General features: G+C 41.0%; 5 protein-coding genes across 8 annotated transcripts in view; 2 read left to right on the top strand and 3 right to left on the bottom strand.

Annotated features, from left to right (window-relative positions):
* The window catches only part of ctss1 (cathepsin S, ortholog 1), a 7565-nt gene extending 1226 nt beyond the window's left edge, over window positions 1-6339 (bottom strand). The window contains exons 1-7 of the mRNA XM_056479094.1: window positions 6260-6339; window positions 3942-4066; window positions 3060-3182; window positions 2679-2825; window positions 2255-2479; window positions 1015-1180; window positions 838-943 (exon numbers count right to left, since the gene is read on the bottom strand). Of these exons, the coding sequence (XP_056335069.1) occupies window positions 838-943; window positions 1015-1180; window positions 2255-2479; window positions 2679-2825; window positions 3060-3182; window positions 3942-4064 (890 nt within the window). The 5' untranslated portion in view covers window positions 4065-4066; window positions 6260-6339. The remainder of the gene's footprint in view (window positions 1-837; window positions 944-1014; window positions 1181-2254; window positions 2480-2678; window positions 2826-3059; window positions 3183-3941; window positions 4067-6259) is intronic.
* A 3087-nt stretch (window positions 6340-9426) lies between these two features.
* Window positions 9427-21461, top strand: lingo4a (leucine rich repeat and Ig domain containing 4a). Its single transcript, XM_056480037.1, has 3 exons — window positions 9427-9525; window positions 17715-17789; window positions 19183-21461. Exon 3 carries the CDS (start codon window positions 19195-19197, stop codon window positions 21007-21009), a length of 1815 nt encoding a protein of 604 aa, XP_056336012.1. The 5' UTR covers window positions 9427-9525; window positions 17715-17789; window positions 19183-19194; the 3' UTR covers window positions 21010-21461.
* Window positions 21462-27816: 6355 nt separating this feature from the next.
* Window positions 27817-109478, bottom strand: syngap1a (synaptic Ras GTPase activating protein 1a). 4 transcript variants are annotated; one of them, XM_056479510.1, is made up of 21 exons: window positions 109328-109478; window positions 90582-90712; window positions 89901-90006; window positions 62716-62810; window positions 52268-52389; window positions 51434-51587; window positions 50906-51004; window positions 49108-49347; window positions 48691-49023; window positions 48284-48434; window positions 47614-47758; window positions 44963-45199; window positions 42832-43033; window positions 41384-41565; window positions 40593-40794; window positions 39497-40069; window positions 38841-39296; window positions 38411-38584; window positions 36701-36912; window positions 36550-36622; window positions 27817-30985 (listed from the first exon to the last, which is right to left on the bottom strand). In XM_056479510.1, exons 1-21 carry the CDS (start codon window positions 109347-109349, stop codon window positions 30956-30958), a joined length of 3939 nt encoding a protein of 1312 aa, XP_056335485.1. In that variant the 5' UTR covers window positions 109350-109478; the 3' UTR covers window positions 27817-30955. The 4 variants fall into 4 exon arrangements, with proteins under 4 accessions (XP_056335485.1, XP_056335486.1, XP_056335487.1 ...); XM_056479511.1 differs by having other exon boundaries at window positions 48290-48434; XM_056479512.1 differs by lacking the exon at window positions 36550-36622.
* Window positions 109479-112382: 2904 nt separating this feature from the next.
* scn1bb (sodium channel, voltage-gated, type I, beta b) lies at window positions 112383-119857 on the bottom strand. Its single transcript, XM_056480111.1, has 6 exons — window positions 119682-119857; window positions 118387-118553; window positions 117200-117437; window positions 116912-117053; window positions 116577-116648; window positions 112383-115293 (listed from the first exon to the last, which is right to left on the bottom strand). Exons 1-5 carry the CDS (start codon window positions 119734-119736, stop codon window positions 116582-116584), a joined length of 669 nt encoding a protein of 222 aa, XP_056336086.1. The 5' UTR covers window positions 119737-119857; the 3' UTR covers window positions 112383-115293; window positions 116577-116581.
* Window positions 119858-123196: 3339 nt separating this feature from the next.
* The window catches only part of zbtb22a (zinc finger and BTB domain containing 22a), an 8808-nt gene continuing 1535 nt past the window's right edge, over window positions 123197-130469 (top strand). Inside the window, exons 1-4 of the mRNA XM_056480110.1 lie at window positions 123197-123270; window positions 126387-126594; window positions 127925-128561; window positions 128674-130469. The exon at window positions 128674-130469 is cut by the window's right edge and continues 1535 nt beyond it. Of these exons, the coding sequence (XP_056336085.1) occupies window positions 126388-126594; window positions 127925-128561; window positions 128674-129305 (1476 nt within the window). The 5' untranslated portion in view covers window positions 123197-123270; window position 126387 and the 3' untranslated portion in view covers window positions 129306-130469. The remainder of the gene's footprint in view (window positions 123271-126386; window positions 126595-127924; window positions 128562-128673) is intronic.

The following is a 130469-nucleotide window of genomic DNA, read 5'->3' as shown; positions in this document are numbered from 1 at the left end:
GGTTTGTAATGTAATGGGCAGCACAAATGTCTTGATACCTCAGGCTGTTGATGTTGCTCATCCACTCTGCAGATCTCTCGCACGCCCCCATACTGAATATAACCCCAAACCATGATTTCTCCTTCACCAAACTTGACTGATTTCTGTGAGAATCTTGGTCCATGTGGGTTCCAGTAGGTCTTCTGCAGTACTGGTGATGATTGATGCAGATCAACAGATGATCCAGCAGAGAAATCCACCTTCTGACACTTTATGATCAACTAGAAGTCCAGTGTTTATTTGCTGCTTTTACAACAGGCATTTACCACAAGACTTTTTTTTAGGTAGTGTAGATAAAAAACAAATATTACACAATATTATAAACATTTTTTGACAGACAAACATATATAAAGTGCCTATACAACTGTGGAAATAATGCTGATGTAGGCCTACAGTTCAACATTCCTGTTTAACTGAATAAACAGTGAGTAAACACAAGCACATCTTATTGAACATATTTATCTTCATCACCGATTATCATAGTAGATCAGCTCCTCCAGCAGTGTGTGATGCATTTTGGAAACCGGAGACGAGCCCCTGGTCTAATGCGAAACCCGTTCTCAAAGACTTATATTTAATCATTATTTGGGTAGCACACATATTCTGAATGCCTTCGACAGAGTTCAAATGAGCCATTTTAATCTAGATTAATTCCAAGATTACAGTGAGATTAATCTAGATTAAAATAATGTATCTATGCCCACCTATTATATATATATATATATATAGTAAATGTATATACAATATGCTTTAAACGGTAGTTATATATCTGTGTATTTAGCATGAAGTTAAACGAACCTGTTTTTCACCAGCCAGTAATCGTGTCCATTTTCTGAGCCGTAACCGACCACCAGAACCGCATGATTGATCAGAGCCGAGCTGCACTTTGGGTCATTGTAGATGCCTAAACACAAACACACACCTTTAGTTCATTCCTCTGTGTGAGTGTGTGTGTGTGTGTGTGTGTTTTCTCACCGCTTCTGTATCTGTGGAAGGACAACAGTTTAGCGTTGATGCCGACAGACACTGGCCCGATGTTTGCGACGGCGTTCTGCAGCGCTGCTTCATTGTGACGAGGAACAATTCTGAAGCCGGAGCAATATCCGGCTCTTCCTGACACTGAGTATCTGCACACACCCTCCTGCAAACGCCACCGCAACGTTACAGCAACATTATTGCAACACAACTGCAACATCATGACAATGATGAAGCAACATTACTGCAACATAAAAGCAGTTACAGCAACATTACAGCAACATCACTACATACAGCACATGTCAGAGTCTTTTATTTGATCATTTCATTCTACAATCATTTGGATTAGAAATAATATTGAATTTATTTATTTTGAGTATTTTATGTGTAATTTAATTTTCATTTGTAATTTGGCATGATGTCTCAGTGGTTAGCACTGTCACCTCACAGCAAGAAGGTCTCTGTTTTGAGTCCCCGCTGGGTCAGTTGGTGTTTCTGTGTGGAGTTTGCATGTTCTCCCCGTGTTTGCGTGGGTTTCCTCCGGGTGCTCCGGTTTCCCCCACAGTCCAAACACATGCGCTATAGGGGAACTGATCAACTAAATTGATCGTAGTGTATAAGTGTGTGTGTGTATGGGTGTTTTCCAGTACTGGGTTGTGGCTGGCATCCACTGTGTAAAACATATGCTGGAATAGTTGGTGGTTCATTCAGCTGTGGCAACCCCTGAAAAATCAGAGACTAAGCCGAAGGAAAATAAATGACTGAATGAATGAATGTTAAAGGGACAGCTCACTCAAAAATCAAGATGTAATCACTATGTACTTACCACGGACTTGTTCCAAAACATTTATGAGTTTCTTTCTCCTTTTGAACACAATAGATATTTAGAAAAATGCTGAAATCCTGTAAACATTGACTACCATTGCAGAAAAACAAACACTATGGAGGTCAATGGTTACAAGTTTCCAACATTCTTCAAAATATCTTCTATCTTCTTCTTTCAGAAGAAAGAAACTGAAACAGATTTGGAGTAAATGATGACAGAATTTTGATTTTTGTGTGAAATATCCCTTTAACCCACCCTCTGCAGTTCCCTCATGATCCCCCAGGGGTCGCACGTTCTTTCATTCATTTACTAATACAGAAACCTCATTCAGCTCTGAATGCAGTAATATTTGTAGCTTGTGTCAGTGTGTCTGTAATACAGACTCTGTATTGGTGTGTGTGTGTTGTAGTGTACCTTGTGCTCGTAGGGGTAGAACGTGCTGGAGTCGATGCCGTGGTTCTGGATGACGTAGAGGAAGGCTCTGCTCAGGAATCCCCCTTTGCATCCGCGGTTCCCCAAACTCACACTGCAGTCCAGCAGATTCTGAGCGCTCAGAGGAACCAGAGCTGCAGTCCTGCGCTTCATCTGAGCCTCCAGAGAACCCACAGCACTGAACGCCCAGCAGGAGCCGCATGGGCCCTACACACACACACACACACACACACACACACACACACACACACACACACACACACACACACACACACACACACACACACACAGACATTACACTTCTATGAGCACACACATGCACATTACATGTCTATGAACACATTCTCACCCCCACACACACACACACATGCACATTACACTTCTATGATCACACACACACACACACCTGATTCTGCACAGGACTGACCATCCCGTGCTCCGTCCAGTTGACTCTCTGTGGAAGCGTCTGCAGTGACAGAGGACTGAAGGTGGCGTTCACATCGGGGAAATCCTCCTCTAGTAAACCGTTCATATCATTGACTTCCTCTGCAGTCTGAACACACACACACACACACATGCACGCACACACACTTGCAGCTGTCTTTATGGGGACTTCACATAGACATAATGATGTTTGTAATATTCAGACTGTATATTCTCTCCCCTACCCCTAAACCCAACCCTCATATCAAATACTCTCACAAGTCCCCATGAGTCTGTGCGGATTCAGCTTTAAGTCCCCACTGGGATATAAAAACCATCTGCACTGATATCAGTGTTTCAGTACCATATCGCTGAGCTGGTTCAGCCCCAGTGTGTATGAGTGCAGACCGGCGGCCGCCGCTTCATTATGGAGGAGAATATCCTGCAGATTCTGTTCCCACACACCCCTCCTGAGACGCTCCTCTCTCTGTAAACACACACACACACACACACACACACCAAACTTTACACTTCTATTCTGTCTATATTCTGATTAATGACTCTGAATGATCTGCAATTGCTCGCTCTGGGTGTGTTTTCTTGAGCGCTAGACGTGACAGGTCTGCGTGTTTTTAGTCTACAACACACACACCAGCTGGCTCTACGTGATGCTCACAGTTCCCAGAACAGATTAAAACAGACCAATCAGTGTCCTGCGCTTTATTTAATCATCGAACAGCAGCACTTGAGCTGATTGTGTCTGTGTTTGAGGAGTGATTCTGTCCATTGCTGGATTTAACTGATCATGATGATGCTTTAATGGGGAAGCAGAGGTGAAGAGGAGTGAAGGGATCAGCTGGAGCGACAGGTGTCCACACACACACACACACACACACCTCATTCTGCTGATTCCAGATCAGTAGGGCAAACAGCAGACAGATTAATCACGTCTGTATATGTGTTTGTGTTCAGGTGTGTGTGCCAGTCGGTGTGTGTGTTTGTGTATGAATGTGTGTGTGTGTATCAGTGCATGTGTGTCACTGTGTGTGTTGTGTCTGTGTGTTTCTGCGTATGTGCATGGTGTCTCTGTGTGAATGTGTGTGCGTGAGTTTGTTGATGTGGCATTATATGAATGTTTGTGTGTGTGTGTGTGCTGGTGTGTGTGAGTGTGCATCTGTTTGTGTGTGTGTTTCGATGAGTGTGCAAGCTTATGTGTTTGTCTGTATGTGTGTGTGTGTGTACTCACTGTGTTACTGTAGGTCTTGTTGTGTTGTGATTTCCAGGTTATCCACTGATCAGTCAGACGTCTGATCTCACAACCCACCAGAGACACACACACAAGAACCAGAGCACACCTGAACACCAGCATACCTGCACACACAAGCAGCAAACAACACACACACATGCACAAAAGCATAGCTACTGTAAATCTAAAAAGCAGTATATATACTGTATAAAATTATATAAAAAATAATATATAAATGATATAATATAAAAATATTATATAATAAATATTAGCACATATAGGTTGGTATATTTAGGCTGTTTATTTTAGGATTTACTTTGCAAAAATGTTTAAAATTAATAATGTTTTAAATTCTTAGCAAAGAAAAATAAAGAGTAACAAGAAAAAAACAGCAAGTAGTAGAGGAAAGAACACATGCAAATGCAACTCTTTTGTGTGCGTGTTTTCTCATACGCAATATACACTCAGCGGCCACTTTATTAGGTATAAGGTACTAGTACCGTGTCGGACCCCCTTTTGCCTTCAGATCCACCTTAATCCTTCATGTCAGATTCAACAAGCTACTGGAAATATTCCTCAGAGATTTTGCTCCATATTGACATGATAGCATCACACAGTTGCTGCAGATTTGTCGGCTGCACATCCATGATGCCAATCTCCCGTTCCACCACATCCCAAAGGTGCTCTATTGGATTGAGCTCTGGTGACTGTGGAGGCCATTTGAGTACAGTGAACTCATTGTCATGTTCAAGAAACCAGTCTGAGATGATTGGTGCTTTATGACATGGTGCGTTATCCTGCTGGAAGTAGCCATCAGAAGATGGAGACACTGTGCTCATAAAGGGATGGACATGGTCAGAACAATACTCAGGTAGGCTGTGGTGTTGACACCATGCTCAATTGGTACTAATGGACCCAAAGAAAATCTCCCCCACACCATTACACCACCACCAGCAGCCTGAACCGCTGATACAAGGTAGGATGGATCCATGCTTTCATGTTGTTGAGGCCAAATTGTGAGCCGAGCATCCGAATGTGGCAGCAGAAATGGAGACTCATCAGACCAGGCAACGTTTCTCCAATCTTCTATTGTCCAGTTTTGGTGAGCCTGTGTGAATTGTAGCCTCAGTTTCCTGTTCTTAGCTGACAGGAGCGGCACCCGGTGTGGTCTTCTGCTGCTGTAGCCCATCCGCCTCAAGGTTGGACGTGTTGTGTGTTCAGAGATGCTCTTCTGCAGACCTCGGTTGTAACGAGTGCTTATTTGAGTTACTGTTGCCTTTCTATCAGCTGGAACCAGTCTGGCCATTCTCCTCTGACCTCTGGCATCAACAAGGCATTTGCGCCCACAGAACTGCCGCTCACTGGATATTTCCTCTTTGTCGGACCATTCTCTGTAAACCCTAGAGATGGTTGTGCGTGAAAATCCCAGTAGATCAGCAGTTTCTGAAATACTCAGAGCAGCCCGTCTGGCACCAACAACCATGCCACGTTCAGCATCACTTAAATCCCCTTTCTTCCCCATTCTGATGCTCGCTTTGACCTGCAGCAGATCATCTTGCCCATGTCTACATGCCTACATGCAGTGAGCTGCTGACATCTGATTGGCTGATCAGAATTGTGTTACCGAGCAGTTGGACAGGTGTACCTAATAAAGTGGCCGGTGAGCTTATCTCTAAACAAATTCATGGTTGAAATTAAGGTTCCATTTATCTGAATATCTAATTACTAGTGATATTTATTGTCTAAAACCTAATTATTCACCCTCCTTTAAAATATTTATTATTTTTCAAATATTTCCAGAGATGTTTATCAGAGAAAGGGCTTTTTCACAGTATTTCCCATTATATTTTCCTTCTAGTGACACTTTTAATTCTTTTAGTTTGACTGGAATAAAATAAAAATGTTGGATAGTATTAGAAAAACAGTTGTCTGATGACTTGCACAACAAACCTATCTTGTCTAAATAAACTCTAGGTAATTCTTTAAATGTCGCTTTAAGCTGAATAGTAGTCTCTTGCAGAATAATTAGTAAATTATTATGTACTGTCATCATGGCGGAGACTAAAGACATTAGTGATTAAACAATTATGCTTAAAAATGTGTTGAAAAACGTAGGAAATGGTTAAAAAAAATAATGATTAAAATGTCAAAGTAGGGCTAATAACTTTTACTGTTTGTTAAAGTAAATTCCTCCCCATTTCTTCAGTCTTTAGATGATTTGTAGAGTATCACAAACATTTTTACTACAGTATTTGTCCAGTAAAGTCAAATATTTCCCTGAAGAGTGTGTGTGTGTGTGTGTGTGAAGATGGTCTTACCGGCGTCTGTGAGTGAAGATCTTCTGTTTCTCTCCTGTCCTGCCGTCACTTTTCACTCTACTGCTGACAGGAAGTCACTGCTGCACTTCCTGCATGTGTGTGTGTGTGTGTGTGTGTCATGTGAACAGAATTAAACTGATCAGATCATGTTTGTTTCTCATTCAGACTTTCCTTCAATGAAATCTGCATTTCTGCTTTGAAACTGTTTATAAAGTGGAAAACAAACCTGGAGCTGCTCCTGCTAGGGGTGTGTGTGTGTGTCTGTGTGTGCGTGTGTGTGTCTGTATGTGTGTGCGTGTGTGTTTAAGTATTTCCTCAGTTCTTGTGTTTTACTGAGATGCTGAAATGCGTTTGACACCCGCAGGAGTGTGTGTGATACTGATACAGCAGTGCTGATGCTGACTGTGTGTGTGTGTTTCTGTGCTTGGGTTAGGGTACACATGCTGTGTGTGTGTGTGTGTGTGTGTGTGTGTGTGTGTGTGTGTGTGTGTGTGTGTGTGTGTGTGTGTGTGTGTGTGTGTTTGTGTGTGTGTGTGTGTGTTACTGACACTGCACAATGTCATGTGCATTATCGAAAACACACGCACACACACACACAGCATGAGACACACGAGCACAGATGGAAAGGATCTGACTCAGCAACCTTAGGCAGAGATACTGTGGATACTTTTGGTCATTTACTGCTGTATTTACCTGATATTATTAATCATGATCCAAAATTAAACTTTGCATTCACACAATATGTGTGTGTGTGTGTGTGTGTGTGTGTGTGTGTGTACTATGCATATACAGTTGAAGTCAAGATTATTTGCTGTCCTGTGAATTTGTTTTCCCTTTTCCAATATTTCCTAAATGATGTTTCTCAGATTCAGGAATTTCTCACAGTATTTCCTCTAATGTTTTTTCTTCTGGAGAAAGTCTTATTTATTTCATTTCGGCTAGAATAAAAGCAAATGAGAATTTAAAAAAACAGCTTTAACGCATTTTAAAGTCAATAGTATTATCCTCCTTAAGCAATATTTGTTTTGATAGTCTACAGAACAAACCACTGTTATACAACGACTTGCCTAATCCAAATTTTTGTATGACATTATAATTTATTTATTGTCCTTCATGAAAATGTGAAATAATAGCATTGTCAATGATCATGAACAGACCAAATATATTAGGAGGCAAAATTCAACAAACATTGCTCTACAAAGCATGTATAGAAGCATGCCATAACCCAACATTGGGTCAAATATGGACAGTTTGAATTACACTTTAATTATCATTTCACAAATTCACACTCAGCTATTTGACTGAATAGAATATGCGTATTTACCGTGCTGTCCAGGGAGAGGGCTCTGAGTTCAGGAAGACACCCTAACTCGTGTTATTCCCCTTATCAGGATAGAGAGAGATAGAGTCCGAGCAGAGTGTCTAGCCCGGCTCCAGAATGCTCCGCTCTCGGATTTTAATAGGTATCAGGTTTAATAGTGTGGAGCTGGGGTGGTGGAGGGGTGCTGAAGTCAAGAGAAAACTGAGGTATGACGTGTTTGACTATTCATAGGGGTTTGGTCTTGAGCTGATTGGATAATAGAATGATTGTCAATGATTGGCAATGATTAGCCTCGTGAAAAACTGATCGTGCTCCTCCCGAAATCTGTTTATAAAACATCACTAAAGATTAAAATCATTATTCCACATTTTTAATTATACTTTTTAACCCAACGGTGATGAGTGTCCATATTTGGCCTGTTTTTTAGAGAAAACACACACACACACACACACGCACACACACGCACACACACACATGCGCACACACGCACACACGCACACACACACACACGCACACACACACGCGCACACACGCACACACGCACACACACACACGCACACACACACACGCACACGCACACACACACACACATCTGAAGCATAAGGCTGAGACTCAATCTGAGGAGGCTGTTTGTGTTTTGTTTCTTCATTATATAAAGATCTTTAAAGATGTTAAAACCCTCTAATCTTCACACACACACACACACACACATACACAATCCTCTGTGTGTGTTTCTCTCTCTCACACACACACTAAACACGCAGGCGAAACTCTTGAGTTTGTGTTTTAGTGCTGCTTTCACTCATGCTCGTATATGAAGCCATAAAGCTGCAGCCTCGGCGAATGAAAACAAATCAGAAATTCAGATTACACACACACACACACACACACACACACACCCGCCCTACAGATGCTGCATTAATCTGAGAGATAAAACTCTCTCTCTCTCTCTCACACACACACACACACACACACGCACACACACACACACACACACACACACACACACACACACACACACACTGTCTGAAACAGATGAAATCCACTCAAGCCGTCATTGATAAAACTCAGCATAATAACAGTGACAGCAGGTACAGTAGACTACAAGAGTGTTTATGTTTTTATACTAACCCGAATACACACACACACCCCTGGTGACCTGAGGAATACAAATATGACACAGAATTACGTATTTTAAATATGTAAAAGTGAAGATTTGTTTTCTGTGAGGGTTGAGTTCAGGTTTTGATGACACAATATACAGTCTGTACAGTAGAAACATCATTACAGCTATGGAGAGGGCACATATGGAAATACAACATTATTAGTGTGTGTGTGTGTGTGTGTGTGTGTGTGTGTTCATCATCATGTGATTTGAGTATTTCACCTCATTAAACCCCAGTAAACTCTGTGATCATTTATCTTTAGTTAATACCTTTCATTCTGTCCATAATGAATTCGTCAGGAGCGACGCGCGTGCGCACTAGCCCACAGTTTCTCCATCTGCTGTGTTTTTATTTTTTTGGGATATTTCCTTATTTATTGACTTGCTTATTTATTTATTTCTGCGTTAAATCCTCAGATTTGTCTGACCCCGTCCACGCAGACCATCATCTTCTACCCGCGGCTGAAGTAATAATGCGCGATCTTGGCGCGAGTCCACGCGCCATAAATCCGGCTGCGCGCGCTCCCGCGTGATTGTGAGCGCGCATCCTCGCGTTGATGCAGCTCGACGCGACGCTGGGAGTTTTAACGCGCACATGGACGGGAAAAAACACTTGTTCGCATGTTTGCAAGGATTTAACCCAACTTAATTTGTCAGAAACACCGCTGAGGTGAAGTTTGAGTTGTTCGCGCCATTTTCTCGAGTCTGTCAGGTGAAGCACCTGTGCGCGAGGATGGAGTTCGCGCCTCTGCATGTCGTAGGACAAACGCCTGGTTGCAGGTGAGAACTGATGAAAAACTGACATAAATAATGATTAATTAGATATTTAATCACCGTGAGAGATGTATTTACCTCAGAACTGGTGTCGGGTGAACTGATGAAACCCGTCACGACCCCGTCCGGCTCACATTACAAACACTATAAGAAACAAACGAGACTTAATGGGGTAAAGTTGGTTTTATATTCGCACAACGACTTCATCCTTAATATTATCTTTTCATAAAAGTATTCTTATCAAATTCTTAATGGAGAAATCATATTTGCAGCTACTGTCAAAGTACAACATTGTTCACAGTCAATTAAATAGTAAAGAAACGCAGCTAAGTGACAAAAATGCTGTTTATTTGTTTTTATTGTGATACTGATTTAATGACAGATGAGCAAATTTACTCAGTTTTGCTTTAATGGAAAAATATTAGTAGGCTAGTTGACGTATACAAAAATTGATGAATAAATTGAAGGGATATTTCACCTAATAATGAAAATTGTGTCATTTACTTAACCCTTATGTCTTTCGTTTATTGTGTACACATGTAAATCGGTATCCTTTTAAAGGGATAGTTCACACCAAATACTCAGCTTTCACTTCTTTTTTTAACCTATTTGAGTTTCTTTCTGTTTAAGAAAGGAATACATATTGAAGAATGCTTGGGAAACAGCCACAGTATTATATGTTTTTACCATGGAAGAAAGAAATTCCTAAAAGTTTAGAACAAATTGAGTGTGAGTAAATGGTTAAGGAGAGTATTTCTCATTTTACCAGCTATTTATTTTCATTGTTATGAAAGTCAATGGCTACCAATCACCAACATTCTTCAAATCGACTCTTTTTTTTTGTGTGTGTTAATAAAGGAAATAGCATTTTAGCATAAAACCTAGAATAAATTAGCATAAAACCTTTAAACCAGGGTGAGTTTTAATTTTGGATGAACCATAACTTTTTAATGCACTTGTTAAGTATCACTGTTGAATATAATCTATATGTTATGATATATGTTTGATATGTTTTGTTATATAATCAACGGCATTCTCCAGACTGAATGAATATTGGATTTAGGTGGGAGACCACTGAAGATAATCTTACTATGCAAAACGCTTTTTAAAATGGATTTTATTTATACCACACATTGAAACTTGTGACCTTTTAACCTTTATTAGCGGTCTTAAAAATACAATTCAGACAACTAGAAATAGACTAATACTGTTAGTTTCTCATGTCTATCATGCCACATTTATATTGTTTTGTTGTCAAGTTGCCTTTATTTTTATAGCAGTTTCCACAATGTAGAACGTGCCTAAGCTGCTGTATGTGCATGAAGGAAAATAACATTTCAGATTAGAAATATTTCAGATTATGAAACATATTCAGCTCATCAGTTGGGCAGTGGAGTAGTGGTAGAACGTTAGTTAAATTAAGACCCGTTCAGTTTAATACTGTCTCATCCAAAATAAAAGTTTATATTTACAAAATATATTTGTGCAAAACAGTGCTCTATAAATGATGTATAAATATATATGTAAATATATTTCTTCTGTTTATTTTTGTAATTTATGTACAGTATGTATGTGTGTGTGTGTTTATACATAAATATAGACAGTACACTTGTATATATTATGTAAATACAAACTTTTATCTTGGATGCGGTTGAAGTTTGGGATCATCTCACCTGTGTGTGAGGTCACCTGATCATCTCACCTGTGTGTGAGGTCACCTGATCATCTCACCTGTGTGCGAGCTCACCTGCAGGTGTAGATTGTGTAACCTCTGATTGTAAAGAAAGACAATGGGCTAAAGGCGGGTCAGATTTCTGATGAGAAAATCTGGGAAGGTGTGAGTAAATAAGGACACAGTTACACGACGCTGATGTGCTTAAGACAAAAACGTTTTTCTCTGACGTGAAAAGTGATCATGCACAGGTGCCTGCATTATTAAAGATCCTGTGATATTAAAGTGTTTTAGATGATAGTATCAGTATGTGAGTGTTAAGGATATATAATCTAGTGTGCTTCAACAGTAACAAAATTCACATCTGGTAGATATAAATAAACCGGATATAAACATCTAAGCTTTGCAGTTTTTCTCTTCCTCAAATGGATCAATGATTTTTTTGGTCTGGTTTCTCATCAAATCTTCTGATCAATCAAATGCACTTTTTCATTTTTGTCACTGAATAATTGAGATTCGCATCTTTAAAGAGAGTTTAATTCAGTTAATTTATGGGGTTTTTATTACTGCCAATTTCTTAGTTTTTGATAATTGTGAGGACTTTTTGGTTTTTGTCACCAACATCAGTTATTCTTGTATTCTGTGATATTTTGCTAATTTCTAAAACCTAGTGATATATTCAATATAAAATGATAAATTTAATATATATATTTATTTAAATAAATCACTCATGATGTTTTTTGGTCATGTTCATAATCATGTTAATAATCAAGATTACAACACTGACCAAAATAGTCATGATTATGATAATCGAGCAGCCCAGTCCTGACAAACATTGCAAAATCTTATTTTAGACTGTTCTGATGATGCAAGAGTTGCAACTAAAGCAGCTGAAAAGGCTGTTCTTTGTGCTTTTTATTTATTTATTTATTTATTTATTGGAGCCTGATGAATTCAGTATACATATGCATTTAGATGCACTAGATGTTAGCCACTGCTCCTGCTGTCCAGAATAAAAGAGAACATCCAAATCAAGTGAAGGGAGTTTTGGAAACTGAGGTTCCTAATTATTGTTATCCAACATTTGCTTTGCATTTTAAGGTTTAAAAAAAGTATATATTGACATTTTATTTAACAATATCTGTTTATATTTTCCAAAACAACTAACCACAGAGTTATGGAATCAGAAAAAGATCAGGCTGTAAACATGTTTTGTACTTTAAACAAGGAAAATAAACATGCGTTATGGATGTGACCAAAAAAGTCTGCGATAAAACAAAAGTATAAAACATACTTTGTGGAAATTCTGTGAATTAAACGGCACAACCCAAAAGAAATAATGCTAATCAAAAGGAGAAGAGTTGACTCTCTATAGAACTAAAATAATTGATTTTTATTTTAATTAATATTGTTGCATTTATGAGGAAAAAGTGTCCTTCTGGATGTGACACCTCTCCGTTATGGATGTGACGGATGTGAAATTTTCATTTGTGTGACTTTGGTAAATGAAATAAAATAGTTTGAAAACCTGATAGAGACATTTTTGAGTATTTCTAAAGTTCTGTAAAATACTTGCTTACACAAAAAACTTAGAAACGGTTTCCATATTTTGGTGAAAACTTAATTTTTTTCATGGCAAGCTTGACCTTTGCATGGAATTGCTTATAACTGAATTCTTACCTCCAAGACTGGCTGAGGATTCGGTCCACACTGAATCTGTGTGTGCAGAAATCCACAGACAGTTTTAGCCCATCATTGAGTGTATTTGTTTATATTATAGTTCATACTAGATATGAAATACTATTTTTAAAACAACCAAAGTTTATAGACATTTACATTTTAGTCATTTATCAGATGCTTTTGTCCAAAGCAATTTACAACTAAGTAGGCATTCAGCAATTCATCAAGAAGAGGCAATACACACAACAAGTGCTGATATACAAATAAACTGTGCTCAGAGAATTTAGTGCAAGAGTAAGTTTATTTATTTATTTATTTATTTGGAGTGAGTGCTTCTACTGGTGGTTTGTCAAACCCACTCACTTGCGTAAAGCACACTTCATAAATACGCAGTTTTTTTGTTTTTTGAAATGATTGTAAAAATGTGTCTGCAAATGTGCAAAAAAGCTGGTGCAAGTGATGGTTAAATTATCAGAGAGATGAAAGCGTGTGTTTTCTACAGGTGGTTTGTCAAGCCTACTCACCTGTTTGAGGCGCACTCAGAATTCATAATATTTAGGAGTTGGTGTGTGGTGAGGTGGGACAGAAGAGTGATTTATTGACAGGGATTGAGGTGGTCAGGGAAATAGGGTTTTACTTGTGGTTTGAATGATCCCAGTGAATCTGCAGTCTGTGTGGGAATGGGAAGATCAATCCACCAGCGGGGAACAGGGAATGAAAAGGTTCTGGAAAATGATTTCCATCCTTTCTGCGCTAGTAGTTGGTGCTTGCTCCCTGACTGGAGGCTCCTGGAGTGCGTGTAGACCTTCAGCAGCAGGTGGAGGTCAGAGGGTGCAGTGGCTGTGCTGTAAGAAAGCATCAGTGATGTGAACTTGATCCGAGCCTCGAGCGGTAACCACCGCAGAGAGATGAAGAGAGGAGTTACATGAGCTCTCACTGAAGAGCGGACAAGCTGCAGCGTTCTGGAGCATCTGTAGAGGATGAAGAGTCCAGCTAGAAGAGCACTGCAGGAGTCCAGCACTGAGATGACAAGAGCTCAGACTCAGCAGGATCTGTGAGGAAGAGTCTGATTTACTGATGTTGAAGAGTGCAGACCTGCATGATGGAGCGCTGAGAGCAATGTGCAATGAAGGACTGCTGATCACCCCAATATTCCTTACTGAATTACATGGGGTAATGGTGGATGATCCCAGCTGGATGGAGAAGTCATGTTGGATGTGTGGTGTTGCTGAAAAGACGAGTAGTTCAGTTTTTGCCAGGTTCAGCAGTAGGTGATGCTCTTTCATCCAAGCTGAGATGTCCTCCAGACTGTGCAAGATCCTTGCAGCTACTGTTGGGTTATCCGGATGATATAAAAGATAGAGATGTGTGTCATCAGCATAGCAGTGATAAGAGAAACCATGTGATTGGATGATGGCTGCCAGTGATCTGGTGTAAATAGAGAATAGTAGGGGACCCAGAACAGATCCCTGAGGCACGCCAGCCGATGAGCTTTGGACTCCTCTCCAGGCAACTGTGGGTGAGGTCAGACTCCAACCAGCAGAGCGGGGTTCCAGTGATGCCCATTGAGGAGAAGGTGGACAGGAGACTCTGGTGATTCACTATCACAAGCAGCAGACAGGTCCAGTACAAGCAGAATAGATGATTTAGAACCAGCTTTGACAATCAGAGACCGAGAGTAGTGCAGTCTCAGTGAAATGAACACTTCTGAAGCCCGATTAGTTTGCATCCAGCAGGTTATTGTGAGATAAAAATGTGGAAGTTTGGTTAAAAACGACTCTTTTTCCAGTGTTTTGGCAATAAAAGGAAGAAGAGAGAGCATGAATAGTAAAAGCAACATAACTAGTTGCTATTTTGAAGAGCTATTCAATATTGCAATGCATTACTTTCTACAGTAACATTCCCCAACGCTGCTGAATATTGTAACCCGTTAATATCTAAACACTAGTAAAGACCCTGACTGCTGTTACTCAAATATATAAATCTACAATGCTGTGCATGCTCTCTTTATATAAAAGCATCAATATAAATGGCATTAGCGTTTGAGAAACACATTAGCTGCAGTAATGCGTGTGTTACAGCTCAGTGTTAATGAATGGCCCTGCGGTCTGCGCAGTGTGTTTGTGTGTGTTGAGACGCATTAGCGATGGTCTTTTAAGGGCTTGAAGTTTAAGCCCTCTTGAGCACTTTTAAAGATGCTTAACGCACGGAGACAAAACATGCTGGAGTAAACAGACAGATGAAGAGATGCAGCAGCCATTACGGCCTCCATTTAAAGCCCATCTGAAGAGCAGATTACAGGCGTCTCCTGCATTTAACATATGCTGTGCAGTGCGGACAAATCCCCCCGATTCATGCTGGCAGCGCACGCTTGTGTGTGTGTGTGTGTGTGTACGTGCGCTCCGCTTCATTCATACTGTAAAGTCATAAATGGTCGCATTAAGCAGGGAAAATAATTCAGAATTATTATTGTTAATGCATGCAGCATGATGCTTTTATCATAAACATCAGCACATGTAAAGAACATATATGACCATATGGCTGGAGGATATGACAGAAACATCATATATCACAATGCAAATAATCTCATATCCTGATTAATGATACACAGTTGAGGGCGAAATTATTCGTCTGTCTGTGAAATTAATTTATTTCTCAAGTGATGTTTAATGAATTAAGGAATTTTTCATAGTTTTTCCTATAATATTGTAAAATAATAATAATAATAATATACAGCCATTTTAAGGTCAATATTATTAGCCCCCTTCAGCAATATTAGTTTTGAATTGTCTCCTGAATAAGAGGCCAAACGTCTTGTGCAGAGCTGCAGTCTCAGTGGCAGAGGCTGGAAGCTGGCCTCAGCGAAGACTCGTCTGTCTCTGGAGCATCACAGGAATCAGTCTCATGTTCTCCACTCCTCCATGACCATCACAGTAGCTGCTCAGGATTCAGCCCGGTCCAGGATTATGGAAACCTTGGGATCATCTCGTCGTTGGTCTTGAATCAGTGACTCTGCATAGTCTGAGGGCCTCGGGAAGAGTATCCCCAGGTGGAAATGGAGAATAAAGAGAATAATTAGCGTAGCTGATGTTCACAGTGTATATCAACAAGATGCATAACCTGTGTGAAAGCCCGCTAAGTGGTGCACTAAGTGTATGCTTTACTGAACAGATAGGTCTTTAATCTAGTGTTGAATTGGGAGAGTGTGTCTGAGCCTCGGACGTTATCAGGAAGGCTATTCCAGAGTTTAGGAGCTATAAATGAGAAGGCTCGACCTCCTTTACTCGACTTTGCTATTCTAGGTACTACCAGAAGCCCTGAGTTTTGAGACCTTAAAGAGCGAGTTGGATTGTAGCGAGACAGAAGATTGGTTAGATAAACAGGAGCTAGATTATTTAAAGCTTTATATGTAAGAAGCAATATTTTAAATTCAATACGAAACTTAACAGGCAGCCAGTGTAAGGAGGATAAAATTGGGGTGATGTGATCAAATTTTCTAGACCTGGTAAGAACTCTGGCAGCTGCATTTTGTACTAATTGAAGTTTATTAATAGAGGATGCTGGGCAGCCAGCAAACATATGCTGGAATAGTTGGCGGTTCATCCCGCTGTGGGGACCCCAAATGAATAAAGCTGAAAAGAAAATGAAAGAATGCATGCTGTTAAATTATATTGCCATTATTATTAATTTCTGTTGTGTTTTGCATTATAATCATCTCACTGATGATACTTATCTAAAGTTTCACTATTATTTTTATCTTGCATGGTCAAGTTTTGTTTAATTTCAGTTATTTTACTGTTAGATGCTGATAACATGTTATTTTTATTTACTTTTGTATTATAAAACCTGTTCATGCTGTATCAGGCAGACGGTTGATCTTGCAGGAAAACCAGATCACACACACACACACACACACGCTGCGTCTCTGGCAGATCTCTTAGTTTTGTTCTATACCCCTGCCAGAATTTGGTTACGCAAACATGATGCTTGAAGTCTCGGACACACACACACACACACACACACCTGCATCTGCTCTTCATGCCTGCATGCACACACTCCCACTGGTTTCAAACCTGCAAGCATCTGAGTCTAACGTGCAGCTCTTCCTGTACGCTGACCTGAAGATGAACTCTTCCTTTGACCTTTGACCTCCGCAGCATTGATCACATCCTCCAGTCTGGCACTGAGCTCAATGAAAAATCAGCATTTCACCGGCTCAACCTGATCTCGCTCTCTTGCTCTCTCAGTTCAGTTCACTTGGCATGACTGTCAGATATTGCCAAAGCATTGCAGATTAAATAAACAATGAATAATGCTATAAAGTGCGTATATACATGTACATATATACTCACACACACAAAAACACACAATGAGGATTTTGATGAATACGTAAACAATTAAGAAGAAAACTGAGTATTAAACAGATCAGAAAATGCAATACTCTCTCTTTGTCTTTCAGATTCAGTCTTGATTTATTGGCATGACAGGATTTTGCTCGTTTATTGCCAAAGCATGTGTGTGTTTACATTAAAACTAATTAAAATTAAATCTTAGATAGATAAATAACAGTATATTTACACAACATTTTAGGATAAAACCATAATAATATTCATCAACATTGCTGAATTATATTAAGCAATGAACATTTTAGGACTCATTTATAATAGTTTAGGTGTGTGTGTGTGTGTGTGTGTGTGCACATCACTGATGTTATCATTGGTCTCCTCTCTATGTGACATGCATTAATGTATAGTGTGGCTAGTAGGATGCAATCTGTTTTTAGTAAATATTGAAGATGTGTTGTATTGTTTAACTTCTGTTAAATCTCTCTCTCTGTCTTCAGGCTGTGAGCGTGCGATCGCAGGGCTTTTCTTCAGGAATTGTTGGTAATGAGAAGGAGCAGCCCCTCTGCCAGCTGGTGAGTGTCAGACGGTTCATCTTTTATTTTCATTACATGATGTGCAATGGCGGATTACTGTAATATATGATTAGATATTATTAAGCATATTGTATTGCATGACAAAGTCATCAAAAGCAATATATACTTACAAAAGGTATTTCATGTAGGAAATAAACGATAACTTTTATTTTTCTCCAGTGTTTCAGTGATGAATATATGTTTGGCAGTTGTGTTGCTGCTTGCTGTTTTCGGTGTGTATTGCCAGCTCTTTGGAGATGCGGTGTGAGGAGGTTCTTCAAGCTTAAAATGTCCAGATGGCTTGAAAGTTACAAGCACATTAGGAGTAAATTAAAACGACCTTCTTATATTAAAAATAGAGCTGGGCGTAAGAGTAATCAGGATCTTGATTAATCTCATCCAAAATAAAAGTTTGATTTGGAGTGACGTATGTGTGCATAACATGTATATGTATATGATTCAAATGATATATAAAATTAAATATGCATGTTTGTATAGATATTTCTATTTTTAAAGATATATTTTATATCCAATATATACTTTTTTTCCTCATATATGGATGCATGTGCGAATTTAAATGTAAATAATATACACAGCACACACAACATGCATAGATTGTCAAAACAAACTTTTATTTTGGATGTGATTTTTAATCACGATTAATATTTGCAGGACTAATAATAAAAACACAGTGAGTTTCAATTGACATGCCGAACATTTCAGCTCATTCCTATGCTGTAGTCTGCATCAGGAAGCTGCTTTTAATGCATTCAGCGAGTCTTCATTTAATTTAATATTCTTATCAAAGCCTGTTTGTTCTCCAGCCTGAGATTTAGGCCACAGATTCATTTATTTCTTTATTTGAGTTTGCATGTGGTCAAACCAGACATCAGGCATTCAGTTTATTTATAAATGGTACATTTAGCATTACAGCCTTTTGATCTACCAAAAAAAAAGATTTCATATTGCATTTGTAGTATACTTATTTTTTAGTTAGTGCATTTATTGGGAATTAAACACCTACTCATTTTTGTTAGCATGTTAAAGCCACAAGAAATCCTAATTCTGCATGTTAAATTGTACTATTATATATATATATATATATACAGTATTTGCTGTGGAGTATTTATCATATATATATTTACTGTCATTGGATGAGTGAATAAAAGCATGCACATTCAGGCACTGGTGAACCAATCAATTACTGGCGAACCAGAAGTTTCCGTTCCATCAGTTTTTATTGATGAAGTTAACAGATTCGCTGGGAATTGATCCAGTCGTGCTCTACTGTTTCTGCAAATCAGATTATGCAGTTTGCTTAAATTTGTGTTTAGCAAAAAAAAAGATGCGACAGAAGTTAAACCGATGATGTCTAACTCTGTTTTTACCGCAGGCGGGTCTCCAGATGTGTGTGGCTGCTGATTGGAGGAGGCTGTACTGGTGGGTGGTCCTCCAGTGGGTAGTGGGCGTGGCCACCTCAGGGCCCTGTGCCCAGCGCTGCGACTGTACACCGAAGCTCTCGCTGGTAAACTGCTCCTCTCGACAGCTGTCTGCTGTTCCCGAAGGTGTTCCCGATGCCACGCAGGTGCTCAACCTGACCTACAACCACCTGAAGACGCTGTCCAGCCGCCAGTTCTTCAGTCTGAGGCAGTTACGCGAGCTGGATCTCAGCGCTAACATGCTAACGGTGATCGAAGTGGAGGCTTTCGTAGGTCTCCAGAACCTCGTCACACTGAGATTGTCCCGCAATCGGCTGAAGATTATCCCAGTGGGAGCTTTCTCAGGCCTTCCCAATGTTCAGTTTCTGGACATCAGTGAAAACGAGATCTTAGTCTTGCTGGATGACATGTTTGGAGAGATGCCGTCGCTGCAGAAGCTGGAGGCGAGCGAGAATGATCTAGTGTTCATCTCGAACCGTGCGTTCAGCGGTCTGCCCAATCTGCTGGAGCTGCGTCTGGAGCGCTGTAACCTGACGACGGTGCCGAGCGAGGCGTTCTCGCGGCTGACGGGCCTCCAGCACCTGCGCTTCTGCAGACTCGGCCTCACCGCGCTGCCCAACAACTCCTTCCGTCAGCTGCAGCGGCTGCAGGATCTGCACGTGTCCCGCTGCCCCTGGCTGCACACGCTAGCGGCTAACAGTCTAATCGGCCTCAATCTGACCTCACTGACGCTGTCGCACTGCAACTTGAGCGCCGTCCCGTACGCACCACTGCATCATCTGGTGTACCTGCGCTACTTGGACCTGTCCTACAACCCCATCACCACTGTCCTCTCTGGACTCCTTGGTGACTTATTACGGCTACAGGAGCTTCATTTAGTCAGCACTGGACTGTTGCATGTTGAATCTGGTGCTTTTCGTAATTTAGCATTTTTTCGGCTCCTCAATGTTTCGGATAATCGTTTGGTGACTCTAGAGGAGTCTGTGTTCCACGCGGTCGGTTCTCTGGAGGTGCTACGCTTGGACGGGAACCCGCTAGCGTGCGACTGCCGGCTGCTGTGGGTGATGCGCAGACATCTGCGGCTCCATTTCGCGGGACATGCGCCCTCTTGTGTTTCACCTGTGCAGGTGCAGGGCCGCATGTTCCAGGACTTTGTGGAGTCAGAGGTGGCGAGGACGTTCACCTGCAGACAGGCTCGTATTCTGACCCGTAAACCGCAGGATGTGCGGTCTGATGAAGGACATACGGTGCTGTTCTTCTGTGCAGCTGATGGAGATCCTGCGCCGTCGATTATCTGGCTGAACCCCAAACGGTCGGTTCTCACCGCGTCCGGCCGCATTCGTGTTCTCCCGAACGGGACTCTGGAGGTGCGCTACGCTCAGGTGCAGGACAGTGGATATTACCTGTGCATCGCCTCTAATGCCGCTGGGAATGACAGTATATCCGTAAGCCTGCGTGTTCGGGGGTTTCCGGCATCCTCTAGGAACCGCTCGGGATCCTTTTTCCTGGACGGCTGGAGCTTTGCGTCAGGACAGACTGCGGTCAACGGATCGCAGCCATTCCCGTTCGATGTGAAGACGCTGGTGATCGCCGTGACCATGGGCTTCCTGTCGTTCCTCAGCTCAGTAGCGCTCTGCTTCATCTTCATGTTTTTCTGGAGTCAGAGTAAAGGTCAGATCAAACACACCGCCACCATACAGTTTGTACCACGCAGCTCCGCGTCCACCACCGCAGGACGGAGCACCATGGAGACCGGACGCTTCACCATGAAGCTCATCTGAATATCACAAGCTCATCTACGTAATCTCAATGGAGCCTTTCCACATTCGTGCGTTTCTCAGCATTGGGAGCGGTCATAGTGCAGAGCGCAGTGAATGGGAGAGAACAGCAAATCATTTACTACCATCCTATCAGCTGAAATAATAACAGAAACACTCCAGGATGAGGTTATCAAGACTTTCAGAAGAGGAAAACACTAGTGTGAGACTGATAACGGCAGCCAGAAGACAGAATCATGCAGATTTACTGTCGTAACTTTTTGATTTAGCGGCTAATCCGTATTCATTTGTACCACCTCATTAAATTGATTGGCAGATCTGCAGCTGGTGTTGGCGCGTCACAGTTGCTGTAATATTTGTCTTTTCTTTTCTTTTTTCAGTGTAATATAATATTCGGACATCATGGCGTGTTTTTGTTGTATATTCGCGTGAGACCGCCAGCGTGTAAAAATGTTACACAATAATCATTTAAATTAGTTTTATATTTTAGTATGATTTGCTCATCCCTCAATGAGGGGCGGGGTTAGGGGTGGGGTTTGGAGACACGCCTCCTTTTTAAAAAGTGTATGTTTTGATATGAATAGCATAGCATGAATTAGCATGAATTAGCCTCTTTTCTGGCAATATGTAGGATAGATGAGTTTATTGGTGAGATCGGGCTGGAGCTGCAGAAGCAGGAGGAGATCCTGGTGCTTTTACTGTCAGTGTCGCTCACTGATTAACTGCTGTTCTCTGTTTTCTTGTTCTTGGAGGAAACATTTAAACATCTTCACGCCTCGTAATGCATTTGAGCAGGAGCATGTGCAGCAAAAACATACACAGAAATCTAAATCTGTCAATGTTTTAAACCCTTTAATTCAGTGATATCAAAGGATCAACAGCATCCAAAATACAAGTGTGTGTCTGTGTGTGTGTGTGTGTGTGTGTGTGTGTGTGTGTGTGTGAGTGAGAGACCCTGGAGCACAAAATCTTGAGTATATCTGTCAGCCAAAAGTAGACTGTATGGGTCAAAATTATTTAGAAAGATTAGTTTTATGCCAAAAATGATTCAAAGATTAAGATCATCTTCCATGAAGACGTTATAACATGAATACAGTAAATGAACTATATTTAATTTTCAAATATTCATTATTAAGAGCTTAATTTGCACAAGTTTACAGGTGATATTTAATTTTAAAAAGTATACCTCTTAGATTGTATCTGAGCTAAACACAATCTTTTCTTAAACTATAAATCACTGGGAAAACGCACAAGTGTCTGCATATAACTCTGATATAAATGATTGATAAATATACATGTAGGCACATTTGTATTGGCATGCATGCGTGTACATCTATGCATAGATTTTGTAAATAAAAAGCTTAGTTTAGCATGCAGTTTAACTGGTATTTAATGTTCACTAATAGAGCAAATATGCAGCTTTTACATTAATATAAATATATGGGCTGTTTGAGCAGTCATTCCTGCAGGGTGTTATGCTATTCAGTTCCACATCTTCATTATCATGCAGTAATAATAATAATAGTCATTAGTATTTAATAAGAATGTATATTTACACTTTATATCATATTATATTCATAATGTTCAAACACAAAGAATCCTCCATTTTTAATGAATTGATCAAATGATTTAGGAGCATGTGCTCGTCTGCTAATGATCATTGTAAAGGAGTCAGAGAAACCCTTTTAAAGCTATACCTGCTCTATTCGTCTGTGTTTTGAGTCAATATGTTAGTAAAGTTTTGATTCTGCAGTAAAGAAAATCATACGAGTCCAAGAAAACAAGACGGAGAAGAGTTCATGCATGAAACACTCACTCTGTGATGTTCTGCTTTATCAGTGAGATGTAAATGAGTGTGTTTGCATGTGTTGTCATCATAATGTGGCGTCTGTGCTGATCTCAGGTGTGTGTGTGTGTGTGTGTAATCTTGCTTTTAGATGCTGATGATCTGTGGACATGATTATGCAGAGCAATAGCTGATAAGAATCTGCCATGACTGCTTTATTAAAGTGGATTCTTCAACATCAGCTTGTTTTAATCTCATTGCTGTGTTAATGACGTTTCTTTTGTCTGATTCACTTGTTGCATCTAGAAATGTCCGGGGTTTCTGTCATGTTTCAAAAGCACAATGTGGAATTACATTTGTTTCATTAGTTTTATTATATTTTTATTCTAAATGATCCATTTTGTTCATTTATTTTCACAGAAAAACAAGTGAGTTTCAGTCTGTTCTGCATCATGTGTGAGAAATGACTGCCAAAACAACTATTCAAGTTAGTTGATCTGCTGTGTTTCATGCAGGGGTTTATTCCTCATGAGTTGATGCTGTAAACCAAACTCAACCTTGTGCTAATGTTTATTCATCATTAATAATTCACACACACACACACACACACACACACACACACACACACACACACACACACACACACACACACATCATGTGGTGGCTTTCAGTAAAATAATGATCTAAAGAGCCTCTGTTGTGTGTTTTAGAAGATGATCCTCCATGTAGTGTGTAACACAGCTCTGAGTGAAGTGAACTATCCAGCTGAGGCTTATATCTGAACGTGCACCATTAAAACTCTTCATCTATTAAAGAGTCGACTCAGAGTGCTTCAAATGAATCGCTGTGGTGAGGAATCTTTAGCCATGCTGGCGTGACGTCGTCAACTTAAGCCCCGCCCATTTGTTGCACGCGCAAACCAGGGAAAATTGAACCCCCCCCAGCCCCGCCCACAAACACTGTAGATAAAGAGGAAGACAAGCACTGTGCTGGAACCCAGTTGAGTCATGTGGTGAAGACGCTGTGCTCTGAAGTGTGAGGGAAAGTTAGTGTTGTTTCCTACCCAAAGATGAGGCTGTGTTGATAAGCCGTGGTGGGCGATTCTCTCTGTCTCACGCTGAACGCAGTCGACCAATCACAACAGACCGGGTCATTGAACCAATCAGCGCAGATTAGCTTCACTTTAAGGCGGGGTTTGTGAACAAATAAATCACTGAATGAATCATGTACAGTGTTGCCAACTCAGTCACTAAGAGCTTCTGCTTAGGAACAGGAGTCCTCTGATTGATTGGGCGAAATATGCTTAGCCACGCCCCTCCAACCGTCAGTTTGCAGTAAGTGAAATATGAGAGGTGGAGCTCAAAAATAAACCCCGCCCCTACTCAATATTCCGCTTCAGTCTGAAATACATCATCATACTGACGTAAACGTCTGCACACACTCTCTTACACACTTCTAGAGTTGATCAGAGGTTATCAGAGGAACAGCTGCTGTTATCTACAGGGGAAACATTGTTTATAGCATCTGAACATTAAAATAAGAAGTGTGTAATCCTGCGGTGAGAATGGCGCCATACATCACTGTAAACTGCATTAAACGCACATGAAAAGGCTGAGCGATGTTTATATTTAGAGCTGCTTTTGTTGATTACTGTAATGATGTGTTGTTGTCAGTAATCCTCTTGTGTGCGCAGCGGATGTGGAGATTAGAGCAGTCTGAATGCAGGATCAGGAGTTCCGTCTGTCGGCCCTCAGTGTCCTGATGATGGAGATAGTCTGGCGCCCCCTGCTGCACAACACACACACATACACACACACTCTACCTCTGGCACCCCCTGCTGCTCTGACCAGCTCAACACACACACACACACTCTGGCTTTTCTCGTAAAGGTAACCTATTCTGATCCGTTTTTATAAGCTGTAAAACGGGCTCTGCTGTCTCCAGAGCAGGGGTGTCCAAACTCGCTCCTGGAGGGCCGGTGTCCCGCTGAGTTCAGCTCCAACACACTAGTATATCTAGTAAGAGTTGGTTCAGGTGCGTATCAGAGCTGACCTCTCCAGGACACCGGCCCTCCGGGAGCGAGTTTGGACACCCCTGCTCTAGTGTGTGTGTGTGTGTGTTTGAGCTGAGAATAACACACAGATAATGTTCTCCAGCTCTCTGAAACTGACCCGTTCATGCTTTAAACCTAATTGTGGTGTTTTAGTGACTGTCATAATAATAATAATATTGAATAATTGCTCATGTTTATACAGCTCTCTTCTGGACACTCAAAGTGCTTTACACATGTTTTGGGGGGGGAATCTCCTCATTCGCCACCAGTGTGTAGCATCCACCTGGATGACGTGACGCATGTGCATCACCATAGCGACAGACTGAAAACAAGATGCTAATGAGGGAGAGTTGGGCACTAGTGGGCGGGGCTTTCCCCTCTGATGACACGTACAAAGGGAGAATGTCAATCACAGTGTTTCAGCAGACTGATTATCCAGTCTGATTAAATAACAGCAGTTCTTCCCTTTTGAGCTGTGTAGGTACTGCATTAGAGTTTAAATGTACTGGGTTGTGTTCTGAGCACATGTGCTGGGCTGTACACTATATTAATAAAGAGTTTAAAAACACTGCTGTAACACACTGAACCACTAAACATTGCTCTTATGATGTTTGTCTACAGGAGGAAAACACAAATGACTTCCAAACACTTCAGATATAGTGTGTGTTAGTAAATGCAGGACTATTGATGAAATCCAGCAGAACACTGTATGATAACGCTTCAGATGACTGATCTAGAGCCTACAGCTGATCAATCTGTCAGATTCTGGAGTGCTTTACAGCTCTGAACAACATTATTAATGATAAATGATCTTAAATTAAAACACATTTATAGAGATGGTGTATAAGTATATAATGTCACTCACCTGGGAAATGGAGGCCATGTTAATGCTTTGTGAGCATAATAAAGTGCACACAGCATGCCATATCATCTGAAAATTGTAGGAAATAATCCCAAAAGGCGACTGTGTAAAGAAACATAAAACAACACAAAAATATGATGAATACGCAGAGTTCAGCAGCTAATCAGCCGGAATCAGCTGAGGTGAAGTGACCAGCGAGACCTAGCTGTCACTCAAGTGGCCACGCCCTTAATTATGCAGATTTAATATAACCTAATATAAAGGAAACAGATGAGTTATAAAACAATTCACCCCCTCACAGCTGTCATGAAGGGTAATGTTAGCTAAATGAACCAAATTTTCTGCTGTAAAGTCGGCCATGTTAACAGTGGCCTCAATAGAAATCTGCTCTATTATGGAGTCAGGACTAGCGGAATTTTGATGAATTGCAGTTTCAGTTACTTCCGCATCAGCTTGACGAGAGTGACGCTCGGTTAAACTCCACATAAAAGTGAGTTCTGCATAATAGCTTTAATCAGTTTCACAAATAACCCCAAAACCTTCACATTTAGCGGTGCAGAACACACACTCACCCATCCACCACTCTCATCCTCTGAGCAAATAAACACACCGCTCTTCTGTTAAGCATGTATATATTTATTCGTTTGTTGAAATATTGAAAGATTTGTAATATTTCCCCAGAAAAATGTAAACTTCTCCATATTCACAAAAAGAAAGACATTTGTGTTTCTCAATCATGGTCAATAAAATCAATAATTACAATAATAATCATATTTGAATATAATCATATCTTTATAATAATAATAATAATAATATGCACATTCAAAACATCACTCTAGAGATGCTCCACTCTATAATCGACGAGTCTGTCCCGCATTCGAGAATATTTCCATGGGTAAATATATATATGTATATATATATATAAATATATACAGGATCCTACACTCCTGAAGGGGTCAGTGCTATGGCTTGTCCGTGTCTATGGCTAATTGAACAGGTGCGTCGCGTAGCAGAATAGCAAACATGCTACGCGAAATTCCACGCACCTGTCGTAGCAGAGCGACCCCTGAACACACACCATTGGCTGACAGCGGCAGCCAATCAGAGCTCAGTATGGGAACTGTAGGCACAGAAACACTGTTATTTATTCATGTATTCATTTTTTCAGAACTATTATTACCTGAAATGCAGACAAAAGTAATACTTCCAACGAAAAAAAGGTAAATAAGGACAAAAGTAACCGACTAAAAGCCCCAGCAAAGCAGCTACTGGCGAATATGAGAATCATCCATCAAACACCGAGAAAAAGAGGAAAAACCCACTGAAAATCAAGAGAAACGCTTCTGTCCGTAAAGCTGGACTCTATATACAGAAATCAGCAGCCGAGCTGGCGGAGTGACCTCAGCGCATGTGTGTGTGTGTGTGTGTGTGTGTGTGTGAAGCATATTCTCAAACATACTGAGCCGCTCACAAACACTGGACCATAAATATACTGACCGGAAGCACCAATGTGGAATATTCCATCAACACAGCATGCGGACACTGAGGAGAACACCAACACATTAATGCATGAGGAAAACTACTGGATGAATGAGACATCGCTATCATATGCTCACATTCACTTTTAATGTTCTCCAAGTTTTCATTGTTTACATTTAGTTTTTACACTACAGCGGCCACTTTATTAGGTACACCTGTCTAGTACCGTGTCGGACCCCCTTTTGCCTTCAGAACCACCTTAATCCTTCATGTCAGAGATTCAACAAGCTAGTCTGAGATGATTGGTGCTTTATGACATGGTGCGTTATCCTGCTGGAAGTAGCCATCAGAAGATGGAGACACTGTGCTCATAAAGGGATGGACATGGTCAGAACAATACTCAGGTAGGCTGTGGTGTTGACACCATGCTCAATTGGTACTAATGGACCCAAAGAAAATCTCCCCCACACCATTACACCACCACCAGCAGCCTGAACCGCTGATACAAGGCAGGATGGATCCATGCTTTCATGTTGTTGAGGCCAAATTGTGAGCCGAGCATCTGAATGTGTCAGCAGAAATGGAGACTCATCAGACCAGGCAACGTTTCTCCAATCTTCTATTGTCCAGTTTTGGTGAGCCTGTGTGAATTGTAGCCTCAGTTTCCTGTTCTTAGCTGACAGGAGCGGCACCCGGTGTGGTCTTCTGCTGCTGTAGCCCATCCGCCTCAAGGTTGGACGTGTTGTGTGTTCAGAGATGCTCTTCTGCAGACCTCGGTTGTAACGAGTGCTTATTTGAGTTACTGTTGCCTTTCTATCAGCTGGAACCAGTCTGGCCATTCTCCTCTGACCTCTGGCATCAACAAGGCATTTGCGCCCACAGAACTGCCGCTCACTGGATATTTCCTCTTTGTCGGACCATTCTCTGTAAACCCTAGAGATGGTTGTGCGTGAAAATCCCAGTAGATCAGCAGTTTCTGAAATACTCAGAGCAGCCCGTCTGGCAGCAACAACCATGCCACGTTCAGCGTCTCTTAAATCCCCTTTCTTCCCCATTCTGATGCTCGCTTTGACCTGCAGCAGATCGTCTTGACCATGTCTACATGCCTACATGCAGTGAGCTGCTGCCCTGTGATTGGCTGATTAGAAATTTGCGTTAACAAGCAGTTGGACAGGTGTACCTAATAAAGTGGCCGGTGAGTGTATATTTCTGGACATTATTTCATTTTAGTCTTCAAAAGCTCAAACCATAATACAATCTAAAAGTGATATTAAAGAGGCTGATTTTTGTTTCTTCTCAAAATATATATCTTCTGGACTCATTTTAAATGGTTCATTTTAAATAAATATAAAGCACATCTGATCACTGAAAGTCAAATAAATAATTAAATTCTTATTTTTCTACTGTTATGATTATTAAAGACAGTAATCAGTGTAAAGCATGAACAATTTAATTGTACTATTTAGTGCTGCATAGAAAGTTTCCTCCTTAAAAAATTAAGTTTTAATGATTGTATTATTGTGAATATGAAAATGACATTCTACTGTACAACAGTAATATAGTTCTGTCACAATTTCTAAGCTAAATCATGTTTCCATTTACGCAGACAAGAGCTTAAATCAATCAAATGATAATTAAATGAGTTATTCCTCTAACACTGAGCATATTGAGTGTTGTGCAGTAAAATAATCTTCATGCCAGATTCAGTCAGACGCTCATCGCTTCATCAATCAGATAAACCAGGGCTCCATCACAATTACAAAGCGGATTTAGAGAATAATCCATCAGTCGCTCTGTTTCCATCCAAAGATGCTAATTAGACTAATGCACAAAACTGGAATATTGCATATAAACGAATAAATGAGCATTTCCATCCAATGAGAAACAAGATCATGCTGATAAACTGGAGTAAACATAATGTGTTCAGCCAATCTCTTTTAGCATTAGCTTAGCATAGATCATTGAATCGGATTAGACCGTTAGCATCTCGCTTTAAAATAAGCAGAGTTTTGATCATTTTCCTATTTAAAGCTGGACTCTTCTTCAAATATATCATGTACTGAAGACTGACGCAAAATGAAAAGTTGCTGTGTTCTAGGATGATAAAGCTGAGAACTCATTCATTCATTTCCCTTCTGCTTAGTCCCTTATTTATCAGGGGTCGCCACAGTGGAATGAACCACCAACTATTCCAGCATATGTTTTACACAGCGGATACCCTTCCAGCTGCAACCCAGTGCTGGGAAACACCTATACACACTCATTCACACACACACACACACACACACATACACTACGGCCAGTTAAGTTGATCAGTTCCCCTATAGCGCATGTGTTTGGACTGTGGGGGGAACCGGAGCACCCGGAGGAAACCCACACCAACACGGGGAGAACATGCAAACTCCACACAGAAACACCTACTGACCCAGCTGGGACTCAAACCAGCCACCTTCTTGCTGTGAGGCCACAGTGCTAACCACTGAGCCATGAGTCTGTCCTGTTATTCCTCTAACACTGAGCATATTGAGTGTTGTGCAGTCAAAGGATCTTCATGTCTGATTCAGTCAGACGCTCATACGTCAGATAAACCAGGGCTCCATCACAATTACAAAGCTGATTTCACAGTAGTGAATAATCCATCAGTCGCTGTGTTTCCATCCATAGATGCTAATTAAATTCATGTGTGAAACTGGAATACTGCATGAAATATTGGCTATTGGATCAGAGTTTGTATTCTAGAAGATTCTAGACTGATGAAGCTTTCCTCAATAAATGTGTTTCTGTGCATTTTCTCTTATGGACTAATCCGTTTATCCAGTGCTTCAGGTTTTTATGTGTGTTCATCATGTTTGCACATCCTGATGTGTCCAGCAAGCACTGATTTTATACAATAATCCAGAATGTGCATGAATATAGGTGGATGGGAACAGAGCAAGTGTGTGACGGTGGGTTTAGCGGCTCACTATAGTCTGAGAACAGCTTCAGCAGACCACTGATTATCATGAGATGAAGAGCTGGAGTCCTCCACACACACACACACACACACACCCTCCAGAAGCTCGAGTGTCCTGTTCTCAATCAGCTCTGTAGGCACGGAGAGCAGGAGGAGGCCCCGCCCCCTGCGGGATTCTGAGCATCTGATTGGCTCAGAGGGAATCAAAGCTCCTCAAAACATCATTTGAAAAACACGAGATTCGTTATTGAGTCATTATTAGGAAGTTGAGGCTGCAACTGCTCAAAAACACACTCACACACACACACGTACACAAACACACTCCTGCAGTAGAGAGAGAGAGAGAGAGAGAGAGAGAGAGGGAGGGAGAGAGAGAGAGGGGATGATGGGAAGAGAAGGAGAGCATCATAAATAAACACACACACACACCTCTCTCTCTTTCTCTCTCTCTCTCTCCGTCAGTATGTCCTCCGGGGTTTTCTTTGTGCTATCAGTGTGATTGTTTCGGCCTCAAAGATGCTGATTGTCGTCCATTTGGCTCAAAAATTGAGAAGAAAGAGAGAAAGAGAGAGAGAGACACATCTGAGGAATATATATTTATATATTAGTTACATATACATATATATACTCTCATAATGTGTGTGTGTGAGAGAGAGAGAGAGAGAGAGAGAGAGAGAGAGAGAGAAACAGAGTGTGTAGAGTTGAAGTAGGTCGTCCAGCTCTGGCTCCGCCTCTCTCTTCTCTCTCAGCCAATCATCAGACATTCCTGGGTGGAGGGTCAGCCAATCACATTTCCTCTAGTCCTGCAGGGGCCAATCATGTTCCAGAGTGGGCACCATAAATCGGCTGCGGGAGAAACAGAAGAGAGAGAGAGAGAGACGCAGATCACTGAGAGATCCGGTAAAACACTCACTTCACCACGGGATTCAGCAAATACGGATCATCAAAGCAGTAGTTCACACAGAAATCTATTATTATTTACTCATACACACTTGTTCCAGACCTCCATGAGTTTCTTTACTATGTTAAACACTAAAGAAGATTTTCTGAAGAATGCTGAAAACTGGTAACCATTCACTTCCATAGAAAGAAAAACAAATGGAAGTCAATGGTTACAGGTTTTCAACATTTACAACATTCTTCAGAATATCTTCTCTAGTGTTCAGCAAACTTATAAAGGTTTATAACCACTTGAGGGATAGTAAATAATGGCTACATAGTTGTTGCTATAGTTGTCGTTAGTTATCAATATAGTTGTTGCTATAGTTACTGTTATAGTTCTTGCTATAGTTGTCGTTAATTATCAACATAGTTGTTGCTATAGTTACTGTTATAATTACTGCTATAGATGTCATTAGTTATCAATGTAGTTATTGCTATAGTTACTCTTACAGTTGTTGCTAAAGTTGTCGTTATAGTTATTGCTATAGTTACTGTTTTAGTTATTGCTATAGTTGTGGTTAATTATCAATATAGTTGTTGCTATAGTTACTGTTATATTTATTGCTATAGTTAATGTTATAGTTATTGCTATAGTTGTCGTTAGTTATCACTATAGTGTTGCTATAGTTACTGTTATAGTTATTGCTATAGTTGTCGTTAGTTATCCCTATAGTGGTTGCTATAGTTACTGTTATAGTTATTGCTATAGTTGTCGTTAGTTATCCCTATAGTTGTTGCTATAGTTACTGTTATAGTTATTGCTATAGTTGTCGTTAGTTATCACTATAGTGTTGCTATAGTTACTGTTACAGTTATTGCTATAGTTGTCATTAGTTATCACTATAGTGTTGCTATAGTTACTGTTATAGTTATTGCTATAGTTGTCATTAGTTATCACTATAGTGTTGCTATAGTTACTGTTATAGTTATTGCTATAGTTGTCGTTAGTTATCACTATAGTGTTGCTATAGTTACTGTTATAGTTATTGCTATAGTTGTCGTTAGTTATCCCTATAGTGGTTGCTATAGTTACTGTTATAGTTATTGCTATAGTTGTCACTATAGTTATTGCTATAGTTACTACTACAGTTATTGCTACAGTTGTCGTTAGTTATCACTATAGTGTTGCTATAGTTACTGTTACAGTTATTGCTATAGTTGTCATTAGTTATCACTATAGTGTTGCTATAGTTACTGTTATAGTTATTGCTATAGTTGTCGTTAGTTATCACTATAGTGTTGCTATAGTTACTGTTATAGTTATTGCCATAATTGTCGTTAGTTATCCCTATAGTTGTTGCTATAGTTACTGTTATAGTTATTGCTATAGTTGTCATTAGTTATCACTATAGTGTTGCTATAGTTACTGTTATAGTTATTGCTATAGTTGTCGTTAGTTATCACTATAGTGTTGCTATAGTTACTGTTATAGTTATTGCTATAGTTGTCGTTAGTTATCACTATAGTGTTGCTATAGTTACTGTTATAGTTATTGCTATAGTTGTCACTATAGTTATTGCTATAGTTACTACTACAGTTATTGCTACAGTTGTCGTTAGTTATCACTATAGTGTTGCTATAGTTACTGTTACAGTTATTGCTATAGTTGTCATTAGTTATCACTATAGTGTTGCTATAGTTACTGTTATAGTTATTGCTATAGTTGTCGTTAGTTATCACTATAGTGTTGCTATAGTTACTGTTATAGTTATTGCCATAATTGTCGTTAGTTATCCCTATAGTTGTTGCTATAGTTACTGTTATAGTTATTGCTATAGTTGTCATTAGTTATCACTATAGTGTTGCTATAGTTACTGTTATAGTTATTGCTATAGTTGTCGTTAGTTATCACTATAGTGTTGCTATAGTTACTGTTATAGTTATTGCTATAATTATCGTTAGTTATCCCTATAGTTGTTGCTATAGTTACTGTTACAGTTATTGCTATAGTTGTCGTTAGTTATCACTATAGTTATTGCTATAGTTACTGTTATAGTTATTGCTACAGTTGTCGTTAGTTATGACTATAGTTGTTGCTATAGTTACTGTTATAGTTATTGCTACAGTTGTCGTTAGTTATCCCTATAGTTGTTGCTATGGTTACTGTTATAGTTATTGCTACAGTTGTCGTTAGTTATCCCTATAGTTGTTGCTATGGTTACTGTTATAGTTATTGCTATAGTTGTCGTTAGTTATCCCTATAGTTGTTGCTATAGTTACTGTTATAGTTATTGCTACAGTTGTCGTTAGTTATCCCTATAGTTGTTGCTATGGTTACTGTTATAGTTATTGCTATAGTTGTTATTAGTTATCCCTATAGTTGTTGCTATGGTTACTGTTATAGTTATTGCTACAGTTGTCGTTAGTTATCCCTATAGTTGTTGCTATGGTTACTGTTATAGTTATTGCTATAGTTGTCGTTAGTTATCACTATGTCGTTAGTTATCACTGTTGCTATAGTTGAGGGACAGTAAATAATATTCATTTTTGCGTGAACTATCCCTTTAAATGCAAATGTGATAAACAGAACAGCATGACGTGCAGAAAGACGTGAATAAATGATGATAGAATTATGATGAACAGTAATAATAACAACACTATGAGGTGAGGGAAAACAGACAAGAGGACAGAAAGAGTTAAAGCCTTCTATCATATTATGTCATTGCCCATCAGTCAATCACAGGCTTTCTTTGCTGTGACTGTCAGCCAATCAGAGGCCAGCACTGGACATACCCCTATCAATGATTCATCACACACACATACTTGTATATATGGTTAATGAGGACAGTAAAAAACAAAACAATTATATGGCCCTCCCCATAAACCAACCGTCACAGCAAACCTGCGGGAAAATCATTTGTCAACAAAACACGCTAACATGATTTAAGACATTTTGAATTACAAAGACACAACACATGTCCTCATAAACCAGCTTAATAAAGCACAGCTAGATCATACCCACGTCATTATATACGTTTCTGTCCCCGTAAACCACATAAACAAGTACACACACAGCATCTTCAGTTCATCACAGCATTATACAGTATTTTACATCACAGTCTCTGCTTTAATAATCCCACAGTGGAGTGATAACAGATATATCATCAGTCACATGACCAATGATTAAAAACAATGACAGCCAATCAGAATCCATCCTGCTTTAAAGAGAAACTGTAACAGAAGGTTATCATCCACTGCTGTGGATGGTGTGGTTATTATAGGTCCTGTAACAGTTATGGTTAGTACTGGTGTAGTGTTCCTGTTATAGTGATCAAATATTCACTGTTACAGTAATGGATTTAATTAATACTCTTGTTAATATTACATTTGATCACTATAGGTAGTAATACACTTCATTTACTAACTTCATTTACTAACTTCATTAGTTACGTTTAGTTCATGCTATAGTTTCCGTTAATTCTGTTTTAGCTATCTTTAGAGTTATTATAGTATAATCACTATAATTTATAGTATAATCACTATTATAGTTATTGCTCTAATTACTTGCTATAGATACTGTAAATTATTACTATATTCACTGTTATAGTTATTCCTAGTAAGTGTTTTAGCTGTTGCTGCAGTAACTGTTGTAGATATTGCTACATTTACATTTATAGTTCTTACTACAGATACTGTAAGTAATCACAATAGTTACTGTTATAGTTATCACTACATTTGCTGATAGTTAAGGATCAATTTATTGTCATAGTTCCTGTTGTTGTTATCAGTTCCATTTTCACTAGTTATTACTACAGTTCCTATTTTAGTTTTCGCAATAGTTATTATTACATTTATTGCTAGTTACTGTGATCTCTGTGATAGTTATTACAATAAATACTTTAAATAATTACGCTAGGTACTTTTAGGCATCTCTATAGTTACTGTTGTAGTACTGTCTCAATAACTATATCTGTATCTTTAGTGATACCTATAACAGTTACTATAGTGATAACTAATGACAACTACATCAATTTAGATAATATTACAATATAGATTACAGTAACTGTAGCAATATCTATTACAGTAGCTACTACAACAGCTAACAGTAACTGTAATGATTACTATAACAGTTAATATGGTGATAACTATAATGACAATTATAGCAATACTTAGGGCTGCAGCAAATATTATTGCTGTAGTAACTGTTATAATTATCACTATAACTAGAGATAAAATTATTGCCAGTTACAGTTATTGCTATAGTTATAGTATTTACAGTATATATATATTACTTATAGTTATAACTATACATGCAGCTATAGGTTTATTGTTTTAGTTACTGTTAGTGATGTAGTTGTTAGAGTTGTGATTATTGTTATCACGTTATTAACTGTTTTAGTTCTTACTATAGAAACAGATATAGTTATCGCTATAGTTACTGTTAAAGTTATTGCTGTAGATGTTGTTTTAGTTATCACTATAATTATCACTATAATTAAGGTTATAGCTATCGCTATAGTTGCCATTATAGTTATTACAATAGTTGTTGCTATAGTTACTGTTATAGTTATTGCTATAGTTGTTATCAAAATAGTTGTCGCTATAGTTACTGTTATAATTATTGCTACAGTTGTTATCATAATAGTTGTTGCTATAGTTACTATTATAGTTATTGCTACAGTTATCAAAATAGTTGTCGCTATAGTTACTCTTATAGTTATTGCTAGTTATCAAAATAGTTGTCGCTATAGTTACTCTTATAGTTATTGCTATAGATACTGTTATAGTAATTACTATAGTTGTCGTTATCACTATAGTTGTTGCTATAGTTACTATTACAGTTATTGCTTTAGTTGTCGCTAGTTATCACTATAGTTCTTGCTATAGTTACTGTTACAGATTTTGCTATAGTTGTTTTTCGTTATCACTATAGTTGTTGCTATAGTTACTGTTATGGTTATTGCTATAGTTGATTTTTGTTATCAGTATAGTTGTTGCTATAGTTACTGTTGTAGTTATTGCTATAGTTGTTTTTCATTATCACTATAGTTTTTGTATATAGTTACTTTTAGTTATTGCTATTGTTGTTGTTAGTTATCACTATAGTTGTTGCTATAGTAACTGCTATAGTTATTGTTCGTTATCACAATAGTTGTTGCTATTGTTACTGTTATAGTTATTGTTCGTTATCACAATAGTTGTTGTTAGTTATCACTATAGTTGTTGCTACAGTTATAAGTATAGTAATTGTTATAGTTGTCGTTATTTATCATTATAGTTGTTGTTATAGTTACAGTTATAGTTGTTGCTGTAGTTGTCATTATAGTGACGGTTATGGTCAACAATATAAATACAGATATAGTTATCGCTATAGTTAATGTTATACTCGTTATAGTTGTTATAGTTATTGCTATAGTAACTGTATGGTCGTCATCACTACAGATACCTCAGCTATGTACACAGGCATGAGAGATGAGTGATGAGTTGAGGAGCAGCTGAGAGTCTGCTGGTGTGTGGGACAGACAGACCTGTTCTGTGAATATTCTGGTTTTGAGGTCAGGCATTCCACTTCCCCTCAGCTCATCCTCTACCGCCATCAACCTGCAACACACACACACACATTCCCAGAATGCTCTGCTGCTGTGAGGCTGGGGTGTGGCGCGGGGTCACGCGTCTGACCTGTTGATGATGCCCTTGATCTGCGAGTCCTTCTCCACCTGCTGCTGCCGCAGACGCCTCTCGCTGTCGTCCAGCCGGCTCTGGTACTGCAGCAGGATCTTGCTGGTCTGCTGCTCTTGCGAGTGCAGCCGCCGCTCGTACTCCTCCAGCTTACGGTGGGACATCAGCAGACGCTCCTTCAGGGAGTTGATCTCCTCCTCATACTCGCGCACCTGCAGAGTGATTATGTATACTGTTATAGCACTTACTATAGTTACTGTCATAGTTATTGCTATAGTTGTCGTTAATTATCAATGTAGTTGTTTCTATAGTTACTGTTACAGTTATTGCTATAGTTGTCGTTAATTATCAATATAGTTGTTGCTATAGTTACTGTTACAGTTATTGCTATAGTTGTCGTTAATTATCAATATAGTTGTTGCTATAGTTACTGTTACAGTTATTGCTACAGTTGTCGTTAATTATCAATATAGTTGTTGCTATGGTTACTGTTATAGTTATTGCTACAGTTGTCGATAATTATCACTATAGTTATTGCTATAGTTACTGTTATAGTTATTGCTACAGTTGTCGTTAATTATCAATATAGTTGTTGCTATAGTTACTGTTATAGTTATTGCTATAGTTGTTGTTAATTATCACTATAGTTATTGCTATAGTTACTGTTATAGTTATTGCTACAGTTGTCGTTAGTTATCACTATAGTTATTGCTATAGTTACTGTTATAGTTATTGCTACAGTTGTCGTTAGTTATCACTATAGTTATTGCTATAGTTACTGTTATAGTTATTGCTACAGTTGTCGTTAGTTATCACTATAGTTATTGCTATAGTTACTGTTATAGTTATTGCTACAGTTGTCGTTAGTTATCACTATAGTTATTGCTATAGTTACTGTTATAGTTATTGCTACAGTTGTCGTTAGTTATCACTATAGTTGTTGCTATAGTTACTGTTAGTTATTGCTACAGTTGTCGTTAGTTATCACTATAGTTATTGCTATAGTTACTGTTATAGTTATTGCTACAGTTGTCGTTAGTTATCACTATAGTTATTGCTATAGTTACTGTTATAGTTATTGCTACAGTTGTCGTTAGTTATCACTATAGTTATTGCTATAGTTACTGTTATAGTTATTGCTACAGTTGTCGTTAGTTATCACTATAGTTGTTGCTATAGTTACTGTTAGTTATTGCTACAGTTGTCGTTAGTTATCACTATAGTTATTGCTATAGTTACTGTTATAGTTATTGCTACAGTTGTCGTTAGTTATCACTATAGTTATTGCTATAGTTACTGTTATAGTTATTGCTACAGTTGTCGTTAGTTATCACTATAGTTATTGCTATAGTTACTGTTATAGTTATTGCTACAGTTGTCGTTAGTTATCACTATAGTTATTGCTATAGTTAATGTTATAGCTATTGCTACAGTTGTCGTTAGTTATCACTATAGTCGTTAGAAGGTGCTAATGGCCCCTATTGTATCCATAGGTTTCTTCTTCTTCTTCCCGAATGAACCATGAGTAGGAAAATGATTAAATTTGGCACAGTTGTAATGGTTGTGAAAATAAGTCAACTAACTAAATTTTGAGTATCTGGAACTAACTCTATAGCGCCACCAGCAGACCACATGTGCAACATTTAAACTGTTATAACTTTTGAACCATTTGACCAAGAAAAATAAAACGTGTGTGTGTGCAGCACTGACCCGGTCCAGGCGGGACTCGTCCATGCTCTTGGAGTGCTCCTTGAGTTTGAACTCCTCTCGGTCCACGCGCAGACTCTCGATGTCTGCAGACAGATGCGGCATGTTGGAGACCCAAGCCACGGTGCGCTCGGAGGCAGCAGAGGTGGGATTCAGGGTGGAGGGAGACTTAGAGCCCTGAAACACACACACTCACAGCATCAGCACAACACACACACATCTGCAGAAAATAGGTGGTAATATATGTGTGTGTTTATGTCTGAGAGTGTACGTGTGTGTGAGAGAGTGTGTGTTTTGACTGGTTGTGTGAGTATGCCTGTGTTTATCTGTTAAAGTCAGAGTGTGTGTGTGAATATGCATGTGTGTTTTCAAATCAACAAATGTGTGAATATGCATGTGTGTTTTTTTGTGTTTGGTGTGTGTGTGTGAGCACCTGTTTGTTCCCTGGCTTGAGCAGGTGTTGTTGGTTGCTCTGCTGTGTGTTTTTTGCTGATTGGTTGGTCGGCGTATTCTCTGTGCTCTCATTGGCTGCGCTCTGAGGGGCGGGATTCTCCGACGCATTGCTGGACTGATGTGGTAACCCGGGGGCGGGGCTATCCTTGACTGACAGCTGCTGCCTAGGCAACTGCCTCCCTCCAAAACTGGACTCCGGCGATTGGAGGAGGTTGCCACTCTGTGGGCGGGTCTTAGGGGGGGTGGAGTTTACAGCTGAGCTGACGGACAGCTGGTGGGCGGGCTGAGGCTTCGCGCGTTGAGGAGGGGGTGGAGCCATGGAGGCCTGACGGACAGGATGAATGGTGGTGGGGGGCGTGGCCAGAGAAGCAGGAGTGCCTGTGCCTGTCGCCGTCTGCGGGGTCATTCCCATCAGCACCTGCTGCTGGAGATTCTCCTGAGGTATAACAGGTAAAGGCACAGTCTTAACCTAGTGAAGCCTTTAAATGTCACTTTAAGCTGAATACTGCTGTCTTGAAGAAAACATGACAAATGAGTTATTAAACTATTGATTAGAAAAGAATTGATATTTTATAGGAGGCTGAATAATTCTGACTTCATCTGTGTGTGTGTGTGTGTGAGTGTGTGTCTGTTTACCTGCACCTGCAGAGACAGCTGTCTGCGGGCGTAATCGGCCTGGTTGTGTCGTGTGAAGTCGTCGCTGTAGCTGTGCGAGTGCACGATGTTGGGCTGCACCAGACTGTTCTGCGTCCGCAGCGCCGACAGATCTTCACTGCGGGAGAATCCGCTGTGGGCGAATGTGGGAACGCCGAAACCCACGTGCCCGTTCTCTGGCTCTGGTGCCAGCAGCAGTGGCGGCGGTACAGCGGTAGGCCCGTGTGGAGGCGTGTGGTACTGCGGCCCGTCTGACGCCAGGTGGAACAGCGGGTTCTGGAAGGACAGCGGCACGTGCATGGCGGCGGCGGCCTGCTGCTGCTGCTGCGACAGAGAATCTGTGGTCAAACGCAGACCGCCAGACATGCTGGAGCCGCCCGAGCCCGCAGACACACGTCCTCCAGCTCTGAGGGGGGCACCGCCGAGCGGACCGAACCCAGCCAGAGAACCCTGAGACGAGTTCAGCAGATCATTCACTGAGTGCAGGTTAGACACGCTGTTGATGCGCGAGTCCTGCAGGTCCATCATAGACACACTCTTATTGACACTGAGCACCTGAGGACACACACACACACACACACACACACACACACAGGTTGGGGGTTAAGAGGACTGGATATACACTCCTATTGCAGAAACATTATACTGGGCGAGTCCCCATAAGACATAAAACACAACACAATGTGTGTGTGCGAGTGTGTTGAGTGCATGTCTACAAGAGAGTGTATGCATGTGTGTGTATGAGTGTGTGTGTTTGTGCATGAGATGTGTGTGTAAGAGTGCATGTTTGTGTGAAAATGTGTGTGTGTGTGTATGTGTGCACATGGGTGTGTCTGTGTGTATGCATGAGCGTGTGTGTGTTTGCAAGTGTGTCTGTGTGCATGAGGTGTTTGAGTGTGCATGTTTGTATGAGTGTAAATAGGAGATGTGTATGAATGAAGTCTGTGTGTGTGTGTGTGTGTGTGTGTGTGTGTGTAGGAGAGAATGTGTGTGTAAGTGTTATGAAATGTGTGTATGTGTGTGTGCATGTGCGTACTTGTGTCTGTGTGAACGTGTGTATGAGTGTGTGTGTGCGCACCTTGGGGTCTGGCTCAGTGATGTCAGAGCTGCTGGTGCAGTAGGCGGGGCTTGAGCGTGCGAGAGGTGGGCGGGTCACATAGAAGACGTCTTTGTTGCCGCGGGGATCTCGCTCTGAGAACGCAGCCATGCCCGGGTGAGAGAGGACACCGCTGCCGGACAGACCGGCTGTAGGAGACGGCAGACGAGAGATGTCTATCGAGCTGCACACAGACACACACACACACACACACACACACACACACACACACACACACACACACACACACACACACACACACATGTGAGCATCGGTTTGATCACTCCACCGCCACAGTCAGCAGTTTACTTCAACAAATAGAGAAATCAGGGATGCACAGAAAAGATCATTCTGGACTGAAATCAACAATTCTGAACACACTTGAACAAAAACAGACACCAAAAATGCTTTTACACAATAATACTCAATAATATAGAGTCTTTCTGTAAGACGTTTAAAGTTTTGTTGCCATAACAGAATAGCAGAACTAGTATATTACACAAGCAAGGCAAGTTTTGTCCAATATTTAACTCCAGATTTAGCACACTTTCTTTTGCTGTCTCCAATCACCGCTGCATAGTGAATGGGCTTTCACACTGGACACGGAAAACGCTGCGCTATGAAACCCATTCATTTCAATGGCTTTTGATGAAGCCATTGAAATTCATTTCAGCAGTTTGATGAAGCCTTATTTCAGCTCATATCTTCAGCTGTTCGGTGCAGAAAATTCAGTGCAGTCCTAACAGAAGTATAATACGGCAGCACAGACAGACCTGTTGAGGTCTCTCATCATGAGGCTCTGGAAGTCATTGGTGGCGAGTCTGCTGAACGCAGGCCGACTCAGGTGTCGCTCGGGCGGCTGGTGGCTGGCCTGTCTGTGCAGCTGAGGGTTACGCAGGGCCACACTGATGTCGTTCAGCAGCCGCGGCAGAGGACCCAGCTTCAGGATCGCATCCTACACACACAAGCACAGCATTAGCATTTTAGATGGACTGGGATGATTCTGCAGGCCAGTACATCAGCATAATATATAACAAACAATCTACGAGCATGGGCAAATTCAATAAAGAAACAGATGCAAAGCAAATATTTATATTTATTATAAGCGACGCTGTACAGCCATTTTCAGATCTCTCCAGAGATGTTCAATAGGATTTAGGTCTGGGCTCTGGCTGGGCCATTCAATGACATTCACAGAGCTGTTGTGAAGCCGCTCTATTGATATTTTGGCGGTGTGCTTTGGGTCGTTGTCCTGCTGGAAGATGAAGCGTTGCCCCAGTCTGAGGTCAAGAGCACTCTGAAGCAGGTCTTCATTCAGGATGTCTCTGTACATCGCTGCGTTCATCTTTCCCTCTATCCTGACTAGTCTTCCAGTTCCTGCTGCTGAAGAACATCCCCACAGCATGATGCTGCCACCACCATGCTTCACTGTAGAGATGCTGTTAGCCTGGTGATGAGCGCTGCCTGCTTTTCTCCAAACGTAACGCCTGGCGTTCACTCCAAAGAGTTCAGTTTGAGTCTCATCAGAGCAGAGAGTTTAGTTTCTGATGGTCTGAGAGTCCTTCAGATGCCTTCAGATTTCCGTCTGGCCACTCTACCATACAGGTCTGATTGGTGGATTGCTGCACAGATGGTTGTCCTTCTGTAAGGTTCTCCTCTCTCCACAGAAGAATGCTTGATCACCTCCCTGACTAAGGCCCTTCTCCCCCGATCACTCAGCTTAGATGGCCGGCCAGCTCTAGGAAGAGTCCTGCTGGTTAAACATCTTCCACTTACGGATGATGGAGGCCGCTGTGCTCATTGGAACTTTCAGAGCAGCAGAAATGTTTCTGTAACCTTCCCCAGCCTTGTGCCTCCAGACAATCCTGTCTCGGAGGTCTACAGACAATTCCTTTGTCTTCATGCTTGGTTTGTGCTTTGACATGCACTGTCAACCCTGGGCCCTTATATAGACAGGTGTATGCCTTTTCAGATCAGCTGAATTGAGCACAGGTGAACTCCACTGAAGCTGCTGAAACATCTCAAGAATGATCAGTGGAAACAGAATGCACCTGAGCTCCAGTTAGAGTATTTATGTGATTATAGTATAGTTTTATGTGATTTATCAGCTTTTTATTTTTAATAAATCTGCAACAATTGGTGATAATACCACACACTGAGTTAAAAGCTTCTGCAATTAATCACAACAACAGAATACACAGCAGATCTGCAGCGTCCGCACCTTGCTGAGCTGGGCCATGACCTCCCACAGCAGACTGTGCAGGATGGAGAGCTCGCGGCCCAGGTCGATGTAGCCCTCGAACGCCCCGGCGTTACTCACACACTCCAGGTTGGAGATCTCGTAGAGGAACTGCTGCATGGAGCCCCACTCCATCTCCAGAAACTCATTCATGAAGCCCAGATAGTCCTCCTTCCCACTGAACCTGCCAGAACACACACACACACACACACACACACCACAGTGTGGGAGAGAGACAGAGGCAGACAGAGAGACAGCGACAGGAGAGAGAGAGAGTGTGTGTAAAAGGGAGAGAGAGAGAGAGAGAGAGAGAGAGAGAGAGAGGACAGATGGATGGAGGGAGAGAGAGATGGGCAACAGACAGACAGACAGACAGAAAGAAAGATGATAAGTGACGAGTCAACAGACTGAAGATCAACTCTAAACGAAAAACACAACACAAGACACAGAGAAACCCTGAGATATAAACACACACACACACACACACACACACACACACACACACACTGACACAAACATGTTAAAGCAACAGTTCACCCCTTAATGAAAATGTCCTGTTCATTTACTCCTGCACTTGATCTCGAAGACTCCTTGTCTTCATCTTGATGAGCTGAGGGGGAACTATCCCTTTAACAGCAACACAAACAAACACAGCTGACAAACACACACAACACAAATAACACAAGCTGGAACTGAAGGAAGACTTAAATTACGCCAACTTATTTAAAGTTAGTCTGTAATGCCTAAAAAATGAAGCAGAACTCTAATAAAACTACATATTTAATTAAACAATAAACAAATAATAACAAATAAACACATTAAAAAAGTGAAAATAAAGAGGATAATGAAGCTTAATAGTCCATCACAGACTGGTGTCCGACATACATATGGAAATGAGAGTGGGCGTGTCTGTGATGATGATTGACGGGTCAGATAGTGGGCGTATTCTCACTTTCATGTGATGATTGGATGGAGTGTCATGGTGAGTGGGTGTGGCTTTATTGGGGGGGGGGGTCAGTCAGTGGGCGTGGCCTGACTCTCGAGTGATGAATGGCGGGTCAGACAGTAGGTGTGGCCTGAGTGTCATGTGATGAGTTGGGGGCCACACAGTGGGCGTGGCCTATGTGATGAGTGACAGGTCAGACAGTGGGCATGGCCTATGTGATGAGTGACAGGTCAGACAGTTGGCGTGGCCTATGTGATGAGTGGCAGGTTAAACAGTGGGCGTGGCCTATGTGATGAGTGACAGGTCAGACAGTTGGCGTGGCCTATGTGATGAGTGGCAGGTTAAACAGTGGGCGTGGCCTATGTGATGAGTGACAGGTCAGACAGTTGGTTTGGCCTATGTGATGAGTGGCAGGTTAAACAGTGGGCATGGCCTATGTGATGAGTGACAGGTCAGACAGTTGGCGTGGCCTATGTGATGAGTGGCAGGTTAAACAGTGGGCGTGGCCTATGTGATGAGTGACAGGTCAGACAGTTGGCGTGGCCTATGTGATGAGTGGCAGGTTAAACAGTGGGCGTGGCCTATGTGATGAGTGACAGGTCAGACAGTTGGTTTGGCCTATGTGATGAGTGGCAGGTTAAACAGTGGGCGTGGCCTATGTGATGAGTGACAGGTCAGACAGTTGGCGTGGCCTATGTGATGAGTGACCGGTCAGACAGTTGGTTTGGCCTATGTGATGAGTGGCAGGTTAAACAGTGGGCGTGGCCTATGTGATGAGTGACAGGTCAGACAGTTGGCGTGGCCTATGTGATGAGTGGCAGGTTAAACAGTGGGCGTGGCCTATGTGATGAGTGACAGGTCAGACAGTTGGTTTGGCCTATGTGATGAGTGGCAGGTTAAACAGTGGGCGTGGCCTATGTGATGAGTGACAGGTCAGACCGTGGGCTTGGCCTATGTGATGAGTGACAGATCACAAAGTGGGCGTGGCCTATGTAATGAGTGACAGGTCAGACAGTTGGCGTGGCCTATGTGATGAGTGACCGGTCACACAGTGGGCGTGGCCTATGTAATGAGTGACCGGTCACACAGTGGGCGTGGCCTATGTGATGAGTGGTGGTCAGAGCTGTGATCGGCGCGGCTGAATGACGGTGGACTCTAGTGACTGACTTTGAAAAGCTGGCCAGGCTCTGCACCACCTTGGCGATGAGCGTGAGGGTTCGAGAGGTGCGCTCAGAGGGATACTCCTGCGTCAGGTTGAAGAGGGACGGGGACATGATCGCCGGACACAGGAAGCGCAGGAAGAGTGAGGAGCTGATGAGGCGGTCGGCGATGTCCTCACGGCCGCGCTCAGCACAGCGCACACGCCACGATGCAAACACCTCCTTCAGCTCACGGGGGAACACGCTGCACACACACACACACACACACACACACACATCCCATAATGCACCAGGAGAACACCTCAAACACTCAACACAAGCTTGACTCTTTTCTATTTCTCTGATGATGGGATGATCTACTACTCTCTGTGTAAATAAATAACTGATCACTTCAGTGCAACACATTTGTTTATTGATTATTGGTTAAAGTTGAGTCTGCTCCTGTCTGATGAAGCCCAGTGTTCTTGTTAAATGAGTCCTGTTCTCAGCTCCTCCAGTAATCTGTGTGCTCTCCTGATCAGGGCTTTGCTGAACTGAGGGAATAGTGCAGTGTTAGAGCTCCCCCTGCTGGACTAATGCAGCTCAAGCTGACTGATAACACAGATCTGATCTGTACAGTATTGATGCTTCCTGAACACTTTCTTTCTACAGGGTATAAACAGAACTTCTTAAGTTGAATTTAATACCTTTTACTACCTTTTTTTAATAACAGCACTTAAAGCTGCAACTGTAGTGGTGTAAATGAATTATCTTTCCAAATGGAATAACATATTGCAGATAACATATAGATTAAAGTAAAGCAGAGGGATTCATCAAGGTGACACAATGGGCTTTGTCCATAGTTTTTAATCAATGTCATCAATGCCAATAGCCGCTCTTCTAAGAACAGTTCAGCAGTAAGAAATATTTATTTTGCACTATTGTTTTTATATGCATGTCAAATTAATAATAACAAAACAAACAAAAGATTATAATAAATGATTCAGTTCAGTGCTGAAAGCTGCAGAGCAGTCATCAGTAACTAAATAGAGGAATAATCTACATCTTAGGAAAGAACGGACAAAAGAAAGGAGGAAAAGTCTCACTTCCGCCTCTGTTTAGAGGTTTGGGTTTGGGTCATTGTGAATGCTCAGTCTTGTTATGCGCTGATCTTCATTTCTCTGTGTTTGTGGAATAAAGCAGGCGGGTCAGCCGGCCCGATATATGAGCAGGACTCTCCTGATGACCACCGGCGCAATACTGTTCTAATGTTATTCAGTTTCACTTTAATCTTAGTAAAGGCGAGCTGCTTTAGCGATGGTGTGTGCAGTGTTAGATTTCACATTTAGCAGACATTTGTGCTGATAACGCAGTGAATGCAGCGCTGGATTGATCTCGGCTGGCGGATCAACATTCACCACATGATTGCTGTCATCGGTGCCATTATCTGTGACTTTATGTGGGGTTTGCAGACCTGTGCACTTTTCACTCTTCAGCCGTTTGCATTTCCCGCGGTCACAAAAGCTCCCCGTCATCTGACAGAGGAAAGCCTCGAGTGATTGTCAGCTGATATGAGCCAATATAGAGGCAGGGAAGACTGATTCAGCACGTTTATAGAGAAAATTAAATCAGCTCGCACTACAACCATCATAAGCAGTCGCACAAATGCTCCCTAATAAATTATGAGGTCACATAGATTACATTTCGGTGCATATGCAAAAAAAATGGTCACAATTTCGAGCCCTGGTGTGTTGCCGAACTACCACACCACCTCACATGATATCGCTCAGGTCCTACTCTCAACATATACAGCTGAAGTCAGAATTATTAGCCCCCTTTGAATTTTAAATATTTCCCAGATGATGTTGAACAGATTCAGGAAATGTTGACAGTATGTCTGATAATATTTGTTCTTCTGGAGAAAGTCTGATTTGTTTTATTTCAGCTAGAATAAAAGCAGTTTTTAATTGTTTAAACACCATTTTAAGCTCAATATTATTAGCCCCTTTAAGATATATTTGTTTTCAATAGTCTCCAGAACAAACCATCATTATATAATAACTTGCCTAATTACCCTAACCTGCCTAGTTACCCTAATTACCCTAGTTATGCCTTTAAATGTCACTTTAAGCTGTATAGAAGTGTCTTGAAGAATATCTAGTCTAATATTATTTACTGTCATCATGAAGAAGAGAAAATAAATCAGTTATTAGAGATGAGTTATTAACACTGTTATGAGCAGAAATGTGTTGGAGAAATCTGCTGTCCGTTAAACAGAAATTGGGGGAAAAATAAACAGGGGGGCTACTAATTCTGACTGTAAATAAATCCACACACATTTTAGAATAAGAGCCTGCACTGTAATACCTCGTCAGACAATGTTAATACTATATAATGCCCTTAATTTTGGCTAATTTCATTTACTACCTTTTACACCCCTCGCACACCCAGTTCTACAGACTATAGTCACTGGTGTCTCGTCCATTATACAACATTAGATGAACTGCTCTGTTAGCAGTAATCGGTGCGGCAGTGATTTGTCAATAATATCATGCAAATAACAAACGATTGCAGAATAGATTTATCAAATCAAATGCTTAAAGACAGATTCTTTTGTTCAGCAGTGAATCCTGCGGTCATCAGGTCATCGAGAGTGTGTGTTATGAGTTGTGCACTGACCAGTGAGAGTTGATGATCTTGCAGAGCGCTAGCTCACAGCACATGCGCAGGTTAGCCTGATGATCGGCCAGCACTGACGGAGGCGTTCGCATCGGGTCCACCTCACAGTTCTCCTCCGACTCGTACAGCGCACGGATGAACTCTCCTGCACACACACACACACATTCACCAGCAGCAGCTTCATTATCATCATCATCACTGTCATCTTATCATCATCATCTTCATCATTTCATTATACACACACACACACACACACACACACACACACACACACACGCACACACACACACACACACACACGTGTACAGCTATCTTTATGTTCTCCTCACACCAGTACTACTGTTCAGACTGTATATTCTCTAAACTCAGCCCTCACACACACACTCTGCACTTCTCCATCTCCACACTCCTTCATTTTTATTAGCCGTTTTCCTCATGGAGACCAAAACAATCAACATTTACTGCTATTGCTATAGTTGTGGGGACATTTGGTCCTTATAATGTGATAAACACGAGGATCTCACACACACACACACTCACATGCACATGCATTGACACTCACTCACTAACTCACACACCCATGCATGCAGATGAACACTTGCACATGCACTCACACACATGTATACTCGCATGCACACACACACATACACACAAACAAACACACACACACCCTCACCGATGGTGTCCTTCAGGTAGCGGTGTGCGATGAGCTTCAGGAACTCCTCGATGGCTTTAGTGGCGAGTGTGTTTTCTCTGAAGATCAGATGCTCGCGGTCCATGAAACGATCCACCTCACACATGGCCATGTCAGACAGGAAGTCCTGAACACACACACATGCACACACACACACACACACGCACACACACACACACACACACACAGTGTTCAGTGAAATGTGGCCGTGGGTTTCCTCCAAGTGCTCTGGTTTCCCCCATAATCCAAACACATGCGGTATAGAGGGATTGATGAACTACATTGGCTGTAGTGTATGAGTGTGTATGGGTGTTTCCCAGCACTGGGTTGCGGCTGGAAGGATATCCGCTGTGTAAAACATGTGTGATGGTGTGTGTGCTGACCTTGGCCTTCCCAGTGCTCTGCAGGATGTGCACTAGCGCGCAGGCCACCTCCTCTTTGCTCTTGGCGCTGAGCAGCGGCTCCAGCACTCCGCAGAGCGTGCGGTAGTTGTTGGTGACGTACTCGGCGAACTCCTTGTAGAGCTCCATGGGCAGGATGTTCATGCTCTGGAAGCGGGACTTGAGGCGGAGAGAGGCGTTGATGATCTTCCCGCCGCCGCCGCCACCTTTAGCCAGAACACTGGGCTGGATGAGCGGGTACCACTGCTCCACAAACTGACGACCCGTCACACTCGGGATCGGGATGCTGACCAGACCCAGATATGTGCTCTTCTCCTGCACACACACATGACACACATGAGCACACACACACACAGAGACGCAGCATGTGCACTTGACAGCAGGCATGAGCAGCGCTACCTTCCTCCTCTTCTTGTCGTTCTCCTTATAGAGGTGCAGGCGGAGGCTGCGGATGGCCGGCAGGTTGTTGAACTCGAAGTGTTCGCCCCAGAAGACGGTGTCGGTGCGCGGTTTGCTGGTGGTTCGAGCGTACAGCATGTCGTCCAGACACAGCTCGCAGTAGTAGCGCTTCTTCGGTGGCAGATCTCGAGCCTCGATGATCCATAGCTTCAGCACGTTATCCACACGACGACTGTTGTCCTGCACACACAGACACACACACGCACACACACACACACACACACACACACACACGAGAAAACACACATTTCACAACAGAACAGAACACAATTCCTGTTCAGCCTTTATATGCTCCCTCTGAGCTGAATAATGAGAGAACCAAATCTCCTACCACAGCTATGCTGATGACACTCAGATCTACCTAGCCTTACTGCCTAATGACTACAGCCCCACTGACACCCTCTGCCAGTGCATTGATGAGATTACCAACACTCTCTTCAGTTAAACACAGAGGACACTGAAGTGATTGTGTTTGGGAACAGAGATGCAGAGCTTGGCTCTAAAGGTCAATCAACAGACAATAAGGTCAAGAGTCTTGGTGTGACTCTGGAGTCAGATCTGAGTTTCAGTAGTCATGTCAGAGCAGTAAATCAGCTGACTATCCAGGGTTTCTGAAGATATCATAATGTCAAATTTAAGACTTTTAAAGACCTTTTAAGACCATTCAGTATTAAATGTAAGACCTCATGGTTTCCGCTATATTCATTCTTCCATGGCAGGGCACCACGCCAAAATTCATCCCTCCACGGCTACATTACAGCTTCTCATTTAAAACATTTTATTATTTTAATAGCGGGTGATAATCGCACCAAAAGGTATTAAAAGGTAAGTGAATTATAACTGCGTGAACTTTTCTGTAACGGTAGTAGTGTTGTGTGTCATTTGTTTAACCCTTTAAGGTGACGTGCTGACTGGCAGGTGCGTGATGTGTGAGGCCAGCAAACACGACGTATAGCCATTTCACTTCACTTCAGGACGCATTAATACCACTCTGTAGGCCTATTGGAGACATTCATGAATATTCCTAGCAAATCTAATAAATGCTGGAGACATACTCGTTATATAAACGCACTAAATCACACTTCAGCAGCGTTTATCTGAGAGCGCACAAGAAGATCTGCGCTCCGTGTTGCCAGATGATGCTGACTGATTCCAGCCCAAAAGCTGTCGAGATCACAAGCGTTTCTACACTGTTCTAAGCATATGTGTGTGAAGAACGGGGGCTATGGCGTCTCTTTGGGAGATTAAAACAGGTTTATGAGGGCAGACCAGGTCTGGCGGGCACGCCGTTGCAAAACCACCCAAATTTTCACTACCCGCCTATGTCACTATTTACCCGCAAAAATAAATTCAAAACCGCCCAATCTGGCAACACTGTGCGCTTGAGCAGCGCGTATTTGAGGGCGCGCAAGAAACTTGCCTTGCCTTACAATAAATAAAACAACAGAACAGATCAGAAAAGATCAGCACTAAAGAGAATAGAACACAATATAGAGAACAGAATATAACAGAACAAGAGAAGAGAAGAAAACACTGGAATAGAGCAGAACACGACTGAACAGAACAGAATAGACTTGAATAGAACAGAATGTCTGTCTACAGTAGAGTGTGTGTGTGTGTGTGTGTGTGTGTGTGTGTGTGTGTGTGTGTGTGTGTGTGTGTGTGTGTGTGTGCATGTGTGTGTGTGTGTGTGTGTGTGTGTGTGTGTGTGTGTGTGTGTGAGCTGCTTGTTCAGTACCTTGTTTGGTTTGACAGCTCGCTGCAGATTCTCGATCCATTTGTCTCTTTCAGCAGCGGAGCGGCAGGCGAAACACTTGGTTCCTGACGCCGTGGTCACCTGAAGACGGACATCATTTACTAACAACATCTGCTCATATCAGGAACAGTGATGTAATCATATAATATCTCATACTATCAATAAATGATCCAGTGGTTTAGCTGAATGCATCGACTCAACACATGGAACAGCATCAGTCCAAAACTCTCCCTTCAGCATTCCTCACACAAAAGCACGAGGCCTCATGCTCTGTGTTTATCATGTTTGTATATCAGAACAGTGCGATGAGCTAAACGGGACGGTTCACAATGACAGCGTTACACATGATGATGATGAAGTCCACTGCTGATTACATGTTCTGCTGGTCTCCTGTTTGAGAAGGTCTGGAGGATGATAATGAAGCGCTGATCTGCTCACAGAGATCTCAAGTGTGTACATGCGTGAAGCCAGTGCACACACACACACACACACACACACACACACACAGACCTCGAAGCAGTACTCCTGGCCGAGGATGCTGGAGTGGACGGGTTTGATGATGGCGTCCTCGTCCAGCGTGAGGTCCAGAGCCTCGGCCGCGCTGCTCGGAGACAGCAGAGACTCATGAGAGTGAGACTCCTTAAAGCTCTGCATCAGACGCGTCCTGCACACACACACACACACACACACACATATATTACTATACTGTACACACTGTATATTCTGTCCTCTTCCACAACACTAAACACACACACACACACACCTGACCTTTACTAAATACTGTATTACTTTTGGTCCCCACAAGGTGATGAATAGCAGCCACAGACACACAGATGTGCACACACACACACACACACTCACATAATTTCTCTCACATACATAAACAATCTCTCTCTCACATACACACACACACATGCACACATACAAAAGTGCACACACAAACTCTTTTACACACAGATATGTATGCACAAATGCGCACACACACATATGCACACACACTCTCTCGCAAACACATGCATGCACACAAACATGCGCACACAAACTCTCACACACACATACTCTGTATACACACACATATGCAAAACACACATGCACACACTCTCAGATACGCACACACGTCACACACAGACTCTCTCACACACACACACACACACATGCATGCATACACACTCTTTCTCTCACACACACACACGCACACACTCTCTTTCACACACACACAGTTCTATATGTGCTGTACATCTCTGTGACTCACTGATGCACAATGGGGGAGTGAGTCACTGCATCACTGCAGTGTGTGTGTGTGTGTGTGTGTGTGTGTGTGTGCGTGTGTGTGTGTGTGTGTACCTCTCCTGGTCAGCACTGCGGAATCGTGGGAGAATCATTTGGCGGAAGCTTCCCGTGCGGTCGAGTTTGGGTTGACTCTTTGCTCGTTTAATTGATCCTTTCAAGCGGCGGCTGAGAAAACTCTGTGAACACACACACACACACACACACACACACACACACACACACACACACACACACGCACACACACACACAGTGATGACGGTGTAATAGCAGAGGATCTCCAGCAGAGGGCGCTGTGAGGCAGTGATGCCATTTCTGGATCCAGTGAGTCACTGCAGCTGCTGCCCACGCCACACACTCTGACATCTGCAGCGCTGCGCGTGTATCTGTGTGTGTGTGTGTGTGTAGTATGTGTGTCTCTGCAACACTGTATGTGTGTGTGTTTGTATGTGCATTTAAGTCTCTGACGTCTGCATGTGTGTGTGTGTGTGTGTATATCTGTGTGTGTGTTTGTGTAGTATGTGTGTCTCTGCAACACTGTGTGTGTGTGTGTGTGTGTGTATGTATATATCTGTGTGTGTTTGTGTAGTATGTGTGTTTGCATCTCTGACATCGGCAGCCCTGTGTGTATGTGTGTGAGTGTGTCTGTGAATAGGTCTATGTGTGTGTGTGTGTGTTTGTGTCTCTGACATCTGCAGCACTGCATGTGTGTGTGTGTGTCTGTGTATGTGTGTGTGTGTGTGTCTCTGTGTATGTCTATGTGTGTGAGGCAAAGCTGCACTGCACTGGGAGGAAACCCACACCAACACGGGGAGAACATGCAAACTCCACACAGAAACACACACTGACCCAGCAGGGGCTTGAACCAGCGACCTTCTTGCTGTCGTGCGATCGTGCTACCCACTGCGCCACCGTGCCGCCCCAAATCTGATTATAACAATTACAATTAATTCATCTTTACCATTAAAGGCTGGATATCACACACACACACACACGCACACACACACACACACACACACACACACACACACACACACACACTGCTGGCAGACACACAGCTAGGGTTAACAGGTGAGTTTGGCATAATAGGCCCTGTTTAACGTTGTTTTTCAGATAATCAGGTGTGTTTTCTTAGCGTGTTTCTGAAATATCTGCCATATTATGGTATTTCCTGATTTACAGAGTCAAACATATAAACACAGCACTGTTAAACGTAATACAGCGCAGTATTAATGCAGCAGGTCAGCATTAATGAGGTTTCCTATCAGAACGCTGCAGTGTGACCTGTTTACTTCACACTGAGAGCTCAGCGCTTCTCCAGGTGTCGACAGTCACAGAAGATTTCACTGCAGATATTTCACTTGAGGCGGCACGGTGGCTCAGTGGTTAGTGCAGTGGCCTCACAGCAAGAAGGTCGCTGGTTTGAGCCTCAGTTGGGTCAGTTGGTGTTTCTGTGTGGAGTTTGCATGTTCTCCCTGCATTTGCGTGGGTTTCCTCCAGGTGCTCTGGTTTCCCCCACAGTCCAAACACATGCGCTATAGGGGAATTGATGAACTAAATTGGCCGTAGTGTACGAGTGTGTGAATGTGTGAGTGTGTATGGGTGATTCCCAGTGATGGGTTGCAGCTGGAAGGGCATCCTCAGTGTAAAACACAAGCTGGAATAGTTGTAAAGTATTCAAAGTTAAAGTTGTCATAGCTTAAATCAGGGATTCTCAACCTTCTTCACTTCGGGTCCACCTCCTTCTCTGAAAATGTTTTGAAGGCCCACGTCTGACATCGTATCTTAAACTGATTGTCTAGAGAAATGCTTATTTTAAACCTTTATTTATTAGCAAAATATTTCTTTTGCTTATTCTATTATTATCTTATTTTCTACAGCATTTTATTAAAAGAAGCGAAACATCAAAGCTACAGTAGTGGTCAGAATTATTCACCCCCCTTTCAATTTTTCTATATTTTAATTATTTCCTAAATGATGTTGAACAGATTGAGGAAATGTTGACAGTATGTCTGATAATATTTGTTCTTCTGGAGAAAGTCTTATTTGCTTTATTTCAGCTAGAATAAAAGCAGTTTTTAATAGTTTTAAAGCCATTTTAAGCTCAATATTATTAACCCCTTTAGGCTATATTTGTTTTCAATAGTCTACAGAACAAACCGTCATTATACAATGACTTGCCTAATTACCCTAACTTTACCCTAATTACCCTAGTGAAGCCTTTAATGTCACTTTAAGCTGAATACTAGTGTCTTGAAGAATATCTAGTCTAATATTATTTACTGTCATCATGATGAAGAGAAAATAAATCAGTTATTAGAGATGAGTTATTAACACTATTATGAGCAGAGACGTGTTGGAGAAATCTGCTGTCCGTTAAACAGAAATTAAGAAAAATAAACAAGAGGGGCTAATAATTATAGTATATATATATAAATATAGAATATAATAATATATATTTTATTTATTTATTAAAACACACACAGATTTAAAGCTCCTGAATTATTCAGGTATTATTTTACCACTGCAGGGTATTTGGGCCTTTTCTTTAATAAATGAGCCTGTACAGGACAACAGGACAAAAAAGCTGCTGCTTTGAATTGGACTGACTAACACTATTGATCATATAGTGATCATCTATTGATCATATCCATTAAAAATAGAATCTGTTGAAACACACTGATCTGAAGGCGCTTGGGTTTTTAGGATACTATTGGAGCTGCTGACAGTAGCTGTTCTCGTTAGATCCTCCTGTATGGGTGTGTATCTGTTATAAAACACTCGCACTCACGTTATAAACACTCATTTGGACAACTATACTGATATTTTAAAGAGTTCACACAGAGAGAGCAAGCATAGTTGGAGAATCAATGGAGCTGTGCGACTCTGATATATATGAGTTGCAGACATGAGGCTCGAGCAAACTGGTTTAACTCTAATCATCGCTCCCTTTACATTAGCGTGACGGTTCGCTTTAGACAGCTGAGCATGTAGTCCTAGTTGACGTGCAGCGGTTGGAAGTGCAGCCATGGTTTACTCTGTATTTTACACTGAGGCTCTTTTTGCACAGAGTCTGAAGTTATCAATAACAGAAAACAGGAAATGCCAATACACCCATCACTTTCATATAAAACATATTTAATAATCAAATCAAGTAATTATAGTACAATAATTAAGTTAATTTTAATCTCGCGGCCCACCGGCAGGATCACTTGAGGCCCACTAGTGGGTTGCAGCCCACTGCAGAATCCCTGGTTTAAACGATAGACACGTTTAATTTTCATTCTCAGATTGTCCGGTAAGATCTGCTGCATCAAATGAGCTCTTTGCTCAATAATCACACCTAATTAACATGATTAATCATTAGTTATAATCCTCATGCTCAAAAAATAAGTTTGCGCTGTTAATCTGACACTAATATGCAGATGAGTTGTGATCATCTCATTAACAGGGATATTCTCAACACAACTCCTCAATAACCTCAGCTCATATTCATCATGTGCCCTTTCAGAGGAAGAAGCTGGTGTTTCTTCAATCTGAACAACTACTACTAAAATATTCATCTTGATTTGGCTATAAATATTCATGCATATCACTGGAGGATTGCAGGAGTTAAAGATCCACATTCACCACCAACAAACCCACATCCTGAATCAGTGTAATAATGTCTAAGCTGATCCAGAAGTGTGTATTCTGCCTCACAGATCATTAAAAGACGTTATTCTCTTCTAGAAAACACCACAATATCTTCATTTGACATCATTTATAAACATTAATGGCAGATTAATCTTCACTAAAGGAACATTTTCTTGTAGTTTCTAGCTTTTACTGTATTAAATGATCTGTTTTCTGACAGCAAACACAGGTAAATGCTGAATCTTTTAATGTTAGTTCAGGTTAGATTATTTATACACTTTAACTGTACTGTGTGTGTTAAAATGATATTCTACAGCCTTTAAAATTAAGCAATGTTTTGTTTTGTCTTTTAAATATATTTAATATTTGAGTTATGAAATAATTAGCTTGTTTTGCAACATTTCTTGTTAGGAGCTAACTAAAAACACCAACCCACACACAACACGACTGAAACACCAGCCCAAAAATAAACCCTCAATCCTCTGCTGAAACATTTACCACAACACGTGATCCCCACACACACACACACACACACACACACACACACACACACACACACACACACACACACACACACACACACACACACACACACACACACACCTAATCAGCTATCCAAACGAGGACTTTCCAAAAGAGAATAAATTAATTATAAACACTGAAGCCAGACCCAAAGGGAAAGATTTCTGTTTTATAGTCAATATAAGAACATTATTTTACATGATTTTCTAATGGTTTTTGCACACAGGGACTCATATGTAGACAATATAGCACCTCACATTTAATTAGCTATCCAAATGAGGACGTTCAAAGAAAAAACTATTATTAATAATTAATTATAAATACTAAAACCAGACTCACAAAGGGAAACATTTCTGCTTTTTAATCAATATAAAACAGTAATTTACATTATTTCTTAATGGTTTTTCCAAATGAGGACTCATTTGTGGAAAATATAGCTATACACACACACACTAACAGGCCCACACACACACACACAGGTATGTCCCAGATGTCTCCAAGGAAATGTTTTGTCAGATTCAGTTCATTTTCAAAGACAAAACTGGGCTAAAACTGTAACTTGTCAGTAACACACACACACACACACACACACACACACACACACACACACACACACGCTTACCTGAACATTAACGTAACCTACCTAAATGAAACCCAGTGGCAGCAGCAAAGTGTGCATGTGAGATGCATGCTGTATATTTTAAATATATATTACTGTTCGCATTTTTGTGCATTCTGAGCAGTTAGCAGAACTAGAAGGGTCACACTTTATTTTGATGGTCCGTTTGTTGAATTTACGTTACATTGCATCTACATGCCAATCAGTTTTTCATCAGATTATACAGTAAGTCAACTGTTATGTTAGAGTAAGGTAAACTGTAAAATAACGGACATTAAATTAAAGAAATTTACTGTAAAATAACGGACATTAAATTACAGAAATTTACTGTAAAATAACGGACATTAAATTACAGAAATTAACTGTAAAATAACGGACATTAAATTAAAGAAATTTACTATAAAATAATGGACATTAAATTACAGAAATTAACTGTAAAATAACGGACATTAAATTACAGAAATTTACTGTAAAATAACGGACATTAAATTAAAGAAATTTACTATAAAATAATGGACATTAAATTACAGAAATTTACTGTAAAATAACGGACATTAAATTACAGAAATTTACTGTAAAATAACGGACATTAAATTAAAGAAATTTACTATAAAATAATGGACATTAAATTACAGAAATTAACTGTAAAATAACGGACATTAAATTACAGAAATTTACTGTAAAATAACGGACATTAAATTAAAGAAATTTACTATAAAATAATGGACATTAAATTACAGAAATTAACTGTAAAATAACGGACATTAAATTACAGAAATTAACTGTAAAATAACGGACATTAAATTACAGAAATTAACTGTAAAATAACGGACATTAAATTACAGAAATTTACTGTAAAATAACGGACATTAAATTAAAGAAATTTACTATAAAATAACGGACATTAAATTACAGAAATTAACTGTAAAATAACGGACATTAAATTACAGAAATTAACTGTAAAATAACGGACATTAAATTACAGAAATTTACTGTAAAATAACGGACATTAAATTACAGAAATTAACTGTAAAATAATGGACATTAAATTACAGAAATTAACTGTAAAATAACGGACATTAAATTACAGAAATTTACTGTAAAATAACGGACATTAAATTACAGAAATTTACTGTAAAATAACGGACATTAAATTACAGAAATTAACTGTAAAATAACGGACATTAAATTACAGAAATTTACTGTAAAATAACGGACATTAAATTACAGAAATTAACTGTAAAATAACGGACATTAAATTACAGAAATTTACTGTAAAATAACGGACATTAAATTACAGAAATTTACTGTAAAATAACGGACATTAAATTACAGAAATTTACTGTAAAATAACGGACATTAAATTACAGAAATTAACTGTAAAATAACGGACATTAAATTACAGAAATTTACTGTAAAATAACGGACATTAAATTACAGAAATTAACTGTAAAATAACGGACATTAAATTACAGAAATTAACTGTAAAATAACGGACATTAAATTACAGAAATTTACTGTAAAATAACGGACATTAAATTACAGAAATTAACTGTAAAATAACGGACATTAAATTAAAGAAATTTACTGTAAAATAACGGACATTAAATTACAGAAATTAACTGTAAAATAACGGACATTAAATTAAAGAAATTTACTGTAAAATAACGGACATTAAATTACAGAAATTTACTGTAAAATAACGGACATTAAATTACAGAAATTAACTGTAAAATAACGGACATTAAATTACAGAAATTAACTGTAAAATAACGGACATTAAATTAAAGAAATTTACTGTAAAATAACGGACATTAAATTACAGAAACTAACTGTAAAATAACGGCCATTAAATTACAGAAACTAACTGTAAAATAACGGCCATTAAATTACAGAAATTTACTGTAAAATAACGGACATTAAATTAAAGAAATTTACTGTAAAATAACGGACATTAAATTACAGAAATTTACTGTAAAATAACGGACATTAAATTAAAGAAATTTACTGTAAAATAACGGACATTAAATTACAGAAATTAACTGTAAAATAACGGACATTAAATTACAGAAATTTACTGTAAAATAACGGACATTAAATTACAGAAATTTACTGTAAAATAACGGACATTAAATTAAAGAAATTTACTGTAAAATAACGGACATTAAATTACAGAAATTTACTGTAAAATAACGGACATTAAATTACAGAAATTAACTGTAAAATAACGGACATTAAATTACAGAAATTAACTGTAAAATAACGGACATTAAATTACAGAAATTTACTGTAAAATAACGGACATTAAATTACAGAAATTTACTGTAAAATAACGGACATTAAATTACAGAAATTTACTGTAAAATAACGGACATTAAATTACAGAAATTTACTGTAAAATAACGGACATTAAATTACAGAAATTTACTGTAAAATAACGGACATTAAATTACAGAAATTAACTGTAAAATAACGGACATTAAATTACAGAAATTTACTGTAAAATAACGGACATTAAATTACAAAAATTAACTGTAAAATAACGGACATTAAATTACAGAAATTAACTGTAAAATAACGGACATTAAATTACAGAAATTTACTGTAAAATAACGGACATTAAATTACAGAAATTTACTGTAAAATAACGGACATTAAATTACAGAAATTAACTGTAAAATAACGGACATTAAATTACAGAAATTTACTGTAAAATAACGGACATTAAATTACAGAAATTAACTGTAAAATAACGGACATTAAATTACAGAAATTTACTGTAAAATAACGGCCATTAAATTACAGAAATTTACTGTAAAATAACGGACATTAAATTAAAGAAATTTACTGTAAAATAACGGACATTAAATTACAGAAATTAACTGTAAAATAACGGACATTAAATTACAGAAATTAACTGTAAAATAACGGACATTAAATTACAGAAATTAACTGTAAAATAACGGACATTAAATTACAGAAATTACTGTAAAATAACGGACATTAAATTACAGAAATTAACTGTAAAATAACGGACATTAAATTACAGAAATTTACTGTAAAATAACGGACATTAAATTAAAGAAATTTACTGTAAAATAACGGACATTAAATTACAGAAATTTACTGTAAAATAACAGCCATTAAATTAAAGAAATTTACTGTAAAATAACGGACATTAAATTACAGAAATTAACTGTAAAATAACGGACATTAAATTACAGAAATTTACTGTAAAATAACGGACATTAAATTACAGAAATTTACTGTAAAATAACAGCCATTAAATTACAGAAATTTACTGTAAAATAACGGCCATTAAATTACAGAAATTTACTGTAAAATAACGGACATTAAATTAAAGAAATTTACTGTAAAATAACGGACATTAAATTACAGAAATTTACTGTAAAATAACGGACATTAAATTACAGAAATTAACTGTAAAATAACGGACATTAAATTACAGAAATTAACTGTAAAATAACGGACATTAAATTACAGAAATTTACTGTAAAATAACGGACATTAAATTACAGAAATTTACTGTAAAATAACGGACATTAAATTAAAGAAATTTACTGTAAAATAACGGACATTAAATTACAGAAATTAACTGTAAAATAACGGACATTAAACTACAGAAATTTACTGTAAAATAACGGACATTAAATTACAGAAATTAACTGTAAAATAACGGACATTAAATTACAGAAATTAACTGTAAAATAACGGACATTAAATTACAGAAATTTACTGTAAAATAACGGACATTAAATTACAGAAATTAACTGTAAAATAACGGACATCAAATTACAGAAATTAACTGTAAAATAACGGACATTAAATTACAGAAATTTACTGTAAAATAACGGACATTAAATTACAGAAATTAACTGTAAAATAACTGACATTAAATTACAGAAATTAACTGTAAAATAACGGACACTAAATTACAGAAATTAACTGTAAAATAACGGACATTAAATTAAAGAAATTTACTGTAAAATAACGGACATTAAATTACAGAAATTTACTGTAAAATAACGGACATTAAATTACAGAAATTTACTGTAAAATAACGGACATTAAATTACAGAAATTTACTGTAAAATAACGGACATTAAATTACAGAAATTTACTGTAAAATAACGGACATTAAATTACAGAAATTAACTGTAAAATAACGGACATTAAATTACAGAAATTTACTGTAAAATAACAGACATTAAATTACAGAAATTTACTGTAAAATAACGGACATTAAATTACAGAAATTTACTGTAAAATAATGGACATTAAATGACAGAAATTTACTGTAAAATAACGGACATTAAATTACAGAAATTAACTGTAAAATAACGGACATTAAATGACAGAAATTTACTTAAATTTGAATTTCTGCTAAATTTCTGTAATTCAACCTCTGTTATTTTACAGTAATTTTCTGTAATTTAATGGTTGTTATTTTACGGTTACCCAGCTGCTGGAAATAAACTGTAAAATAATTAATAATTTTTTTACGGTGTACTGTTTCAGGGTCCAAGCCGCTACTTACTTTGTATTGAGAAAATTATGGCCATTTTTTTGTCCAATCACACTTTAAAGTGAATTTTATATGAAATCATGGTGTACACAACAGTCTCTGGACTTGCTGCATCACAAACACCAAAATTTTACCAAATACATTTTTTTAATCACTTTCTGGCTCTCGGATATTAGGCATGGATATATATATACTGTGATTGTGATTTTTGAAAGTATTACAGCGCTTTGTAAATGTTTATTATTACCATTTGATGAGTCTCCACATACAGTTTGATAGAGTGCTTGGACACAGAAGCCGCTTCGCGTGACGTCACACTTAACAAGCGGATTATTTGGTACTTTGGTCATTTATTTCACTAATCTGGCAACCGGCAAACGTAATCTGGGAAACAGTTTGACTTTCTGCTTAGTAAAGCATTTGGGACAACATATACTGTACTGTTGAATGTGTAAGTGTATAACTATAGTGTATAATGTGCCATTTAAGACGCAGCTACTTGAACAATGCATATATCTCCACATAAGAACTTTTTAGGTCTAAAAAAGTTTCTAAAGTCAAAGTTTCTTACACTGTGTCCTAACTACACGCAACGCAGTGCCACAACACATAATAAAAGCTCTCTTTTACATGGTAAAAGCCTAACAATCCCAACATTGCTATTTTAGACACCATTTCTATGATGTCACAGCAGAACAACAGCATAAACTACTATAACAATGATCTCCTCAGGTACTGATTATGTGCTTTATTCAGTGTTAAAGGCCAATAATGTGAGCTTAAATATCATTTTACATGATGTTTAGCACCATACTGAAAGCAGCAGCAGATAGTTCACCTCAGACCTGGAAAATAAAATAACTAGCAGACGCTTTGAAATGGAAAGTCAGAAGTGAGACACAAACATCAGTCACTCAGTAGCCGATTAATAAATGTTAAACTGCTGTAATATGTATTAATTAGATTCAAATCCTCCACCATTACATTGGGAGTGCAGTGGCTGGTGTTGAAATGTTTCTGTCCTGTTGTGTTTGGTGCTGATAAATTGCTTGTTGCGTGTGGTTAGGAGGATGTGGCATTAAGGTCACATGATTATATACTGAATAATAATATTCATGAGGGGTGTGTATGTAGTGCATTAATCATCCAATCAGGAGATAGAGAGGAGGCGTGTCTACTCACAGGCTGTCGGAATGGCTGTGTAGGGGCAGTGGGCGGAGTTTCCATGCTTCTCTGCCGCGACGTGGCAAAGCTCTTCCTGCGAGCACGAGCGTGCTCTAAAACACACACACACACACAAACACGCACACACACACACACACACACACACACACACACACACACACAAACACACACACACACACACAAACACGCACACAAACACACAAAAATATTTAATCAATATATTGAATACATCACATTGGTTATTTAATAAAGCTACTGATGAGTAAATAAACATTACAACATTAGTCTGAAGACACACACACACACACACACTACAGTTCAGGGACATTCAGTAGAGCTCTGTGTGATATTAACAGTTTATAATAGTAAGCTCGTTGTTGTATTGATTGTTACAGGCTGACATTATGGTGTCAAACTAATATTGTGTCCTGAGAGTCAAAGTTAAAACCAGACTATAACTCAAGTTCTGCAAGCAGAAATGATCTAGTATGGGTTTGTGTTTTATGTTTATAATATATGATGCAGTTTTCCTGAATATCAGCATATGTTTTATTGATTTGAATTATACAACAGTTCAACAATCAAGACGTTTTGTTTTACATTTTAGGGACTAAAAACGTTTTTACTTTGCCAATGAAAATAGCTCAAAGCCGGAGCAGAACATTAGTGTGTGTCTGAGAAACACTGAGATGATTCATTATTAAATGAATCCTTTTCTGAACAAATCAACTGAATCACTGATTCAATGATCCATCATAAGGGTCATGTGCTTCATTTCTAAATGAATGAACTGCTTTGAAGGAATCATTTAAATAAATGACTCCGTGAATCACTTATTGAGACAGAAAATTGCGCCACCAATGTCATTTTCATTCATCCATGACCAAAAACCAGGAAATCTCCAGCACAAAAACACATTCAGATAGATATTAAATTCACAAAATTGGTTTTAAATCCTTTTTAGTCACTATCACACAGCAAAGACTGTAAAAATACCTCATGACGGGCACAAACTCCCAAAAACCTGCTGAAACTGGAGTCTGTGGATGTGCAGACGGACTGCCTGATGGAGCCAGAGGCCGAGCCGCGGAATCAAGCTTCATTTGGTTTATTCAGTAAATTACTGGCTGAAAACAAACTGTTTACAAAAATGAAGATCTGAACCCATATCAGCTTGATAACCAGCGCCTCTACTGACCAAAACCATCGTTTGGGTCATTTTAATGCAAGTGTAATTTATTTATTAGGGCTGAAGTCTCATTCGTTAGCATGGAGGAGGTGGGGTTTATAACTTCTGCAGCCAGCCCCCAGGGGGCGATCTAACAGCCGGAAGCAATACTCAAAAGCAGGTGTGAGTAGAGATGGGTATCGTTAAGGTTTTAATGGCATTACTACTTTTATTGACTTATCGGTTCGGTACTTTAACGGTTCTTTATGAAAGAAAAAAACAAACTGAACAGAATTAACAACACTTTGTTTTTTATTATTACGATTTTAATATAAAACTAAACCAATAATTGTAAAACAAATAAATCTTTTTTTTCCTGTGAGAGAATGCACACTGGTTTTAGGGAAACACTCTCTGTTTTTAACCTTTCTTCTGGAGAGAAATCAACATGTTTGCCTTTTCTGCCAGAAGTCGGGATCTTTCTTGGTTTATTGTGCTGCCTACAGGTGAAAATACCCTCTCTGAGTAGCAAAATGCAGTTAAATAATCAGATAATGTTTATGATTTTTCATTAATGCATTCACAGAAATGAGTTAACGGTGTTTTTGGCAGGTAACCGTGTTTTAATACAGATTTGGAGCATCTTGTGATGTAAAAATAAGCTTTCTTATTAGGCATAGTTTAGGCTATATTTGTAAATACAGCTGATGTAAAAGAATTTTTAATGTTTATGATTTATTTAGACTGCAAAAATAAAAATACAGTTTTGACTGTAACCGAATGTGTGTGTTTATCAAACTACTAATATTACACTAATGTAGGTGATTGACTGCTGGCATAACAATGTGGATGATGTAGCGTTCCCGTTAGCAGCTATAGGCAGTCTTTTCATAACGTTTCATTACAGTTAATGCACTTTTGAAAGACGCCTTCACTTAGCCAGATTGCTCGTGTTTACTCTTATACAAGAAAACAACTGGTTGTGTTTGTTGCAACGGGCATTGTCGCTGTCCACTTGGAAAACACAACCCGTTTGGTTCATTCCGCAAGCTTACGAGGTGTGTGTGTGTAAGTCTGTGTCGCGAGCTATGTGTGTGTGTGCTTAGCGTGAGCCTCCTCTGAGTGCGCGTGCGCAGCCGAGAACTGTGAAGGCTTTTATATTGATGCGCTCACTGAAAACACGAGCATTTCTCATGTGAGATTGGCAACTGTGCAGACGAATATCTAATATTGCTAATTAGAAAAGCTTGATCAGTTAAATTACGCTACTGTAAGTAATGTTTATTCCGCAATAACTCTCCAGTACCGATAGCAGAACTGTTAACGTCAGAGCTTATTGATACTTCTGTCTTTTATAAAGTACCGAGTTTCCGTAGCCATCCCTAGGTGTGAGGCACTTGTCACACACCCTTAGGCTCCCAGATCTATGTTGTCCTGTCCGATACTCTGATTAACACCATCTCAAACATCACAATTTCAGATTACGTCACATTTTAATACGACTGTCACACAAACATATGAGCCTGAAAAATATCACTTCTATTTAAAAATGAGGATGCTTACATACAGACAGTGAACAGAGCGTGCTGCCTTAATCTACTGCCTGATGCACTTCCAGTCAACACTACACAATAGAGCTGCACGATACTGGACAAACTCAACATTGCAACATTTTTTATTTTGCTATATATATATATATTCCGATATGAATGATGATTTAATATCTCTATTCTGACAGATTTTCTAATGTTAGATTGATTGGGATGATTCTGCAGTGGGAGTGCATCTCTGTAAACTCTAATAAACACCCTAATGGTCCCCCGACACGTTTGTTGTGGTCTGTGCTATATGCAGTGCATTTCTGTACTTACACTTGTGTTTTCATGCATAACAATCTATAAATACAATCAAGAAACATTATTATTTACATCATTTCCAGACTCTAACAGTGTTCAAGTAACTGAACGACACAAATAAAAATAATTCAATAAAGTTAAGGTCATAATGGAACAATATCTTATACCTCAATGCTTAAATTAAAAATAATTATACAATCACAGGCACCCAAAACACATGCAAATAAATCAACATTGCACATGTCCTGTGACGTGACTGTAGTGAATGATCACGCTGCAGTATCCTGAAACCATCTCTCGTGCAGCTCTACTACACAATCAGTATGTTTGTTGGTTTTAGAGAAATGATCAAACAAGTCTGTGATTAAGCCCACATGAAGTCTGCGCACGCAGAAATACACAGTTATTTAGCCCATCATTGAGTGTTTATTAACTAGATGTAAATGTGTGTACATATATACTGAATAATATACAAATGTTTATATGATTTATGTACAAAGCAGTTTTATAAAGTTATATTTTCTCTCTTTTAATATGAATATATTACATATATCTTTCATTTACCAAACAAGTGGTTCTAATTGTATTTGAGTCATAAACTTTAAATTAAAAATAAAAGGATATTATTATTATTATTATTATTATATGGTTTATTTCATGTGTTAAGTTTTATTTACTATACTCTCAAGATCATTTTGCATAAATCTGCATTTTTATTTTACTAAATTCTGCCCATGGCAGCACTGTAGCGCAGTGGGTAGCACAATCGCCACACAACAAGAATGTTGCTGGTTCAAGTCCCGGCTGGGTCAGTTGGTGTTTCTGTGTGGAGTTTGCATGTTCTCCCCATGTTGGCGTGGGTTTTCTCTGGTTGCTCTGGTTTCCCCCACAGTCCAAACACTTGCATTATAGGGTGATGAATTAAATTGGCAGTAGTGTATGAGTGTGAATGAGTGTTTCCCAGTACTGGGTTTCAGCTGGAAGGGCACATGCTGTGTAAAACATATGCTGGATAAGTTGACGGTTCATTGCACTGTGGTGACCCCAGATTAATAAAGTGACTAAGCCGAAAAGAAAATGAATGGAGTTGACGGTTCATTCCGCTGTGGCAACCCCAGATTAATAAAGGGACTAAGCCGAAAAGAAAATGAATGAACGAATGAGTTGACGGTTCATTCTGCCGTAGTGACGAATGAATGAATGAATGAAATTCTGCCCCAGAATATCATAGAACGTGTGACTATTGTGTCTGGCACCGGCTCTGATGCTGAACGCTGTAATACAGGAGAATATCCACTCTGCACTAAAGTTCTGCTACTTCTGACAACACTGAGAGAGCGGAATAATTACTCACTCAGAGTCCACACACACACACACACACACACACGCACACACACACACACACGCACACACGCACACACACACACACACACACACACACACACACACATTGGCGGTGTCTCTCTGGGCCGTTGTCAGTGTTTTGTCTTGTTTGGTGGTGATTCATCCCTCAGGACAGCAAACCTTTACAGAACTTGCATTCCTGCTGCTATAAATACACACGCAGCCTCCATCTCCATCTCTCTTCAGTCCCACACACACACACACACTCATCACGCGCTCGCTCTCAGGATAATCACAGCAGAAATGAAGCCGGCGGGTTCAGCATGATTATCCGGCTCTCCATCTCCTCTGGAAACCTCCACCCACTGCTCTCAGACGTGGAGAACACCTGGAGCTTTCAGAAACACTTGACCTGCAGCCGCTGAGCTGATCTCCATCCTGCACACCAGAGACGACTGAAGACTGCACTAACTCACAGATCAAACCTGCTGTCCTGTTACACATCCACCCAATCACATCCACCCACTCAGACAGTCTCCACCCCCTCAGTCTCCCCAGACTTATATAGTCTCCACCCCCTCATACAGTATCAACCCAAAGTCCGTACACACTTAGTCTCCATCCACTCATAGTCTCCACCCAAAGTCCTAACACAGTTTCCACCCACTCATAAAGTCTCCACCCACTTGTACAGTTTCCACAAACTTATGCAGTCTCCACCCACTCATAGTCTCCACCCAAAGTCCCTACATTGTGTCCACCCCTTTGTTGTCTCCACCCCACTCATAATCTCCACCCAATCAGCCAGTCTCCATGCCCACATAGTCTCCATCCACTCAACGTCCTTACACACAGACCTCACCAACACCAACAACACCCACTCAGTCTCAACCCACTCATAATCTCCACCCACTTAAAGTCTGTACCTACTCATACAGTCCACACCCACCCAGTCTCCATCCACTCATATTCTCAACCCAATTAACCAGTCTAAACCCACCCGCACATTCTCCACCCAGCCATATACTCTCCGCCCAATTAACCAATCTCCACCTACTTATACACGCTCCTCCCAATTAACTAGTCTCCACCCACTCATACACTCTGCGCCCAATTAGCCAATCTCCACCCACTCATACACTCTCCACCCAATTAACCAGTCTCCACCGACTTATACGCTCTCCACCCACTCATACAGTCTCCACCCACATATTCACGCTCCACCAATTTAACCAGTCCCCACCCACTCATACAGTCTCCACCCAATTAACCAGTCCCCACCCACTCATGCACTCTCCACCCAATTAAGTAGTCTCCACCCACCGATAAACTCTCCAGCCAGTTAACCAGTCATATCGTCTACACCAACTCTTACACTCTCCACCCAATTAACCAGTCTCCACCCACTTATACATGCTCCACCTAATTAACCAGTCTCCACCCTCTCATACACTCTCCAGCCACAAATACGTTCTCCACCCACTCATACACGGTCCACCCAATTAACCTGTCTCGACCCACAATACACTCTCAGCCCAATTAACCAGTCTCCACCCACTTATACAGTCTTCACCCACATATACACGCTCCACCCAATTAAACAGTCTCCACCCACTCATACACTCTCCACCAAAATTAACTAGTCTCCACCCACGATACACTCTCAGCCCAATTAACCAGTTTCCACCCACCCAGTCTCCACCCACTCATACCCTCTCCAGCCAATTAACTAGTCTCCACCCACCTATACACTATCTGCCCAATTAACCAATCTCCACCCACTCATAAACTCTCCCCCCAATTAACCAGTCTCCACCCACTTATAGTCTCCACCCACTCATAAACTCTCCCCCCAATTAACCAGTCTCCACCCACTTATAGTCTCCACCCACTCATACACTCTCCACCCAATTAACCAGTTTCCACCCACTTATACACTCTCCACCTAATTAACTAGTCTCCACACACTCATACACTCTCCACCCACTCATAGAGTCTCCACCCACTCATACACGCTCCACCCAACTAACCAGTCTCCACCCACTCATACACTCTCCAGCCAATTAACTAGTCTCCACCCACCCATACACTTTCTGCCTAATTAACCAATCTCCACCCAATTAACCAGTCTCCACCCACTTATAGTCTCCACCCACGCATCCGCTGTCCACCCACTCATACATTCTCCACCAAATTAACCAGTCTCCACCCACTCATACACTCTCCACCTACTCATGCAGTCTCCACCCACTTATACACGCTCCACCCAATTATCCAATCTCCACCCACTCATACAGTCCAACTGCATTGACGAGAGCCAGAACTGTGCGGTCCAGAGTTTTCTAGAGAAACAGTTCTTCACATTAAGAGTCAGGAGTGAACAGTAAATGAGTGTGTCCACATTGCTCTGCTCCACCTTCCACACACAGCTTTGATCAGGCCAGTGTGACGTGTGCAGTGTGTAATAATCTGCTGTGAGTACTTCATGACGGCTGACGGGGTCTTTACAGGATTATGAGATTTGAGCGCGCAGGAATACTTCTGGAATATCATCTGCCTGCCGCTGTGTGCTGTATAAACAGCAGTGTTAATCATCTGCGTCTGATCTGATTCCAGCCAGCATCAATTACACAATCACACTAAAAATACAACACAAACACCAAACCAGCGCCGAGGAGAAACACACAGATCTCTCAATCAACACACACACACACACACACACACCAGCACAGGCAGTGATCCAGCAATAATGAAGCTACTGCAGACCAGTGTTAGGGTAATGTGAATGACGTTATCATATTGATTCTTTAAGTAACGAGTACAGTAACACATTACTTAAGAAAATACGTAATGACATTAGAGTTAGTTTTTAGTGTAATTAACTAGCTTTTAAAAACTAAACCTGTAGCGATGAATCCAGCACTGCATGAGAGAACACAGGGACAGACAGAAAGCAGGATGGCTTTGGCTTACATTTCTGCAATGCTGGAAGTGCTCTCATTATTCTGAACACATGAAGAACAGGAGAAGGGGATTATAGTCTCCATGCACACTGATTTTACTGCACTAATAAGACTGAAAGCAGCAAACACACTGCTTTAAACTGTCATTAATCTGTATATACAGCACGGAGAGCTCTGGAAGTTCTCAGAAGATGACATTATCCTACATTATTATTGTCTGATGTGTTTTTAAAGGGCACCTATACTGAAAATCAGCTGTTTGGACAGAACTGTGTGCAGTATAGTGTGTCCACAGTCATATTGGTGTGATATAAACACAATACGTTGCTTTTTTTTAATTTCCTGATGTTAAAATAGGATCCAAATCCCTTCCATTATAAGGCTGACGGCAACGTGATGTAGGAGTGTGGTTTCCCCACCCACTGAATTGATTGACAGTCTTGTATTAGCATGTCTCCATAGTAACGCGTATAATCATATCAACCATACAGGACGTGCGCAAAGATCTGTTGAGCTCACTGTGATCATCAAATGTGATAACTGATCAATATACTGATCAAATATTCCTTCGCATTCATCAAAGAAATAATCTGTTCCTTAATTATAGTTTTACAACTATTAAATAGTTTTAAATTGTAAATTGTAACATATAGATCAGTGTTGAAGCTGTGACTGCTGGGAAAACACTTCATTAATGTCTGTAATTGTGTTCCCGGGTCTCAACTTTCACCATGGCCTCTTTTAGCTTTAACAAACTCACCCCTCAGGCTTTTCTGTTAACAACACCGCTCCTCCTTTCCCACGGCTGCTGCAATTACTAGCCAAGAATTATTGATCACCTGCTTATCTCTATGATCACAGATCATGAGGATATCTGTACAGTCCCTTTATTAATCAGGGGTCACCACAGCGGAATGAACCGCCAACTATTCCAGCATATGTTTTACACAGTAGATGCCCTTCCACCTGCAACCCAATACTGGGAAACACCCATACACACTCATTCTCACATACACACTCATACACTACAGGCAATTTAGTTGATCAGTTCCCCTATAGCGCATGTGTTTGGACTGTGAGGGAAACCGGAAACATGCAAACTCCACACAGAAACACCAACTGACCCAGCCGGGACTCAAACCAGTGACCTGAATGCTGTGAGATGACAGCGCTACCCACTGTGCCACCGTGTCACCCTATCATAAACACAATAATAATAATAAATATAGTGCAGGAAATAAGATAAGGCTGTTTAACTCTCGAATGAACTCCTCAACATGTCTCTACAGTTCACTGGCAGCGCAGCACACACACGCCTCAGCGACACTCATCTGACTGTACATTTAGAGGGATCTGCCTGTGAGTGACATATTGTTGCTAGGGTGTTTTGGGTGGTAGCCAGGGTGTTGCTAAGCAGTTGCTATGGAGCAGCTCTCCTGCGGTGTTGGTTCTAGTGAAGCTCGGTGGTTAATCAGCAGTAATAATCCTCTCTCTGATGTTGAGGCTCCATCACTCGTCCTTCTGTTTCCTCAAGTTTAGTTCTCAACTCAAGCTCTTTGTTTGGTTGTCATGGAAACTGCCTCCGCTTAAGCATAAAAGACACACGGAGCTCAGCGCATGCAGAACACACACACACACGCACACACACACACACACTATACACACTTTACACACTAAACACACTCGTACAGGTACACACACCAAACACACTCACACATAAAACACACTTGCACAGACACCAAACACACGCTCACACGCTAAACACGCTTGCGCACACACCAAACACACGCTAAACACGCTTGCGCACACACCAAACACACACTAAACACGCTTGCGCACACACTAAACACACTTGCGCACACACCAAACACACTCACACATAAAACACACTTGCACAGACACCAAACACACGCTCACACGCTAAACACGCTTGCGCACACACCAAACACACACTAAACACGCTTGCGCACACACCAAACACACACTAAACACAGTTGCGCACACACCAAACACACACTAAACACACTTGCGCACACACCAAACACACACTAAACACGCTTGCGCACACACCAAACACACACTAAACACAGTTGCGCACACACCAAACACACACTAAACACACTTGCGCACACACCAAACACACACTAAACACACTTGCGCACACACCAAACACACACTAAACACGCTTGCGCACACACCAAACACACACTAAACACAGTTGCGCACACACCAAACACACACTAAACACACTTGCGCACACACCAAACACACACTAAACACACTTGCGCACACACCAAACACACGCTCACACGCTAAACACACTTGCGCACACACCAAATACACACTAAACAACCTCGTACAGGTACACACACCGAATACACACTAAACACACTCGTACAGGTACACACACCAAATACACACTAAACACACTTGCGCACACACCAAACATACACTAAACACACTTGCGCACACACCAAACACACGCTCACACGCTAAACACACTTGCGCACACACCAAACATACACTAAACACACTTGCGCACACACCAAACATACACTAAACACACTTGCGCACACACCAAACACACACTAAACACACTTGCGCACACACCAGACACACACTAAACACACTTGCGCACACACCAAACACACACTCACACACTAAACACACTTGCACACACACCCATACATCAAACACACTCCCACACACTCACGCGCACACACACACACACACCAAACATGCTAAACACACTTGCAGATTTAGAACACACCAACCACACACTCACACACAGCAAACACAGTTGCAGAACCCACCAAACACACACTTGTGTGTACAAACACACCAAACACACACTCACATGCTAAACACAATTCCAGAACACACACATGTGCACACATATACACTCGCTCAACATATTGGAGAACACACACTCGTGCACACACACACACATCAAACACACACTCACACACTAAACACACTTGCAGAACACACGCCAAATCCGCACTCGTGCACACACACCATACACACACTTGCAGAACTCAAACAAAACACACACTCATGCACACATTCACACACACCAAACACACATGCAGAACACACACACACACACACACGCCAAACAACCACTCACACATACATAAAACACACATGCAGAACACACACACGTACACCAAACACACACTTGATGCACACACACTCACATTTGGCACTCATACACCAAACACACACACACACACACACACACTCACAGAAAGGCTTCAATTAGTCATGAAATCAGCCGTTGTAAATTAAACTTTCAATTCTCCCGAGTGCGATCTGGTCGTGCACGAAACACACACACACACACACACACACACACACACACGCACACACACACACACAAACACCCACACACACCGAACGCCATCCTGGATGTTAATGCAATGTCAGGCTGAAGTGCATGTGTGTGTCTGTGTGTGTGTGTGTGTGGGTGGGAATTGCTGAGAGCATCACTGATCATGTATCACACACACACACACACACACACACACTGATCTGCTGCTTGAGGAAGGGTCTCTGTGTGGGCGCGTTCGAGCAGAAAGAGAAAACAGCCTCACACACACACACACACAGGCGCACACACACACACACATGTTTAATTCAGCAACAACATCAACAAGCTGCACTGAGACTCATCAGCATCCCGTCATTAACATCCTCGCCCAAACACACTCACAGGTATTAAACACTGAACAAACACAACACTGATCTGCAGTCAGCTGGAGCGCCAACATGAGGAGAAATAAGCTGAACATGGATATTACTGCATTCATTCATTCTCCTTCAGCTTAGTCTCTTTATTAATCAGGGGTCACCACAGCGGAATGAACCGCCAACTATTACAGCATATGTTTTATGCAGCGGATGCCCTTCCAGCTGCAACCCAGTACTGGGAAACACCCATACACACTCATTGACACACACTCATACACTACAGCCAGTTTAGTTCATCAGTTCCCCTATAGCGCATGTGTTTGGACTGTGGGGAAATCAGAGCCCCCCAAAGGGAACCCACGCCAACACGGGGAGAACATGCAAACTCCACACAGAAACACCAACTGACCCAGCCGAGGCTCGAACCGGTGACCTTCTTGCTGTGAAGCCACAGTTGTAACTACTGAGCCACCGTGACACGCCATTAATTGATTAATTAAAATATAATTAATTCATTTGTAAAGCATATGCTGGAATAATTGGCGGTTCATTCAACTGAGGTGATCTGGGCTTGATTTGTTTCAGAGATATTGCTATAAAGCAGATGAACATACTGTCTTCAGCAAACAGTGATAGACTGATCCTAACACACCATACAACAATGTAAAGCTCATGTGTTCAGCTTTCTGCTGATCTATATATTTCAATAGTAAATAAATCTCCCCATCCACTGTCTCCTGTTTACCAATCTTCCTCCCTTCCGTGCTTCATCTTCCTCTTACTGCTGCATTGCCTTCCTTGAGTGTAAGGTTTTGCTAGTTGTGGGAAAAGTTCAATTGTAGTGTGCAAGTTATCCTGAATAACTGTAATTAATCATTATTAAACTTACAAAACAGCAGCATTTCTAATGTGTCAATGTGTTTAAAATCATTATACACACTCAAAAGATAGTTTGTTCAAACTACTTATGTAAATGAGCAGAAACAACTCAATTATTGAGGTTTTTTTAGGACAACTTAATTGTTTAAAAGTGAACTTAAAAGTTCAATCTACTTAAGTTTGTTAGTTTAACTTAATCAGTGTTGAAACATCATGACTAGGCATGGGCCGGTATAAGATTCTGAAGAAATGATAACCTTGAATAAATCATCACAGTATCACAGCTCTACAATATCCTCTTTATAAATGTCTGGGTAAAAATAAACCTACTTTTTTTCCCCTTTGATCACAGTATATTGTATTTAGTGAAAGATTTATAATATTTTGGAGCAGTAAACATCTCAGGCTCTATAATTGAAATGAATGATTGACTTCTGCTGTCTTCATTAGTTTGTAAAACACAGATTTCTTCACAATTTAAAACTTGTTTGGATATTGTGTTCTGCTGGAGATTCTGCTGTCCTAAAAAACTAAACAAATGTAAATAAAGATCTTACCTTACACACCTTAGGAATGGTATAGTAGAAAACTTGGACTGTTTTAATACCTTGACTTTACCAAACCGCGGTATACCTTGACAACAGTTATCCTCCCATGTCTAATCATGACTTGCTAAACTACAGACTCGACATCCTGCAGTGTGACTATAGTGAATGATCACACTGAGATATCCATGCTGAAACCTTATAATGTGCAGCTCTAGCTTCAAAACACCGGGAACTCGACCGACAACTGGAAGCTGAAATTAATATAGAAATAAATACTAATAAACACACCTTTAATAATGTAGTACAGATGACACTTTTGGGGGACATCAAATATAAAAATATCATTTAAAAATACTTTAATTACACTTTAAACCATGAGTCTCAAATTCCTGGAGCGCCGCAGCTCTGCATAGTTTTGCTCCAACCCTAATCAAACACAGCTGATCCACTAATCAACACGGTCAGGACTACTACAGACTATCAGGCAGGTGAGGTGGAGGTGGTTGGAGCTAAAGTCTGCAGAGCTGTGGACCTCCGGGAATTGAGTCTGAGACCACTGCTTTAACCCATGCAATATACTGCATAATTAAAAGATATTCCTAATGCATTATTTATTACACCTTATGATGCATTATAGATGAACAGTAATCACATGTACTGTATATCTCCGTGATAATAAAAGAATCTAATTGTTAATAGATGAAATCAAGCTTCCTCATCTGTAGGAAAGACTCTGCAAACGAATGCATTTCACATTATTCCTCTTTCTCTCAGCTGCGCTGTACAGTAAATGCTCATGTTTATAATGATGAGCTGAAAGTGTTTCCAGCACACATAATTGATGAGAACTCTTTGAACTGAGGCATTATTCTCAGTCTTCAGGAGTTTGATGATATGATGAAGCGTGTCAGATGCTTTAATGCGAGCTGTAAGGTGATGCTGTCATGCATTTGTGGACTTTCAGAGCTGCAGAAAGAGCAGACTGATCCTCATCACATCACATATGAACGTTTATAATGATCATAAAGTGTTTTATGAGGCTCAGAAAATCAGGCAAGAGTCCCCGAATAACTCCTGTGTGCTGATCTGCAGTCAGTAAAGATCATTTATGAATAATATATCAGACTAGCAGCTCTCCAGGACAGGCCTTTAGCTTCAACATCATTCAGACAACACAAAGCTCTAAGTGTAAAACTATAAAGGCAAGTTATTCACTTTACTGCAAACTATAGAAAAGCTGAATATACACTCACCGGCCACTTTATTAGGTACACCTGTCTAACTGCTCAGTAACGCACATTTCTAATCAGCCAATCACATGGCAGCAGCTCACTGCATGTAGACATGTAGACATGGTCAAGACGATCTGCTGCAGGTCAAAGCGAGCATCAGAATGAGGAAGAAAGGGGATTTAAGTGACGCTGAACGTGGCATGGTTGTTGCTGCCAGACGGGCTGCTCTGAGTATTTCAGAAACTGCTGATCTACTGGGATTTTCACGCACAACCATCTCTAGGGTTTACAGAGAATGGTCCGACACAGAGGAAATCTCCAGTGAGCGGCAGTTCTGTGGGCGCAAATGCCTTGTTGATGCCAGAGGTCAGAGGAGAATGGCCAGACTGGTTCCAGCTGATAGAAAGGCAACAGTAACTCAAATAAGCACTCGTTACAACCGAGGTCTGCAGAAGAGCATCTCTGAACACACAACACGTCCAACCTTGAGGCGGATGGGCTACAGCAGCAGAAGACCACACCGGGTGCCGCTCCTGTCAGCTAAGAACAGGAAACTGAGGCTACAATTCACACAGGCTCACCAAAACTGGACAATAGAAGATTGGAGAAACGTTGCCTGGTCTGATGAGTCTCCATTTCTGCTGACACATTCGGATGCTCGGCTCACAATTTGGCCTCAACAACATGAAAGCATGGATCCATCCTGCCTTGTATCAGCGGTTCAGGCTGCTGGTGGTGGTGTAATGGTGTGGGGGAGATTTACTTTGGGTCCATTAGTACCAATTGAGCATGGTGTCAACACCACAGCCTACCTGAGTATTGTTCTGACCATGTCCATCCCTTTATGAGCACAGTGTCTCCATCTTCTGATGACTACTTCCAGCAGGATAACGCACCATGTCATAAAGCACCAATCATCTCAGACTGGTTTCTTGAACATGACAATGAGTTCACTGTACTCAAATGGCCTCCACAGTCACCAGAGCTCAATCCAATAGAGCACCTTTGGGATGTGGTGGAACGGGAGATTGGCATCATGGATGTGCAGCCGGCAAATCTGCAGCAACTGTGTGATGCTATCATGTCAATATGGAGCAAAATCTCTGAGGAATATTTCCAGTAGCTTGTTGAATCTCTGACATGAAGGATTAAGGTGGTTCTGAAGGCAAAAGGGGGTCCGACCCGGTACTAGTCAGGTGTACCTAATAAAGTGGCCGCTGAGTGAATATGGTAAACATCTAATGGTAAACAGAAGGCAAATAATTACATTTTCAGCTAAACATTAAAGAGTAATGATGAACCAGGCTGAAGATAAACCCGTGTCGTCGTCAGTGTGTGTGTGTGAATGAACTCTTCTCATCACACATGGATCTACAGTCATACTGCTGCTGATGAAACACAATTCATGCATTACAACTGTGTGTCTAAGAGAGTGTGTGCTGTTGTGAGTATGTGTGTGTGAGTGAGTGTGAGAAAGTCTGCTTTTGTGAGCGTTCCACTTCCATGTATGTGTGTGTGTGTGTGTGTGTGTGTGTGTGTTACTGCAGCTTTGTATAAAATGAATGAATATAAAAACTCAGTTCCTCCACTGTGGATGAAATCCACACACACACACACACACACAGGCTTCAGTGTAATCCGGCCTGCACTTTCTCATCTCATTTGCATAAAGTTCAGCCTTTCTCAACTTCTGACGCTCTCGTCAGCCAATCCCACAATCCCCCACTGCAGAACAACACCTGCTCACACCACCTGAAGATCCCAACACACACACACACACTCATTCAAACACACACACACACTTCATCTGCAGATCTGATCAAACACACACACAAACCCACACACTGCATCTGTTTAAACACACTCATAGTAACACACTTCATCTACAGGTCTGCTCACACACACACATACTCCGTCAAACACACACACATACACGCACACACACTTCTTCTGCAGATCTGCTCAAACACTCAAACACACTTTGCAGATCTATTCAAACACACACACACACACTTCATCTGCAGATCTGCTCAAACACACACACACTTCATCTGCAGATCTGCTCAAACACACACACACACACTTTTTTCACCTGCTGGACAAGGATAAAGCCACAAAGCAGCACAACACACACTCCAGCAGCCAATCACAATACCTTAGCAACAGCATAGCAACCACCTGCCAACCAACCAGAGCTGCGAACAGCAAACATCATTCACAAGTCCTCCATCCAGATCGAGATGCCTCAAATATTTCTGCAACATTCCTCTGCTTTAATCACACACACACACACACACACACACACACACACACACACACACACATTCAGAAAAGTGTGCAGATTCTGTGTGGGCCGCCACTGCAAAACTGTGTTCGGCACCGATCCACAGGCCACAGTGCTTATATTGGGAATGGAGGAGCAGCAAACACAACAGGCAGACCGACAGCAGCTCTCACACACACACACACACACACACACACACACACACACACACACACACACACACACACACACACACACACTTTACCTCACACTGATGGAGGAGTTACTGAAACATACAGGAGTCTGTGCTGACAGTGTTATTGTGATCGTGTGTTATTTAGAGCTGGACAAAGATTCATCACATCCATAATTAAAGACTTAGACAACATGTTCACTCAGCGGCCACTTTATTAGGTACACCTGACTAGTACGGTGTCGGACCCCCTTTTGCCTTCAGAACCACCTTAATCCTTTATGTCAGAGATTCAACAAGCTACTGGAAATATTCCTCAGAGATTTTGCTCCATATTGACATGATAGCATCACACAGTTGCTGCAGATTTGCCGGCTGCACATCCATGATGCCAATCTCCTGTTCCACCACATCCCAAAGGTGCTCTATTGGATTGAGCTCTGGTGACTGTGGAGGCCATTTGAGTACAGTGAACTCATTGTCATGTTCAAGAAACCAGTCTGAGATGATTGGTGCTTTATGACATGGTGCGTTATCCTGCTGGAAGTAGCCATCAGAAGATGGAGACACTGTGCTCATAAAGGGATGGACATGGTCAGAACAATACTCAGGTAGGCTGTGGCGTTGACACCATGCTCAATTGGTACTAATGGACCCAAAGAATATCTCCCCCACACCATTACACCACCACCAGCAGCCTGAACCGCTGATACAAGGCAGGATGGATCCATGCTTTCATGTTGTTGAGCCCAAATTCTGCCCCGAGCATCCGAATGTGTCAGCAGAAATGGAGACTCATCAGACCAGGCAACGTTTCTCCAATCTTCTATTGTCCAGTTTTGGTGAGCCTGTGTGAATTGTAGCCTCAGTTTCCTGTTCTTAGCTGACAGGAGCGGCACCCGGTGTGGTCTTCTGCTGCTGTAGCCCATCCGCCTCAAGGTTTGACGTGTTGTGTGTTCAGAGATGCTCTTCTGCAGATCTCGATTGTAACGAGTGCTTATTTGAGTTACTGTTGCCTTTCTATCAGCTGGAACCAGTCTGGCCATTCTCCTCTGACCTCTGGCATCAACAAGGCATTTGCGCCCACAGAACTGCCGCTCACTGGAGATTTCCTCTTTGTCGGACCATTCTCTGTAAACCCTAGAGATGGTTGTGCGTGAAAATCCCAGTAGATCAGCAGTTTCTGAAATACTCAGAGCAGCCCGTCTGGCAGCAACAACCATGCCACGTTCAGCGTCACTTAAATCCCCTTTCTTCCCCATTCTGATGCTCGCTTTGACCTGCAGCAGATCATCTTGACCATGTCTACATGTCTACATGCAGTGAGCTGCTGCCATGTGATTGGCTGATTAGAAATGTGCGTTAACGAGCAGTTGGACAGGTGTACCTAATAAAGTGGCCGGTGAGTGTATTAATGATGTATACAAATACACACATGCATGCATATATTTAGGAAAATGTTTATATATATTTAAATATAAAATATATATATAAATATATGTATACGATACAAAGTGTATAGAAATGTAAATATCTATGTGTGTTTTTAGTTCTGTTTTTATGGATGTGTGTGTGTGTGTGTGTGTGTGTATGTGTGTGTATCACATATCCATAATATATAACACACATAAATATTAAGCCAAAACAAATGCGCTATTAATCGTGATTAATCTTTGCCCAGCACTATAATACATGTATACAGTAATTAGACTGTAAATATATATAAATGCAGGCCTGTTTTCACCATGATGAAGATTTTCTCAACTTTATATCTCACAATTTTGACTTAAAAACTAAAGAAAAATCAACTTGACAAAAAAAAACACAAACGCAAACAATTTGAAGGAGACTTACACACGGTGAAATGCACAATGATCTTATATTTGACATTCAATTCTTCTCTTTTCCTGATGCTGTCAGAAACATCCCTCTGTGTACTCTCTGCACTTCAGCAAGTGCACTAGAAATCAAAGCTGAAGCAGAGCGCACTGTAGCGTACAGTATTCCTGCAGTGTGTGTACTGTACATGTCTATCTGAGTGTGTGTGCAGTATAGTGCACTACAGTGAGCAGCGCCGGTCTATAGGGGGCGCCACTGAGACAGAGAGCAATTACAGTAGAGCTATCGTTAATCCACTGCAACAGACACACTTTGAGGACATTCATCCACTTCTAATGACTGAGACTGAGAGTGAAACACAACCTCCTGAAACACAGCAGAGGCACAGAGCTGAAGAGTCTCCGGTGGGACTTACCGAAGCAGAGACCGAGGCGTCAGGCCCCTGCGCGTCTCTCTGTGTGTGTGTGAGAGTGTGTGTTCGGTCTCCTGGTCAGTGTTCAGCGTGTTCCTGCACTCAGAGAGTCCCGCTGTCGCTCCTTCATCTGTCCTCAGATCAGTCTGTCGTTACGCGCTCAACTTTAGTTTGCAGAGGCGCTTCATCATCATCATCATCTTCATCTTCAGTATTTCACGCGTGATTATCGCTCATTGATTCAGTCTCCGCTGGAGCTCCGCGTTCCTCCGTCTGCAGTCCGCCTGTCGGTGCTCTCCGCTCGGCCCGCGCTCGCTCGAGTCTCCGCCGCCGTTTCCAGGGTAACGCAGAGATTCCCGCCGGCGCTCATCGTTCGCTCCGCGGTGAACGCGACAGAAGCGCGCGCGGCGGGTTGATGTGCGAGCGGCCACCCGCGATCTTCATCCCGTTACTCCTGCACCGTCGTCTTCATCATCATCATTATGACCATCATCATCATCACCGAGAATTATAGATGTGATGTATTCAGCGCGACGGTTACACGCGCAGCGCGAGAGTCAGGAATGGTCCTGCGTGGGCGGGCCGCGCGCGCATCCTCCTCCTCATCTTCATCTCACACTGACACACACACAAAATCTAAAACACCATGCAGTCCTACAGCGCGCGCGTGTCTGACAGGCTGAAGGAGATCTGATACTACCTCACACGTGCACGAGCCGCGCGCGCACACTGCGTTTCCATCCAAAAGACGCGGATTAAATGAACGCGCAACCTGGAATAATCACACTTAAGAATAATGCAGCGTGACAAGAGTGAAAGAGAGCAAAATCGTCACTTCCTGAAAAACTGGCGCCAAACATCTGAAAGAACAATGGAATTAAGAAGAAGATGCTGAATGCGCAGACAGATGCTCAAGACAGTTCTGGAGGGAAGAATAATAGAAGAGTAATAATACTGAAGGTGACACGGGGGCTCAGTGGTTAGCACTGCAGCCTCAAAACATGAAGGTGGCTGGTTTGAGTCCCGACTGGGTCAGTTGGTGTTTCTGTGTGGAGTTTGCATGTTCTCCCCGTGTTGGTGTGGGTTTCCTCCGGGTGCTCCGGTTTCCCCCAAAGTCCAAACACATGCAGTACAGGTGAATTAGGTAGGCTAAATTGTCTGTAGTGTATGAGTGTGAATGGAGTGTGTATGGATGTTTCCCAGGGATGGGTTGCAGATGGAAGGGCATCCGGATTAATAGAGACTAAGCTGAAAGAAAATGAGTGAATGAATAGTCCACAAAATGTAAGTGTTTAGGATGTTTTCATCCACCTTTTAATGCTTATTTTGGATACGCGCATTAAAATCCGGTGATGGAAACGCCAAGATGCGCATACATTTTGAAAATGCGCTTAAAAAGCATCTGCGCATAACGGAGTAGGATAAACTTTCTATTTAATAAGAAAACATGCGCTTAAAGTGCGGTGGAAACACTTTTACAGAACAAATTCCAGTATGTGCATTAAAACAGTCATGTGATCAGCGCCAAGAGCCTAGTGGTTAAATGTGTCGACATATGGTGGCCCGAGTTCAATTCCCGGCACGAGGTCCTTTCCCGACCCTTCCCCTCTCTCTGCTCCCAATACTTTCCTGTCTACAACCTCTACTGCCCTTTCCAATTAAAGATGAAAACCCCCTAAAATAATTAATAATTAGGATTAATCAGGATTAATAAAATGAATCAGGATTTTGGACGATCAGGATGATTTTGTTCTCTTTGACTCGTTGGATGGAAACGCTCCTTTATTCACACGTCTTTTATGCCATATTCCTGTTTTGCGCATAAATTTCATTCACATCTATAGATAGAAACATAAGCTGCGTCCCGAATGGCACACTATACACTACGCACCTATGCACATGTTTATGTAGTGTCGTCACAAACAGAACACTGGTGTTTTACTGCAGAAAATCAAACCATTTCCCTGATGAGATTCCTGGTGGCTAAATTAGTGAAATAAATGACCAAAGTACCAAATAACACCTGCCATGAGTATAACCGCGTTCACCATGAGGAGGCGCTATAATCACTCTCACAATCCAGAATAAAGTAATCAACATGAGCAACATGAGATAGTTCTGCCTCTTCCACCATGTGAGCAAAGCAGCGGCTGTAGAGTGTGTGAAGTGTCCATCATTACACACTTCTGTTTACCGGTTGAATAAGCGCATCATCCGGGTAATTAAAGAGGACTCATTATTTTTGGAGTCTTCAGTGTGCACGCACTGCTTACACTATTCATACTACAAAATGACAGAGAATAGTGCTTAAGTATATAATCTGGGACGCACCTATAGCTTATGAAACATACCAGCAGCAACCGACACCTATCCAATGGTCACTCAGCACCAGCTTTTCATTCAGCTTGATTCCCGCGCTGCAGGAGAGCGATTGATCAGTCTTATTGATGAGGTAAAATAGACTCTCAGGTGTATTAGTGATTAGTTAACTTCAGTTCAGCAACTGTCGGCACATTAAAGGGATAGTTCACCCCTAAAGAATGAACATTTCCATATTTTACTCACCAAGAGGTCATCAAGATGTAGGAGACCTGCATTAATGAGTGGAAGATGAAAGCAGATGATCAGCTGAATCTGTTGTTGTTGGTGAATGGAGACAGGTTTATTAGATTAAAAATAAACACATGCAAACGAGGCCAGATCAATAGCTGTGACTCCTGATGATGATCACTGTGTAAGAAACTGAACATTATTTAGAGTATTATTAGCTTTAATCCACAGCCTGATCAATCAGAGCTCAGCACATGTGTGAATGTAGTCTGATTGTGGTCCTGTCACCTTTAATGATGAGGTGATTAATGTCTATCATTCAATCACACACTCACACATTCATCATTAAAGCAACAGGACTGCATTCATACATTTATATATTATAAATATTGTTCAATTTCTTACATGGAGCGATAGTTTCTCTTCACAAGACCTCAGTGTGGCATCAGGAGCCATGGCTATTGATTTGGACTCATTTGTGTTTATTTATAATCTAATAAACCTGTCACCGGCGACATGGTGGCTCAGTGGTTAGCACTGTCGCCTCATAGCAAGAAGGTCTCTGTTTCAAGCGTCGGCTGGGGTTTCTATGTGGAGTTTGCATGTTCTCCTCGTGTTGGTGTGGGTTTCCTCCGGGTGCTCCGGTTTCCCCCACAGTCCAAACACATGCGCTATAGGGGAACTGATCAACTAAACTGGCCGTAGTGTATGAGTGTGTGTGTGAATGAGTGTGTATGGGTGTTTCCCAGTACTGGGTTGCTGGAAAGGCATCTGCTGTGTAAAACATATGCTGGAATAGTTGGCGGTTCATTCCACTGTGGCGGCCCCTGATGAATAAAGGGACTAAACCAAAGGAAAATGAATGATCAATTATTGTACCGGACTCGGCCTATTTGTATTTATCTATGCTTGTAGATGGTTCAGTACAGGAGTGTCCAAACTGTGTCCTGGAGGGCTGGTGTCCTGGAGAGTTTAGCTCCAACCCTAATCAAACACCAAACACACCTGTACCAGCTAATCAAGCTCTCACTGGATATACTAGGCTGTTTCTCAATTCCAAGAATGCAGAGAACGGACTCGCGTTCTTGTGGAGACCGGTCTTGCCAGGTGACCGAGCTCGGGCGACCGCGAGGGCAGAGAACGCGTCCTCTGAGAAATGAGATGCTGCGCTCTTCCTGATGGTCACATGACCTTCAGGCGTTTTAAATGGTAAATTATTTAAACATTACAGCATTCATATGATTTATTGTTTTCCCCTTTTCAAACATATACTCTGCATGAGAACATGAGAAATATACGCTGCACAGTATAAACAAAACAGATTTTAATACGAATTTCAGCAAACAAACACCCTTAATGTGTTTATTCCTTTATTGAGATGTCCATGGTCATTTTTACTTTCACCGTTTCATCAAACTCCTGAGGTAAATAAGTTCCGTCTCTGAACTTTAATAATAAATCTATATAAAATGCTGCGCTTCCCACCTCCAGTCGCAATGACTTCTGGGACTTCCAGAGCGAGTTCGGTGCTCAAGTCTGCATCGGTGCGTCCTCCATATCAAGATCACATCCGGGAATTTCACTCGTCCTTGCGGTCTTGAGTATTGGAACTGAACTTTGGCAGCTGATGAAGACGTTCTAGGAGAACACGAGGATGCAAGACCGCTGAAGAACGCATATTGAGAAACAGCCCTAGAAACGTCCTGGCAGGTGTGTTGGAGCTAAACTCAGCAGGACACCCTGGTGTAGTATATTGTAAGCAGATGCACTTCTCTACAGAATCATCCCAAGCAGTCTAAAATTATGAATTCTTTCCAAACAGAGATGTTCACGTCGTCTGGTGTAGTTGTATTCATAATGCAATTTATATCTCCAAGAACCCCAGATTGAGCTCAAACCCTGCTTTAATGTTCCACTGAATGAAGAAAGTCTCCCTGATGACCTGAGGGTGAGTGAATGAACAGGAGATTGTCATTTTTAGGTGAACTTCCTCTTTAACTTGACTTTAGCTACTGTTCAGCACATGATGTATATCTCCAGACTTTACTGGAATGACAATAATGATTAACATCTGAAATGATGATTCCATCCTGCAAACGCTTGTGGAAATTCCAGCAAATCTCTTGAATTAGCAATGAAAAGTCACGCTGTCATCATCATGAGGGACACATCAAACTGAGCCCAAACGCGGGTCACACACCCCTGCTCGGAGGACAATGGTTTGATCTGCAGCAATACATCGCAAAGCAATGTGGAACAGTCCAAGGTGCACACGGGGAGAGGAGTTGGCTGGTGGCACAACGACTTACAGTTTCCATGACAACACAAGCCTTCAATCTGCGGATGGCCGTCCTCCATATTAAATAAGAACGAGCATAAAGCAAAAGGAGAAATAAAAGGAGAGAGAGAAAGATGGGCGGCCAAAGAGCTTTCGCTCCCCCGAGCCTTTGCTTAACACACAGCTACAGCGATCTGTAATTATTGTCATGGTTACCAGCAGAATGGCAGTGTGTGTGTGTGTGTGTGTGTGTGTGTGTGTGTTTGAGCTCCTGAAATACAATCTCATGCATCAGTGTTAATCACAGGCTGCTTCATAATTCTGTACAGTAAGAGCGTGTGAGTTCTGCATGTTTAATTTCTGCAGGAGCTGCTGGATATCAATAGAACTGCACTTTTATATCAGCGAGACGTACAGCATCACCATACTGACGGCATTTTTACACACAAACCTCTTTTATATAATGCATCATGTATGCGCATCGCAGAGGAAGACTAGCTTTGGTGGATCAAGAGTATAGAAATACATATATTACAATGAAGATCAGATCCCCAACACATATCATAACAGGATACGCTAGTGAAAGCACATCGCAGAGCTAGAGGAAGACGGTTTTACATTGGCTGTTCAAAAGTATACACATATAACATGTGAAATAAATGCGTCTCTGCTGTGTCTAGAGTGTGTGTGTGTGGGTGTTTGAGCTGAGAATAACACACAGATAATGTTCTCCAGCTGAAACTGACCCTTTCAGGCTTTGATCCTAACTGTGGTGTTTGGTGACTGTCGCTTTAAATGCAAATGAGATTGTGCTCTTTTAGAAGAGGGCGGAGCTACAGACGGCTGTGGGACTAGCTGTGTTGTGAGTGCAGGTCAGGTGTGCTTCAGTGTGAGTGTGTGTTCATGTTTCTGTCAGTCTATGTCGCTCCTGTCGCTGTTCACATCTATAATCCTCTTAGTCTATACTGACTTTATCTTCAGCAGCTCAAACACTCTAATGGCTAATGGACAGACGGCTGCTTCTCACTCAGGGCTGCTGTTTATGCTAATGAGATGGAGACTAGTGGGCGGGGCTTTCCCCCTCTGATGACACGTACAAAGAGAGAATGTCAATCAAAGTGTTTCATTCATCAAGTCTGATTAGAACAAACACAATTAGCATGTTGACTGTTAGAGGCTGCTGGAGAGATTCACACACTGCTGACACACACACACACACACACACACTACTGGGGTTAAACCCTGCAGAAAACTGTGTTTTGAATAACAGGCTTACTGTAAAAAATGACAGATCTTTTTACTAAAAAGACCCTTAAGGCCCGTTCACACCAGGGACTCTTTTTGCTTGCGTTATCCGTCAACCTTTAACGCCTCATGACTAAATAAAGGGCACCAATGTGATCGTGCACACCAATGCGCAAGACGCGGTTGTTGCTAGATCGGATCCGTTTGCAGCCGGAAGTTAACGAGAATTATTTCTATTAATTATTAAATTTCTAATTTATTGTATTTTATATTAACGTTTGCCTAATTGTAATTGTATTTTTAACGCCTACTTCCTCCCAATCCTAAACCCAACCGTCACAGTAACGGAAAAACAGTTGTTTAACCGAGTATTATTTAAGTTATCTATTAAATTACCCAATAATTGTATTTTTAACGCCTACTCCCACCCCAATCCTAAATGCAACATTCACAGTACTGTAATAATATTAATTATTGTTATACAGTGTCATAAAAACATGCTGCTTTATTAATGTGCATATCACACATCCATCCGGCAGCGTATCCAATCTAGAATTTACCGCAGAACGGCAGGCGTAAAAGCGTCATTTTTAAAGAAACGCCTCATGCTCATTTATTTGTTTTGACGTGCTGCGTCAAATCCTTCTCCACCAATCAGATTGGCACTTTTGTTCACGTGTACGGAGCTGCTGAAGTTACAGTAAACAGCACTCGGAGGCGCTCAAGCGCAAAACTGTCAATGTGAGCGCACATTGGAGAAGATACCCAGAGGCGATATGATCGTGGAGCTGCTTACTGCACTGCTGATCAATAATCATTTCTTTATCGCTACAGCTGGAGCTGCTACTACAACCATACATGCTTGATCGAATCGCCAGTAACTTTTAACTTTCTCTCTTCTTCTTCTGTGTTACAAGCGGGTGTCAGAAGCTAAAGTTGTGTAGCACCATCTAACGTCAAGGAGTGATTCTGCATACTCTTCTGCTCGACGCCTGTGAAAATCGCTTGGGTTTGAATTTGGAAAAACGTCTCGAAAAACGCTGCCGATAAACGCAAACGAAAACCGTCCCGGTGTGTACGAGCCTTTATATAATAATAAACCGCAGAACACGGTCAAAATACTAGCTCTACAAACAAGTGCAGGGCTCAACAATAAGGACTGCCCGATGGCCCGGGGCCAGTGTGAGAACTGCAATTAAATACCTTCACATTTTCCATACTGCTCTTTTTGTTTTATTAACACAGAATTTTGCTCCTTTTACATTTATTAACATTTAATAAATATTATTTAAATAATTATAGACATTATTTTTGACACATTATTTAAAATATGCTATTAGATTGTATTTTTTCTTTGGTGTGGCCAGTAAAAATTTGGCAGGGCAAGCTGAACCAAAATCTGAACCATTGACCCAATCGGACCAGTAAAAAAAATCCTTAACGTTGTACCCTGAAGTGTTTGCTTGATTATACAAACAAAGCAGAATCATTTAATAGGAAAAGGTCAGTTTGCAGCATCAGACAGCATAGCGAGCTGTTATTAACATCTAATAATGAAGAGAAGTGAACGAGACCAAAGTCTCCAGCCAAAAAGATTCAAATGACTGCGCTCGCTCGTACACAAAGAATGAGGTCAATACTGGAAAAGTCAAGGTTTTAACACCATCAAAAGTTTCTGAATTAGTGTTTCTAAGGTGTGTAAGATTTGTTATTTAGTCTTTTTAGGACAGCAGTAACTTTGTAAAAAAAGTTACATTGTAAAAAAAAAATCTGTGTTTTAGAAACTAATGATGGTGACGCAGTGGCGCAGTAGATAGTGCTGTCGCCTCACAGCATGAAGGTCGCTGGTTTGAACCTCGGCTGGGTCTGTTGGTGTTTCTGTGTGGAGTTTGCATGTTCTCCCTGCGTTCACGTGGGTTTCCTCCGGGTGCTCCGGTTTCCCCCACAGTCCAAACACATGCTCTATAGGGGAATTTGGTAGGCTAAATTGTCCGTAGGGTATGAGTGTGAGTGAGTGTGTGTGAATGTTTCCCAGAGATGGGTTGCAGCTGGAAGGGCATCCACTGTGTAAAACATATGCTGGAATAGTTGGCGGTTCATTCTGCTGTGGCGACCCCAGATTAATAAAGGGACTAAGCCGAAAAGAAAATGAATGAATGAATGAAACTAATGAAGACAGCAGAAGTCAATTATTCATCCTCATTATCAGCCTGACATGATCACTGCTGATATTTTATTCCTCAAAATAAATCTACTGTGTTGAAAAGGAAAACAAGTGTTTATTATTACCCAAACATTTAAAAAGAAGATATTATAGAGCTGAAATCACAATACCGGGATACTGTGATGTTTTTATCCAAGGTTATCATACTGTCAGGATCATGCCTAGTCATAAACAATCCAAAAACAGCAGAGCATGTGTGAAGAACACAGATAAAGAGAGTGTGTGTGTGTGTGTGTGTGTGTTTTTGATTGTATAGAATGTGTGTAGAGTGTATATAAAGTGTTTACAGAGTGTGTGTAGTAGTGTGTATAAAGTGTTTGTGTATAGTGTGTGCGGCTTTACTGTGTATGTACAGCACATGTGTGTATGCTTATAGTGTGTGGGGTGGGGTGGCGTCTGCTATCTGCAGTGTTTGTGTCTGTGTGTGTGTGTGTGTGTGTGTACCTGACTCAGGGGTGGGGTCTGCTATCTGCAGGTGTGTGTGTGTGAGTGTACCTGACTCAGGGTGGGGTCTGCTATCTGCAGGTACGCTGACGGTCCTGCGCAGCAGTTTGTGTCGGTGAGAGACGGGACGATGATCATTCATCAGCACTGGATGAACCTGAAAACACACACACACACACACACACACACACACACCAGTCATCATCTCGCTTCTCCTTCTTGATTATGGACACTTTGAGTTTTATGTTGTTGTTTTGTTGTATACTGTGATTCAGAATAGATGAATCTCTGAGACGTGTGTGTGTGTGTGTGTGTGTGTGTGTGTGTGTGTGTCAGGCTCATAGATCCCATTAGTTTTCACTGACGCTGCAGGAGTGAAGATCTCATCACAGGCCTGCAGCGCCCTCTACTGTTCACAGAGTGTGTGTGTGAGAGACTGAGGGTTCGGGTGTCTGTGTGTGTGTGTGTGTGTGTGTCAGTGACTGACTGTGAGTGTGTGTGCATGTGTGAGACTGTGATTGAGTGTTTGTGTGTGTGTGAGAGTGTGGATGTGTGAGAGGGACTGAGCTTGTGAAAATGTGTGTGTTCATGTGTTATGAAGTGATTGTGTGAGTTTGTGTGTGTGTGTGAGTATGTGTGCATGTAATTGCACAGGCGTGTGAGAGAGTAACTTTGAGTGTGTGTGTGTGTCTAAGAGAGTGATTGTGTGTGCGTGCGTGCTTGTGCGTTCACCTCCTCTTGATCCAGCAGGTAGAACTGGTCTCCATCTCTGACGCGGAGCTGTCGGCTCCAGCCGGGGGAGTCGTGTGCGTGGCCATTCAGAGGAGTGTGAGGCCGAGAACATGGAGACACACACCTTCCATCTGCGCGCACACACACACACACAGGAGAAATATCAGTGTACACCACAGCTGGACCAACAGTTCATTTACAGTCAGTGCAGAGATCAGCAAACAGCAGATTCATCAACACACACACACACACACACACACACACACACACACACACACACACACATTACACTTCCCTCATATACTGACAATCAGTCTGTGAGTGTGTGTGTGTGTGTGTGTAATGTGTGTGTGTGTGCGTGTGTGTGTGTGACCTTCAGAAAATATCTACCAGCTACCTTAGGTGGTCAAACTAAATAACCCATAACCCATCCGCTGTTTTACTTCACAGCACTCTATTAATGAGCAGTTTTTAAAGACTGTATAATAACTACAGGGGTGACACGGTGGCTCAGTGGTTAGCACTGTGGTCTCACAGTAAGAAGGTCGCTGGTTTGAGTCCCAGCTGGGTCAGTGTGTGTTTCTGTGTGGAGTTTGCATGTTCACCCCGTGTTGGTGTGGGTTTCCTCCGGGTGCTCCGGTTTCCCCCACAGTCCAAACACATGCGCTATAGGGGAACTGATCAACTAAACTGGCTGGGTTGCTGGAAGGGCATCTGCTGTGTAAAACATATGCTGGAATAGTTGGTGGTTCATTCCACTGTGGAGACCGCTGATAAGTAAAGTGACTAAGCCGAAGGAAAATGAATGAATGAATGAATAACTACATTGGCGGAATGGTGTCTCAGTGGTGTCGCACTGTGGCCTCACAGCAGGAAGGTGGCTGGTTCGAGTCAAACCACTCTCACTGGCAGAGTTGTGAGAATTAAACACTATTGGCTGTTTTTTTAAAGAGGAGGAGCTACTCTATGCCCCGCCCCTTTTGTGTTTCATGAGATTATGCCAAACATCAGATTAAAAATGCAGATTTCACAGCACTTCACGACACCTTTAATGTCAATATTGGCACCTTGTAAAATAAGTAATATGTACTGTCATCAAGACCAAGACCAAATAAAGTTATTAGAGAATAGGGTAACGCTTTATTTAGCTCACAATTAATGATATTAACAAACCATTAACTGACACTACTAGCTTAATAAACTCTACTGAGCTGTTTATTAATAGTTAGTAAGGTAGAAGTTGGGTTTAGTTATTGGGCAGGATTAGGGATGCAGAATAAGATCATACTTTATATCTACTAATGAACAGATAATAGCATAATAATAGACAGGTAATATGCAGGAATCCTACAGGTCATCTCAATACCTTTTTAAGACCTTCTCAGAACATTTTAAGACCTCATCAAGGCCACTTCAAGATCTAATCAGTGTCAAACCTTTAACTTAATAAGCAGTTATTAATAAGCAGTTGTAGTTAATTAAATCAATGGAGCACAAGCGTGCAACAGAACTCAGATAAGCTGGACAGAATCAAAGCTTATAAATAAATAACGCAGGTGTTTTCAGTGACAGGCTTCAGCCACTGTTTAAACTCGTCTTTCTCCAATCAGGAGTGCGCTAACCTACATTTTCCCATTATGCCGTCTGTTTTGCTGTATAGTTTGGCTACATGTGGAGAGCGTCACATCACCTTCCTGCGTTTGGTACAAATTACGTGACAACACCCAGACGGAGGAGCATGGCTGGACGCCCCTGGCACGAACCAATCACATGGATCGACGCAGCTCTTAATATTAGGAGGAAAATATATTTATTTGTGCTTTTTTGGAGTCAAACAACACTTGAACAAAATTAAAGACCTCGTAAAAACACGATTAGGACTATTTCATACCTTTTAAGGGCTTTAATTTTCTCATAATTGATTTATCACCTTTTAATACTTTTTAAGACCCCGCGGACACCCTGCACTAGCTAATAGCGTGATCTGTGACCTAAACTGAAGTCTTACAGAAATGAGTTATTAAAAGTATTCCATTTAAAAATGCAGAGGTCAGGACATCTGGAAACCAGAGAGGAAAGAAAGCTGAGCTATTCCTGGAGAACATGTGGAGAAGAAGAAGAAGAAGAAGAAGAAGAGAGCGATGTGTGGCTGAATGTGCCATATATGGTGCAGGAAACACACAAGACAAATGTGAAACTCATTCTGACACTTGCTTTGTGTGTCGATCGCCCCCACAGCAGAGGGAGAGAGAGAGAGGGAGAGAGAGAGAGAGAGAGAGAGGAAGATGGGCTCCAGCCTGGAGATGTCACTTCCGGACGCCCACTCTCTCGCTCACCCCCGGCCTGTTACCATGACCACCACGACTGAAAAAACCACTGATGTAGAGCAGAGAGAGGGATCATGAGAGAGAGAGAGAGAGAGAGAGAGAGAGAGAGAGAGAGCTGAGCAGTGGGTGTCGATGATGATGAGGAGGAGAGAGAACTATTCTGGAAGAGGAGACGACTCTGCGTTGCCATGGCGAGCCTCTCTCTCTCTCTCTCCTTCAGCAGCTGGACGTTCTGCACATGTGCAGAAGAGCATCTCTGACTCCGGACACCAGCATCAGTGCTGCGCTCAAGGTCACCACAGTCTGGCCTTGACTTAACACACACACACACACACACACGCACACACACGCACACACACGCACACACACGCACACACAACAGAGATTATTATTATTAAAAATGTTATGAATTATAAAGTTGACAGTAACAGAGTTGAAGATGACAGAATTGACCATAACAGAGTTGACAGTAACAGAGTCGACAGAAACAGAGTTGACAGTAACAGAGTTGACAGTAACAGAGTTGACAGTAACAGAGTTGACGTTAAACAGAGTTGACAGTAACAGAGTTGACAGTAACAGAGTTGACGTTAAACAGAGTTGACGTTAAACAGAGTTGACAGTAACAGAGTTGACAGTAACAGAGTTGACAGTAACAGAGTTGACAGTAACAGAGTCGACAGAAACAGAGTTGACAGTAACAGAGTTGAAGATGACAGAATTGACCATAACAGAGTTGACAGTAACAGAGTCGACAGAAACAGAGTTGACAGTAACAGAGTTGACAGTAACAGAGTTGACGGTAACAGAGTTGACAGTAACAGAGTTGACGTTAAACAGAGTTGACAGTAACAGAGTTGACAGTAACAGAGTTGACAGTAACAGAGTTGACGTTAAACAGAGTTGACAGTAACAGAGTTGACGTTAAACAGAGTTGACAGTAACAGAGTTGACAGTAACAGAGTTGACAGTAACAGAGTTGACAGTAACAGAGTCGACAGAAACAGAGTTGACAGTAACAGAGTTGACGTTAAACAGAGTTGACAGTAACAGAGTTGACAGTAACAGAGTTGACAGTAACAGAGTTGACAGTAACAGAGTTGACGTTAAACAGAGTTGACAGTAACAGAGTTGACAGTAACAGAGTTGACGTTAAACAGAGTTGACAGTAACAGAGTTGACAGTAACAGAGTTGACAGTAACAGAGTTGACGTTAAACAGAGTCGACAGAAACAGAGTTGACAGTAACAGAGTTGACGTTAAACAGAGTTGACAGTAACAGAGTTGACGTTAAACAGAGTTGACAGTAACAGAGTTGACAGTAACAGAGTTGACAGTAACAGAGTTGACAGTAACAGAGTTGACAGTAACAGAGTTGACAGTAACAGAGTTGACGTTAAACAGAGTTGACAGTAACAGAGTTGACGTTAAACAGAGTTGACAGTAACAGAGTTGACAGTAACAGAGTTGACGTTAAACAGAGTTGACAGTAACAGAGTTGACAGTAACAGAGTTGACGTTAAACAGAGTTGACAGTAACAGAGTTGACGTTAAACAGAGTTGACGTTAAACAGAGTTGACAGTAACAGAGTTGACGTTAAACAGAGTTGACGTTAAACAGAGTTGACAGTAACAGAGTTGACAGTAACAGAGTTGACGTTAAACAGAGTTGACAGTAACAGAGTTGACAGTAACAGAGTTGACAGTAACAGAGTTGACAGTAACAGAGTTGACAGTAACAGAGTCGACAGAAACAGAGTTGACAGTAACAGAGTTGACAGTAACAGAGTTGACAGTAACAGAGTTGACAGTAACAGAGTTGACAGTAACAGAGTTGACGTTAAACAGAGTTGACAGTAACAGAGTTGACAGTAACAGAGTTGACAGTAACAGAGTCGACAGAAACAGAATTGACAGTAACAGAGTTGACGTTAAACAGAGTTGACAGTAACAGAGTTGACAGTAACAGAGTTGACAGTAACAGAGTTGACAGTAACAGAGTCGAAAGAAACAGAGTTGACAGTAACAGAGTCGACAGAAACAGAGTTGACAGTAACAGAGATGACGTTAAACAGAGTTGACGTTAAACAGAGTTGACAGTAACAGAGTTGACGTTAAACAGAGTTGACAGTAACAGAGTTGACGTTAAACAGAGTTGACGTTAAACAGAGTTGACAGTAACAGAGTTGACGTTAAACAGAGTTGACGTTAAACAGAGTTGACAGTAACAGAGTTGACGTTAAACAGAGTTGACGTTAAACAGAGTTGACAGTAACAGAGTTGACAGTAACAGAGTTGACAGTAACAGAGTTGACGTTAAACAGAGTTGACGTTAAACAGAGTTGACAGTAACAGAGTTGACAGTAACAGAGTTGACAGTAACAGAGTTGACAGTAACAGAGTTGACGTTAAACAGAGTTGACGTTAAACAGAGTTGACGTTAAACAGAGTTGACAGTAACAGAGTTGACAGTAACAGAGTTGACGTTAAACAGAGTTGACAGTAACAGAGTTGACAGTAACAGAGTTGACAGTAACAGAGTTGACAGTAACAGAGTCGACAGAAACAGAGTTGACAGTAACAGAGTTGACGTTAAACAGAGTTGACAGTAACAGAGTTGACAGTAACAGAGTTGACAGTAACAGAGTTGACGTTAAACAGAGTTGACAGTAACAGAGTTGACGTTAAACAGAGTTGACAGTAACAGAGTTGACAGTAACAGAGTTGACGTTAAACAGAGTTGACAGTAACAGAGTTGACAGTAACAGAGTTGACGTTAAACAGAGTTGACAGTAACAGAGTTGACGTTAAACAGAGTTGACGTTAAACAGAGTTGACAGTAACAGAGTTGACGTTAAACAGAGTTGACGTTAAACAGAGTTGACAGTAACAGAGTTGACAGTAACAGAGTTGACGTTAAACAGAGTTGACAGTAACAGAGTTGACAGTAACAGAGTTGACAGTAACAGAGTTGACAGTAACAGAGTTGACAGAAACAGAGTTGACAGTAACAGAGTTGACAGTAACAGAGTTGACAGTAACAGAGTTGACAGTAACAGAGTTGACTGTAACAGAGTTGACGTTAAACAGAGTTGACAGTAACAGAGTTGACAGTAACAGAGTTGACAGTAACAGAGTTGACAGTAACAGAGTCGACAGAAACAGAGTTGACAGTAACAGAGTTGACGTTAAACAGAGTTGACAGTAACAGAGTTGACAGTAACAGAGTTGACAGTAACAGAGTTGACAGTAACAGAGTCGACAGAAACAGAGTTGACAGTAACAGAGTCGACAGAAACAGAGTTGACAGTAACAAAGATGACGTTAAACAGAGTTGACGTTAAACAGAGTTGACAGTAACAGAGTTGATGTTAAACAGAGTTGACAGTAACAGAGTTGACGTTAAACAGAGTTGACGTTAAACAGAGTTGACAGTAACAGAGTTGACGTTAAACAGAGTTGACGTTAAACAGAGTTGACAGTAACAGAGTTGACGTTAAACAGAGTTGACGTTAAACAGAGTTGACAGTAACAGAGTTGACAGTAACAGAGTTGACAGTAACAGAGTTGACGTTAAACAGAGTTGACAGTAACAGAGTTGACAGTAACAGAGTTGACGTTAAACAGAGTTGACGTTAAACAGAGTTGACAGTAACAGAGTTGACAGTAACAGAGTTGACAGTAACAGAGTTGACAGTAACAGAGTTGACAGTAACAGAGTTGACGTTAAACAGAGTTGACAGTAACAGAGTTGACAGTAACAGAGTTGACAGTAACAGAGTTGACGTTAAACAGAGTTGACAGTAACAGAGTTGACAGTAACAGAGTTGACAGTAACAGAGTTGACAGTAACAGAGTTGACGTTAAACAGAGTTGACAGTAACAGAGTTGACAGTAACAGAGTTGACGTTAAACAGAGTTGACGTTAAACAGAGTTGACAGTAACAGAGTTGACAGTAACAGAGTTGACAGTAACAGAGTTGACAGTAACAGAGTTGACAGTAACAGAGTTGACGTTAAACAGAGTTGACAGTAACAGAGTTGACAGTAACAGAGTTGACAGTAACAGAGTTGACTGTAACAGAGTTGACAGTAACAGAGTTGACGTTAAACAGAGTTGACAGTAACAGAGTTGACAGTAACAGAGTTGACAGTAACAGAGTTGACGTTAAACAGAGTTGACAGTAACAGAGTTGACAGTAACAGAGTTGACAGTAACAGAGTTGACAGTAACAGAGTTGACGTTAAACAGAGTTGACAGTAACAGAGTTGACAGTAACAGAGTTGACAGTAACAGAGTTGACAGTAACAGAGTTGACGTTAAACAGAGTTGACAGTAACAGAGTTGACAGTAACAGAGTTGACGTTAAACAGAGTTGACGTTAAACAGAGTTGACAGTAACAGAGTTGACAGTAACAGAGTTGACAGTAACAGAGTTGACAGTAACAGAGTTGACGTTAAACAGAGTTGACGTTAAACAGAGTTGACGTTAAACAGAGTTGACAGTAACAGAGTTGACAGTAACAGAGTTGACAGTAACAGAGTTGACAGTAACAGAGTTGACGTTAAACAGAGTTGACAGTAACAGAGTTGACAGTAACAGAGTTGACAGTAACAGAGTTGACAGAAACAGAGTTGACAGTAACAGAGTTGACAGTAACAGAGTTGACAGTAACAGAGTTGACTGTAACAGAGTTGACGTTAAACAGAGTTGACAGTAACAGAGTTGACAGTAACAGAGTTGACGTTAAACAGAGTTGACAGTAACAGAGTTGACAGTAACAGAGTTGACAGTAACAGAGTTGACAGTAACAGAGTTGACGTTAAACAGAGTTGACAGTAACAGAGTTGACGTTAAACAGAGTTGACAGTAACAGAGTTGACAGTAACAGAGTTGACGTTAAACAGAGTTGACAGTAACAGAGTTGACAGTAACAGAGTTGACGTTAAACAGAGTTGACAGTAACAGAGTTGACGTTAAACAGAGTTGACGTTAAACAGAGTTGACAGTAACAGAGTTGACGTTAAACAGAGTTGACGTTAAACAGAGTTGACAGTAACAGAGTTGACAGTAACAGAGTTGACGTTAAACAGAGTTGACAGTAACAGAGTTGACAGTAACAGAGTTGACAGTAACAGAGTTGACAGTAACAGAGTTGACAGAAACAGAGTCGACAGTAACAGAGTTGACAGTAACAGAGTTGACGTTAAACAGAGTTGACAGTAACAGAGTTGACAGTAACAGAGTTGACAGTAACAGAGTTGACAGTAACAGAGTCGACAGAAACAGAGTTGACAGTAACAGAGTCGACAGAAACAGAGTTGACAGTAACAGAGATGACGTTAAACAGAGTTGACGTTAAACAGAGTTGACAGTAACAGAGTTGATGTTAAACAGAGTTGACAGTAACAGAGTTGACGTTAAACAGAGTTGACGTTAAACAGAGTTGACAGTAACAGAGTTGACGTTAAACAGAGTTGACGTTAAACAGAGTTGACAGTAACAGAGTTGACGTTAAACAGAGTTGACGTTAAACAGAGTTGACAGTAACAGAGTTGACGTTAAACAGAGTTGACGTTAAACAGAGTTGACAGTAACAGAGTTGACAGTAACAGAGTTGACAGTAACAGAGTTGACGTTAAACAGAGTTGACAGTAACAGAGTTGACAGTAACAGAGTTGACGTTAAACAGAGTTGACGTTAAACAGAGTTGACAGTAACAGAGTTGACAGTAACAGAGTTGACAGTAACAGAGTTGACGTTAAACAGAGTTGACGTTAAACAGAGTTGACAGTAACAGAGTTGACAGTAACAGAGTTGACAGTAACAGAGTTGACGTTAAACAGAGTTGACAGTAACAGAGTTGACAGTAACAGAGTTGACAGTAACAGAGTTGACGTTAAACAGAGTTGACAGTAACAGAGTTGACAGTAACAGAGTTGACAGTAACAGAGTTGACAGTAACAGAGTTGACGTTAAACAGAGTTGACAGTAACAGAGTTGACAGTAACAGAGTTGACGTTAAACAGAGTTGACGTTAAACAGAGTTGACAGTAACAGAGTTGACAGTAACAGAGTTGACAGTAACAGAGTTGACAGTAACAGAGTTGACGTTAAACAGAGTTGACAGTAACAGAGTTGACAGTAACAGAGTTGACAGTAACAGAGTTGACGTTAAACAGAGTTGACAGTAACAGAGTTGACAGTAACAGAGTTGACAGTAACAGAGTTGACGTTAAACAGAGTTGACAGTAACAGAGTTGACAGTAACAGAGTTGACGTTAAACAGAGTTGACGTTAAACAGAGTTGACAGTAACAGAGTTGACAGTAACAGAGTTGACAGTAACAGAGTTGACAGTAACAGAGTTGACGTTAAACAGAGTTGACAGTAACAGAGTTGACAGTAACAGAGTTGACAGTAACAGAGTTGACAGTAACAGAGTTGACTGTAACAGAGTTGACAGTAACAGAGTTGACGTTAAACAGAGTTGACAGTAACAGAGTTGACAGTAACAGAGTTGACAGTAACAGAGTTGACGTTAAACAGAGTTGACAGTAACAGAGTTGACAGTAACAGAGTTGACAGTAACAGAGTTGACAGTAACAGAGTTGACAGTAACAGAGTTGACAGTAACAGAGTTGACGTTAAACAGAGTTGACAGTAACAGAGTTGACAGTAACAGAGTTGACGTTAAACAGAGTTGACGTTAAACAGAGTTGACAGTAACAGAGTTGACAGTAACAGAGTTGACAGTAACAGAGTTGACAGTAACAGAGTTGACAGTAACAGAGTTGACGTTAAACAGAGTTGACGTTAAACAGAGTTGACAGTAACAGAGTTGACAGTAACAGAGTTGACAGTAACAGAGTTGACAGTAACAGAGTTGACGTTAAACAGAGTTGACAGTAACAGAGTTGACAGTAACAGAGTTGACAGTAACAGAGTTGACAGAAACAGAGTTGACAGTAACAGAGTTGACAGTAACAGAGTTGACAGTAACAGAGTTGACTGTAACAGAGTTGACGTTAAACAGAGTTGACAGTAACAGAGTTGACAGTAACAGAGTTGACGTTAAACAGAGTTGACAGTAACAGAGTTGACAGTAACAGAGTTGACAGTAACAGAGTTGACAGTAACAGAGTTGACGTTAAACAGAGTTGACAGTAACAGAGTTGACAGTAACAGAGTTGACAGTAACAGAGTTGACAGAAACAGAGTTGACAGTAACAGAGTTGACAGTAACAGAGTTGACAGTAACAGAGTTGACTGTAACAGAGTTGACGTTAAACAGAGTTGACAGTAACAGAGTTGACAGTAACAGAGTTGACGTTAAACAGAGTTGACAGTAACAGAGTTGACAGTAACAGAGTTGACAGTAACAGAGTTGACAGTAACAGAGTTGACGTTAAACAGATTTGACAGTAACAGAGTTGACAGTAACAGAGTTGACGTTAAACAGATTTGACAGTAACAGAGTTGACAGTAACAGAGTTGACGTTAAACAGATTTGACAGTAATAGAGTTGACGCTAACATAGTTGAGGCTTACAGAGTTTGTGGTAACAGCACTTTAACTCCAGATGCTAAGCTCAAACCAGACACCACATGGCATGTCAAAAACACATTTTTACGCATTTTCATCATACTATTGTTTTAAAGAGTGAATGAGAATTGCACTGAAATTGCAGAGTAACATAATGAGAGAAGTATAATGAGAGAAGTATTATGATATGCCTCAATGGCTTCCAGATTTTCCTGCCACTATAATAATTTATAAAATATGATTAAAAAATAAATAAATAAATGAATTGCACAACTGTAAAACACCAGCGCACTAAAGTTCACACACACTCATGCACACACACACACACACTCATATAATATGTAAAAACAGGCCAGAATGTTCACTGATCTTGAATCAGCTTAATAGTTATATAATACAGAGCTCAAATCTTTATTTGCGACTAAAGATAGACGTGTGCGAACTGGAAAACTTATTTAGTCGCACATGTGTGATTTTCTTTCTAATAAACTCGATTGATGACTTAATTCACTCGGCCATGGTAAAACAACATGCTCGTCACACTAACTTATGGTGTATTACGTTGGAAATCTATTGTGACTAGCACATGCTGACGCGATCAACAACAGCACCTCTCTACTCCTTTATTTACTTCACGTCAGACGGTCTTTACATTGTTTTGTATACATTGCTAAGCATGGTACCGAATGATGGCGGAGCCGCACAATGTGTGAGCCTCAAAGAAAACGCCTGCTATTCGGCCATGGATGGCATACCGTGGCACATCTAGTGTGAGACCCAATTCAACATCAGCGCTGCCCACACAGACTTTACCTGAGCGGCCTGGTTCTGTGTTCGCAAGAAACTGAGAACCATGCCAGAGACTCACATGCTCTGCCCCACAGAGATGCGCTGGATACAGAACTGCTGCTCTGACTTTAGTAGTAGCTTTGAGAAGAGCACGAGGACACACGGAATAGAAAGCCCTTTTACTAATAAGACTGATCCAGCTCATTATTTGGGGTGACAATACATCCTCCTTTCCCCAGACATGTCCGAGATTCTGCTTTCCATATTAATTATATTGGTTTTTGCATTACTTTATACACAAACTTTGGCCGGTGCATCTCAATCTCTCAGCAGCACCAACACTACAGCAGAGAGAGAGAGAGAGAGAGAGAGAGAGAGAGAGAGAGAGAGAGAGAGAGAGAGAGAGAGAGAGAGAGAGAGAGAGAGAGAGAGAGAGAGAGAGGAGAGAGAGAGAGGAGAGAGAGAGGAGAGAGAGGAGAGGAGAGAGAGAGGGAGAGAGGGAGAGCGAGAGAGAGAGAGAGAGAGAGAGAGAGACAGAGAGACAGAGAGAGAGAGAGCAGATTTGACCTGTCTGTGGTGAACACTGAAAAGAAACACACAAACTTTTTAAAAAATTGTTTGTTAAATAAGAATAAGAAATCAATAAGAAATGATTGTGTTGCTGAAGGCTGTTAACGTTTAACAGAAAAGTTGGTGTTACTTTGGGGCAGAAGGAAACTTTAATTCACAGAGAGATTCCCATATTCAGCTCTTCTTTAAAAAGCCCAGAAAGAGAAGTGCTCTGATAAACAGTGTCAGCTTTGCACATCAGCTTGTAGTTGTGTCTTTCTTCACATTGTCTTACTGTTCCCATGTGGGAAGTACGGTGGCATCAGTAGAATATGTTATACAAATAAATTACTTTTGATGAAATTATTCCTAAAAGTCACATTTTTTATGTGCTGTGGAGAAAAGGTGTGTTTCAATCTGGCTACTGCAAATATATTTATATTAAAGATAATGTGTACAATATAAAATGTTTTGTTTGGGGTCATTGATACAGCCATAATCGTTTTATGATACAAACAGATTAAACTACTGCACATTTTATTAACTAATCAATAACTTAATAACTCCCTATTTCTGCTGATCAGTGTGAAAGATACTTTTTCAGCTCGAAACTGGATCAAAACAAGAAGCAGCCTAGGCATGTCCACAACTGAAGACTTGATCCAGATCAGTTTAGAGGCCTTCATTAGATCAATTTGATCCCAGTCCTGCTGTGGACCGCTAGCTAAACTCCATACATCTTTTCGGCTTAGTCCCTTTATTAATCTGGGGTCGCCACAGCGGAATGAACCACCAACTTATCCAGCATATGTTTCACGCAGCCGCAACCCATCTCTGGGAAACATTCATACACACTCATTCACAGTTTAGTTGATCAGTTCCCCTATAGCGCATGTGTTTGGACTGTGGGGGAAACCGGAGCACCCGGAGGAAACACACGCCAACACAGGGAGAACATGCAAACTCCACACAGAAACACCAACTGACCCAGCCGAGGCTCGAACCAGCGAGCTTCTTGCTGTGAGGCGAACGTGCTACCCACTGCGCCAAATTTTTCAACTTAGGAGCGCATGTGCTACTCCTGAAAAAGTAAGCGTCAAGCACTGTAATAGTGAATCAGGTAAGAATCCAGAATGAACGAACACACACACGCACACACACGCACACACACACACACACACACGCTCACTTACCCAAAGGGGAATATAATACAAGTCAACATTTTTAAGTGAATCCAAAATGTCCTAAAACAAAGGAAGGAAGGACTTTGATGAAAGGTATTGATCCATTTCAGATGCTGAACACTGTTCGGTGTTGACTAATTATTATTATTATAATTATTAATAACTATAATAATAACTGTTGATAAATTAAGGGATAGTAATCAATTAGATAATATTGCATACGTCTGTTTTGATGTGGACCAGAATAAAGGTAAAATAAACAAAAGAAATGACCCTGTCCAATCAGCAATGAGAATCACTGATCGACTGATCGAGTAGAGGTCAAAGTAAAAGTCAGAGGTCAGCAGAGGACACAGAGACAGACTGCAGATATCATATTGTATTGCTGAAGCTTAATTGCTGAAGCTTTTATCACGATCATCACTGCACGATATCTACCTGAACTGCTCATTTAGTTTAATAACAAAAATAATCAGTGTACTGCATTATTGTATGATTAAATACAACACGTGAATTATTCTTTTACAAATTAAGTAGTGATAAAGTACATCAGGTAGAGCTAATTAAATAAATGTCAAGGTGGAAATATTTAGACTGTCAAACACCACAAATGACTGAAAACCCCAGCAGAAATTCAGATTATTAGTTGTGATTTTCCAGCCTGAGTTGGTTTATTTCCAGCTCTTTATTGCTTACTAAAACATTAACGGTAAGAAAAGGAAAGAGGCAGCAACTGATGTGCTAACTATTCAGGTTACACATGGCCTGCGGATATGGATATTGTATACACTCTTAAAATAATATAAGGATAATTTTCAGATATATTGTGCAGCACACTCCTCTATATCCTCCATTCAGCCTCAGGTGGACTGTGTGTGTGTGTGTGTGTGTGTGTTTGATCTGTGAGTGATCTTGAGTTCATCAAAGCCTGAAGCTTCAGCTCTGAACACTTTATTAATAAAGAGAAATGATCCGCCGCTGTGACTGATGCAGCAAATGTGTGATTCTTACATAAACGCTCAGCTCAGCTCACCATGACTGAACACACACACACACACACACTGCACATTTACATCAGTGTGTGTATCTCTAGGGAAAAGCAAATAAACACACACACATGCATGCATGATCTGAACACCACAGAACTGAACAAAGACAAAACACTAAAGTCATTAACAGTAAATACTATAGTGTTTATGAAGTATACTATAGTAAAACATACTATATATTACAGTATTTACAGCTCTTTATGAATGTAATACACACTATAGTATATTTAGTTTTTACTACAGTAAACTTACAGTTACAGTTACTTTAGCGACTGTAGAATCACCACAACAGATTAATTCAATTATGTTATCATGGCTAAAGACTATGGCTGCTTCCCAATATACCGTCTCCAGTAGTAGTGGACAGACCTTATGCTGCGTTCACACCAGACGCGAATGAGGCGGTGCGAGTTGATGGTTTTGTACGATTGACATGCTTAACACATGTACCGCGCGAATCCCTCCAGTTGAAAAATCTTCAGCGGACATTCGCACCACATTAACCAATCGTTAGCTTTGTCTTGTAGGGCCGTAATTATGACGTAGCGCCTGTTGTTGGTGTCCCGGGGGAAAATCCTCCAGCTCATCAAAAGCTTCTAGGAAGTATCTAGTAGACTCGGACAAGGCTCCAAACGAATTGACACTGTGTTTCAGCCTTCATAAAGCACATAAACACAGCTACTCGCTCAATAAAATCAATGTTAGCCATTTAGCATCGAAGCTAGAGTCACCAGGCAGAGAGAGCCAATCAGCGATCAGTATAAACTGACAATTCTCTGGGGGAGGGGCTCAGTGCAGACGTGTGTTTATGACAGTTTCTGCAGCTTCATTATGAACCCTTGAATCAGCAAATGCTCTGAAATCTCAGTCAATACTAGCTTCACACACATGAGAAATACATCAACATACAGTTTCAAATCTCTACTTTTAAACAAACCAACTACACAATGTTCTCTGGTTTTGTAATCTGAATAAAACAAACGTAAGGTACAGCCAGTCCTGTCAAACCCACATCACATGACGGAAACTACTCGCACACCGCACAAACTTGCAAACAACAGCTGTTTCTCAATTCCAAGAACGCACAGAACGGACTCGAGTTCTTCTGGAGACCGGTCTTGCCAAGTTACCTTGGAAGTATATTTTTTCACAATATACAGTATGCATAAAGACCTTACGAATATACATTAGTCAATCCAAATAAAGCTCATTTTAATATGAATTTCAGCCAATAAACACCCTTAATATTAATGTTTACTTTCACCATCTCATTTAATGAAACTCCTGAGATAAATAAGTTCTATCTCTGAACATTAATAATAAATCTATATTAAATGCTGTGGATCCCACCTCCTTTATTCAGCCGTGATGACTTCTGGGACTTCTAAAGCAAGTTTTGCACTCAAGTCTCGATGTGTCTCGATCCTCAAGAACACATCCAGAAACTTCCACGCCTCCGTTCTTGCGGTCTTGAGTTTTGGATTGAACTTTGGTGGTTGATGATGATGTTACACGAGAACACGAGGACGCAAGAACACTGAAGAACGCATATCGAGAAACAGCCATAGACTCACTGTCATTTCCGGAGATTTGTCATCAGGAATAAGTTGTAAATTACTTCAGAAGAGCAGCGTGGTCAGACGATCATTATGATAATGTGTAACGCAAACAGAAACATCCATAAAGGGGGTCGGTATCGTAATCTCGTTCCCTTTTGAGTGTGCATTAGCATCACCAACCTGAGAAAATGTAGATCTTATGTGATTTAAATGTTTAAAGACAGCTGTTTAATTTTATTGGCTAGTCCAAATATTTAAATGTAATCATAAGCATGGCAAACGGTTTTGGAGGATTTGATGTTTCCCCGTTCAGACAGAATGTCTGACCTGCCTTAAAGGAACTTTGATATGGCTCAAAAACACTATAGTATTTACTATAAATTACTGTAGTATTATTGCAGTGGGAGTGAGCATTAAAACTAAATTAAACTAGCTGTTGACTGAACAGTGTGCGCAACACAGGAAGGTGATGCAATAAGTCTAAACTTACAAAACATAAAGGTGAAATTAGAGCTGGGCTGATAAACCATATTATATTGAATAAAATTTTTGTCAATAACAATGATAAGCTCTGGACTTTCTTACTCTATATTAATCTAAGAGCCAATCACACAGCAGAAGTGTACAACAATGGGAATCTAGAAGGGTGTTGATATTAGAGATGTACTGAATTTTTTTAGCCATCGAAAATTTATCGGCCGAAAATATGTTATGCCACTTAATGGATCCTTTAACTCTTAAATCTGGAAGCATTAACAACTTATATCAGAATATATATCATTATCATTCAATATGCAAAATAATTATCCGGATTGCATTTTTGCTGTATCGCCCAGCTCTACCTGAAATGCAAATATATTATTGTCTTCATGCTTAACACTGTTTCAGAGCATATTATAATATATTAATATGTTTATAATCACGCTTACTTAGATAAGAGCTGGCCGATAATAACAGTTTACATACAGTAAATTAAATATCTAATTTAATCAAATGTTCTCAAATTTCCATCTTTATCCCAGAATATACAGAATGCGCATTCAACTTTATCTGATCAATTACTAAGCCAAACATCACAACAGCACTGCACAAGTGTTGGGGGAATATCATGCGATATTATCGTTTGGCAATAACTATATTTCTCCCAGCAATACTTTTTCTGGAGAAAATCTGTTTTTATTAGCATGCTATTGTTATTTGTGTAATAATCTTATGTAAATAAACAGGTGATAGATATTATTCTGATCTGATTTACATATAATTCACCTTAAATCAAAACTATCAACTTGCAACTACACTGTAAAACCCAACAGTTAACGTTATCAAATGAATTGAGTGTGTTTAACTCAAAATTTACTGAAAGTTAATTCTACTCATTTGAAAAGAGTTTTGAACTCAGTGTTGAAGGTAATGAGTTGCCTAAACTTATTGGGTTTTACAGTACTCAATTGGTTTGAGTTCTCTTCATTTATTGGGTTTTTCTGTGCTCAAATTGCTTTGTTTACTCAAATGGAGTAAGTTCACAGTACTCATTAAAATTAGTTTTTGAACTTAAACAGTTTGCTGCAATCGGTTCCCTTAAATGGTTTGAGTTACCTTAACTTTTGGGGTTTTACAGTGTATTTAAAACTCTTTAAATGAGTGTAAAGCTGACTCTGATTGGCTGTTGTTCTTATATCTCACACCTATCTGCAATATGAATATTGAATATTATTAGCCAGATTTTCCTGCATGTCTTCTAAAAAACAGCTTTAAAGGTCCTGTGAAATTAAAATAACGTTATTTAATAATGAGTATCATTCTATAACCTTCATTCATTCATTTTCTTTTCTGCTTAGTCCCTTTATTAATCAGGAGTCGCCACAGCGGAATGAACCGCCAACGTATCCAGCATATGTTTTAAGCAGCGGATGCCCTTCCAGCTGCAACCCAGTACTGGGAAACACTCATACACACTAACACACTACAGCCAATTTAGTTCATCAGTTCCCCTATAGCGCATGTGTTTGGACTGTGGGGGAAACCGGAGCACCCGGAGGAAACCCACGCAAACACGAGGAGAACATGCAAACTCCACACAGAAACACCAACTGACCCAGCCGGGACTCGAACCAGCGATATTCTTGCTGTGAGGCAATCATGCCGCCCCATTAGTCTATTATCTATAATCTAGTGTCTGCAGAATTCACGTCTGGCAGATTTAATCTGACCTAAACATCTGCAGTTTGTCTCTTCCTCCTACATGAATCAAGGATATTTCAGTCGTCTCCTCATCGAATCTTCTGACCAATCAAATGCTCTCTAGTGTCTGACATGCCCCGCCCCCTTTTCACTTACTTTTCATTTGATGCGCTTAAGCTCGACCACTCTCACTGAGAAAGCTAACGCTATTGGCTGTTTATTAAAAAGGGGAGGAGCAACAATATGCCGCTCTCTTCATGTCTGAGTTGAGATTATGTCAAACATGGAATAAGAAATGCAGATTTGACAGCCGTTCCCGGCAGCTTTAAGAAGCGTGTCTGAACCGAAGGCGGTCTGTGCTGATCAGCATGCAGTGTGGAGACGCAGCGCTGATGAAAGACTGTGACTACATGCAGAATTACAGCACTTCAGCTGCTGCTATAACGGCTGTAACTGCAGCCACTGGAAAACAGCTGAAGCGCCTCTGAGCCACCGTACACTCACTAAACTATGATGCTGATGGACACACACACACCTGCATCAGCATGTAAAACACACACACACACACACACACACCATAATTATCATCAGGATAGAAAGTGTTTGTGTGTGTTTTACATACTGATAAAACACACACACACACACACACACACCTCAGTGACATTGAGCAGCTCAAGAGAAACATCCTCCAGCTCACTGTAAACCAGCTCTCCAGAACACAATGACTGAAGCACAACACACACACACACACACGCACACACACACTGTCAAAAACACACACACACCACTCACATATACTCTCACTCACATTCACACACACATCACTTACTTTATACTCAATCACACATACACACACACACACTCAGACATACTCTCTCACTCACTGACTCACTCACTCACGCACACACACACACACCACTCTTATCACACAGGCACACAACACACTTTCTCACATACATAAATCAAATACACACAAACACCAAACACACACCACAATCTCTTACACACACATCAAACTTTCTCACTCACATACACAAACCAAACACACAATCTCACTCTATCACACAAACACACACTCTCTTACATACACAAACCAAACATACACACACTATTCAAAACCACTACAATCTCTTACACAGACACACATTACACACAACAAAATGTCTGATATACACAAATCAAACACACACACCACAACAAAACCACCACAATCTCTTTCACACACACACACAAACTCGACACGACTCGCATCTGCACTGCTCGCACCGGCGGAGGCGCTCGGGTGAGTGTGTGTGTGTGTGTGTGTGTGTGTGTGTGTGCAGCGCGCGGGCCGCTGATTCGGTTCTGGATCTATAAATAACCGCCCGCGGCCTCGAGCACATCTGCTGTTACCGGGCTCCGCGATCTCACTGGAACTCCACTCGGTAAGTTCGGTCTCCGCTGACGGACACCGAGCTCCCCATCACCGTCACGGGCACCGGTACAGATGTGCTGCGCGCTCACGGGGCTCCGGCGGCCCGCGGCTCGGTTCGGGATCTATAAATAACCGCCGTGAGTCTTACCTTGTGAAGACACATAGGACATGATCCTCCGGCGGTGCCCGTGATCAGCTCGGTGTGTGAGGCTCCATCACCGCTCCTCCAGCGCGACAACATTCAAATAGAAAAGAGAGAAATGACGCGACGCTCTCCGACGCGATCTGAACGCCGATCACTTTACGCTCACAGTCACCGAGCGCGCACTCGCTCTCACGCACGCGGCAACGCGCACAGGCGCGCTCACCCGCACCGCGCCGGCCAATGAGTGAGCTGATCGACACCGAGCGCGGGAAAAATTTAGACCGTTATTAGAATCACACAATCAAGACTCAGTCTGTGATTAAAGCAAATGAGTTTCATAATAAATGTGTCAGAAATTATGATGGTTAACCCCTTTTAACCAATAAGCGAGGTAATGGGTACTGTAATTAATAATATAAATAACTGTTGTTATAAATAATGTTTTTATATTAGCCTACTGGTTGGTGTACACACAATTAAACAATCAATCTGTTTTACATTACTGTGAGGGCTGGAGTAGATGTGAAAATATTAAATTAATGGGTAATTTAATAAATATTATAAATAATTCTTATAACTTTTCCCAGTACTGGGTTGCAGCTGGAAGGGCATCCGCTGCGTAAAAACGTGCTGGATAAGTTGGCGGTTCATTCCACTGTGGCGACCCCAGATTAATAAAGGGATTAAGCCGAAAGGAAAACGAATGAATTCTCTTAACAACCACAGTTATTAGGGTGGAAATTTGGGGGCTCTAAATAAATACTTAAGTTTAAACTTATATATGAAATATAACATCGTTTTCTATCATATTCTGTGTGGTGTGGGTCTAAATATTAATTTAATGTAGTTATTACATCTGTGAAATTCGTCTCCCCCCACCCCAATCATGGTGCAGTCCAGCAGTCATCAGATGAAGATTTAGGTTTAAAAACGAAAATGTTTATTAAGTTGTGAATTTATTTGAAGAAAACAAATCATTTAAAATGTAGAGATTACATTAATGTAGAAAAGAAGAGTGATGTGAGAACAAAACAGCAAAATAAATAAAAGTATAAAAGGTTGCAGGACTGTTGAGGCCCCAAATCACCAACTCCACCCCTGAGACCTCCTGAATTACCTTCCACATTTCAGAAAGAGGAAAGTTAATTTTCCATTTAAGGCTTCAATAAATGAGAGCAAATAAAAAAATCCATAGTATTTAATTTATTCAATTTCGATGATTTTAATGGACATCAAGTCAAAACAGCATGAAATGAAGAATAAAATAAGACATGTTGTTGACCTTTACATGAAGGTTCATCTGAGGGTTACACATGTGAACAAACATTTTAACTTTAATTCTCAGATGTTTGTTTTATAGACTGCACTGCACATTATTAGACCCCACAGTACATCACAATGAAGAGACATTCAGGAAAATGGTTCACCCAAGAATAAAAGCTGATCATTTACTCACCCTTTACTCGTTTCTTGTTCTGTTGAACACAAGCTGAACACCTGTAATCAAAATTATTTAAATTAACTATCGACGCGCGCACAGCGCCGTCCAATGAGTGAGCTGATCCATACAGAGCGCGCGAAAATTTGCAAAAGACGGTTATGACGGTTAAAGACAGTAAACAGTCATTTAAAGAAATACACGCGCGATAGTAATAGTCAAAAATATATACTATAATGTAGTGTTTTGTAGTATTAACCACTAATAAACTGTAATATACACTGTATACTTTAGTTTTACTACAGTATTTGTTTACAATACTATAGCTGTTGAGTTACAACAGATTAATTTAAGCAGTTTACATTTAAAAACACTTTAGTAATGACTATAATATTTAGTTATTTTTTCATGTGGAATCTATATGAAATAATGTGAATATATATTCTAATGCTGTGACTGAAGTGACCTTGAAAAGTCTTTTAAATATTGAATTTTTTAAAATAATTATTTATTTATTAGTGAGGAGGCATATTCTGAAGCATAAAATGAAAGAAAATCAATAAATATTGAACATTTCCAAGAGTTACAGCATTTTTATTTTCTTAATACATTGCAATTTTAATATTATAAAGATAAATTAATGTGTTATTAGTTATTAATTAAATTAAAGTGTTATTAAATGACTCTGAATTAAAGGAGACTTCTAGTTTTCTGAGTAGATTTGGTCTACATACAGAAATATGGCTGAATACAGTCTTTGGTGATGGAGGGGCAAAAAGATTGAATATATATAATTTTGTGTTGTAATTTTACTAAACATGATTAATATACATGTTTGGAGTTTCCTTAAAACCTTCAGCTCCTTAAGGTTTCCTTAAAATAGTGCAGCTGGTAAACTTCACAAATAATCATGCTACTGACACCAAATCAAATCTGAACAAAGTGGGTGGGAAAAAAGCATCCTGTCCTTTATTAATTATTGATTAATTTCTGAAAACTCATTTTATATTTAATTATACTTTAGCTACTGATTGTATTAAAAAATAAATAAAACTAAACGTTTAGTCAATTTAAATTACAACGTGTAATTCAGCCAGTGGAATCCACAGAACTCTATATTGTGCATTATAGCTACATCTGGTATTTTAGAATTACAGAAAATGTGCACAATAAAAACACATTTATATCAGTCTGCATCTTATAATAAATATGCAGATTTATTGACTATATCATTATAATACTTATATAAAAAGCATTTCTTTCAAAAATGATTAACAAAACTGTTTTCTGAACACAGTTAATGTACAAATACTTTAAGGTTCAGCATTATATTCATTTTAATTAAAGTCATTTGGCTATTTTCATTCTTTATTTATATTTAGTTTACGTTTTTATAATTTCAGATGATCAAGAAAGTGAAAATGAGAGAAGTTGCTTTGGCAAAGGATCTTTATTATCTTAATTTTATAAATAAAAGGTCATTTTTGTGTCATTAATAAAAGCTTTGTTACGGTTGTAGTTTTAGTATACGCTGGAGTGCTGTACATTAAGATGAGTTCATGCAGTCATACACAGCAATGAAGCATGATTATTAATAAACGCTGCTCTTCAACATTCTGGTCCATTATTGCACGAGTATTTATTCACTGGTTTCCATTTAAAACCAACAGTCCACAGGATTGATTTAATGTGCACACGTCTCTCTGCTTCCGCCCACCAGCACTGCGTTTCCCAGCATGCACTGGTGCGTCAGCAGGTCTGCAGTGAGGAGGTTTGCTCTGGATCTTCAGTGTGGGCATGCATTAAAACAGCGGCATTCCAGCAGCCATCAGACGCCTTAATGCACTTACCCACAATGCATTTCAGCACAAAGTAGTTGCGATCAATCCATCGAGTGCTACATTCAGGAAATACAGTTCGATTCTCTTATTGCACCGCATGTGTGTGTGATAACACTAAGACTTCATTAAAAACCCTATCAAGCTCGTTTACAGAGAATCTACAATAAATAAACACTGCCGTCTGCTCTCTGCATATACATGTGGAGAAACTGCATTCACATTCATGATGGCTCATGCAACTACAGCATTGCATGGCATTTGGCTTAAGTGTAACATGTATACTTCGAGATATATATTTATATATGGCCTGATATGTGACGAGATCGGCTTTTGGCTGACCTCTAGTGCAAACTGGGAGTATTGCGCCGCTCATGTCTGCTGTGGAGGAAATTGCGCCGCTAGTTTTTACTCTGGAGGAGTATTGTGGCACTAGTTTTTGATGTGGAGTATTGCACTGCAAGTTTTAGAGTATTGTGTTTCCTGTGGAGGAGTACTGCGCCAAAAGTATTCACTGGTGGAGTATTGTTTGCTGTGGAGGAGTATTGCCGAACTAGTTTACACTGTGGAGTATTGCGCCCGTAGTATTCACTTTGGAGATTTGCAGTGGTAGTACTCACTTTGGTGGAGTATTGTGGCTCTGGTATTTGTTATGAAGAGTTATGTGCTGCAAGTATCCGTAGTAGAGGAGTATTGCACCGCAAGTATTTATTGTGGAGGAGTATTGCTCCACAGTATTTGATATGGAGTATTGTGATGCAGTACTCGGTGTGGAGTATTGCGCCACAAGTATTCACTGTGGAGTACTGCGCTGCAAGTTTTTCCTGTGGAGGAGTAAATTGCCGCAAGTATTCAACGTGGGCAACTACTGTGGAACTAGTTTTTGGTGTGGAGTATTGCACACTAAGTATTAATGTATTGTGTCTCCTGTGGAGGAGTACTACGCCAAAAGTATTCACTGTGGTGGAGTATTGTTTGTGGTGTAGGACTTTTCCCGAACTAGTTTACACTGTGGAGTATTGCGCCGATAGTATTCACGTTAGAGATTTGCAGCGCTAGTACCCACTTTGGTGGAGTATTGTGGCTCTAGTATTTGCTGTGAAGAGTTTTGTGCTGCAAGTGTTCATAGTAGAGGAGTATTGAGCCACAAGTATTTATTGTGGAGTATTGTGATGCAGTATTCGCTGTGGAGTATTGCGCCGCAAGTATTTGTTGTGGTGGAGTATTGCGCTGCAAGTATTCACTGTGGAGTGCTGTGCCACAAGTATTTCCTGTGGAGGAGTAATGTGCCGCAAGTATTCAATGTGGAGGAGTATTGATCTATTTTTGGTGTGGAGTATTGCACTGCAAGTATTAGAGTATTGGGTTTCCCGTGGAGGAGTAATACGCCAAAAGTATTCACTGTGGTGGAGTATTGTTTGCTTTGGTGGAGTATTACAGCACTAGAATTCATAGTATCCGCTGTGGTGGAGTATTGTTTGCAGTGCAGGAGTATTGCCGAACTAGTTTTCACTGTGGAGTACTGTGCCGATAGTATTCACTTTGGAGATTTGAGCTAGAACTCACTTTGGTGGAGTATTGTAGTCTAGTATTTGCTGTAAAGAGTTTTTTGCAGCAAATATTCATAGTAGTGGAGTATTGCAACGCAAGTATTTATTGTGGAGGAGTATTGCTCCACAGTATTTGTTGTAGAGTATTGCGCTGCAAGTATTTATAGTGTAATATTGTGCTGCAAGTATTTGCTCGGGAGACGTATTAAGCCACAAGTATTTGTTGTGGAGTATTTTGTGATGCAGTATTCGCTGTGGAGTATTGTGGCACAAGTATTTCCTGTGAAGGAGTAATGTGCCGCAAGTATTCAGTGTGGAGGAGTATTGTGGCACTAGTTTTTGATGTGGAGTATTGCACTGCAAGTATTAGAGTATTGTGTTTCCTGTGGAGGAGTACTGCGCCAAAAGTATTCACTGTGGTGGAGCATTGTTTGCTGTGGTGGAGTATTGTTTGCTGTGGTGGAGTATTACAGCACTAGAATTCATAGTATTGACTGTGGTGGAGTACGGTTTGCGGTGCAGGAGTATTGCCGAACTAGATTTCACTGTGGAGTACTGCGTCGGTAGTATTTACTTTAGAGATTTGCAGCGTTAGTACTCCCTTCGGTGGAGTATTGTGGCTCTAGTATTTGCTCTGAAGACTTTTGTGCCACAAGTATTCGCAGTAGAGGAGCATTAAGCCACAGTATACGTTGTGGAGTATTGCACCGCAAGTATTGGCTGTGGAGTATTTCAGAGAAAGTTTTTATCGTGGAATATTGTGCTGCAAGTATTCACTGTGGAGGGGTATTGAGCCACAAGTATTTGTTGTGGAGTATTGTGCCACAAGTATTCATTATGAAGTAATGCGCTACTTTTCTCTGTGTTGGAGTATTCATCATGGAGGAGTACTGCGGGGCTAGTTTTCTCTGGTGGAGTACTTATCATCGAGGAGTGTTGTGTTTTCCGTGGTGGAGTATTGTGCTGATCATGTTGGCTGTGGGGTTTGCGCTCCGTCAGCAGGTCTGTGCAGCTCCAGAGCGGCGTGTGAGGGATTCATCCATGCATAGCAGAAAAATTCATGCTCAGAGTCATTGGAGAGGTAAGAAACCATTAGAAAAACATGAGGAAGGAAGTGAGGATGGAGGATCCAGGAAGAAACACCTGCAGACACACAACACAACACGGTCAGTCACAGGCCATAGACCAGCATGCTCAAGCTCAGGGGACACTGAAGACACCCTTAAACTCATCTACACTACCTGACAAAAGTCTTGTGGTGGATCAGTTGTAATAAATAAACACTGGACTTCTAGTTGATCATAAAGTGTCAGAAGGTGGATTTCTCTGCTGAATCATCTGTTGATCTGCATCAATCATCACAATACTGCAGAAGACCTACTGGAACCAGCATGGACCGAGATTCTCACAGATATCAGTCAAGTTTGGTGAAGGAGAAATCATGGTTTGGGGTTATATTCAGTATGGGGGCGTGTGAGAGATCTGCAGAGTGGATGATCAACATCAACAGCCTGAGGTATCAAGACATCTGTGCTGCCCATTACATTACAAACCACAGGAGAGGGACAATTCTCCAGCAGGATAGCACTCCTTCTCATACTTCAGCCTCCACATCAAAGCTCCTGAAAGCAGAGAAGGTCAAGCTGCTGCAGGATTGGCCAGCCCAGTCACCATACATGAACATTATTGAGCACGTCTGGGGTAAGATGAAGGAGGAGGCGTTGAAGATGAACACAAAGACTCTTGATGAACTCTGGGAGTCCTGCAAGAAGGCTTTCTTCACCATTCCAGATGACTTTATTAATCAGTGATTTGAGTCATGTCAGAGATGTATGGATGCAGTCCTCCAAGCTCATGATGGAGTCAGACACAATATTCATTCTGTTTCCACTGCAGCATGAGCACATATTCTATACTGGACATTATTGAAGGTTCAGTGAGCAGACTTTAGTCTAAGCAGAGTCAGACCTTACTGTCCTAATCAAATCAGTCAACATCAAGACATGATCAGATTATATTGTGCTCAAATAAGCCTCATCTAGAGGCCTTTACCTTTATTAGAAGACACTTCTGACACCAAATCAATTAAAAGTCAAGTTATTATTAGCTGTTCCTAAAACTTAGACAGGAGACAACACTTTAGTCAGGTAGTGTAAATGTTCAGATATTTCTCAGACATCAGGATCACGGTGAGATTTCCAATAACCCACAGACCCACTACTGACCAGCCTGAGCCGCTTAGCTTCTGTGGGCTGCTGTATAAGAGCTGTAGAGCATCAGGTGGATATAGAAGCAGAAGAGTAGAGGTGTGTTAATGTAGATGTGTATATGTAGCTACAGATGTATGTGAATGTGTAGATGTGTTAATGTAGATGCATATCTGCAGCTATAGATCTATATCTATGTGTGTAGATGCATATATGTACCTGTGTTATTCTGCTACCTGCACACCGGCGCAGTTGTCTTTGCTCTCAGACGCGATCGCTAAATACTCCGCCCTGGAACAGAACACACACACACAACTTTACACACAATCCTGAAGAACAATACAAGTATTAAAGTCACACTCACAACATAAACACACACTCTCTATCACACACACACACACACACACACACACACACACACACACACACACACACACGCATAAATACACAAACACATTTTCTTATACACAAACTCACTCACTGCAGATGTGGATATGGTTTGTGTATGTGTGTGTGTGTGTGTGTGTGTGTGTGTGTGTGTGAGTGATACTGACGCGCTGGCTCTCAGAGCTTCCTCTCCAGCCGCTGCAATCTTCCTGTAGCAGTAGATCATCTCCACCAGGAGCCAGAGCTGCAGACCGATGATGGAGACGTACATCATCACCTCAGACACGATCGATGCGGTGCCTCGAGTGGCTGGAACACACACACACACACACACACACACACATTTTGGTATGTAACATGAGCTGAAATTTTGCAGTGTACATTTTTATTTTGGGGTAAATTGTGTGTGTGTGTGTGTGTGTGTGTCTGTGTGTCTGTGTGTGTGTGTGTCATACCTTTGGCCACCACAGTCAGGTGCACGTCTTTACTGGTGACCTTGGAGAACTCGTAGTGCTCGTAGATGAGCACGCGGTTGAAGACGCAGCGGAAGACGCCGGAGTCGTTGAAGGTGACGTTAGTGATGTCGACGGAGGCGTCCTGCAGGTCCAGTGTGCGCCTGCTGCCGTGCCACTCCAGACGGTCCAGGAAACGCTCGTCGATGATGTTCTCAGAGGAGCCATCATACGTGTAGATCTGCACAACACACACAGAGCACATATCAGCAGACAGACATCCCATAATCAGAAGAACAGCTTGGGTCTGTGTGGAAGACACAAATAAAAAATAAAGCAGTGATTTCCAAATGCACTTGGACTTTACTGCAGATAACACAACACACATCATTAACGTGTTCCTCAGGATGTTTATTAAATAAACCCTCTGTGTAATGCTGCCGCTCCTGTTCACCACACTTACAGACCTTTAGGGACTGAAGACAGCGAGTGCTGAAGTGTTTCAGCTGTCATTCTGTCCCGTTCTTCCTGCAAAAAAGTCTTAAGGTGGGCAACAGTACGGGGTCTTCGTTGTGGCATTCTGTGCCACATGCACCACACACTCTCTATTGGAGACAGGTCAGGACTGCAGGCAGGCCAGTCCAGTACCTGTATCCTCTTCCTCTGCAGCAGGACTCTGTAATGTGTGCTGAATGTGGTTCTGCATTGTCTTGTTGAACTCTGCATGGGCGTCCCTGGAGAAGAAGGCAGCATATTGAGCTCCAGAATCTCTCTGTGCTGTTCAGCATTAATGGAGCAGCAGGTTACCTTTGCTAAGGGCACCGACACAACCCCGGACCATGACAGACCCTGGATTATGGAGTTGTTGCTGGTAACAGTCTGGATGATCCTTTTCTTCTCTGGTCTGGAGCACACGGCGTCCATTTCTCCAAAAAATACCGATTAATCTGATCGCAGTACACGTCTCCACTGTGTGATGGTCCATTCCTCCGAGCTCAGAGAAGCACATCTGGACACTGTTAACATAGGGCTTCCTTTTGGCACAGTACAGTATTGTCTGGCATTAGTGGATGTGACTCTGTCATAGTCAGAGCACATCTGGAAATCTTTTCTTTTTATTTCTGTTTTCCACTCTGTCCCATCTTTTTCTGATTTGGGGTTGTATATATGTGTGTGTGTTATGGACTTACGTGCACGAAGTCGGCCTCCCCGCGGGCCCTGAAGAGCCAGTCTACTGTAGCCGTGGCCTCCACTTCTCCACGCATCTTACAGGAGATGCAGCCCAGAGTGAAGCCCTGACCCGCCACTGCCTCTGTGTCTGAGTCCACCTCTGCACACGCCCCGCGGCACACACACACTGACACATACACACACATTATATACATACACATCATATACACTTCAAATCATACACACACCATACATCATAAACATTTCATATATACACACATCATTTCACACACACATTCATTCTCCTTCAGCTTAGTCCCTTTATTCATCAGGGGTCGCCACAGTGGAATGAACCGCCAACTATTCCAAAATATGTTTTACACAGCGCATGCCCTTCCAGCTGCAACCCAGTACTGGGAAACACCCATACACACTCATTCTCTCACACACACACACACACACACACACACACACTCATACACTACGGCCAATTTACTTCATCAGTTCCCCTATAGCACATGTGTTTGGACTGTGGGGGAAACCGGAGCACCCGGAGGAAACCCACACCAACACGGGGAGAACATGCAAACTCCACACAGAAACACACACTGACTCAGCCGAGACTCGAACCAGCGATCTTCTTACTGTGAGGCAACAATTCTAACCACTGAGCCACTGTGACACCCTTCACACACACATGATATATCATATACACACCTACATCATACACACACACACACATCTATCATACACATACATCATGCATCACACATTTGGAAACACATAATATACACACACACACACACACACACACAAATATACACCTATTGCCACATCATATCACACACACAGACACACACAAACCACATACACACACATATCATACAACACACACACATAGCATAAAAACATACATATCATACACAGACACACAAACATGCAAACACAAAGACACACAAGCAAGCACACACACACACACACACACACACACACACACACACACACACACACACACACATACACACACTTCAACTTATAACCCAAGTGTGTTCAATAATTTAGATTCCATCATCCTCAAACCAACCCGACCCACTAATGTAACTCTCTCTCTCTCTCTCTCTACACACACACACACACACACACACACACACACACCATTATTGTTTCTAGACTGCATCAGACTAGCATCTGCCATGTACAGTGCTGTAGTGTTTGATGTTTCAGACGCAGCCTATTTTAGTATTAGTGTATTGTCCCTTTGCACGTGTGTGTGTGTGTGTGTGTGTGTGTGTGTGTGTTCAGAGCCCAGACTGACCTAAGAGTGCGCAGAACACACACAGGATGAGCAGGTGCCGCACACACTCCTGCATGGCGGCTGCAGACGGATGGACGGACAGACGAGCACTCAGACAGACAGCAGACGGAGTGTGTGTGTGTGTGTGTGTGTGTGTGTTCAGTCTTCTGTCTCGCTGCTGATCCACATTCTCTGAAGAACCTGAAGAGAAGCATAAACCATGATGAGTGTGCAGAAATACTGTGTGTGTGGCCCTGACTACACACACACACACACACACACACACATCTGAGCCCAGTCACTCAGTCCTAAAGTCAAACTACACACACACACACACACACACTAATTTATTTACGTGTGTGTGTGTGTGGATATACAATATTTATAGGGTGTGTGTGTGTGTGTGTGTGTGTGTAGTGCCTGTGTATATATGTGTGTGTGTGTAGATGAGTGTGTATAACTGTGTAGGTCTGCGTATAGATAGTGTTTGTGTGTATAGATGATTGTGTGCATATATACGCGTATGTGTGTGTTCATATCTGTATATAGATCAGTGTGTGTGTGTGTTTGTTTGTTTGTTTGTAAATAACTATGTATATGTGTAGATACGTGTTTTATTTGTGTATGTGTGTGTGTGTGTAGATAAGTGTGTATTGTAGAGTCTGTGTGTGTGTGTCTGTCTGTGTACGTGAGTGTTTATAGATGAGTGTGTTTGTGTGTGTGTATATATGGGTGTGTGTGTATATATGTGTGCGCAGATAGGTGTGTGTGTGCGCAGATAGGTGTGTGTGTGCGCAGCGCATCCTCTCAGTCTCCTCACACACACACACACACACACACACACACACACACACACACGCACACACACACACGGTGCACTCGCCTTGTGCTGCTCCTCAGGCGCTCCTCTGGCTCGTGTGTCCGGTTCTCGGTGCTCGGTGTCGGTGAATCGCCATCATGCGCGGCTCGTTCAGGCGGTCGCGGAGTTCTGGAGCTCCCGGTGACGCTCCGACTGATGCATTGCGGTAAAAACCCGGGCCGCGCGCGCGTGCACACTCACCGAACGCGCAGTGACGTCATGACGCTACCGGCAGGTGCGGCCCCTCCACTCTGAAGAATAATATAAGAATAAGAGTGAAGTCAGAAACTGGTGATCAACATGTCGATCAGCTGTAAACTATAGAGAAGAAACGGTGATAGTGTCTCATGATAATTCAGCAGCTGATGTTGGTTTTTATTGACAATATATTCTATAGCTAAAGGCATGAAATGGGTCAGGATTTAGTGTTTATTTGATTTAAACGTCGTTGTTTATTTTTATTTATTTTTTGCATTAATCGTTGTAATAAAAATATATTTTATTTATATATATATATATGATTATTTATTTATTTTCTCTAAAGGACTTTTTCATTTGACCCAAAGTAAAAAATATTATTTAATTTAAATAAACAAACAAATGAATAATGCATTTCCAGCTGGAGGGGCATCCACTGCGTAAAACCATGGTACAGGTGAATTGAGTATGCTAAAAAATCGACCATAGTGTGTGTGTGCGGGTGTTTTCCAGTACTGGGTTGCAGCTGGAAGGACATCCGCTGTGTAAAACATATGCTGGATAAGTTGGTGGTTCATTCCGCTGTGGCGACCCCTGATTAATAAAGGGACTAAGCTGAAAAGAAAATGAATGAATTAATTTATTTTAGGCATTTTTTATCATTTAAATATTATTTTGACCTTCGTCACTGTATTATATTTGCTGTTTGATGTAATATTGATTTATTGGACGCAATTCCCACTGGAGCCATTACCCTTTAAAAACTCTCTTGATTCTGTTCTCTTGATCACCTTCATTAATTAATGCTTGTGAATCAGTGATTGGGAAAATTTGATTCACGCTCAGAAATAGAAAGATTCGGCATCTATTTCAGAATGAAATGACCTCTATTCCTCATGTTTTACCTCACTGGAATAGTTATTTCATGACATTGCTTGTAAGATTGTGTGCTCAACACATTTTACATCACAAATAAGGTTAAAGAGGTTTCCTTCAACATGCCAGATCAGTGAATGTTTATATTAATCTGCTTCCTGAAAAGGATCTCCTCTGTTCCTCTTGTGGAATAATCGAGGAATCTGTCCATCATCTGTCTTGGGAATGTGCCATGTTAAGATTTCAGGAAAGGGTTTAGTTTATTTATATGTGTCTCTGTTTTAGATCATTTATCTTTGTCATGCAGGGATGTTTTATTTGGTTTTCATCATGTTATAAAGTTAAAGATGAATCTTTTCTAGTAAATCTGTTCATTCTGCTAGCTCAATGTTTATACACAAATGCAGGTTTTCGTCTGTAAAGCCTCTGTTTCTTATTTTTTGTAAAGATTTGAGATATTATCTGAACACAATCTCCAGCGTCAGCAATGTTAAAGCTTTAACATCAATAAAACTGTGAATCTTACAGTGTTGACTCTTTATATAACACCCAGAGCACTGTATTGCATGTGACCTTGTAAACATCGCTGTGACCTTGCTTTAAGATAGATTTAAAGTGGTTTTGGTCATTCATATTTCCCCTGGCATGAGCTTTAGTTTTGTTCTGTTGTCTACTTTTGTTGGTATAGAACTTGTACCTTTTCTGTAGGTTTTTGTATTCTTGTTAATAAAATGTAGTATTGATTCATTATTGATAAATGCATTATTTATTCATTCATTCATTTTTTTTTTTGGTTTAGTCTCTTTACTAATCATGGGTTGCCACAGCGGAATGAACCGTCAACTTATCCAGCATATGTTTTACGTAGTGGATGCCCTTCCAGCTGCAACCCAGTCCTGGAAAACACCCGCACACACACACTATGGTCGATTTTTTAGCATACTCAATTCACCTGTACCATGGTTTTACACAGTGGATGCCCTTCCAGCTGTATATGCATTATTTATTTGTTTATTTAAATTAAATAATATTTTTTTAACATTGGATCAAATGAAAAAGTCCTTTATTTGGAGAGATCTTGTTAATTGTGAAAATATTATAGATATATTTGTTATAAAAGAACAATGTATTAGTAATTATTAACTAATTGGGAAGTTTTTGAACTATATGTTTGTGAACAGCAGGTGGCGCACGCGTACCACAGCACAGCACAGCTCATGAATATTAATAACCCACGCACACGCGTCCTGCGTCCTCACATGATTAATATTCATGAGCTCGACCTTCTTTGCAGCGGGATTGGCTAACAGTAGCAGGCACACACTGTCCTATGCACGCTGTACAGATGAACCTGCAGCATATTTTACATTAAAATACATTAAAAGCGCGCACACAAACACAAACACAAACACAAACACACACACACACACACACACACACACGTGGCGTTTATTTAGGCGTTACGTAAAATATTTTAGTTTTAATTATAATTATATTAATAAACAAAACATTAATAAATGACGGCACAGCACTTATATTATTGATCCATACATCCATCGATTTATATAAAAATACTTAAAAATACAATATAGTTATATATTTCCTAATAGGGCGTGTCTTCCGGAAGGGGGCGTGTCTATCTCGCTGTTCCGCAGAGCTCCATCACGGTGAACGCAGGTGAGATTATAAATACGTTCATATTTGGTTTCATAACGCGGATCAATGATTAATAATGTGTAGATATGGATATTAGCAGCTCATTCAGGCGTGTGTGGTGCGCGCGGACGGCGGAGCGGCGCTCGAGCAGAGCTGTGTCGCATGTTCCTGTAAACACACATCATCATCATCACATCTGCGGGATTTATGATGATCAATAAGCTGTATTATTTATGATATCGCGATATATCAGCATGTTTGGGTGTCATCAGGAGGGAGTGATGGTGTTGTTGTGTGGCTGTATGCTGTTCTGACGGTCTGTGCTATCTCTGGATGTGCTAATGGAGGCTGTGTGTCTGTCATGCTTTCTCATGCATCTCATCAGCTTTAATGTCTGTCAGAAATCAACTACCAGCTTACAAACACGCCGTGTCACCTTCAAATACACACATATAAAACTAATTTAATTAATGTGAGGTGGTAGTTCACTCTGATAGACAGCTGAAGCTGACGAGATGTGCTTCCTCTTTCTCTGTAATGTGTAAATATAAAGCTTTACCCCATTATTTGAAGATCTCCCTGTTTCTACACCCTTATTTAAGCTGGTAGTTCAGTCTGACAGACATCTGGAGCTGATGAGATGTGCTTCCCCTCATTTATTAGATGAATTTGACAGGTTGAGCATTGGGATGAAGCTGGTTTATATTCACACATGCAGATTTACTAATATAACTTCAGAAATATAATGCACATTCTAATCCTATTAGCAGCTAATGACTGTTAAAGTACATGATGGTCCACAGTCTGTTTAATAGTTCTGTTGTTCTGAAGTCCTACAAGCCATTTCAAACCCAATATTCAGAGTAGTGTGGTGAACCATATAGAGAGCGTGTCTGAAGTTGTTCAAATACACTGGATTTCTCAGCAATTACTAAGTCATTTTAAACAAATGTGTACTTTTACTTTCACTTGTAGACTTTCAGTGCTGTGTCTGCGCTTTTACTCCTCTATTTTCCTTCAGTCTGCACTCTCTGCTTTGATTTTCTTGTCTATGGTGACTTCCGTCCGTCCATTCATTTTCTTTTCAGCTTAGTACTTTTAATAATCTTGGGTCACCACAGAGGAATGAACCGCCAACTTATCCAGCATATGTTTTACACACCGGGTGCCCTTCCAGCTGCAACCCAGTACTGGGAAACACCCATACACACACACACACACACACACACACACACACACACACACACTATGGTCAACTTTTGAGACACTGCTCGCTGCAGAGCCATTTGAGCTCCAGCGAGGGGGGGCTTGAGCTCTCGCTCCTCCTCCTATAAGCTGTTTTAATGCGTACACCCACCCCACCCCTAACCCCAACCCCCAGTGACATCACTCATGGAAGAAGCACAAGGAAGGAGGAGCTGGAGGTCAAGCTCCCCATTGCTGGAGCTCAGCTCTGCCCGAGTGGCTCCGCAGTGAGCACCACTTGCAATTTTTTAGCACACCCAATTCACCTGTACCATGTCTTTGGACATGTGGGGGAAACCCACGCCAACATGAGGAGAACATGCAAACTCCACATTGAAAATTCCAACTGACCCAGCCGAGGCTCAAACCAGCGACCTTCTTGCTGTGAGGTGATCGTGCTAGCCACTGCGCCTCCATCCAATCAAATTGCATCATACAGAACAACCTTAAGACCAAATCATTACATGCCATGACTGAGAGACTGTTTATAGAGTGGACATCACTGACCAGAAGGTGACTAGAGAGCAGAGATGCCCAAAGTTGGCCCATGGTTACCTTTGCTTTGGCCCACCATCCCATCTGAGAAGAGAGGGAGGATGATGGGGACCACAGGGAATCTGTGCATGCAGAAGTCCACAGATCTTTAGCTCATCATGGAGTTTATTGATTTACTCATGTAATTGTGTGTAAATTTATATGAATTAATTCAGTTTTAAAATGAATTTCAGTAGTAATATTGACTGATATGAAAGTGTTGATATGATTTCTTTATAACAGTGTAAATATGTTCAGTCTTAGGGTAAGGGTTATAGATATATTTATATGTAGATATATCAGAGACTTGCTTTATTTACCAAATAAGTGGATTTGCATTTGTAGACATTAAACAGTTAAAGAGGGGTTATTTTTTATTTCAAGTATATTACGTTTTTAGTTATGAAACTCCTCAAATAATTCCACATCTGCAGATTTATTTACATAACTCTCAGCAGAAATAGCCTAACATGTGTGCAGATTGTGTGTGGCTCTAGGTTGGGGTGAATGGCTTTGACAGAGATCATCATTTACATTTGAACACAACTCTTTGCTTCTTTGTTTTAATGTGGAGCTACAAAAATCAACTGGAGTTAAATGATTTAATGAAACGTTGTAGATGAATCTGACATGGAAAGAATGTCACTTGACAAAAAGCAATGCAGCGAGCAAATCAAGGCAGAGGCAGAGGCAGGTCCACTAGTGTTTTCAGCACTGAACTCCACTGTGGTGTAAATGAGAGTGTTTTTACTGTAGTAATAAGTTCATTATAAATTATACAGCATTAGTTCATATGATTTAAAGCAATGCTTAATGTTATTATTAAATATTAGTGAATAAATGAGGAAATTACCCATGGCAAATGTAATGATCTACGATCTGATGTATTCGGTTTGGTATAGATTCGGCCCACATCCCTCAATCAGGTTTGGTTTTTGGCCCTTTATAAGAAAAAGGTTTGGGCGGTCCTGTGCCATAGAGGATATATAAGTGTGATGCCCACTGAATGATGACGGACATCAGCAAATGGCCATACACAATCACTGAACGCACTACAGAACGTCACGTTACACACACACACACACACACACATGTATATATATAGCATGTGAACGCATCAGCCTTTCACAGTGCAATACACACTACTCTTGAGTACTGTTAAAGGAGCTACTTTCACTCATCCTTTGAGTCATATTTACAACAGATACTTTACTCGCACTACATGTTTGGTTAGGCTAAGTAATGTTTGACTATTCATTCCTCCTTCCACCACTGTGTGACTATAAACTCAACTTTACCTCAGTAGATTCTGCAGTCGCTGAGATCAGCGGGTCTCTGTGTGTGTTCTGTGCCCGCAGGATGGAGCAGATGTTCGGCCGCTCCAGCGCTCCGCCCGGCCCGGTTCTGCAGGTGTGTTTCCCGAGCGCCCGCGCCTCTGTGCTGGAGAACCTGAACCGGCAGCGGGAGGAGGGCCAGCTGTGCGACCTGTCCATCCAGGTGCAGGGACAGGTGTTCCGGGCACACCGCTGTGTCCTGGCCGCCTCCTCACCTTACTTCCATGACCAGGTGAATCTCCGCTCATCTGCATATTCATTAGCCTGCTCATCTGCATATTAATGATTGAAGTTTGATTGACAGCTGAAGATGCTACGGAGCCTGCTTCATCAAACGACTACTGTGGTTTCACTGAGATGCTAAAATACTTCATAAAGGGATAGTTCTGTTGTTCAAAACCTTTGAGCTTATTTTTTATTGTTGAACACAAAAGAAGATAGTTTGAAAAATGTTGGAAACCTGTAACTGTTTGACTACCATAGTATTTGTTTTTCCTACTGTGGAAGTCAATGTGTAGAATATAATATAGAACTTAATTCTGACTTAAGAATGTAAACTCGTAAAGGTCTTGAACTACTGGTGGGTAAAATAGTGAGTAAATTTACATTTTTGAGTGAACTATGCCTTTAAAATAAAAAAGTAATAATAACCCACATGAAAAAATGAAAAAATAGTATTTCCAACCACACTATAGTAAAGCACTTGATTAAATCCACTCTGGTGATTCTACAGTTGCTATGGTAACAACAACTATAGTAACTAATATGTTGTGATGATTCTACAGTTGCTATGGTAACACAACAACTATAATAACTAATCTGTTGTGGTGGTTCTACAGTTGCCATGGTAACAACAACTATAGTAACTAATCTGTCGTGGTGATTCTACAGTTGCCATGGTAACAACAACTATAGTAACTAATCTGTTGTGGTGATTCTACAGTTGCTATGGTAACACAACGACTATAGTAACTAATCTGTTGTGGTGATTCTACAGTTGCTATGGTAACACAACGACTATAGTAACTAATCTGTTGTGGTGATTCTACAGTTGCTATGGTAAACACAACGACTATCTGCTTGTTAAGTGTGACGTCACGCGAAGCAGCTTCCGGGCCCAAGCGTTCTATCAAACTGTATGTGGAGACTCATCAAATGGTAATAATAAACATTTACAAAGCGCTGCAATACTCTCGAAAATCACGATTGTAGTACATATATATATATATATATATATATATATATATATATCCATGACTAATATCCGATGGCCAGAAAGTGATTAATTTTTAATAAGTTTAATAAAGTTACAACAGCCAATCAGTTTTCAGATTTTCCAAATCCACAAAACAGAGCAAGTAGTTTGAGCACTCTCTGCCGTTTATTATTCAGTCATTTCTCTCATAGGAAAGTAAATCGAAAGTTCTAAAACAAGCGCACTTCCGCATTGAAGAATAAGGTCAATAGCATGCATTACCAGAGTAGTTCTCTTAACGCGGTAAGTAAAAGCATCGTAGCTCGATCTGGGTTAGTTCTTGACACTGCGGTTCTGCTGTTGGCAGGTTCTACTCAAGAACGTCACCACGGTGTCTCTACCCTCCGTCATGGACCCTCTGGCCTTCGAGAGTGTCTTAAACTCTGCATACACTGGCCAGCTCAGCATAGTACGTGATGACATCATCAACTACGTCACCGTGGCCAGCTTCCTGCAGATGTGGCACATCGTAGACAAGTGCACGGATATCCTCAAGAGGTCGCGACCCCTAGCGCAGGTCAGCCCCGGCGGCGCCACCTCGTCCAGTCACCAGTCTCCCAGTAGCTCAGACTGCTGTTTTGCCGATCCCGAGGACACAACAACCGAACAACCTCTGGAGAAAAGACCACACAGCGCACTGCCACCGCTGGCCACATGGAGGCGCCCTCAGCAGAACCGGTGGAGCCGAAGCACCCTGACGTTCCCCCTGCGACCGGATTCTGAATGCGGCTCCAATGCAGCAAGTGTTCACGGGTGCAGCGCTCCACCTCTACCGTCACTCGTCAGCCCGCCAGAGTTAGACTTCGCTGCGAGGCACCGAATAAGAGTTCGCCTACGCGGAGCGAAAGAAGAGGAGGAGCAGCGGAGGATGGAGGCGGATGAAGGAGTGGGAGAACCCTCCCAGGAGGACAGAGTGAGGGTGAAAAATGAGGAGCACCAGGCCGGTGAGTGGAGCTTCTTCATCACTGCCGTTTAGCTGCCGTCCACCGGGGAAACATGGCCGGCGCAGCACTGAGGTGTTTCTGACTGTTGTTGTCTGCTCTTGTGTTCTCTCAGGAGTCGCCGAGCCGGACGGCAGCCTCAGAGAAAGCGAGAGCAGGGAGTCGCTGCAGGAGACAGACGGACTGTGGCAGAGCGTCACCGAATGGCCGCTAGATGACAAAGTGCTGGACGAGGACGACAAAACGGATCTCTCCTTCGAGACCTATGATGAAATCGAGAAGGCAACGGGGCAGATTTCCCAGCGCCCCCTGCTGCCGTCTGAGCTTTCCTGGGTCTCGCAGTCGTCCTCGTCCTCCCCGTGCTCTCCTCTCTCTGCGACGCCCAAAGTCCACTTCTGTCACTGCGGCAAAGCGTACACGCTGAAGAGCATGCGCGACCGCCACGTCAAAATGCAGCACCTGAACCTGCGACCGTTCAGCTGCCCCGTCTGCTCCAAGAGCTTCAAGATGAAGCACCACCTGACCAAACACGTCAAGACACACGGAGGCCTGCGGCCGTATGAGTGCAGCGTCTGCGGAAAGAAGATCGTCTGGAGGGACAGTTTCCTCAAGCATCAGGCACGCTGTCAGCGGACACCTGAGACCAGCGCAGAGTCTGGCGGCCAGCAGGAGGATGCAGACGCAGCCGGACAAGTGAAGGTGGAGCAGGACGACTATTCGTTACAGGAAGAGGAAATGCAGTCTTAAAAGTAAAGGTTCTAAGGGGTTGGGGAGAGTGGGGGGATATACAGAAGTGACAGAACAGGGGTGTCTGATCTTGCTTTTAATGGGGGGCAGTGACTTTTTTAGGCCCTAAAGTCCAGCTCACACTGTGCGCTTTTAATAATGCAGAAGGATCGTAGCATGTCAGACGGCACAAAGATGATCCCGGTGTCACAATGCAAGATCTCAGTTTCATAATGTCAGACTGATAATTAAGAAGAGACAGACATAGTAGAAATTTCGTGTAGAGTTTGACATCATTCATAGGCGACACTTTCACTATCCTGTGTTCTGACATGGTACTTAACGGTAAACAAACTGTAGCGGTAATCTGGCTCAAAGCTTGCCTCAATAATAAAACCAGAAAAGGCTGTTTTGGCATTTCCCCTGGGTGGTTTGAATTTGTCCTGCTGATTGTGTCATCAGATTCATCATAACCGAATCAGGCAAGAGTCTGAAATCTTCTGAATCTGCCAGAACTTCATCAGAGGGAAAATCTGATCATTATGGCCATTAAGAGGCTGTAGATGAACAGGTCGAACCAATGATCAAAGATTTTAGGCTAGGATTACAGGAATCTTTCAGGATTTGCCAAATTTGTCTCAGACGACCAGATCATGGCTCAAATCGCACAGTGTGAGCAGGGCTTAGGCAAATCAAGGGGGACCCTTGGTATAAATCACCTTCTGGCAGGGAGGTGTCTAACAGGAGTCCCCACACTGACATGTTTTATAAGCTGTCAGAGCAGGGGTGCACAAACTCAGTCCTGAAGGGCTGATGGCCTGCTGAGTTTAGCTTCAACTACCACCAACACGTCTGCCTGGAAGATTCAAGTATGGTCTTGTTCAAGGATGCCCAAACTCAGTGCTGGAGGGCTGCTGTCTTAAATAGTTTAGCTACAACTTGCCTCAACAAACCTCTCTGGAGGTTGCTAGTGTGCCCAGTAACTGCTTGATTAGCTGTTTCAGGAGAGTCTAATTGGGGTTGGTGGTAAACTCTGCAGGACACCGGTCCTCCAGAACTTAATTTGGTACCACAGCTCTGGAAACACCTCTCTGGTAGATTCTAGTATAGTTTAGCTCAAGAGCTTCCAAACTGTCCTGAAGGGCCACTGTCCTGCCACTAGCCAAAACACACCTATCTGGAAGC

Source organism: Danio aesculapii, chromosome 19, assembly GCF_903798145.1.
Source record: "Danio aesculapii chromosome 19, fDanAes4.1, whole genome shotgun sequence".
In the NCBI taxonomy this organism is placed as follows: domain Eukaryota; kingdom Metazoa; phylum Chordata; class Actinopteri; order Cypriniformes; family Danionidae; genus Danio; species Danio aesculapii.
The sequence above is the reverse complement of the archived record's forward strand: the minus strand, read 5'-3'. Positions and strand labels throughout refer to the sequence as shown.

Coding starts and splice junctions, on each gene's coding strand:
- lingo4a (XM_056480037.1), top strand. CDS start 19,195: ATGTGTGTGGCTGCTGATTGGAGGAGGCTGTACTGGTGGGTGGTCCTC.
- scn1bb (XM_056480111.1), bottom strand. CDS start 119,736: ATGCAGGAGTGTGTGCGGCACCTGCTCATCCTGTGTGTGTTCTGCGCA. Junction 118,554..119,681: donor TGTGTTCTGCGCACTCTTAG/GTCAGTCTGGGC, acceptor TGTATGTGTCAG/TGTGTGTGTGCCGCGGGGCG. Junction 117,438..118,386: donor GGGAGGCCGACTTCGTGCAC/GTAAGTCCATAA, acceptor TGTGTTGTGCAG/ATCTACACGTATGATGGCTC.
- syngap1a (XM_056479510.1), bottom strand. CDS start 109,349: ATGTCCTATGTGTCTTCACAAG. Junction 47,759..48,283: donor GAAGGACACCATCGGTGAGG/GTGTGTGTGTGT, acceptor GTGTGTGTGCAG/GAGAGTTCATCCGTGCGCTG. Junction 43,034..44,962: donor AGCCTGGCCAGCTTTTCAAA/GTCAGTCACTAG, acceptor GTGTTCTGGCAG/GTTCAGTGGGAAGGAGGACT.